Source organism: Diadema setosum, chromosome 5, assembly GCF_964275005.1.
Source record: "Diadema setosum chromosome 5, eeDiaSeto1, whole genome shotgun sequence".
In the NCBI taxonomy this organism is placed as follows: domain Eukaryota; kingdom Metazoa; phylum Echinodermata; class Echinoidea; order Diadematoida; family Diadematidae; genus Diadema; species Diadema setosum.
In genome coordinates, this window is record NC_092689.1 from 8750201 (window position 1) to 8894379 (window position 144179).

Here is a 144179-nt window from a genome sequence, read left to right on the forward strand (position 1 = left end):
AATTTTATGAATCACTCTTTTTAACATCAGCAGCTGTATCGTATCCTACACTGCATGGTTGCACTCTCTGAATCGTTCACAATATCGATAATTTCTTTGCATATTCTATGCAGTGGAGGAAAATATGCCATTTGATTTTTTTTTTGTCAATTGTGAACTATAATCATGATTTGAATATCGCGTACTGTCTGTAAGATAAAAACATATAAATGCCTACAGCCAGTAACAAAAAACACCCATGTCTTTACAGTGTTTATCAGTTGTTGCCCCGTCAATATTCATTTTCATAACATCTTCTTTGCAAGCTTTTGCATCATTGATAACTTTCCTTAACTATGTAACTCTTGTTACCACCAAATTTCTTTCTTTTTTTTGATATGCACGTTGAGCTTTTTAACATTTATTTCTGACTTTATTTCTACTTTTCGGATTAATGAACCTTTGGAATAACAAACATTACCCACCATAAACACTCGATCGCACCGAACTTGAAAGCTCTGTGAAAGCGCCCACTTGTGAAGATCATTTTCACGTCGTTCTCTGCGTACCTCGAAAGCGAGCCAGCCACGTACCCTGGCCTAGCCTGCGTCGGTCGGTCTGTCGCTTCTCGCCGCATCGTCCCGCGCGCCCGTGTAGTGTAGACGCTTGCATGGTCGTTCAACGCACGTGTGGGAAATTTTACGTTCGGCATTTTGCTCTCTTCGGCCGTAATTTTTAGCGCAGAAAGAACATATTCATCATGGCATTTGCTACGAACGCAATCTCCAGAAGTATGGCCACATCTGCCGCAAGAATGGCTGCCATAAAACATGTAACAGTCATTGGAGGAGGACAAATGGGAGCTGGAATTGCCCAGGTAACTTTCCGGTACTCCCATTTAATAGTCCCATATTGTTTGAATTGATGTTGGGATGAAACGTTGGCAAGGAATGAGGGTAGGATTGGATTGTAGATTTCTAACGAGTTACAAAGAAATTGATGCATGTATATATCACCCAATGGTTTCATTTTCATCAAAGTTACTAGAGCTGGAGGGTGGAGTGCTGAAGGAAATTGTAATGAAATTGAACAGTCAGTTTTTCATGTTGATTGATTGATTGATTGATTTAAATTTATATCTCTAGGCCTATGTCTAACATTAGGCCTTGTTTAACCGCAGCAGCGACCCCATACGGACAAATACGTACCGTAAAGCTGTTACTGTGTTACAGCGCCCCGCGACGGGGTTAGGCCTTGTTATGCCTATTGCCGGACGGTTTAGGTTTTCTATTTATTTATCTACTAGTATTTGCTTGTTTTAGTTTATCAAGATCTATTCTGAATTGAATGAACCTGGGTACATGCTATGTATTAGTTGGTCTCTTATCAGCCTTCCTCTAATCTGAACCTACATTGCTACAACTTGTTCTCCCTAAATTCTGTGACATTGTTAATGAAAAAAAAAAGAGATAAAATTACTGTTAAAAAAAGTAAAACATGATATTATTGATTAAAATTTGTCATTGTTGATGTACCAATATATTTGCATGACATCTGCCCACTTATTGCTCCATGGAACAGGAAATGTCATAAGCAGGATAGCTCTGCTGAGATGTATCAATGGCGTTGTAATTTTATTAATTACAATTTAAGTAATGTTAATCTGCCTGTTCAATAATTGACAGGTTGCTGCCCAAACTGGCCACAGTGTGACAGTGGTGGACACAACTGCAGAGATCCTGGACAAGTCCAAGGCTTACATCCAGAAGAGCCTCGCCCGTGTCGCCAAGAAAAAGTATGCTGATGATCCAGATGTGAGTTTAAAAAAAACCCAAACAAAACAAAACAGATAACTAAAGCAAGAAAAGATTATCAAGAAATATAATCGTCATTGCAAAAAGAAGCTCCATCTTAACATGAACCCTTGTTTTGTTTAGGCATATTTTCCATATTAACATGTTTTACACAAAAAAAAACAAAAACAAACAGACAAACAAACAAACACACACACACAAACGCACACAACTATCACTATGAAAATGGTTGAAATGGTCACTTATGGCCAAGCAAATACCCATGTACATTGTAGAATTTTCTTCATCTTCTAACCGTAATTCCAGATAGCATCATTAGGGTACCACCTCGATAATCTTTGCACCAGTGACATTCCACTCACCAGTACTCTTTTCGAGGAAATGCTGTATCGGTACCAGAATGTCTGTCCCTGCTTCTTTTTTAGATCTATTCCCAGTGGTTCAATGTCCTTATTTTCTTCCCCTGTCCACCCTCTACCTTCTTTAGTCTTCCCTTCCACTGTTCCCTGCAGAATTGTGCAAGTCCTGTTGCAATAATGGACATTACAAAAGCCCCAGTTTGTGCTATATTTCATCCAAGTTTAGCCTAAGAATGGATTTTGGAGGTCATTTTAATTAAGACATAGTATAGTTTTTGTGTTGAGATGGGGGATCAGATTCTAACTTTCTGCAAGATAATTAGAAACCTCTCATGAAAGAGCATACAACTCTAAGAGGAATTCAAGGTTTAGTGAATGAGAATTGGTTTTGAAATGGCTGTGATGTCAAAAAAGAAAAAAAAAAGTAAAACAAAGTGGTCTTAATAAAATTTTGATCTCACTTCTTATTGGGCTCTCTGTGTGTTTTGGTGTATCAGCCATTTCAAAACCAATTTCCATCATATAAACTCAAATTCTTCTTAGAATTGTATGCTCTTTCATATTTCACAAGAGGTTTGGTTTAACTTTGCTGATTTTATTTTGGTAATATAAATGTAACACAGCAGGTTGGAGACAAATGACACAGGACTCCATCATTTGTTCAGTATAGTGGCAGACTTTAATTGAGGGTGGCTTAACCCTGAAAAGAACAACAACAAGAAGGAACAAATCATGACTTACACACTGGCCATGTGACATATCTGCAAACTGCATGCTGTTGTAACATGCTACACTACTGATGTCTCAATTTTGTCTATTCATGCTTTTCAGCATTCCAATCCATGTGAACTATTTGGAAAAATCAATATCACTTTCTATGATTTTCCAGCCATATCGTTTTCCCTACGGTACACCATTGTACACATATGATCATACAATTATCACTGCAAATTATCTACCCTGGTACTTATCATCTTTATTCTTTCAGTTCACAATATACTCCCTTCTTATTTATTTCAACCATATGCATGTAATTACCCCCCCCCCCTTTGTTGTTTTATTATGCTTTGTATTGTCTTGTACTCAGTGTATATATCCCAACATCTGCTTTCATAATATGCAAAATAACTCACAGCCTGCTATATGTACTACAAACAGCACAAATTTAATGATGTTACCCTGTCAACAAACAGGCTTGCTGGCCTACCAACACCAATATACTGTATCGTACATCATCAACTCTGAAATGTATCAAACAAAGCACATTTCAACTGACCAAAAACTTCATGAAACAGATTTCCTTTCAACAACAACCTATGTACAATTTAAGCAGCGTTGAGCTTGCTAGCCTATATGCTTATCACTGCCCTACTACAACTCACCCCTCTTGAGCTCTCTTGAGACTCGACTCCATGCAAAGTGACTTCCAAGTCACTCAGTGAACTTGAACTCTGTAATATCAACATTATCCAAAAGTAACAAAAACGTCTTTAGTGTCTTGCACCTAACGGCACTATAACTTAAGTCATAGACTCTATCAGTCATAACAGATAACTCACATCAAACACCTAGCCAGTGCCATCAGTATTGTACATTCCAGCGAGTACGGTAACATGTCTCATCTGGCACACTCTCCATAAAAAAAGAATATACAACACATTGATGCTAGCATAGATGTATGTTACAGCCTATACAGCACACTTCTCGAATTTTAGTACACTGCACCACTAGTAACTACACCTAGATAAAAAACTACGGTAGTTCATCATCTATCTGGGTGATGGATTGACACCATGTATCTAGGGCTACATTATACCCCACATAGAGTTCTGTAATGTACCATCATCCAACGCCCGGATGGTAAAGCTAATACCATCTCCATTGTATGGTGTACCTCATACAGGATTTTTGTCATACCTGCTATTTCCATCATTCGCATTAAACTATGAACATAGCATGAAGTGACTCTTGGAAATATGGCATTCTCACTCACACTGCAACCTATGCCATAAAACTACATTATTCCTGGGGAAAATGATGAAACAGCATACCCTGTCTTCCTTCATCTCCCTTATTTCCTACTACATAATCACTCCGAATCACTTATCACCTATAATCAGTCACCTTTCAAAGTTTTAGTGATTACACCGTGACTACTTTATACTTGCATAGCATCAAACTTCCAACTGAAACACTATGAATAAACATGAACAGCTTGTCTGCGTTGTGGCATACATTACTGTGTCACCACAAGTAATCACCTAAGCTCCATCCCATACCATGAAGCCAACCAGTATTCTTCATACATGCCATGGCCAGCGATGGCATTGTGAAAAGTTACTCCCTAGTTTGCCAGGTATAACACACACATTCATTTGCACCATCGGTACCATACCTTAGCTTATGTAGTAACTCTGTGTAATGCAGCTGCTCTCAGCAGCACTGGCTACAATCTTTCTTTACACAACTTGACAAATCATACTTCAAACTCACATTTGTCATTTATTGTACAACCGTATAATAACAAAGTTGTCATTTTCATAGTCAAGGCATTGTAGCCCAGGTTCCTCACCAAGTTCAGGCCTCTTGTTTCTCCACAAACTTTGTTGAAACGTCTGGAAGTTTTGAGCTAAGACATGCTTCCATCCATCATGCTGCTCCAAGTGTTCCACTCATCCCCAGCCACATTTTGGTGACTACACACAACCCTGAACACTGTATGGTCAATGCTGCATGCTTTCACTAAAACAATAGGGTGTGTGAGCCACACAATAGGGTTTTGTACTTCAGCAAAAAGAAAAAAAAAAAAAACAATGTGAGAGCGTAGTCTACACCTCTCAGACCCACAAGATTAGACTCAAATCTAGACTCAAGTAAGGCACTCATACCAATTCACCTGTACATTTCTTGGTTGCAAAAATTACCCCAACTGGTCTGTTACATAAAGGTAAGACATATATGCAAGATGTTACAAAATGCAATATTTTCTCAATGCAGTGAAGAGCCTGCATAAATATGCAAATGTTAGAAGGGTGAAGACAGAGATAGCATTTTGTGGTGTGGTTTAAAAGTTGTCCATTCATCAAAGATGATTCTGATTTCCTCTCCCTCTCTCACTAATGCAATGCATTTTAGGGGGGCACAGAGTTTGTGAACTCCACCCTGGGCCAGATAAAGATGGAGACCAATGCCGAGGAGGCAGTGACGAATACTGATCTAGTCATCGAAGCCATCATCGAGAACATCGGGATCAAGAAAGACCTGTTTGCCAGACTGGACAAGGCAGCCCCAGCGTAAGTCAGCCATTCCATCACCATTCAGATCTCTATCACAATTTTTTTATAAGTTCTTATCACATTAAACATCTTCCATGGTCAACTTAACTTGTATGAATGGAGGAAAAGAAGAAGAAAAAATTCCTTTGAGTATAGTGTAGTAGACTTGATATATGCTTGCTCTTTAATGACTTGCACAACAACACTGAATATTGTAAACCACAGTGTAAATACATGTACTTGACATTTAGGTAGCCTTTCTCAATCTTTCTTGCTCCATCTCCCTCGATGTAATTACATAATTTTAAGTGCACACTTCTTTGCCATAGTCTTTTTCTTGCTGGCAATATTAACTGCTCAGTAAACCTGATGCTGTTGCACCTCAGTGATGATCAGTGTAGCTATGGCTGGAGTTTTAATCTCCTTGCCAGCTTAAGATAAGGAAGGTAATGATCAAAGGTTAAATGCACAATGGTGTAGTCACAGGTATAGGGGTAGTACAGGTAAGATGGTTTGCAGATTTGTGTGCATATCTGGGATCACAAGATCAGCAGAAGTGCCCTCCAGTATCAAGATGAATTCCATTGTTTGTTTGTTTGTTTGTTTGTTTTTTTTTTGTACCAGCAAAAGCTGCAAACAGATAATTTGGCTTGATTCAAAGTTCATGTGTCCCTTTTGCTACCCTGAAAGATTCCTTTCACACTTTGTAATTAAAGGCAGGTAATACAGACATTTCTCCAGAATGATAAAACTGGAAACTTCTTTGTGATGGAGGGTTAAACAGTACTATATATTTTCATTAGATTTATCTGGACCCCATATAATTCCAACCCATATTTTTGGTACAGAAGGAGAGTGTATTCTCAAGTGACATTGGGTTATTTTTTCATTTCTTTTTAAAAAACACAGCGGCATATTACCGTAAGATTTTCAAACACTCCATTTGGAGACATTATTCTTCAACCGTGCAAAATTTCTTGACTTTGCAAAAGGGATATATGACCTTCAAAACAGAATGCAGTCTTTGATTAAAATGGCACACCAACTACATCAAACAGAACTCTGCTCTCAGAAATGTTCTTTTGTACTGACTTCCTAGGAAGTGAAATAGACATACATTGTACTGTGATACATAAATGAGTCCTTGCAAAAATCCATGCTAGCGAATATGTTTCAAATGGCCTTTACATGTACACATGCCTTATCAAAAGAGTGTCATTCAATTGATGTGAACATTACATGGTATTATACCATGCTATTGAAAGAAATGTTGTAATCTGAAGTACAGAATTCCTTGCAGCCTTATGATACTTTGCATGATCACCGTAAAAAAGAAAAAGAAGGGAAAAAAGAGGGAAAAAAAATTAAGCAATGTTCTCTTTTTGTATTGCAACAATGCGACACAAGACATAATTTGTGTTCATTTTATTGGAAACAGACAAGAAATACCACCTCTGATATTCAACATTTTGGTAGTCCTGAAGTAGAATTTATAAGATTTTTCAGACTGGACCTGTAATCATACGTAATAACTAGTCCTACTTACTTTCCCTTTTCTACGATGATGGTAGTTTTTAGCTTTCAACAGGTCATTAGCAAACCTATTCTGTCATTGAATATTGAACTTTTGGATGTCCATGCAATCCAACAGTATGATTGTTACCAACTATATTTAAAGTTTAGATACAATGAAGACAATTTCTCTCAAAATATCACTTCCATCAGCATTACTGTAGAATCATGTAAATCTATCGGTAACATCAGGGGTCAGTTTCATGAAGTCATCTCATAAAAGTCTTTACAAAAATTTCAGAATGGCCAAAGTCGCTCATATATGAGCGTATGGTATGTAGTCATGAGAGGCTTTCAAAGAGAAGTATGATCCATTTCATGAAGTCTCTCATAAGTATGTCATATGAGCGAAAAGTCTCTCGTAAGTACTGTATCTACAAGCAAAAAGTCTCTCATAAGACTTTCATGAAACATACCCCAGTTCTGTGAAATCTGCAAAGCAGCTCTTCCCAGCCTACAAATGTTGATTTTCTGTGAGAGTCATGTGGTGTGAAATGGATATTACAATGTGTGGTAGTGATAGCTCCCTTCGTTGTGCACATCCAGCTAAAATTTACATTACATTTTGCCATGTGCTGTGTGCTAGCTGTCAATTGTTTCTCTTATAAAAAAAAAAAATGCCAGCATTATGCAGATTCATTGCAATATATATCCATAAGCTACACTTAATGCATTTTTCTTGACTAACTTGGTGCACTGCAATTTATGTCAGATACATATTGAGTGTAAATTCATTCCCTCTTCAGATTATATTCATCTCTCTGAGCAGGAGAAAATGCATAGTACATTGTTTGTCTCTGTGAGGTGAAACGCTTGTTGAGGGCTGCCAGCATATTTTCTCCCTGAGTCCCACATCAGCTGTCACCATGTGGAGATGTAATTTGGTCATGTACATACAAATCTCCATGAAAGTGCAGGGTGCTAGTCACACATTGGTATGCACTCCGCAGAGAGGCATGTGAGAGGGTCTTGATACTTCATGATACTTCATGATGCTTGCATCAATTACTTGCATGATACACTTGCATGATATACCTGCCTTCTCGAGCAACTACATTTACTGGTATCTATAGGCACAATATTTATACTTTTAAATGTCGTAACTAATATGTCGGCCATAACTGGGGGGTAGGGGGCTTATGAAATAAGAAAAGATGATTCAATGGGTTATGCAATATGTCTGGTGCATTGCTATGTCAGTGAATGAATCAAACTGTTGATAGACATACTAACCCCCCTCCCTCCCCCATTTTGGCAAAAATAGACATGTATTTAATCATAAAAAACACCCAAAATGATGTTGTCTTGTGTCATTCAGTATGAATGAGACTGCCTGCTGTGCACTGTTTATTCCCTAACCTTTTACATGCCCAGGCTGAGGCTGATAGCTTTGATAATTTCTTGCACTTTTCATCAGCATTTAGTAATCCATAAAAACTCAAACTAATTTTGAAGTCAGCAAACCTACTCGGGTGTAGCAAGATGCCTCATTCCAACAGGATGGTCATTGTAATACAATAGGGATGAGAGAGATTAGGTACATTTATCTCTGTTCAATGGCAATTCGTTTTTAGACACCTGTGCCATGATCCTTAAACAAAGCCATGGTCCTTAAACAAAAGGTAGTATAAAGGTTAAGGAGGATTTACGCACTCTTCTGTCAATCATGTAATGAGCCAATGACTCCAAGTATGTGAGTCAGTCTGAACCACTACTGTACACACTCAACTGTTGCACTTTTTACACATCGGCAACATAATAATGATATCGGTCTGACACCAGCATTGCATGTCAGCACTTTTTTAGCTTCATGACTCAATGTATGCCCATGAGGACTGAACACAGTCTTTGTCTAGATTACAAAAAAAAAAAAAAAAAAAGCATTGCTGTAATTATTTTCCATTTATTTGTTCATAGGGGTGCTTATTGCTTTAAATCTGAACTGATCAGGTTTTAGCATAATTTGTGCAGTAGAGGCTTTCTCTGTGAGCCTGTGCATAACTTAGGAAATGAATAAGGAATCTTTAAATTTTGTCTCCAGAACAGAAGTGATAGTGCTGTGAGTAGGTACGTTGGTGACTGTAAAATCAAGTTTGTTCATGGCAGATCCAGAGGTGGCAGGAAGGGGTACTCAAATTGTGTCCCAGTTTTCAAATTTTGATTCTTTCTTTCTCGTAAAAACGTGGTCAAATTTTCACCAAACTTGACAGACCATTGCTAGAGTGTAGAATTGTTATTAATATAATGGACACCATTGCCCACTTTGATCCCTGGCCACTCCCCAGGGGCACAATGTTCCAATTCGCGAAAGTTTCATGCCCCGAAAGTAACTAAATGTGTATGTATCTATGATGTAGCATAGTAACAAGGAAGAGATTCAGATTTGTTGTAATTTTTCATTTTTAATGGAACTGAAAACATGGAACCAATCTTGAATTCCATATTCAACAAAGCATTTGAAACATGGAGGTGGTTGAATTTATTATGGGCTTATACATAGAAAAATTAAGTGCTGTTCAGGTGCCACAGTGTGATGTAGGACACACTATTCCCAGTAGAGTTACGGTGTATGTTTTACCTTTTCTTGCCCCTGGCAGCCCTTTTTTCCATGTCACGATCTAGGGTTGTTTTTTTTTTTTCCCCTCTCTCTCATTTGTGCTTTGTCTCTGTGTTATAATTTATCTTATTTTTGTTATGTTGAATCTGAATTATGCTTGTGTTTATGGGTCAGTGATCTCTCCCCCCCCCCCCCCACACACACACATTAGAAAATGTTCCCAAACCCACATTGTATAACTCTAAACTGGGAATAGGACAATTGTACATCATACTGTGACACCTCAACAGCATTTTTTATTTATACATAGAATTGGGTTCCCACTTAAGCAGTTCCTCATAACACATGAGCACTGTATTATTATTGTAGGTTTATATGCTGTATGAAAAGTGCAGTGACTGTGGCAAAGATCAGAGAGCGGAAAATGATGCCATAATGTAATGAAGCACTTACAGAGAACTCATCCATTAACTAAATGCTGTGCAACACAAGGCAAATGGTCTTGTGTTTCAGAAGTGTGTGTAATGTGGCACATGTTTGTAGTGATTTATTTATATTTTTATTATTAATTTATTTGTATGTCCCTTCTACAATTGTTAATGGAGGCATCTGGTAGCATACAATTGTACATGTGTGTACTGCAGGTGTGTTGCAGCTTTTGTTCCATGTTCAATAGGAGTCTACTGATATCAGTCTGAGTTATTCCGTGATTAGAATTACTGTTTTGATAGCTTGGTTTTTCAGAGATGCTGTTGTTATATATGACAAGGTCAGCACAGCTGGTCAATCACCCGGCCACACAAGGCCGGATGCTCTATTTCAGTGACCATCCAAATGTATTACATCAGGGAGCTTCAAATGAAATTGTTTTATGAAATATGACCAAGAGAGGGAGCCTTACCAAGCATTTTTTTTTCTTTTTAACTAGCACTAGATGTGTTTAAAACATTGTTTTATTGAATTTTGTAAACAGTCTTTTCAAACAGTTTTTCAATTATGTTTGTCTGTGACCAGTCCGGCGACATTTTAATTTTTTCTTTCCATCCTGCAGGAGCACAATATTTGCAAGCAATACATCATCACTTTCAATCACCGACATTGCGAGTGCAACATCACGACAAGAAAAGTTTGGTGGCCTTCACTTCTTTAATCCAGTGCCTATGATGAAGCTGGTTGAGGTAATCAATATTTTGCCAACTTGCTCCAGGGCCCCGTTTTATCAAAAGATATGACCAATTTTTATATTTCCTTAATACACAGGCTGCCATAGACTTATGATTGAAATCAACTATATAAATCAATTATAATCAATTATAACTCATCATAAAACAGGGCCCTGGTCTGAAAAAAAGAAGAAATAGTAGTGCTTTGCAGTTGACCCTTTCTGAATCATTTCAGACTCTTATGACAAATGCTCATCAATATTAAGAGAAGTGTGTGAAATGGAGGGGCCATGATTAGAAGTATGTGGTTAAATGGTGTGATACCAGGTGATGTTGATATCTTCATGCCCATAATGTTTTGACACACAGTCTGCTGCCATCTGTTGGTCAGTCTTTGACAGGCAGTCATCTACATGTTATAAAACAGTCTTTATCTCTCATTCGCATCAACCTTGATGCTTCAAAGGATTGATATTTATTCAGCCTACTAGTAAGATAGATTGGATGAAAGCTAAAGGTCAAAGTTCAACATCATATTTTGGACTCGTGTAAGTGTCAACTGAAACTGGTGGAATATTGAATGGAATAATCATAATCATATTTTGTTATAGGTATAGACTAGGACAGAGCAGTGAACTGAGTTAGTCTTCGCTGCGATGTAATGGAGGCTAGGGGTCACAGGTCAATATCACGTTTTCAGACTATGTCCTGTTTTAGTGTAGGGATCTAATCCTATTACATTGGAGTGCAATATGAGCATTTTAACAGACTAGATGCAGTAGTATGGAGACCAGAAAATGCCACCAGGTAGACCTGAGACTTGCATACGCCACTGTCAGCTCAGCTGAACTCATAAGCGAATAAATAATGAAAGGAAAGACATTGATTTATTGTGAATGTTTGAGAGACATGTCCATGCAATTTAAGAAAAAGTGAGAAATAGGCATTCATGTCACATGAATTTCATGCACAGCAATGGAGTGGAGATTGAGTGTGTGAGTTCAGATACCTCAAAATGATGACTGAACACTTATTCTGACTGTAGAACTCACAAATATGAAAGAGTGACATTTCCTGTGTTATCAATCTATGCTATCTTTTTTTCCAGGTTGTAAGGATTAGCAAAACAAGTGACGAAACGTACGAGAGCCTGATGGAGTTTTCAAAGGCCATGGGAAAAGTCCCCATCACATGCAAAGTATGTATGCACCCCTCTACTAAGTGGTATTTCCCGTGGATGAGTAGGTCATCGTGTCAGTGAGGAAGATGACAATTAGACCTGTCTATGCAAAACGAAGGACTTATGAGAGCAAAATATGCTCTTAGATGGGATGCTAATATTGTTCCTCTCTCAAAACCATTATAGTAAGACTGAAAAAAAAGTTAATATGTATGATTTGTTACAGATTTTTTTTTTTTTTTTTTTTAACACAGATTTTCAGTGTTGATTGTATAGATCAAAAAATAAAATAAAATAAATAAATGCATAACTGCAAACATCACATCATCAAGGCCAAAAATTGTTAATGCAGATTTCAGAATGACGGATTAGGAGCCAAAGGTACATATTATCCTGATGCAAGAAAAAATTCTGTGCTTTGGAATGGACTGTTGATTTTTCAAATTTTCATATTCAGTTGTCTTCAAAAGTCCATTTGCTGATCCGATAAGACCTCCCCCCCGCCCATTTAAAGAATAGACGAGAGTCTTAATCAAATTATACAATTTTATGACATGTGTGTAATATTTTGTGTGTGTGTGTGTGTGTTAGATACATAGCATGGATAATGAAATTGTGAACTTTGTGGCTGTTTTATATAGGAGAATACTGAGATTTCAAGTCTAAATCCTAGCTAAAACTGTGACTTAATTCACTTAGATGAAAATAATTGAAGCCTTACAATGCAGCTACACGATATTCTTTCTGTTGACATTAAACAAGATGGCAAAGTGACGTTTTTATTGATTACGTTTTAACAAGATGGCCTGTTATGGCAATCTAAATGCATGTTCAATAAATTCTTGAACCACATGAGGACAGGTGGCACTTGGCATGATTCTAGGACTCCCAGCTTTGGAAGATTGCATTAAATCACCATATTAACATCATGCAATCTTATTTTTGCTCTCGCCTTATCCCCTCCATATAGGATACCCCAGGGTTTGTTGTCAACAGACTTCTTGTGCCGTACATGTGTGAGGCCGTCAGGATGTTGGAGAGAGGTAGGTACTTGTAGAATCTGGAGGGGTACGGGGGAGGGGTTGCTGCTGTTTTTCTGCCCACTTGCATGATGTCAAGTGATGCAATTTTGTGAGCAAAGTACACCACAATCCAAAATCCCATCCTTCATTTAAAATGATAGTCCTTTCCCGTAGTGCCGCTGTCTCAAAGTACAGGTGCATTGATTTTAATCAATGAAATGAAAAAATAATATTGCATTTATGAAATTTGAGTGTTACAAGCACAATTTGCATTGAAATTGTGCACAAATTCACGTTTTTGAGTAATTTTTTGTAAAAACGTGCATATTCAAATTTATGCCCAACTTTGGAACTGCTTGTCTGGGCATCACAAATTTGGTGTCAAAAGATGCGGGATACTCACAAGAAAAAGTCATGAAATATCGCGGCGATGGCTTTTTACGATGGTGACACATTGCGTGGAATTTCGAGGGGGGCCTCTGAGGCCCCCCCGCCTAGTTAGCTAGTTAGGGTTAATGGACATGCTGTCCACTTGTGTTCCTTGTTGTTTCCTATACTGGAATAAGGATGACCATGCTATTACTGCAGACAAGTTACCATTCATATTCCTACCACCTCTTTCCATCCCAGGGGATGCCACACCACGGGACATTGATACCGGGATGAAGCTGGGTGCGGGTTATCCTATGGGACCTTTTGAACTGACCGACTACGTGGGAATTGATGTCATCAAGTTCATCCTTGACGGTAGGTTCAAGTTGTGTGGTAGATGGTGTTGCGACAATTGGGTGTTGAGTGGTTTGATAACAATGAGGAAGCATGTTAAACATTTTTGATAGATCTAGTCTCATTGGCTTTGTTGTTTGTTTGTTTTTTCCACAGAGGTTCATCCACAGAGGTTTTCCACAGAGATATTCTATTTTGCAGTGGAATTGTTTGTTTGTTTGTTTGTTTGTTTTTTTAAATCATCTTCATTATATCTCTCTTAGTAACCGGTATGATTACCTGAGGCAAAGGAAAACTTGTTACAAGGGTTTTGAAATAAAATGAAGAACGAGCCTGCTGTCATGAAATGGGGCAGAAAAGGGTTTTGAGAATATCCCCATAGTTGAAAGATTATGATGTAATATGGAGCATGCTTACAATGTATTACGTGATATGTCTTATCTGCTGCCTGATATCAATTCCATCTTAGAAGTAATGTAACCTACACAAATGTTCTGTTGTAGGGGAAGCTTGTTGAATGTAAAGCCCAATTTCTTGATTGAGTATGTTACTTTTACCCTTGTGATATCCATAAACAGTGCCATAATATACATGTAAGAGAGATGGGATTTCTTTCAAACGGGATTTGGAGGCTTGAAATGGCTGTGAATAACCCTTTGTAACTTTTTTACTGAGAAAAAAAAAGTGTTGGATATTAATTCTGAAAATTTGTTGGTTAATTATGAATCTTGCATCTGCTTCTTCCTTCCATTGATAGGATGGCATGAGAACTACCCTGACGAAGATCTCTTCAAACCCAGCCCCACCATCAACAAGCTGGTTGCTGAGGGAAAGCTTGGTATTAAGACGGGTGAAGGCTTCTACAGCTACAAGAAGTAATCCCCCCCCAAGAGCTGTGCCTGACATTCCATCCCATGCTGCCCCTTTGGAGAGCCACGGTCGTATGTGTGAGGAATATGGCTCATGAACACTTACTGTAAATCCCGAACTGAGTGCAGATACCACCTGCGTTATAACAAACAGTTTCTACACTAGTGTTTCTCACTGAAGAAGAAAATTAAATGGGCAAATGACAAATCGTAAGGACAGCTTCCATATTCTCAGTGTTCCTGGAACTGGGGATCGTGATCAGCGATGATCTCGTGCAATTCATTTTGAAATGGAATCTCACTGAAGAGCATGATGTTGATCGAATATTAGTCATTTATTTGTTTGTCTTACCTGAAAATTTGGTTGTTCTCTTGTTGTGCAAGCATCACTAATCTGTACCACCATTTGCTGACTTCACAGTGTGATATTTGTCAAGGTATAGCAGCTGTTGCTACCTCATTGAACAGTTATTGCTGAAGAAAAAACGAATAGTTTTTCTTTTTGTTGTTGTTATCAGGAAAGTTTTATTTTGCCAGTGTATTCATGAGATGTAGGCTACTACTCACGCTCGGCCTTGATGAGTATGGGTCTTTGAGTTCTCTTTAACTACATATGTCATAGCATTCTTCAGGCTGTTGATATTGTGTGGCGGTCATAACCTACACAGATACTGTATTAGAGAAGTCCGATTTGAATGATTTTCCCCTCCGTTTTTCATTTTGCTAATCAGCGAGACTAAGACTACTGGATTTGCTGCATTGAAAATTTCAAGGGGGGTAAATAGGTGCACAGGCAATCCCAAGTCATGAACACAGAAATATCTAACATAAACACCACCACCACCACCACCACATCAACAACAACAGCAACAACAACAACAGCAACAACAACAACAACAACAACAACAACAACAAAAACAACAACAACAACAACAACAACTGCTCTGTAATTGGTCAAATGAGTCGCTTCCTGGTGAATGGAAGGGGGAAAAAATGGTACCATGCATGGCTGGTCTAGACTTTGCAGGGCTTGCAGTGCAAGAAAATGGATCCTGACTGAAACACAATATTGTACAGGAAGATGAAATTGACATGATATGAAGGCCCGGTCCCACTGCACTTACGGATGCAAAGAGGATGTAAAGCGTACAAAAAATCTTGCCATTCGTTGGAAAACGCTACGAATCCGTTGTGTACCCATCGCATACGTGTTTCATCCGCTCTATCCATCGAGCATCCGTCCACTGTGATTCCATCCGCGCAAAAAGTTTTAAGCTGCTTAAAACTTTTAGAACGGATGAACTTTCCGCTGTGTACGATGTAAATCCGCGACATACGAGCAATAAACGTTGTATGTCCGTGCGGCATCCCTTAAACGTCCGCTGCATCCTCTCTGCATCCTCTGGGCATCCTCGCAACTCACATCCGCTGCAGCTAAAAACGGAAAGAGGGAGGAAAGATATGGTATGTGGAACGTCTTTACATCGTTAATAGCACGTTAATAGAAAGGATGTAAGCGTATGCATCTCGTTTATAAAGCATTTCGAAAGCATCCCCTCTGCATCCGCTCTGCATCCGCTCTGCATCCACTCTGCATCCGCTTTTTCTGCTATGCGTCCGCTTCGCAATTATCTCCGGTAACCCCTTCGGAGCTGTCATCCCCTTCCATCCACTTTCATCCGCTAGGCTTCCGATGAACATCCGTTTAACATCCCCGCTACATACTACCCACGTCCGTTCTATTTCCGTTCTGTTACCGCCAATTTTCGCCAATTTTGTCAATTTCTGGAGCGGATGAAAGCGGATGAAGCCATCCCCGAAATTTTACTCGTCCGCTGTGTCCTTTCTGCATACGCTTTGTGTCCGTCGGCCAGTGGGACCGGGCCTTGAAGTAGATGTTGTAGGGTCGAGGAGGGTCATGTTTCGTTTCCAGGAGAGATGGCAAGTGTGCTTTTAAGCTCAATGCATCCAAATGAAATACAAGTATGTGGCATCACCAAGCCATCTGAGGAGTGGTATTCAATTTTAGAAACAAATTGCAATAATATTTGAAATATGTATTAAATCATTTGTTTATTTTTTTTCATATTCAATTCATAAACTGTGCACCAGAGAGATTATTATGTTATAGACTGTTATATGATTGCAGGCACTATCATTGTCTCATGAAACAGATGGATGCCAATCAAATGATTGGAGTTACTGACATTGCCATTCAATCAAGTTACTTCATATACAAACTTAATCATCATTATGATATCAAGTAGTTTTAGAAGATGTTATCTTTCCACCACACCATCAATTTTCTTGTAACAAACAACTTTTTAGCTGCTGCATTTCAAATCAATTCCCTTGGATTTCACTGGAGACATTTCCAGTGAATTGTCTTTGGTAGAGCAAAGTTGTGACTTGTTTTATTTCTCTCGTGGTGACTTTGCATGCCTTTGATGTGAATTGGTCTTGGATGTAGCATACTTTTACAAAACTCCATTTGTTATTACTTCTCTCTCTCAAAAAAAGCTCCGTTTGGCTGTCGAACAAGCACAAAAGAGCAATCAGTTCTTTCTGTGTGTGTTTATTCAAATACTGAAAACTTGTGTGCATAGTCATTCAACTTCTTCAGTTATAGTGTCTATTTTCCTCGCAAATATGACAAGTTATGATCACAGTAGTGGTTAAATGTAAAAATTTGGCATGCTTTCTCTGCAGCCAGGACTACTCTAGCAAACACAAAAGATGTACGTACCTGTAAAAGGCTGTTTTTATATTTCATTGGCTCCAAAAAGTTTGTTTTATAGTGTATGTCAGCTACCAATTTGTAATATAGGTCGGCGAACTTAATTTGAAATTTGATTTACTTGTATGACTTTACCAAATTGACCACATGTAATGTTATGTCTTCATTACAGGAGTGAAAGTGATTGATATGTTGAGATTAGTTGGATTGTACGATGTTGAATTAGTTAAGACATCAAAATGGAGAATGTGATGGAACGTGATTGTGTTAAAAGATTTTATGGTGTTAATGTGTTGATGAAATCAATACATAGCATGAATAAAGCAATGATGAAATCTATGCCAGGTTATCATCTTGTGATGTATAGTTTACATCAATCAGACTGCTTGCTGACACTGTGTGTATCTGTTTTCATCTTTATCATCAGTACAATCTGACCTGTCCTATCTGACAACGGCGTAAATCCATACTGAGGAGTGGGGGGGATGGTCACCATCACCACGATTACAAGCCAATAACCGGACCGGCGCAGCCTTTTCGTTTTTTTTTGTTTTTTTTTTTTTGGGGGGGGGGGGGGAGAAGCTTTGTGCCCCCCTCCCCCCCCCCCCCCACACACACACACACTTTACAGGGATCGGATGCCCCACTCTTTTGCATGAAATATAAAGTGGGAGAAAAGTGGCAGCAACAACATAAAGACTTTTTGTTCTTGTTGCTTTTTTTTTTTTTTTTTTTTTTTGCTTGTCAGACGACTTTCGGCGGAAAATCAGACCTTAAAAGTATGAAAACATCTTTTTTTTTTTTTTTTTTTTTTTTGGGGGGGGGAAATATCTGTGAGAGGGAGCGGAACGACCGAACGGGGGAAGGGTGTGTATGGGGGGGGGGGGGGGTATCCCTCTCCCACACGAGGAAGATTTTGCATTTTCAGACCTGAAATTCAGCGATCTGGTGCTCACTTGTGGTGAAAATTTTCTTTTCTTTTCTTTAAAAAAACAATAAGGAAATGAAATAATCACAATATATTATTGAATGACAAAATCGTGGTATTTCAGCTCTTGCTGTGCGACATCACTGTGAAGGCCTACTAAATAATGGGGCCTATCATCGGCGTAGACAGGATTTGATCTTAGGAGGAGCGGTTATGTGAGGGAACGAATCAAGCGAGGGGGGAGGGTATGGTACGGGGGTTTCCCCCTCCTACGGTGAAATCTCTTTGCGTTGAAAATTTTGACATTTTTCAGTCCAAAAACTGCCGTTTGTAGCTATATTCTTCGCTTTGGAAATTAAGGGGGGCACACCAGGCGCAACTGCTGTCAATTACTGGCAGCAACATCAGGAGAATGGCATAGCGATTAAATGCGAGCGAGCGGAGCGAGCGAGCATGAAAATTTTCACACTTTACAGTCTAAAAACTGCCGTTTGTAGCTATGCTTTTTCGCTTTGGAAATTAAGGGGGGCCGCATAGTCAGGCGCAACTGCTGGCAATTACTGGCAGCAACATCAGGAGAATGGCATAGCAGTTAAATGCGAGCGAGCGGGGCGAGCGAGCTTGAAAATTTTGACATTATTGACAGTCCAAAAACTGCCGTTTGTAGCTATATTTTTCGCTTTGGAAATTAAGGGGGCGCACCGGGCGAAAACTGCTGGCAATTACTGGCAGCAACATCAGGAGAATGGCATAATGATTAAATGCGAGCGAGCGAAGCGAGCGAGCTTCAAAATTTTGACATTATTGACAGTCCAAAAACTGCCGTTTGTAGCTATATTTTTCGCTTTGGAAATTAAGGGGGCGCACCGGGCGAAAACTGCCGGCAATTACTGGCAGCAACATCAGGAGAATGGAATAATAATTAAGTGCGAGCGAGCGAAGCGAGCGAGCTTCAAAAATTTGACATCTTACAGTCCCCAAACTGTCGTTTGTAGCTATTTTTTTCGCTTTGGAAATTAAGGGGGGCACACCTGCTCACAATCACTGGCAGCAACATCAGGAGAATGGCATAGCGATTAAATGCGAGCGAGCGGAACGAGCGAGCTTGAAAATTTTGACATTTTACAGTCTAAAAACTGCCGTTTGTAGCTACTGATACTTTTTCGCTTTGGAAATTTAGGGGGCACACCGAGTGCAACTGCCGGCAATTACTGGCAGCAACATCAGGAGAATGGCATAGCGGTTAAATGCGAGCGAGCGGAGCGAGCGAGCTTGAAAATTTTGACATTTTACAGTCCAAAGACTGCCGTTTGTGGCTGTATTTTTTCACTTTGGAAATTAAGGGGGCACACCGGGCGCAACTGCCGGCAATTACTGGCAGTAACATCAGGAGAATGGCATACTGATTAAATGCTAGCGAGCGAAGCGAGTGAGCTTGAAAATTTTGACATTTTCCAGTCCTAAAAACTGTCGTTTGTAGCTATATTTTCGCTTTGGAAATTAAGGGGGGGGGGGGCACCGGGTGCACCTGCTGTCAATCACTGGCAGCAACATCAGGAGAATGGCATAGCGGTTAAATGCGAGCGAGCGGAGCGAGCGAGCTTTAAAATTTTAAAATTTTACACTAAAAAAACTGCCGTTTGTAGCTATATTTTTCGCTTTTGTTTGTCCCACTTTTATTTGAGAACCATCCCCCTCCCCCGTGATCTGCTGCACACTCTTTGACAAATTAGGGAATATACGTCTATGTCAAAAGTGTACAAAGTTTATCCCTTATCTTGTATAGCGGACCTTTTGCATGTTCATGATTGCAATACAACGATCTGGTGCATAGTTCTGGCGATATTTGGACAATTTTCCGTTAAGAAAGTTCGAGATTTGTTGTCCTCATCTCGGGAAATGCTTGGGGGATAAATGATTTGTCTGTCTAAACACTTCCTTTGGGGCGGGGCAAATGCCCCTTTGCCCCCCATAGATTCGACGTCCCTGATCTTCCCTTGGTATGCCCATAGATGTATCCTGACTGAGTCATCAGTCACTGTCGTTTCTCAGGAATGAGTCAGGAAATGGAGGGGATTCAATTATGGCAATAAAGTTGTTGTTATTGTTTGTTTGTATGTTTTCGTACATATTTTGCAGATGGTCCCCAGTTACTCGCGTCATAGCATGTTTACATGTAGACCTATACTATTTGACCAAGGAGGTATGTCGATACCTCCTTGATTTGACGTTGTCAACGCCTGAGCCATACCTTACAGTGTATGTCGATGTTACTTTCTTCGCGAGCGAAGCGAGCGAGCGCTTGAGAAAATTATACATTTTCCTATAAGATAGAATACTGTTCAGCTCTGTTACCTGTCTGAAGGCCGGCGTACAAACGTCATGCAATATGCCAAAATTGATACAATCACATTTCTGCTTCCTCCATTTTTCCCCTCAAAATTCAGGGGGGGATGATTGTACAGGCCATCCCCCCTCCTCCATTTCAGGGGGGGGGGGGGGATATATCCCCCCCATCCCCCCCGGGATTTACGCCCATGCTATCTGACCTCCCTTTATCTGGGTCTCTCTGTTATCTGGATGCAATCTCCGCATGATTTTTTTTTTTTCAGTCCAATAATTACAGGAAATATGAGGATTTCTAACTCAAACAAAACTCCTACAGAAACTCACATGAATTACATATTATTCCCAACATAATTAACATACATTCACATTTAATTTTCATGTGAATAACGTGCAATTAGACATTCATTACCCCCAAGTCACTGCAAGAACATGGACAGAAAACTTTTCATTAAATGAGGGCACCATGGTACAGGCAATTGTCATTGAGCAAATTATCAGACATTTCTCAGATATTTAAATATCAGACCAGGTGACAGGGATATGACATGTTCACACAAAATTGATACATGTACATGCTACTACCACTGTGTAGGCAACTGTGTGTAGTAAACATTGAGTCTCCCATATCTGGCCAAATCCCGTATCCTTATGAGCACCAGTCCCAACATGTCTGGACAGGAGAGGTCGGACTTTACGTGAACACACACACAGAAAACCTGTAGTTGTGTACTGTAATGATCTGGAATGAGCACAAGCGTATAAGAAGGGGAGAAAGTGAGAGGGGGACGGGGGAGGCAATGGAGAGACTGAGATGCATTGTCACAGGACATAGGAAGAAATGCATGTGATTTGGTGTGCAGCTGATGATATGATTGATTTTTGTGTTTGTTCTCAATCACTATGTGAAATACTGCAAAGTTTTGCCTTTAATTTATAAAAGTCCAAATGAAGGAATTCAGATGACATACAGTGTGGAGGTAAGATTTATTTGAAAAAAAAAATCACTGAAGGTTTTGCCTTTAATTCATAAAAGTCCAAATGAAGGAATACTGATGACATACAATGTGGAGGTAAGATTTATTGTCCCAGCCGAATGAGTTCGAGCAGGGGACTATGAAACCGGCTCCGTATGTGTGTGTGTCCGTGTGTCTGTGTGTTTGTCTGTCTGTCTGTGCGTCCGTGTGTGATCAAAATCTTCAATTTGCTACTACTCTGTCATTTATGAGCCAATTTTGATTCTATTTGCTTTATATGATAGCACTACATGGGAGCTTTGAAACTTCTACACAGAATTTCAGTTGTGACCTTTGACCTATATTGTACATTTTGCTACAAAATGCTACTTCTTCGCCATTTCTAACCCGATTTCGATTCCGTTTGCTTTATGTGATGGCACTAGTTTAGGGCTTCAAAACTTCTACACAGAATTGTGACCTTTGATTTCTTTGACCTTTGACCTTGATTTTTTGACCTACATTATACATTTTGTTACAAAATGCTACTCCTTCGCCATTTCTAACCCGATTTCGATTCTGTTTGCTTTATGTGATGGCACTAGGTGAGGGCTTCAAAACTTCTATACAGAATTTTGACCTTTGACTTCATTGACCTTTGACCTTGATTTTTTGACCTATATTGTACATTGGCTACAAAATCCTACTCCTTCGCCATTTCTAACCCGATTTCGATTCCATTTGTTTATGTGATGGCACTAGGTGAGGGCTTCAAAACTTCTACACAGAATTTTGACCTTTGACTTCTTTGACCTTTGACCTTGATTTTTGACCTATATTGTACATTTTGCTACAAAATGCTACATGTACTTCCGGCGGGAACATATATTACGCACCGCATAATTTCTACTTTTCCTTGTTTGGAAAAAAAAAAGTCACTGAAAGTTTTGCCTTTAATTCATAAAAGTCCAAATGAAGGAATTCAGGTGACATACAGTGTGGAGGTAAGATTTATTTGAGAAAAAGAAATCACTGAAAGTTTTGCCTTTAATTCATAAAAGTCCAAATGAAGGAATTCAGATGACATACCGGTACAGTAACCCGGGTATGAAGGTAAGATATATCTGGAAAAAAAAAATCACTGAAATTGCCAATAGAATGTGTTTGTACATTGTAGTTTGTGAACGAAGCGAGACCAAAGCATCAGCATATCAGTGACATTGAGAGTGAATTTCAACAAAATCATGAAAGGTTTTCGTAGACCATTTACAGTGATTACAGGGTGGTGATTTGGCTTAGTCTGTAGCGCGTCTGCCTCCAGATCCAAAGGACCTAGGTTTGATTACTTAGTCTAACAGGGCAGAGTTGTGTGTGGTTATATCATCTCCTTTAGTAAAATGTTAAATACTCTATCCCCCAGATAGGAAATAAAATGGAGATCTTGTATGTGAAAGAATCGCATCTCGTGTACGTTAAAGGTCCTGCTTCATTTATTCATTGCAAAAGAACAGGATGCATAAACCCAGTGAAGTGATTATGTCTCGTATTTCAGGGGCGGATCCAGGAATTCCATAAGGGGGAGGCACAATTTGTCACGCACCCAACCATTTTTTCTTTTTATTTCTTTTGTTTTAACAAAAAATAAAGAGGGGACGCACACCCGGTGCACCCCCTCTCGATCCACCGCTGTATCTGACTGGACCCCATGGAAGACCAACCAGTGCAGCTGAATATGGACTCCCCAGCCATCTCCTCAGATGAAAATAAAACAAGAAATACACAGTTTGTTTCTCAGATTTCTCAAATTTTGGCATTTAATAAGCACACCTGGAAATTGAATCATCTTGTTCAGTGTCAGTTTGATTCTGTTTGCAGACTAAATCCATTAGTTTTGATTTTGATATATCTGCAGAGCATTTATTCACGTCTATCTATCTATCTATCTATCTATCTATCTATCTATCTATCTATCTATCTATCTATCTATCCATCTATCTATCTACCTACCAACCTATCTATCTATCTATCTATCTATCTATCTATCTATCCATCTATCTATCTACCTACCAACCTATCTATCTATCTATCTATCTATCTATCTATCTATCTATCTATCTATCTATCTATCTATCTATCTATCTATCTATCTATCTATCTATCTATCTATCTATCTATCTATCTATCTATCTATCTATCTATCTATCTATCTATCTATCTATCTATCTATCTATTCTATCTTTACTAATCTTTCCATCTTTCTCCAAACAGCGTTCTCCACAGCTCTGAGAACCTTTCCTCGTCACAGGTGTTTCTCGGCACAGGTGTATGCTGTATCTTCATAGGAAGGCAATTCCAAATTGGAAGGGGTAATGAAACGGAGCTTCGCGGAGAGGGACAATTTCACAATTTCAATATTCAGGCTCGTAATTGCAGCCGGAAGAGAGAAATACAATTCAAAACATCAATCCAGTATGACTCATCTATGGAAATGATGATATGTTTGCGGTAGAAAACGTCAAAGCTGATATATTTCTTTAAGAATATTTGTGCGCTTGTAGGTTTCCGTAATGGACGCGTCCACCGTTGTCAATAACGCTGTGAGTCTTTGAAATGGAATGCGTTGTGAATAGGAAGGCGTTGAACTGCACGGCTGACGCGAACAACCGAGTGGTGGTGGCCGTGTGGGGGCCGGGGATCAAGCCGTAAGAATTTGTACTACACGTACTCCGCTCCGTCCGCGTACAATTCAACAACAGCAGCGTTGATGGCATGTAGCTGAAATTACAATGCTACACTGTTCCAGATGTTGTTTACATCGTAAAAGTGAAAATAACGACCAAGAAAATGGCTTAATTTTTACGAATGTTTTGTAAAGCTAGCGCCGTAAAGCTTACGTCAGAACTACTGGAGGTGCTGATCAGTTATGTGAGTATCGACATGATTCTTCTCATCAGTTTTAGATTCTGTAATTTAAATTTACCCAAGAGCAAGAGCCAAGCAAGAGTAAAAAGTTAAAGAGTTAGACGCCAATCTTGACTTTGAATGCTAACGTTAATATTAATTCTACTAACAAATTCTCATGATCATGTTTAGCTCACTGACTAAAAGCGTGTCAGTACCCATGACCATGTTCGTGTGGGGCACCTGTACAAAATACAAACATTTTAACAAGCTGATCAGTGTAACATAACAACTGTATGTACAGTAAGGGCACCGGTTTTCGACACTTTAGCACATTTCCTTGTTTACCATCAATACTGCACCGTTTTACCTCGGAATTTCGATATGAAGTTGAGCTACAAAGGCCAATAATAATATGCCTTAAACGAATTCCATTTGAATGCACTCGCGTTCAATTTTTAAGCGATTTCCGTCACGCCGTCGCTGGCATCAGATTTCGACACCCAGCATCATTTTTCAACACAATCACAGCGCGCATCACACAGAAATCACACGGCGCGTACAGTACGCGTACACTGCATTGTGGACGCAAACTAGCAATCATACTGGCGCAAGAACTTGTTGTTTCCTCTATAGCGTGTCTTGATATGGGAATGTCGAAATCTGGTGCCACATTCTCAAAGCCAACTCTTTCTACAAGTTTGCTCATTTATCACGAATTCAGCCATGAAATTACTAAAGACGATTACGAAATCAAACATCAAGATTTGGCAAACAAACTGATACTTAAGCAAGATAACCGGCACGGGTGAATTTAATTTTACGGCGATGTATACAAAATGCGTCATATTGTATTGAACCCCTAAAAATGGCTGACATTAACATTTCCGCTGACACTGTGTTGCTTTTCTCCTAAATATTCTACCGTCGGATTATGATGACAAGTGACAAACGGTGTTTATATAAGACTAGAAATGTGATTGATAACTTGGTTGATTGCTGAAGTCAGACATTTGTATTGAGTATGAAATTTTATAAGAATTATCTGCTGGGTGTCGAAATCTGGGTCCTGTTGAAAACTGGTGCACTAACGGTACTAACTTGATCCAGTGCTCTGTTCTACAGCACAGTGTTGTGTAGTATACTGCCTGTGTGGATGTTATTGACAGACAGAGCGTTATACATTAGTACTGGATCCTGGAGTGTACTGTTCATAAGCAGTAGAAATATAGTTGCTTGTGACCGAAAGATCGGTCTGTATCTTGTTGTCAGGGATATGTTTTGCGGAGAATGCGTCTGGCTTCACAGAATCCCCTACGGAGGAGAGCCGACCGTAAAAGTAAAAAAAAAAAATGATAAAATTAGAAAGCTTTTACAGATGGATTTTTCGCTGTCTTTAGTTGCTTATTAATTGTATACAGGTATGGTATTACCGGACAGCATGGTAATTCCAAACAGGCACATTTTTGTGTACTGATGACGTATTCAGAACGCGCGAGACTTCGTAGATTTAGCCTCACAGAACATTGTGTGGAGTGAAATCGCAAAAAATGTGACATAAAAATGTAAAAACGCAAAGAGATTCTTATTTTACCTCAGATTTATAATCGAGTGACCCACACCTCGTCATAGTTAATATCTAGGCCTATGCATGTTTGAATCACATTTCATCACTGAAATTCTATGAAATCCCACTCATTGTACAGAGAAAATGCTGAAGATTCCAGTGGCAGTAGAACCACAAGATCACTGATCGATACTGGAAATTTGCAGCTATCGTCCTCAAACGCCAACGATGCAAGAAGTTGTGCGCTAAGGAAGGGGTCCGCAAGGCCCACAACTCGTCACCCGCACTCCCATAGTCAAAGCACGTACATATAAAATTTGATTGTTGATTTTTCACGAGGTTTTATCGCCCGAACTGTTCGAAATGTTCAAGATAGACATTTTACGGTAAAATACAAAATTTGAGCCTCATTTGCTGAATATTTCTTTGTCGTCCGCTCAGTGAGAATGTGTACAGTGATTTGTGGGATGAATTGTGATTCTGGTTCAAGGACAAAGTTCGAAAGACGTTGATTATTTCATTGCGAAAATCGTGTGCGGAATTATAATGCGATATATATTTCACACCGCGCAAAAAGACAACTTTTTGGAGAGGGGTATATTTTAAGTCTATTCTCAAAAAACACGGAGTGAATAATTTTCATAATTTTGCAGAATTTGTAATTTTCAGGACTTTGTGAATAACTCGTGCTATTTTTGGCCGAAATTTCGTCCACTGAGTACGGAATTCAGAGCCACGGAAAAAAAAAGTGTCCGGTGATACGATCAACTCTCGTACTACATTGCATTGTACTATAAGTCTTGTCTAGTCACTTCATTCACCAATGTGGTAGTGCATAATAGGTGAACCTATGAGAGCCTGATCAGATCGGATCTCCTTTTCCATATTTTGTCTGTGTAATGTGTATACTGAGCTGAAAGTCAGCTTGAGGTAGCTCAAGGAGGCTTCAGAACCCACTTCTTGCTATTCTCTTTTTTTTAGATTTTTAGATGGGGTAGAATACATCTACGGCTCAGGCATAATGCGCCTGTGTCAGGGAGTAAGGTCCCCCAGTAACGTCAGAAAGCAGATCTATACACCTGTACAGTGCATGTAAAACCAGTCTGTGCCAGGGGTGAGTCTTTTTGACCCATTAGCACTGCTCGTGGAGCTGATTGAAGGCGTGATTAAAATTCACAAAATTGTTCAAAAATAAAACCTTTGGCTGCAAAATATGGTAACTTGTACAGTAGCACAGTTTGTTTTTTGTGCAGGGCAGTGTCATTTTCATACAGAATATTGCTCTGACAGATTAACATGCAAGCAATAAAGGCCTGCCTTTCTCTAGATGGCAGAGTCTGTGTTCTGTCATTACAGGGAAGTAAGAAATTGCTCACTCTCTAAATGTGATGTGTACATTACATTCAAATACAATGATTTGAAGAGCAATAAGCCAGTTCACAATCAGCACTTAGTCTGCAATGGTCTGTGGAATCACAGACTTTACTCAACATCATAGACTAGAATAATCTAAAGAATAACAGTTGAAAACAGCCAAGCAGAAAGAGGTAATATACATGCTAGTGGTGCATGAATGGCTTTTGTTAACAGTATTGGCTGTGCCTTTACATGTAAGTACTCAAATGTAGAAACATGTCCCAAAAATGTTCAACTTGACTAACATTGATTTTTGTCTGTCATAGACAAGTTTGAAATATAATGCCCTGAGTTGTGAAAGTGGCTGTTTGGAAACAAAAGTCTGAAAACCTGAATGCATGATCAGTTCCCCAGCCATGCCTTCAGACAGACTGTACTTTTAGTTAAATCTGAGATAATAACTGACTAGGCATAAATACTTTGCATAACTCTCTCTTTGCCTTATGATGTAACAAACATACAATCTATGGAATTATTACGTATCCTCTAGAAATCTGTACAATGAACAACATGAAGTGAAATAAAGATGAAAAAAAAAAACAAACAAACAACCCAACAACCCTGAAGAGTGTGATTTACTAGTTGATGCCCTGTAACCTCATTAAAAAACTTTGATGCAAAATTGATTTTGCACTGTAGCCCAATTTCAGTGAATTTCACTTTATTGATGGTTGTGCAGGTCATGAAAGCATTCAGATTCATGAATATTTTGTAATTCAATAAAAATCAAATCTTTGTGTGCTTTAATTTTGAAATATAGTTCATAGAAATGCAAATCATGTGTCATTGAAGAATTACACTGTGTGTAACCATTTTTTTTTTTTTTTTTTTGCATGCATGCATGTTTCAAACACAATGATTCAGGTATCAAGATTTCTAATTCCATTCATGTGACTATGAATCCACCAACAACTGATGCATAGTCCAGCTGCAGTTACAATTCTATTCGTATTGTACTAGTTGCCCAGCCAGTTAAGATTGCTCTTTTTTCTGTTTATTTTGGATTCACCATCACTCAGTGTATTCAATCGATGAGGCAAACATGACACAAATGTGGCATAAAAAGAAATTGAGTAAGCAGAGCCAGAGTGTGCCCATAATTAATCACAGACAGCTGTTGCCGACTCTAGTGCCTCTTTAGTGAGACTTATTGACTTTTTAGTGTACATTGTACACGTGTGTAGATGAAGGATGACGTCCTCAGTGTTGAGCTACAGTTGTACAGCATCTAGTCTTTTGGAGTGGCTCATGTTTGTGTGCGTGTCTGAGTGAGTCCAGGTGTGTAGCAAAATTGCAAGGTTTGTTTTCCATCTTGTGTTGTTCATACTGTAATTTTACAGTATGGACCAAAAATCAGATCTAGGAAGAAGTGATTTTGTGAGGCTTCATCCGTTGAACGTGCGTCTGCCCGGAAACATCCCAGTCCACAGAGAACATAACACCCACTATCTATAGGCGAATTGTACTAAGACATTAAATAAGTGAATACATGTACAATGTATCTTGAGCAGATTTACTCTCTATCTGTCATTATTGATAGAATGTTTCATTTCTTTGTTTTAATTTGTAAAAGATGAATGATAACGGGCAAGTCCAAGATATCGCGCACCTTACGTATGGGACATTCAGAGATTTCAAACCTCTGAAAAGTAATGAAGGAGCACTTGGATTTTATTGTTTATCATCAGGAGGACTGGTATCCCTGAGAAGAATATTGTGTTTAAGTTTGATGTCATTTGACCTTGGGTTAATGGTTTTATTAAGAAAAATATGCCAACTTACGTATGGGACCAGAGAAAAACTGGATTTTTCAAAATAAAGTTTGAACTGAAAATTCTCTGAAAGTACCTTACTGATCAAGTTCTGTTTGGAAGTGAAGAAAGGTACAATACCGAAGTATCTTTCAGCAAAGTTTCACTGCAAAAGAATAAAGCATATTTTCATGAAGTTGGTTTAATTAACGAAAGTACACCTTACGTATGGGACATGGCTCAACTTACGTATGGGACATTTGTCTTTAGTGCACAAATGCATTCATGGGAATGACTTTAAATTTCCCCATAGTGTCATATTCAGTTCCACAAATCATGCTACAACATGTAAGAAATGAAATAGACTTCTAAGTGAGTACTTTCCCGGTTCAGGTACCTCGCAAAAGCTAAAATAAAACAAATAAAAGTAATTACCAATTTACAATTAAATGTCTTAGTTTGGATTCCGTCATGCATTAACACTGTCCTCATGATGTCTACACAGACAGATATAGTATACTGACACTCTATTTCTAGCCCATTTGTAATTTAGTCAATATTTTTTCATCAAATGAAAAAAAAAATGAGCGAATTCTAGCTTGTGACCTTGATATAGCATACATGTACATGTACAATAACTAATTTGTAGTCTTGATAATTTCAACTTTAGAATCAAATGTCATGTACAATGTAATTACAAATACAGTTTGAAGTGGATACTTTCAGTAGCTCTAGGCTTACCTTGCAAGTTGTCTAAGTTTTTATAAAGCTTTATAATTGTTTGAAATGCAGCACAAAACACACCAACAACAAGAGTACTTCATTTTGCACTGTAATCATCATGTTTTGCCATGTGAATTTTAGCTGAACTGCAAAATCAATCAAATTTTAATGAAAGTTTTATATTTTAAGGAGATAGAAGAATGTACAATGTATGTACCAATGCTGTTTTTTTTTTTCAAATTGCTTGGCTTCTTGTCTATGAAACCAAAGACGACAAAATTTGTGTTACTTTGTACATACATACATGCTTGTGTAGTGATACAGGAAAGATTATCATTTGCACATTCAAATCTAGATTTGAAACACTTAAGTAACTCACTGATCTGCAAATTACAATTTTGAATAAATTCTAATAACCTCATTTGATCATACACTACCAGATTGCAATGTATGTTGATAATTGTGTAGATGTGGGGTACAAAGTAAGTATGAGTTGATGAAGGTGTCTCAGAGCACATCTGTCTCTTCAAACACAAAATAGAAAAGAAAATTGAATTCCCTATTTGTTTGTGTAATTTGTGTTTTTAGCACTCCAACCACAGAACGAGTATTGATATTGTGGTTTATAGCAAATGTAAACTATAGTCTTCATTTTACAGGATTTTCAGAAATCATGTTCATGACCTTGATAAGTCATGACATATTCTGAGGGTGAGCAGTTGAAAATAATATTAACAATCATATCAAAATAAAAAGTATTCTCATAGGGTTTTTCCTTTGCTATCAACTCTAGTAATGACAAAGTTACCTGCTCACACCTTAAGTGATTTTTCTTTTCAGTAAGACCTATAATGTTGTCATTGATGCGCGCCATAAGCACAATTGTTTTGATTTCGCTTTTGAGGCTGTACAACCTGTGGTACATGCTGAACAGTGTACTGCACCTAAAATGACACTCAGAGAATCCCATTCTTGGACAAAGTCATTTTGTAGAGAGGTAAAGTTGAAAATGATAACTGAATTAAGAAAATGTCCAATATCAAAATGTTAACTGGGAATCAAAGACCAGCTGCACAGCCTGTAATGAAAATAAGAAAATACAAGTATAAATGAATATTCTTTATTTTCCTTTCTTAATCATAGAATGACTCAATAATGCTGTTCTTACACTCTCCCTGAGGTCAACTGAGTAGGAGAGGCAGATATATAGACATATCCTTCAGAGTAGGTGCAAAGATAACCATTAACCAAACAAATGTAAGGACATATAGCATCCATGTCAAAAGGCGGTTTTCCCATTCACTTTGCATGTAATGTCCCATACGTAAGGCATTTGTCCCATACGTAAGCAAACTTTAATTAGTTATAAGATGAAGGACTAATTAAATTTCCTCATTTAGTTTTGCTAATCTGGAGTTGAAATGAATAAATTAGAACTTCCTAAAGTATGATTGGTCAATGTTACAAATCTTCAGAAAAAACGTAAAAAAACATACTCAAATCCTTACGTATGGGACACTATGTTCTGGGAAAGTGCATAATTTGCATAATTAATGTGCTGACCTTGTCTTACCAATTGCAGATTACACTAACTCATACAGGGGTCATGTCCATAAAGGAACTAGGTCAAGGACAAATTCAACTGATTTTAGATGAATATTTATAATTTGTCCCATACGTAAGGTTTGTTTTTTATTTATGCAAATCAAGGCCATATTTCTTGCATAAATTTGCATAATTCAATATTTTCTTTGCTGGAAATATATGATTTAACTCTTTGGCTACAACATGATATCAATAACTTTTTGATAAAATCAAGATGAATTTTGAGCATCTGAGGGGACATTATCTTGGACTTGCCCTAATACAAAGTATCATTTAAAGTGTTTGAGTTTTTCCCCCTTTTTGGTAGAGAGAACAAGAACAGAATTGTAATGTTTATTTTGTTCCTGACTTTTTGTGTGATGTGCTCTCAAAATTGAGTGCTAAATGCAAGTTTATGTTTGTAGCACATATATTTTATGTACAGAAGTGTGTGTACAGTAAGTCCACAGCGCTCTGCTTTCAAAAAAAAAAAGAGCAAAATATGATTCCTGTTCAGCATTACGTATCGTATAGTTTATGATTTAAGGTTCTTATATAAGCTGTTAACAGGTATGATTGTACCCTCTGTAAGCAAACCTTTTCTTACTATTACTAATGAAATACATTGTATGGAGTTACCTCTCTTTTTTTGACATGTGAATGTTCCATTCTGTAGTATCTGCTGTGATCTTTCTCAAACTGATGGAGTAATGTGCAAATGTCTTCCTCCTGCTTTGATGCAGATATTGTAAACTGATACGAAATCAATATGTTATAGACTCTTTGGATATCCTGTTTAGACTTAGTTATGATCAAATGGTACAGATGTGTTCTCTGCAAGGATGTTTCTTACAGGTATTGAAATGTCTCACTTTTTTTCCCTTTAATTTCAGAAGACCCACTGTCAAGTACATCCAGGGATATTTTTTTCTTTCGTGTTTATTTTACTCTATGTTGAAATGTTCCCTTTTCTTTCTTTTAAACAATGCACTTTGTGTATAGTCCACCATTAGTGATCTTTCTCAAACGCATGCTAAAGATACATGTATTTCCTCCACCTGATCTTCTGGCTTGTGCATGCTAGATTCCACCATGCCGGTGTCCAGTAGCATCCAGGTCTCTCTGAGTGAGGTGCTCCAGGTTAGGGGGGCTCCCCTGGAGGAGGAGGAGCTATGGAGCATTCTGTGTCAGAGCTGCAAGGCCATTCAGGACATCTTCATTCGAGGTCAGTTTTTAGGAGCTTGACCTTGCCTAATGGCAGTGTGGGCTTGCTAGACAAATGTTGACACGTTTTATGTTGTATATATGCCCTGTCACTTGCATATTGATGCAGTCAAGAGTAGTAAAAAAAATATAAAAAAAGACACTGGAGAGCAATTGCTGCAGGCGCATCTACAATTTCAGCAAGAATGTGATGGTAGAAAGTTATGTAGGCATGTGAATGGCAAGGATAGTCAAATTAGGTTCTTTGTGGTTCATTGTAGAAATAAAAGGATACCACTGAAATGTACAATGTGTATTTCATGAAATGTGACATTTCAGTTTATTGATAAAGATTTTGATTCATCCAGGTAGTATGCTAAAAGCGTGTTTACAAATTAAATCTCTCCGTGATATTCACAAGTAACTTCAGTCGAACAGATTTGATTTACATGCTTTCGACATTTTCAGAACTCGTTGAGTTGACATTTTATACTTTGTACAGAAAAAACATCAATAACTAGGCACAATAAATTACATGTACACATGTAAGAGTACCATTACATCATTTTTACAGATGACATCAGACATACAATGTAGTTAATGAGAATATTGTGCCCTGCTGTGTTTCTGTGATTTCGATTGTGATGGAAATTACAAAGTTGAAGAATGATTTGAGGCAGAACTTGTGTTTCCATTTACGCTCACAATAATGTGAGTACTTGTATACTCTTTGTGTGATCACCCCCACCTTAATCCCCCACCCCCCCCCCCCAAACCAGAAGTTGATATGTATGATGCGACATGATGTGATGTTCTCTGCAGGTCATGCGGTGGCAGCAGATGGGCCGAGCTTTGTGGTCAGTCCATACACAATCCTCTTTAACCCCAGTGGCACGGTCAAGTTTGCTGAGAGCATCGATGTGACCCTTCCCAATATTGCCAACTACCTCCCCCCTGAGGGGATCGGCGCGCACACCTCATTCTCCAATGCAGTTGTAGAAAAGGTATTAAACTCTCATCCACCGGTGAAAACAGGAGAGCACAAGCTTGCTGAGTTTTTTTTTTTCTTTGCAGTCATAGATTACAGTTGGGGTTCTTTATGCACTGATATTTGTCTAAAAATATAAAAAATGTAACTTTTTTAAAACTTCCTTAAGATTTTAAGTCAACGATCTAGCCTTTTCCATTTCAATGTATGGATTGCTGGTATATTTCATATATTAACATCATATTTCGTAAGCAATTACATGTGTACACACTTGAATGGGAATAATACATTGCCAAATGAAGAGGGTATTATAGCAATATATGTGTTATTTTAATATGCGTAGCTTGCAAAAGTTGATGCCATGGAACACAGAATGAGTCATATCACTGTAAGGTGCAAAGTAATCATGTAACCAGTGTCAATCAGCACAGCCACTATCTCGCTTTCTGAGCTGATGTTTTGAGCTTAATTGTCTGTAAATAAGGATGATGTGATGGTTCTGTATACATTATGTATGTGTTGTAGTACAATGGTCTTTGATTGAGTTGTGTAGCCTACAACATGTCAACATTGGACAAATATCACTGAAGTACAATGAGATAGCATAGCCTGTTGTGACTTTAAAGATGAGTTCAGATGCATTTTCTGTATCATGGCTTCTGTATCTGTAGATGTACATCTATGCCCTGGGGAAGTCCCTCCTCTGGGCTTCAGACTACATGCGTGTGCCCTTCAGCAGCTCTGTCATTAGCCCTGCCCTGCGGTCCCTCCTAATGGCAATGTCCGACAACAACCCAGCGACTCGCATGGCCCTCATGCAGATACTTGAGGTATGGTGCTTCATACTTTTATGTGTGTGTATGACGTGATCGCTCATGGCTTTGTGTCCATGTGCCAAAGAGTGATATTAACCTTTATTATGCAACACGTTAAAAGAATCTAGCTTTCCAATTGGTCAGTTACTCATCACATGACATGCAGTTACACTATGTAAAAGTACCATTGCATGCTGTTGAGGTGTACAATATTGTTTGAGCAAAAGTGGAAAGTGCACAGCTGACGTCACCAGTTTACTTTCTAATGATAATGTAAAGTATTCATTCACTCATCATTTTATTGTCAACAAATTCAACTGATCACTTTCGCATCATACAGGACTGACAGTACTCTGCCTTCCGTTCGCCTTTCACTAGTAAATGGTTGCCATTTCTGTACAAAATTCAAGAATTGGTGTGGACCACATCTGTTGACATTTGAGGTCTTTTATAAAACAAATAGCATATGTTCTTTCTTGGTACAATGGAACAAGACTTCACACAGATGAAAGATGAGACACTGTTCGACTTGGCATCGCCTCATTGACTACACGTATAACAGCTGTATTGTATCTTCCGCCTTGTGCAAAATCTTGTGCCATCGCAATTGTGACCACTTACTATTTGTATAACTGTGTTTTCATCGTCGATTTGCATGCAGGCTGAAGTGCTTTCTTCCCTGATTGGCACAGATATCTACAAACTAATTGTCCATGAATAGAGATTACCAAATCCCCCTTAATCCCTATTGTGTAGCCATGGTCTTCCCATTGGACTGTTGCCCATCACTACATCTGAGTGGGCTGTCTAAATGTGTACAACTAGGTCAAGTTTGGATGGATTACTAAATGCTGATGAACAAGCTTGGCTAGTTACACTATTTAAGTGCCAGGGCACAAAAAAGATTTATGATATTCACTGTATGAACATTACACTACTAGGACTGTTATAAAGAGTCTAGTCCGTATATGAAAAAAAAAGTTTGAAAGATTTTGCACTTCACTGTATTCTCCAGTGGATTTAAGTGGATTTCATAGTCTTGGAAATTGTCCTTTCACTCTGATGTGAACATATAGTATCAATGATTTGGTTTAGCTGGTGTATTGTCTTGTTAGTGATTCAAATCATATCATCAGTTCACTGTGAAGTTCATATTCCAAGGTACATTGTAGTTATGCTTATAATGAGTGTGCCCAATTTTCCCTTTAAACAGGCTTGCACGATCCATGCCAACAGTCTTGGTTATGGGATGCCGTATGCTAGGCAGATCATACAGCTCAGCAAGATTGTTCTTGGCAGCATATTTGCAGTGAGTTACTTACTATTTCTCTCTCTTACATTGTAACTAGTTACATTTTTTTTTTTTTTCAGATCTAGAAAATGCTACCTTTTCATTGTTATTTCTGTTGAGGGACATATCTCTCTTATTTCAAGCAATGTTTCTATAAATATTACCAAATAGTCACATCTGTGTAACATATCATTTGGAAGAAAAAGAATGAAACCAAACTACATATAGGAATTAATTTCAATACTATGCATTAATCTGTGTATACTCATTTGTTCTCTGCAAAAATGCAAACAGATTGTGTTATAAATCTTGATTTCTGCACATGTGTGCTGTATATGTGTATTGAGATAATGGGAGAGTTGTGTGTCATGGCAATGTACTGTCAAAGGTATGTCATTCTATGAGGTGTTCAGCATGTGAAGCCATATTCATTCTGTGTCATTGGTTCTAGAAGTCGTAGACACACCACACCAGTCACATAGCTGGCCATTTTGTGTCAGCAGTGCCTAAAAATCATCTATAGACAAACCATGCTAATGATATAAATCCTGGCTTGCATAATGAGAAACTGCTGGTAAATTTAGTTGGTACAACTACAAGCTCTAATTTACCTAGGAGAAAAAGACTTCTCTTTATTAGGATGGTAGGGCCTACATATAGAAAAAAAAGTTGATACAGTGTAGTTTTGTGAAACATATCTGTAAATTGTACAAAAGAAGGAAAGGTATAATGTAGATTCCCATGTAGAGCCTTTCACATAGAATACTCCCTTTCATTGATTGTACACACTGTCTTTGTTGGTGCAGCTGGATCAGATGACGGATAGCTTCAACAGCAATACAAACAACAGCGTTTCCACGGTGACTGGGGCTCCTGAGTTTGGCAGCCGATCGGCTGAACAGAAAAGATCAGGTTTGTGAGCTAGGGAGTGAGAACAGTTGACGGTTCTTTCTCAGTGTTGGCTGTGGGATGGATATTAGCTAGTATGAGACTTCATGATTTGGATGAATTTCAGATGAGATGAGATATAGTAGGTTGATAGTAAGTCAAACATTTTATTTTAACTCTATCAGATCATAAATTGTTGGGTATTTGTTTGTGTGCGTGTGTGTTCTCGTTAATGGCTTCAATTGGGGGATATTGTAGTATATCACTCCAGGCAACCAGGGATACATTTCACAACGGGCATATATGCCTTTTTGTTCAGAGTTTTTAAAACAAATGAAAAAGCACCCTCTTAAAGGCCCTATAGGGGTACCATAGGAGCACATTTTACAATGCACCTGCCCGTTCTGCATATTTATGACCTGTATGTAGACGAATAGTACTGTTTAAGTGGAAAAATCCATAAATTTTATGTATAAATCCTTGATTGTTGTGTAGATGCACAAACACACTACATGAAGCCTTTTTTTTTTACTGATTTTGCTGAATTTAAATGTTTTTGCTGGGTTTTCAATTTCAATTAGTCAATTTATTGAAATAAAGAAAAATAACTTGTTCAGAAACAGGAGTAATGGAATATTCCTGGTTACCTCAAGTAAAGTATCATATCCCCAGTTGAAGCATCATAGGAGAATGTGTGCTTGCATGCGTGTGTGTGTTTACATTTTAGATCAAACTTGTTTAAAAATCGAGAATACCAGAGAGCATACCAAGCTAGATCTTTGTTAGTAAAAGGGAGAAATATGAAAATGGAGTACACATTGTTGTACAAATTGCGCTTGAAGTCGAGGTGGAAATGTGTAGGAGATCCATGTAGGAAGTATTTAATACAAAAATTGCAAATAAAAAAAGACATTAAAATGTGTTGATGATACAGCAAGTGTAGCTGTGAAATACTCTGTAAACTGATGGCGTGCTTTATCCTTTGAAGTCAAAATGCTTTGTGAGATTATGAATGAGTTACTAGCAAGGCTTCTTCAGCCCATAAGTCTTGTGGTATACCCGGGTATTAATGTTGTGTACAGTGATGATGTATCTTGATATCATGTGTATAATGTACAAGGTCAGCAAATGTGCCTGGGTTTTAGAGTGTTGAAGGGGTTGCTGTTTGGCTACACTGTAGTGGTGTTATTGAGCTTTCATAGGTAGCCTGCCTAGGAAACAGGAAGGTGGCTGAATGAAGCCAACTTGTGTTGAATAGAATAGAGAAAAGACTGATTGGGTGTGTCTATTGTGTTCACAACCTCAATATTACCATGGATTAACTCTTTGTGGGGTGGTCGGTGAATTGCCCCTATTCACTCCTCCCAGGTCATAACACGCCCGACTGCTTCTTATTTCACATAATAGCTCCTATACATTGATACTGGGGTACTGTTTCCAAGCACTTCAGTTTCCTTCTGAGCAGTTACAGTCTTATCACAGGCACTAATGTAAAGCATTGGTAGAGGCAAATCCAGAACTCCTACATGTACATTTTGAAAAAGACATTTTCATTGTTTTTAGGAAGATAGAGGTTTTGTTTTGTTTTGTTTTTTAAATTGGGTGTTTTCTTGCTGCATACGCTGTCATACATGGTACCTTGTAGTGTGTGTTTGTTTGTTTGTTTGTTCAGTGTGTATGTGTATATGTGAATGTGTGTGTTTATTTTTTTGTGGGGAAATATCTTGTCTGTGATGATGCAACTTGCGGATGTTATGTTAGACTCGGAGAAAATTTATACCTCAGGCTTTATCTTGTGTTTTCGCATCAGAAAACTTTCACAAAATGTTGGCATGTTCATGGAATTGAAATAACTCAAAATATATATTGCCTGAATTATGCATCATTTTCTTCTTCCTTGCCTTTTTGTTTTGTTTTTGTATGTTTGTGTATGTTTTGTCTCATGTGAAGAAACATTTTCTTTCAAGCTTTTTTTCTCAAGCTATTTTTCAGTCTATGCTTGGACTTGCATATGTAAGCTGTATGTCGATATATTATGCTGTGTTGATGTGATTTTTGATATTCAAATTGCTTTTTATTTAATTTGATTTATAAATAGTATTTTCTGATTTTCAAATTAAAAAAAATCCCACTGATAAAGTAATATCTCTGCAATTAGAATATATCGTTGTGATCTGGCTGCTGCTAATCGCATGCCATTCCAGAGCCAAAGTATACTTTTGAGCTGAATATAGACTTATTTTGTACAGGTGAGTGTCATAATTGTGAATGTTTTGTTTCTACATTGTGAAGGCCGAATCAGCCCAGGAAAGCGAAACCATCAGCAGCTCAACTCCAGTGATTCCACCGACCCCAAGCGAAACCGCACAAGGTACGACTACGATGAGCCAGATGTGCGGAAAAGTTCTTCTCACAAGTCAAAACACCGCCGTGGGGGTTACTCCAACATGAGCAGCAGCACCATGGATTCTCAGGACAGCTGCGACGATATGTATTCCCACAAAGACCCCATGGCCCGCAGCAGGTCGAACCGTGTGTCGCGAGAAATACCTAGTGACAAGAGGGAAGCATCACGGAAGGGGAACCGCAGTCATGGCACCGTTCACTCAGAAGGTCGCTCATATCACATGTCAGACATTTTCTCACCACAAAATGGCACATCCTCAAAAACAAATGGCTACGAGCCCCTTCGCGAAAAAAGTGGAAGTTTAGGGCGATCATCAGAAGCCAACAGGAAGTGGCATTCCTCGTCGTCACGGGGCTATGAGCCCATACCGGATCGGCACGGTGACCGCTCGAAGCAGCGGTCGCCCACGCACCGCAGCAAATCGCTGCGAACGAACCTGGTGTACGAGCGGCTGCGGGAGAGGCGAGAGAGGCTAGGTCGTCTGCGGGACCAGCTTGGCCTTGGGCCAAGGTATCACCGGGAGTTCACTCGATCAGTGTCCGACTACGAGAGCGAGAGTGAGACAATAAGTGTGGATGCCAGCGATTATGGGGGTCGCAGGTCAGAATCCAGGTCCTACAAGTCCCTAGCATCGGTGGAGTCTGCACAACAAGGTAGTGACATAATTCTCAGTCATATCTGCTCTTGTAACCTTATCCAATGATGGCTTTGCCAGCTGTGCTTGTATTGGCTTGTGGTCTCATACATTCAACCTCCCAGACTGGCATCCAGGTAAATGTAATCTACGTGACCTGGACATCATGTGCTGTGCAGTGTGTTGAAACAATGCTACGAAGTGCCCCCCCCCCCCAAACTGGTATTGTTCTTCTTCATCATAGGCCTCGTGTATGCATCGTTTGATATCCTCTAGTGTTCTGTAGGATGCTTATAGCAGCAAAGCCACCAAACTCTGATTATCTATGAGAGTGTAAGAAGCAGATTCAACAAGGAGTAATTTATTTCCTGAATATGCAGTGTGATGAATTGTGTATGTCATGTTTTTCAATCAAGTTTCAATTTCAGAATAGTTTTGTGAACTGCTCATCATGTACAGAGACTTATTTGCATGAAACTCAATAACAGAAATTGCAACAAACACACTGTGTAAACTTTTGATTAGAGTTTGACCCCAAAGAGAATGAAGATGTATAGACCCACGTTTATTCCCCCCCCCAAAAAAAAAAAAAAAAAAAGCTAAAAAAAATCACATTGCCTGTGGAGTATTCCCTTTATTCTTTTTATTATTGTCTGGCTGGCTAAACCATGTCAGGTTCTCCTACACAATCTTAGTTTATTCACCATGAGTCACAAAGTGAACTGTCAAGATATTCATGAGTAACGCTCTAAGGAAGTGGGAATATGCTTCATGGATGCGTGTGCGGTGGACACTGAGATACCCCAAAATATCTTCTCAAAGTCCAATGTATCATAGTCAAGCGAACAGTACTGATCGATCATGCTGCACCGTATTTTTCCTCCTTTGTTTCAGCAACTTCATGAACTTTAGCTGCCAAAAAATACTGATGCCATTACAACATTCATGTTCTGGATGTGTATTGGCCATTATATAATTATTTGATATACCTCTAAAGGACTGGTCTACAGGTTTCCTTTTAATAACGAAACGGAAAACGGAAGCCAGAGTGATAATGTACAGTTCAGTAAGTGTGCCCACCAACATCGGGCTACGCCGCTTCTTCAAATCTTGTTCCCATTGTCCATTTCAAGGGAGCTACCACCCAGACCAGTACTCGCAGTATTCATCAGTAGCGTCGCTGGAGTTTGGTCGTCCACGACCTCACTCGTCCCCGCAGCGCTCAAGCCAGAGTGTCCCAGACGTTCACCAGAGGGCAAGGCTTGAGCAATACGATGGCGTAAATGGCAGAGATGCATCCCTGGAGAGGAGACTACGTGGGACATCCAGCCACGATGGAAGGAGAAATTCTGTACCTTCCCGAAAGAAGCTCAAGGTAAAGAACAGTGTGTGAAGTACCATAATCATGCATAAGCATTGCAGGCATCTGTGGCTAGTTTGGTAGCTATGTAGTATCCATTCCATCAAGAATTAAAACCTTTCTCTTTTTTTGCAGACTGTGGAGATTGTTTTCAAATGTTATCTCTTTTATTCAATCAAAATGTCTGATAATGATTCCTTTGTGCCTACTTGGTAAGATGTTCCATGTCTCTTTAGGTGTTTCTCTGTTTTCTCTCTGCAGAAATTCTTTGGGCCAGAGTTTGTTGTGATGAGCAGTGAACCTAATGAATCTATCACAATGCCACTGTCATTCATGGTAAGAAATCACACTACTTTTTTTTTTTAATCAAAATTATTGGAAACATTTTTTTTTCACTGTGTTTCAAAAGGAATCATCGCTGTAAACATTATTTAGGATGGTCCACAAGCTGTCTTGAAACGCTTTAGATCTCTTGTTTATTCGATGTGGCACATCCTTTTTGATCAATGCTTGAAGAAAAGGAAAGATTGCTTTTCCTGTTGATGTGCTTTGAGTTGTATTATATATATTTGTGGTACCAAACCTTTTCATCTAGAGTCTGCAGCATGGGATAGATTGTACTCTCTAAATTGAAATACCGAAAATGACTTTAATGTTACTCAGTACCTGCCAAGATTTGTAACTTTGTTATGAATAAATCCACCAATTTACTTGGTATTTTACAATCTGATCAGATGTTGATTGAAGAACATAAGACTGACATACACTGCATACCATAATCTATCTCCATTTCTTTAACATGGAGAGTACTATGTGACAGATATCTGCAGATTGTTGTCAATATTTGGCTGAAATTGTGCATGCAATATTCTGTTGTCTTGGATCAAGTTGAAATCAAATGTAGGTTGCATTCTGTACATTTACATTTTATGGTTTAACATGAGATGTTGCTGATTTCACTGCCTGTGTCTTCTCTTCCTTGTTGCTGAGTGTTATATTTCATTATTTCTGTCAGGGAAATTCCACCATAGCATTATACATATTGTCAACTTTTTAGTCACTGATATCATAACACACCGATAGTCATGTACATTCTTCTTTTACTTGCTCCCTCTTTCTTTACTTTTGTTATTATGTAATTTTATTAATCTCTGCGGTATTTCCATAGAGAGGATATATTTGCAGCAGTTTTGTTCCTGAGCTCTTCCATCATGTATATCCATTTCAACTTGTATCTCATGGAAATTTAGTTTGCTCAGGTCGGACTATGGGAATTAAATTTGGGGTCAATACCTCGCAGTGACTACAATAGCCTGGACAATCTGGATTAATGGGCAGTCTCATACAAAATGAATCACTGAACTAGCCTTGTTGATAATCTGTCCCCTGTCAATCTGATTTAGAGCAAAGCAGGACGAATACCTCCCGAGAAGAAGCGCGTCACTGCCGTCATGCTGAACGGTCGCAGGCTTGACCTCTTGTGTGACCTTGGAACGTCGGGTCAAGAATTATTTGACCTCATTGCATCACATGTTGGCTTGAATGAACGGTCATACTTTGGATTAGCTTACATCAGAGGTAAATATCCATTATTTTCTTCCTTTTTCCCCCTCATCAGTTAATTGTGTACACTTCTCATAGACCCCTGCATTACATTAGTGAATAAATAACTTCCCTATTGGACTCTATATAGCCCAAAATCTGATAAAGAAGAAGTAACAGCATGTGTGCATGAGGCAAAGGTTGTAGATCAATGTCTGTAAGTGTTGCAGAAGTTCATTATGTACAGTGTGTTAAACTGTAATATCATACATCAATCTTAGTATTCTAAGTTGTGTATCAGAGTTGCTTTTGTCTTTTTCATGTGTTTGTTTTATTTCTCCACCATATGCTATCTATTCAGAAAAGTCTGAGTATGCATCAGTCTTGAATTTAACTCTGTCATCATCTCTGACAACAGAGCTCAAAAGTCTCCCTGATTTTGTAGGAGGTTCCCTGATAACTGAAATATCTCTTCATGTCTAGATAAAAGGTTAAGCAAACTCTCACTGATTTGGATGTCATGTTTTGAAATTAGTATTAAGCAGTTTTCTGCATGATTGGTTGTGGGAACTCCTCAGATTTGATGTGTCAATATTGCAAGCCCTATGACAATGATAAAACATAATTCTGAGTTGTAAAAGTGTTTGAATGGGAGTGTGTGTCCTGTGTGCTTGTGAGTGCTGTAAGTGTATTAAGTGTGTGTGTGTGTGTGTGCTTGAACGTACATTGTATGCAATTCCCTGTGGAACTTAGCACATGATTATCATAATATGAGTTTCAGGTCGATGTGTGGAAGTTACATACACGTAGGCCTACTAGTGCGATACAATCCATCTGAGATGTCTATATTTGGTAGACATGAGAGTACATTCTCATTCTCTTCAAAATCGGTTTGTCACCCACAGATGGGGAGTACCTCTTCCTTGATCCGGACACCAAGCTCTACAAAGTTGGGCCTGAGGCATGGAAGGATGAAGCCAGGAAGGGGTCGAAGAAGGTCGGGTCCAAGGAAAAGTTCACCGTCTTCTTCCGGGTCAAGTACTATGTTGGGAATGTTGCATTACTCAGGTAAGTAAAATGACCAACTCTTTGCTGCATTTGCCAATAAAGCAAAGTACAGTAGACCTGAAAGAGAGCCATTAAACCATCCATCTGTAATAGTTTTACCTTTAGCAAGCCATGATACAATGAAGTATCTGTCATACACATGTAATGAATGAATATTATGACAAACAATAGAAAAATTTTCATATCTTGATTTATCTGTGTGAAAAGATATATATTTGAACAGGAGAGACAGGGAGAGTCAGTTGTTTGCATAAATGTTCTGTATGTGTACATCAGCAAGTACTGTATACGCCACATATTTAGTGAGTCTAAATTTTTGCCAATCGGGACTTCCGAACAATGTTGCGAGTGGATAAATTAATTATTGCAGAGTCTGTACTGAATGGAGAATTGTATACGTGTACACCACATTCATATCAGGATCAGAGTCAATATTTTTGCAGGTCTTTAATTTTGTGAATAGCGCCTGACTCACCTCATGAAATATTTGGCATATACAGTATATTGATCAGTGTTGGTGATTAATTCCCCATCATCAAAAGGTTTTACTGAAACACTAATACAAAACATTGCATATTTATTGTAGGACAAACTTGCACTCCTAGGTTTTTAACAAGGAGAACTTTTATCTTTTCTCTGTACAATGGACAAGTGTTTAATAGATTACTGAAATGATGATGTCACAGTGTTTTGTTCGAGCATGGTTAGCAACAGTCGTGTTCACAGATAGTTGGGCTACATGAGGTTGTTTAGGAGCAGTTTCCATGGCAATGGATGGCTATGATGTCACACTTTAGTTCTCTATGAGGAGCTCAGTTTAATAACTGTGTGTTTGTGTGTGTGTGTCTGGGTGTGTGTACACAGCATAGTTGTTACACTTATTTTGTACTCCATGGACCAGCAATCGAACAATCATTCACTTCTTTCAGGAACTTAGAATCTAGTGCTGGAATGAGGAAATAAACATTGCCTGTGTGTGTGTGTGTATGTATACATGCACATCCTTTAAATGTCATACCTCATTACAACTTGCAAGGAATATGGTTGATGCAGCCAAAATAGTCAACTCTGGTGCAGTCATAAATATCTTTAAGGTAATTCACATATTTTTCCAAAGCTTGTTGAATTCCTGAACAATACATTATTGCCATATGTGTTACGTGTCAGCATGCCTTGATGTTTTAGAGTTTTATGTTTTTCAGAGCTCACCTGCCATTCTGGTGAAAATACTTTATTTAGACTAGCAAATGAGGTCGGAATGTGTTGATGAATTAGCTGTAATTTGTATTGATGAAAATTTTATCAAAGCAGTACATTGTGGTAGTTGTCTTGTTTCTCTACATCTTTGCAAGGTACAAACTAATCGAATTTGATGTGAGATTGCATACCTGGTAATGTAGTGCCGAAGTTGAAAGATTAAAGGACAAGTACACCTTCATTAACATAAGGATTGAGAGAATGCAGCAATATTAGTAGAACACATTAGTGAGGGTTTGAGGAAAATTGGACAATCGATGCAAAAGTTATGAATTTTTAAAATTTTTGTGTTGGAACTGCTAGATGAGGAGACTACTAAGGCTCGTGATGTCATATGAGTACAACAGTATAAAGAAAATGTAAAGAAAATTCAACATATTTTCACTTTTTTCGCATGATAAAAGAGCACTTGACTTGTCTCTTTCTAAAGGCAATGGGAATAATATTACCCATAACATATGTCAGTGACGAGTCAAGGGAATGTGTATTTTTTTCAAAAGATGAAATTTTGTGAAATTCTCTTTATATTTTCCTTATATTGTTGTACGCATGTGACATCATACACTGCAGTAGTCTTCTCATCCAGCGGTGACTGCACAAAAACTTCAAAAATTCATAACTTTTGAACGGATTGTCCGATTTTCCTCAAACTTTCAATGATTGTGTTCTACTGATATTGCTACATTCTCTCAATCCTTATGTTAATGAAGGTGAACTTGTCCTTTAAACACATATTTTTGTCCGCATTACCCTGACATTGGTCATATGTCGCAAACCAAGGTCATGTGATCAAACTTACCTATCATTTTTCATGGCCTAATTGTGATGTCATCTTCCCCTTTTTTCTTCTGCTCTGAATACAGAGATCAAATCACCAGACACCAGTACTATTTGCAGCTCAGGAGGGACATTCTGGAGGAACGAACAAAGAGCGACGAGCGGGCGGCGCTGCAGCTGGCCGCCCTGGCACTGCAGGCGGAGATGGGGGACTACGACGCCGGCGCCTCCCGGAACTACTTTCTGCCGGAGCACTACCTGGCGGCAGAGACGATAGAAGCGCTGGGTGTGGCCAACATCCGAGAAAGACTACCCTTGATGCACGATAGCCAGCGAGGCCTGTCGGATGTTGAGGCAGAGTTCGAGTATCTGATGGTACGCTGGACATAACTTCCCATATCTGATCCTTTGTTGTGAAGGGGGGCAGATTTTGAAGCATGACCCTTTTCTTTAGCACCCCCCCTTTTTTAATGTTGTATGTGCAAGAGCTTGACTTTTTGAAACCTCACCTTTCCATCGCTAGCTAACTCTACCAATCGGCAAACTTGAGAATTCGTATCAGTTGATTGTTTGTGAAGGCATCTGAAAAAATGGCAGCCAACAAGTGCACTGCTCATTTTCTTCACAGACACAAGATACATTCAGTGTCAAGAGCTTGTCATGGTATACATGTACACAACTTGTAGATCTTGAATCATTTCTTAAGCAAAAAAAATGTTTCTAAAGAGCAGGTTTTAGCAAAAGTGTCCCTTGTATTGACTATGTGGCAGTTGAATCATGCATATGCATAAAGAAAATTATTCCTTTTAATCCAGTGCTTGTTTTAGATTTGCATGGTGTTGTTAGCCTCCTGCTTGTACATTATGATGTGGAAAATATCATAGCCCACCTTGTTGAATTTGTGGATTGATTGACATCTTAGATACAGTCCTGATATTAGTAACTTTGTCAACATGTTTATGAGTGTTATGACCAAAAATGCATAAGTGTTAATGATACTTCCTGAATTGTTTCATATTTTTCACAATGCAGGAAGCCAGAAAACTGCCAGAGTATGGCATCCATTTTCACCGGGTCACTCAGAACAAGAAGGAGGCATCCCGTGCGGTGTGGCTTGGGGTGTGTACGAGGGGGATCATTGTATACGAGAAACGGGGAAACAACCGCAAGCAGGTGCACGCCCATCCCTGGCACAAGACCAAAAAGATTGCCTTCAATGTAAGTGGAGCATAGACTGGCCCAAATCATTGTAATGGGCATTATTGTTATGTACCAATAGAATGTAGGAAGAGAAATGTTTGGAAGAGGTAATATAAAGAAAGTGAAGATAACGTGTGCTCTGCAAGAGAAAAGATGGGTGGCCCCAAAAGCCGAGTTTATAGCAGAAAGAAGTGGTACTGTCGCTCCCTTCAAGAAATCCTCTGTTGGCCACCATGAGCATGGGGATATGATTTCTGTGAAATGGTTATTACTTTTTAAACACTGCTTTGGATGCATACTTATTCAATCAAATGATAGTATGAAGATCATTTGAAAGAATTATATTGCAGTCCATCATATGTATGAAATGAAAACACCAAATGTGTTTGAAAACTTCATTATGTAATTGATGTATTTTGTGGAGAGCGATAGCTTTTGTGTTCATAATACACCTGACCATGAAATAATCATGTCAACATGTCTTCATTTATGATGTAGTTTTGGATTAAATTCAGTAGTTTTTGCAATAATTGTGTACATTGTTTACAGGCCGACATATTCTGCAGAGTGTTACCCCTTCATAATGTTTTCTTTATTTATGATTCCAGAGAAAGAAATTTGTTGTCGAGCCGTATGATGAGACTGGAACCAAGTTTGTGCACTTCACCGAGAGCTACAAAAAGTGAGTGAGATGTGTTGATGTTTTTAATGAGTAACATAGGGCGCTCGATATTGTGTCTAACTTCTGAAGGTTCACAGTATTGCATTAACTGTGCGATGGAAAATGGAGCTTTTGGAGGCACTGATGCCATACACCTGAGTTTTCCTTTGACAAATCTTACTCTGAAATATACCGTATCTCGCATTTACGACACTTGATTGAACCACTTTGTACTAAAAAAAAAAAAAATAGTTACAGAGAACTGTGCCATTTAGTTATGCATGCTTGATTCATTTGATTGTGTGCTCAAGTCATTGCAGTGCTGGACTGATCACATCACTCTTTCAATCAGGCAAAGTTTGTATTTTATTAGTAGTATTGAGTGCAGTTTCGCTTGTAAATTTTTTGATTGGCTGTCACTTCCTATATGTACTGTGATATAAATGGATTGCTGCACTTTCCAACTGAAGTATCAATTAAGAGCCTCTGCCTTTGGTTCTGCAGGGGTCGCTACCTGGTCCAGCTGTGCAAAGGCCAACACAGGTTCCACATGGCCATGAGGTCCAAGACAGCAGTCACTCATCAGTTTCAGTCAGGTGAGTACATAGATTCTTGTCTTCATCTTGAATCTTCTTGTATGGAAACATTGATATGGAAGAAAATGGTACATTGTAACCATGAGCGGTTAAGGCCCCATGGTTGTTACTGTTTATATCAGAGCTATCAATTTGTATGTCTTCACAATATTTATTATGTCTCTCCTGAAATTTCACCTAGCATGCCCAGTATGTGCATTTTTCCTTTTTTTGTACAAATTGAAAAAAAAAAAAATCCAATGTACTAGCATCATTTTAAATCTGTAGACATAGGGCTTCTGTATGTAAATGTGAATGTTTGCAGACTTTCAACAGCTATCAAAGGGAGGCTGTTGTCCTCCAACTGCAGCCAAATCCAGGTTGTATTCCATGTACAGGTAGAATGCTAGGTCCTCCTTAATTTTCCGGGGAGATTTTCAGGAGAGAAGAATGGGAGCTCTGTGGTAACTTGGATAAGGCTGTGGTTTCCTAAATGGGAGGTCCCGAGGTCAAATCCTGCCCCGTGCATGATAGGCCTCACTGTCTTTAGACAACATGTGTCACCCACTTTGTCTTTTATTACCGGTAGCTCGGGTGCAATATTGATTACTCAGCAATGCTAGGATAACAAGAGACAGGCCCTCTGGAAGGGTAGTGGCAACTTGGAAGAGACTGCCAGGTTGAATAAGGCCACATCGGATGATCACAGTCATTGTCATCATGTCAAGCTTATTGGTCTACCATGCAAAGTAAGCCATTTGCCTACTAACATTCACCCCACAGAGTTCCCAGTGGACGCCGAGTCCTACAGCATGGTCAGCGGGTCCACCCGCTTCACCAACCACTACGAACTCGACGACGAGCTCGACTACAGCGATGACAACGAGCGCAACGAGCCCAGCGTGCTGGGCTCGGTTCCCAGCGACATCGGGGCATCGTCGTACACCATCGATAGCATGAGGCATCGTGGACCGGAGATGAAGAGGGCGAGCTCGGGATACGAGGAAATCAGGATACGCCCCCCTCCCCAGAGAGAGCAGGTGAATCCAGTCTTATCATGATCATGTAGTTTAAACTGTAGCATACCACATTGACATGTTGTGCTCGTCTCAAACAAAGTGATGCATGTTCATGTTTGCAAGTACACGGTGGAGTGACATGAGCTTGTTTTCCACCAGTAAGCATATTGTCATTTATGAATGCCTAATGATCACAGAGGATACAACTGTTTTTAGGTTTTCTCTCCCGCTGTTTGGCTGTTGTTTAGATGACCTCAAAGAGTCAGGCTTGTGTCTTGAATACCCACAGTCAAGTCAGATGTTTTTTTTCTTCCTCTGGGGTCACATACATTTACTAAAGAATACCACTCATGATCTCACCTCATTGTTCAACTTCTTGAAGTATTGTATATGTGCGTGTGCATGTCTTTCTGTCTATTTGTGTGTGTGTGTGTGATGAATGTGTAGGTATAGAGTTTACAAAATTACATTGAAATTATTCTGGTGAAAAAAAAAAGAAGAAGAAGAAAAAATGAAAAAATATGGTGAGGGCAAATGAAATGTAGACATTTTTGTTATTTTCAGGATGGATATACAGTACATACTACATTTGAGCTGGCAGTGTACAGTGTTCATGGAGTGCACCTAGCACTTGAAATCAAATTTCTAAGATGCATGAAGATGAATGAAGTTGTGATATTGTAGTAGGAAATCTGAATACTCAGATAATCTTTTGTGATTATATCCTCTGACTTCTCAATGTGTTCACCTTCCCATTCAGACCAATGAGAGAAGGCCACAGCCACCACGGGTAGATGGCAGAGGTGAAAGGTCGAGTCGTCCATATGACGAGTATGATGGCAACTCAAGAACAGACGACAGAAGTAGGAGGTTGCATACGGAACGTAGAAGAGCAGACAAGTTGCCAACTCTGCCGAGGGGGGAAGTGAACGGCAGCCGGCATTTGGAGCACGAGTACGTGGAGGTCGACCGGAATAGCAGACAGCTGGGGCAGGACGCGGGTCGTGGGTCAAGGGTCGTATCTGAGGAGGTTCAGGATGAGTCACCATATGCAACAGTAGACAGCATAAGACGGAACAAGGAGAGATCAAGACACGGCAGAAGGTGTGTTGGCAAAAGTGAAAAATATTATAATATGTACCACATCACGTGAACTGATATTGGTCCAGAAAAATCTTAAATCATTTTAAATCAGACAAGAGTTAAGTGGACATTCTGATGTCCTGCCCATGTTATCATGGCTTAAGTATTCACTATTATGTATCTCTTTATACACAGTATATATCTTATGAGTTCGTTTTTTTTTTCATTATGATTACAAGGTTTATAAAAGCAAGGTGCATATTTTAGCCTTGAACACTAATAGAATATATTTTTTGTATGATAAGTATGTTCAGAAAAAAAAGTATAGTCCCGATTTACATTTCAGGTCAATTTTTTTACGAATAAATGACAAAAAAATTCAGACTTTACTACAGATGAAGCTCAATGCACAGTGAAATAGTTATGGTGCATGGAGCATTAAGCTGTCTGTGTTTCATCCTAAGCTCAGGTAAAACTATCTCTATGAGTGCAATTATGACCAAACATATGAATACTGACAGAAGGTTGACTCATCTCTTTTGCAGAGAGGTGGATTCAACAAGATACGACGGAGGCTACGAAGAAATCAAACCCAGGGAGCAGGACAGGGCATATGTCATGGGTAAGAAAGACTTATTGCTTCCCTGTTCTTGGTATACTGCATCTGAGTCATTATGGTGGGATATTTCATCCATTTTCTTTATCTCCAAGTGTATTGATGTGTGACATTTGAAAATATCATCCCTGGGATGACAAGACCTCATATCTCAAGGGGTATACACCATTAGAAAGACCTAATACAGTTGAACCTCTCGTATCCGGACAAGTTGGGACCGGGGCTCGTCCGGATAAGGGATTTGGCCGGATACGGGAGACTCAATGCTTTATGCATGTAGAGTCTACATACATACACATGTACTGATGTACCCCATTGTAGTACCACATGTAGTAATGTGTATACTGCAACCTTTTCATTGTTACACACAGTAACAGACCCCAAAATAGAGGTTCGTGTTTGCAAGAATGAAATCATTTTCTTTTATAAATTCTTGGGATGATTTACCTAAATAATTATTAAGAAATGTATCCGTTGGGAATCCACCTTTCCTCCCGTAATTATTAAAAAAAAAGATTAAAAAAATCACGGCGAGATTGCGTCCGGATAATAGAGAGATCCGGATAAAGGGAGGCCGGATAATAGAGGTTCAACTGTAACTCAATTTTGAATATCCAGAATACTGATTTGAGTTTTGAAACATTACAATTATTAATGCAATCCAAACCAATGTTTCTGCATTATTTGATCTCAACATTGTATTTCTTTTTTCAAAAATGTTGTGAAAGTGAAAGAATGGGTTTTTTTGTGCTTATTTGAAAATTCAGAATTTTTGATATATGAGATCTTGTCAACCCAAGGATGATATTGTGATACTTTTATTTCCTTGTCTGTCCACTTTTATCAGAGCTTTGCACACAAGAAGATATAGCAGCTCTAACACCCTGTGCCAGGCAGTGTATCCAACTTGGACTGGAAGAATCTTAACATTCTGTTGTGCGTAGTGACTTGAGAAGAAGAAGAAGATCTATGATATGTATAAATTTCAATATTACAGATACCAGCAGTAGGAACAAAAGTCAGGCAGAGAACCACTCCCACCTCCAGCCACCCTCCATGGACCAGGATGAATCTATCAGTGACTCCCTGAGGGAGAGATTGGAGGATCTCCCTCCTCCGGACCAGCCCGAGAGGGACATCATCATCGTAACGCTCAAGAAAGAGCCACAGAAGGGTCTAGGTGAGCGAACGAATGTTGAAGTTGTCGATGAACTGCCTTAATGCATTGTAACAGAATGCGTGAGGTATGGATCTCTCACTCATCCTTCTCTTTGATGAGGTGGGATGTCATAGGTTTCAAAATCAGTTATCCTTGATCCATTGCTTTAAAATGACAAACAAGCTCAGTAAGTAGACCAACATACATATGTACCAACACTTATTTGCACATCCTAGACACGGAGTCTTTAAGAGACTTAGATACACTGCAGCTTCTTTCAACAGTATGACAAAGTAGATCAACAAACTTTGATTCAGGAGAAAATCTCAATAATTGTTGATACTTTTGAACTTGTTCAATTTTGATTTTTTTTTGTTTTGTCTGTGACCGAGTGAATTTGTGGGGTCTTCAAATTGAAGTAATTCTTATTTTGTAATTAAAAGCAGTGTTCCATACGAAGTAGTTAGAAACCTCTTGATGCACTCCTAATTGCGTCATTTTTTAGAGATGAACTTTCTATGGTAGTAATTTGTGTTGAAGATTTCAGCCCAGGAAAAATTGTCATTTTCTGAGTTGGACACATTGACCCTCCAATGATGTTCTCTGACCAGTGAACTAAATCTGTTTCAACAGGTCTCACTATTGTTGGTGGGGAGAACTCGAGGAGCCTGGACCTTGGTGTTTTTGTCCGGTCCATTGAGCCCCAGGGTCCCGCTGAAAGAGACGGAAGACTGCGGGTGGGCGACCGCATTATCTCCATCAATGGGCAAAGTCTGGAAGGGGTGGGGCATCGTGTTGCCGTGGACATCATCAAAAATGCACCGGAAGTTGTGCAGCTAATCGTCTCACAGCCAAAGTCGGCATCAGGTTAGTGGTTTCAGTTTTGATATCTCCCTTCAGTGTTATTCCCAGCTTGTGGGAAAGATTTCCTCCCAGAGCACAAACACAAACAATCTGGCTGTATCACATGCCAATCTATCTGTGTCGAAGCACTTTTAATAACAGCTTCCTTCAAACAGCAGAGTAAGAATTTGCAGATGTTGCCAAATTTCATGAATATGCCTCTGAACCCACAATAGTGTTGTTGGATACCCATGACTTTTATTTGTCAAAATGTGAAAGAAAAATGTTTCCAAAATTGTACAGTGTAAACTAAGAATTTACTGTCATTCAAAACATTCTGTTCATTGCATTGTGGAATAATGTGTAGGCAAACTTTTTATCATACAATTTTGTGATTGATTGAACACTTTTATGTCTGTTAAGCCACTGTCTGATTTACCAAGCTGTTCTGAAGTCCCTTCCCATACGAGGTTTTTTATTCAATGCAATAAAGAATGATAAATCCATATTGATTATCATAACATAGAATAATAACTTGTTGTGCTTTTATAAAAAGATGATAAACTGATTTCTTTCTCGTCATATCAGGCAAAAGATCAAATCTGGCTGGTAGCCAAAGCTCAGAAATTGTGTACGCCAACGTCCACCAGCCTACCAATGGAGCTACGCCTACAACTTCAAATGGCCAACTGCAGGGCTCGCTGGACAATGTCCAGGACTTGCCCAACGAATCGTCGCTGAGCGATGACACGCCCAAGCTGCGGCAGAAGCACTTTCCTCCGATGAAGCCGCGGCGGCGGCCGGAGAGCTTCGGGTCGGTGTACAGCCTGAACTCGGACCACGAGCGGACCAGTCTCGGGGCCACGCCCCACGGCAAGTATCTGACTGTGGAGAAGCCAGTGATGGACGGCAGGAGAAAAGACAGGGATGAGAACGAGAAAGATGCTGGAGATGGCAAAAAGTCTGACCAGGCCAAAGAAAAAGGGCCTGAAGTAACCAAGCAGAGTACTAAGGTTAGTACTAGAGTAAAAGTTTTCTGCTGATTTCCATATTTTGCTGCTGTACAGAACAAGAATTGTTGTATTATGTATTTATTCATTCATTTATTTTTTTTCGCTGAATAGATATTCCCACAGTTTGTCACGCTGCTGAGTTGGTGGCAGTGACTCACTGAAGCACATGGAATGAATAATTCTTCTGTCACCTTAAAGACAAGCAGGGATTCATATCTTAATTCATCTTTGAAGTGACAAAGAAGAGCTCCACTTGTACACTATCTTGAATATGCAAGTATGGTATACATCTGCTTTCTCACATTTTACTGTTACACTGACATGTACATGTATGCCAGATATGTCTGCTACAAAAAAACACCATTCATAATTCCATTGATCAGTCCTACATAACACAAGTGAGTTGCATGTGTGAAGGAAATGTAAATATTTTGATACTTAATGTTTCTTCTGGTATCCCTTTACAATTTTTGTGTGAATCCTAGAAGGAGGAGCAGCCTAAACCAGCAAAGCAAGAAGATGAGCCTCTTAGCGCTGAAATCCTGGACGACAATTCCGCTGATGACTGGGATGACTTTGATGACGACGATGATGACAAAGACTCCAAGGTCACGACGCCGGAGAGCTCAGACATGGAAGATCTCTTCGGCGACATGGACGACAAGAAGAAAGGGCCAAAGCTCATCTTCAACCGGTCGCTCGTGGCCGCCGACTCGCCCCCGATAACTGCCACCGCCTCCTCGCTGACCGCTCTGTCGCCCACCAGCGACAGGGGGCCTTCTCAGCCGATGTCTCCCGTGGGGCTGGAGTCGGAGGTCGACAGGACGCACAAAGAGGAGGAGGAGGAGGAGGAGGAGGATGAAGAGGACTTGAACGAGGAGGTGAAGGAGGCGAGTGAGGGGATGGATCTCCTCCCGGGAGACAAGTACACTGTGAAGCTGAAGAAAGTGAAGGGCTCCCTCGGCATTAGTGTAACGGTGAGACTGCGATACCTGCAAGATTCCGTGTCTGTGTTGTATGCACAAGAATGATGTTAGCAATGTTAGAAATATTGAGTGAAAAAATGTAGCAAGACATTGAAAAAATATTTGAATCAGTGACAATCCAAGCTCATTCAACCATGCTGATTTGAAGAGCAGATTCGTTTGAAAACAGCTATGTAGGCAAATAGTGCACAGTTGGGAACAATCATGCTACTTTTCTGTTGATGGTGATATTCCATTACGATTGTATGACGGGCCTCTGAATACATTTGTGCACATGTAAAATGCTATGATCCTAGCATGAGATCATGAAGGAAAATTTGTTTATAGCTATATGTCAGCAGCAGAAATGTCTGTGTCTATAAAATGAAAGATTATTTTCTTTGGTCAAACTTGTCCTGTTTCTCCAGTTGCTCTTGAAGCAGATTTCTCTGTCTCTCTTCTTTTTTTTTTTATGAATTTGCATGTTTTGATTTGTTTTTTTTTTCCATCATCCAGTCATGTTGATTTTCTGTCCACTCTGACCTCCTTTGCTATAACTAATTTGTATGTTGCAGTTTCAAATTCTCAATCCTCAGGAAGAAAATGCCGTGTTCATATGTGAGTTTTTTGCTAATGTATTGTCACAGGGTGGTGTGAACACCAGTGTTAAGCACGGAGGCATCTACATCAAGACCATGGTACCGGGCGGGGCAGCTGATGCAGATGGCAGAATCAAGTCTGGTAAGTGCCTATTCATGACTCTGTGTATTCGTCTACCATATGGTGTAAGTTTTCAGACAACATTCATTGTTTTGTATTTTCGTTATCTCAAATGTGATTTAAGTTAACTTTTGTGTCTCCTATGTAGATCATGACTGAAATCATTGTGCGCTTGAATACGGAGTGATTTCATAAAAAAAAAAAAAAAAATCAATGAAACCTATTTTCAAAGACCACCTAAGGAACAAAACAAAATAAACAAAAAGGTCTTCATAGGCAGATCATATTTATGTGTATAGGCTGGTTCAAGCATGTGTAAAATGCTTAAAGGAAACAAAGTTGTAATTTTGGTTTTATACAAGTAGGTGGACTCTGATAGGAATGGTTGCTAAAGGAGCTTTTACTGCATGGTCTTCATTGCAGCAGTCACAAGTTGATGACATGTCATTACCTTTCTGTTGCTTTCACTCTCTCACAGGTGACCGGCTCTTGGAGGTCAACGGCACCTCACTGACCCAAGTGACCCACAAGCAGGCGGTGGAGATTCTGCGACGTGCTACGGAAGTCAGCACCCTCGTCATCGAGAGGGGGATCCCCCCGGCTGCCACCAGCGCCCTACCTCCCACCCCGGTGCACTTCCAGCAGCAGGGCACCGAGGTATCGCCCCCTTCTGCCGAGGCACCAGCAACCAAGGAAGCAGAAGGTACCAGCGAGAAGGATGCCGGTACCACCGATGCAGACCCAAGCACCGCCAAGCTGGAGGACGAAGACTTTGGCACGGCCGATGAAGACCTTGCCACAGCTGATGATGACTTGGACAACTCAATGTCTAGAGACCATGACGCTGGATTTAGCAGGAGTGACATCATTACAGTGGAACAGCCGATCCAGCCAACTCGGATCACGTCGGAGAAGGCAGCGGCACCACCCGTCCTGCCGCTGATACCTCCAGCAATTACAGGTGATCCGTCGGGCAAAAAAAGTAAATCTTGATCTCTTTTTACTCTTGTGAAACCGTGTGGTGTTCCTGCAGTGAAGTCTCTTGCATGGCTCTCTCACTCCTAGCACGGTAACGTATTCTGTAGCTCTACACAGGATGCTGTGTACCTCCTCCTATCATGGACCTGCAGCAGAATAAGCTGTGTCTTCCGTGTTTTTCCTTCCTTGATATAGAATTACCAAGAAACACTTTTCCTTTCTCTGTGCCTTGATGAAGTTGTGGAAAACATGCACTTTGCCTTGCAATGTTTCTGTCCAGTAAAGATTATGGCAACATTGACATTCTGTGAAATTATCTCAGTCAATTTTGCATCAAATCCTCTGATGACCTCAATTTTGCAGAGGATTTGTTTAAACTTACTGCACTCAATAATGAGCTAGTTAGAATAATAATTGATGAAATAGATAACCATGCTTCCAATCTGATCTCTGTTTAACAAGACTGACATTTTTCAGAAGATGATTCTTTCTATTCTCTCAAGTTTTGTTGTGATTAATGACAAATGATGATGATAGTCTAGATAGTAATAGAAGTAGAAGTAGTAAATGTAGAAGTAACAATCACAATAAACACAGTGATACTCATAATGATGATGGTAGTGATAGCAAATTATCATAAAATTGATGCTTGTGGAATCGATTTCAAAGATAGGCTGCATGGAATTTCCATATTTTTTCTTGTTATCAATGTCATAATGGTAATGATTTGATAGGCATATTGAATGCATGAGATCAGATTTTGTGAACTTTCTTCACTGGAAATCACAGAATATGGGCACACTTTGATGTTGTGTATATTAAACAATGAAAGACAAATTTTCATCTGTTAAAGTATAGGGGCTTGTACTGTTGTAGTGGTATTATGTTTCTCATGATTTTCAAGAGAAAACATGTTCATGGACTTATTGCACAAATTTCACTGGATTCTTTCAAGTTTTTGTTTGTGAAATGCTTGTGCATCACACTCAGTAGGCATGGTCTATGACACTCTGCCCCTCCCTCCTTCCCATTTTTGTCCTTTGTTTGCTTTATTTTTTTGTTTTCACAATCTTGGCAATCGATTTTGATTCAGTTGGTGTGGTCACAGAACAATTGGCTCCCACTTTTTTTTTTTCTGAGGTCACTGGGCTCCCCTGTCTCTGACTCGCACAACCAAATATGTCCTTCTTGGATTTCAGCCAGTAATGATCAGTTCATTTATTGATGATTCAGAGGATGATGTGATATCGTAATGCTATCTGTAGAGTCTGAAGTGATCATTGAGCACATTCTGTTGTAAAAGAGAAATGATGTCACTGAAATTGCTTTTCCACTTTAAAGATAATAAAAAGTTTTGGTACCTCAAAAGTGTCCTTGAATTTCCTTGTCTTAGTTTGTGTTTCAGGTTAAAGTACCTTTCATATAACTAACACTGTGAGACTTACTCGCCCCAAAGTGCTCTCATGTCTTGTAGTAATCATGCAATTAACTGCGACCAGCAGCCCCATACGCATAGCGACCAGCAGCCCCATACGCATAGCGTAATCGGGCTTCGCATTGTAGCATTCAGGATCATGACAGATTTAGTATCGCAGGGTAAATGTCAACTTAAAATCCCATAAATTCTTCAATTTGAAGACTTACCAATTAAGTTGAAGTATTGAAAACAGGCTTCGGGCAACGTTTGGTTCTGCCTATAGTCCCTTTCTGTTCGAATTGATGACTGAATGTGACTCGGTCGACAGGACCTCAGGAGAGCTACATACAGTACGCTGAATACTACAGCCAGTGCATGCGAACACATCGCATGCACACAAATTTCAAATCCATGAACGGATAAGATGTTTGTGTGCGCATGCGCTGGCCATGGTATCCAGTGTATGTAGCTCTCCCAAGGTCCTCTCGACCGAGTCACATTCAGTCATCAATTCGAACAGAAAGGGACTATTGGCAGAACCAAACGTTGTTCGAAGCCTGTTTTCAATACTTCAACTTAATTGGTAAGTCTTCAAATCGAAGAAATTTTTGGATTTTAAGTTGACATTTACCCGCGATACTAATTCTGTCACGATCCTGAATGCTACAATGCGAAGCCCCATTACGCTATGCGTATGGGGCTGCTGGTCGCAGTTAGCTATGCGTACAATGGGCTGCACGCTGCTGGTCGCAGTCAGTGGTTTCGTACAATATTTATCGACGCTGTACAGCGTCGGCTCTGGTACGAAACCATTATTGCATGATTACTAAGACATGAGAGCACTTTGGGGCGAGTAATTCTCACAGACAACGTACTTTAACCTGAAACACAAACCAAGACAAGGAAATTCAGGGAAGCTTTTGAGGTACCAAAACTTTTTATTATCTTTAAATGTGTTTAAAAGGTAAACTTTGTTTGGCTTATATGATTAGGCATCATACTTGATTATTGCAAGCTGTAGATTATTACTTTGTTAAACAGATCTTACCACTCATTTCAATCTTGTACAATCTTTAGCAACCTTCCATGACCTTATTTTCACCCTCCTTCAGTGAAAATGGTCTTTCTATTCTATCTGTCCATAAAACATGAATTATATACATGATGTATTCTTTGCATGTTCTGCATGTTTTGTCTCTATGCTACATGTACTTGGATATCACATTGCATGATATAAAGTGAGAAATAGTGATCAGTGCAGATTACTTACTGCTAACTATAAATATGTGCAATCAGTGAAATATATGGTATTTAAAACGTGCATTTACAGAGTTATCAGTGGCTGTTCTTCATTTTCCTCTGAAATCATTAGTATGGTTTATTGGTATTATGTGCTGCATATGTGTAGCATAATTTCTTTCCTCTGAAACTTGAGCTATTACCTTTTGTAAGATAATATCTCTTCCTACATCAAAATATAATAAAGTATGCAGTATCACTTTGAGAAGCATAGATTAGATGAAAGTAGCATCATGACAAGATTACTCTACATACAGTTTACTATGTACAATATATCTTGCATTTTTTTTCCATGACCAATTCTTGAACAGAGGTAATTTTAAGATTTTGTAGTAGTAGTGATAGTAGTAGTATTAAGTACAATTCATTATATTTTGCTCCCGCCGATCTGGGATTTCTTCACAGCGGAGTGAAAGGGAAGGATAATGTTATACACATTCCTGTATTATTTTTCTATGAAACTGAATGATACTCTGTAAGAGATAGAGATGAGCTCATTGACTTCCTAGAGATTTGTTACATACATTTATTTCAAAGTCTTGGTGTAAAAGACATGCATATGTTCATTTTCCCATTATTGTCTCCTTCCACAGTTGAGCTTGATGATGACAATGATGATGTTGATGAAACGGAACCCCCGCTCAGTCCCTCATCCGAGGACGGACCTCTGTCGCCCACCGATCTCCACCGAATGGAGAATCCTCGCTTCATGAACAGGCAGCGCAAGAACAGCCTTGGCGTGATCTTCCACAATGACATCTCAGACAACACAGCAGGGCTGTTTCGGAGGTCGCCATCCGTGTCCCTACCCCTTCACTCTGACACCGACGAAGGTGAGAGCCTGATGCTCCCATCCATAGCGTCCCATGCGACCACGCCCACAATTGAAGCTCTCCAAGATGACGATTCCTTTGGTACTCCACCCCTCTCCCAAGATGACTTTGGAAGTGATGACAGTCATCGTGGTGTCCCAGATGATGAGGACGAGGATGAGGACAGGCCAGAATCGCGGGGCTCCATCAGCGAGTCACCAATAGCATCTGAAGGATTCTCCGACGAGGTGGACGATTACCTTGCCGAGATTGCATCGCCCACCTTGAGCACACGCGAGGCGGATACGTTGACGCCAACTGCTCACCTGACAGGAATGAGGAAAATGAGTGGCAAGAGAAAGTCGTGGGTGAGCGTTGCAAGCAGTCACTCTCCGGCCCCAACGCAGAGCACTGAGTTCGCCCTCACTACCACCTCACCTACCTCCAGCCGGCGATCCCCCACCTCCAGCCGCCAGGACCATGGCTCGGACACACCTGAATCTGACAGTGATGAGTCAGGATCCCTGTCATTCAGCGAAAACGAAATTGCGGGACATTGGTCGGACGATGAGGACAAGATGATTGTCAAATCTAAAGCTCCTGCAGAGAGTACGCCGATAGTGGCAAACTCCAAACCCAGACTTGATGTGCAATCTCCCCTGAGCCCAGAACCAACTTCAGAAAGCATGCAGAATGATGCGCCCGATGGCCAGGCCTCTCCGGGACCCGCCCTCTCTATTGACAGCCCTCCTCCAATCCCCATGTCGTCACCACCCCACTCCTCCCGTTCTGCCACTCCGTCCCCCACACCATCGGGGGAAAGCCAGGTGTCCATGGCCAGCCCTGTCCCATCGCTGCCACAAGATGGCGCCATGCCACTGGAAGGGACATTTGAGAGTGTCGGTGCTCTGACACTGACCCAGACCATGCTGTCTACTGGTTACCTGAGTGACATTGACATGCCCAACGTGCCTTACGTCACACCAGGTATAAACCTCTCAATCTTTCTACCAATGACTAAACAGGGCGTTGTACTCTCTTGAGACTGTATGTTTAGTTCATCTCAGAGTGATCCTAAAAGTTCCAGTAAAGTGTTCTAGGTTTAAGTATCTGCATTTGTTTTCAAGTGAAAGCAAGGAATACTTTTAAATACTTACTTCTGTGTCCAGGAATGCATCTGTTGTTGAGAATTAATAGTTCAGGGTTTAGACCATATTAAAGTATTTCCTTGGTACCTGTCACAGCTTCTTTGAGATTCAAGAAAATAAGTTTCTATACAATTATAATTGGTGTGCTTCCTTCTGATATGCTGCTTTATCAGATTATCAGAATATAATGAAATTATGTGAATGACATAGAATGCAGGTGGAAATGAGGGACACTCTTTGATATCAACTTCATCTAACATATCCTGTGTCAGTCCCAAAAAAACAAAAACAAAAACACAGGAGCAAATTGAAGATGGAGTACATTTGATATATATGTTTTTAGTAAGCTGAAAAGGAATGTGGAGACATTTTGTCCAGTAAATTTACTCAACAAATGGATAAAGAATGAAGATTTTAACATGCAATAATGGGTTGTGTGTATGCACTCAATAGAGATGAGTTGAATCAGCTTGTGTTGTATTTTGTGACCGCAGAAAACACATTTGAAGTGGACCTTACAAAGGGAAGTCAGGGTCTGGGCTTCAGCGTGATGGGGGGCCGTGGTAGCCACGACGACCCCAGAAAGTGCCTCATCCGCATCAAGAAGCTGTTTGCGGGCCAGGCCGCCTCCCAGAGTGGGCTGGTGGAGGAGGGGGATGTCATCCTAGCTGTCAACGGGGAACTAGTGCACAACGCCACACATCCAGTGAGTGACAGTTTCCTTCATTTACTTGCATATATTTACTGTAAGACCAGAAATTTTGGCATGCGTGAAACTTTTGAGAATTGTGCCATGAGCCAAGATTTGCAAAAATAAAATGCTCATGAAAGTTTATTTCTACACAATGCTTGGAATGCCAGTGGCAGTTTGCAAAAAGTTCATGCCGCAAAAAAGGCTGTCGGCTCCAATTGGCAAAAGTTTCATGCCACGTATGTTTCTGATTTTCCAGTATCTTGTAAACCCTTTAAGGACTATGATCCTGAAATGCTAGCGACATTGTATGCCCGCAGATTGGCAGTGTTGATGACAGAGTCAATGTGTGACTATGTTTTGTTTTGACTCTCTTGTTAGCTTGTCTGTGTGTATGTTTCTGTGTCTGATCATCATTCTGTCAGGCAGTATGTTGTTTAGTTTGAGCAGTGTGTTATGCTCCATTGTGTATGATTACGGAACTCAAACTGGCAAAGAAGTCTGCATCAATTCAAACTAGATTGAAATTTTGATCTTCTTTTTTTACCAACCAAATAGTGTTAATAGTATTAAAATAGCGTAGATCACGTTGTTGGTAAAGTTTGTAAAGTACCTGATGATGTCATGCTTTTGCATTCTAATAACATGTTGATTTAAACAGAGAAAAAGATTTAGTAGTTTTGGCATTGGGATATCAGGTTCACAGTCATGGAGTAGTGTCATTTGGTTTGAATGGTTTTGATAATTTGGTATGCTTTTAAATGAGAAAGCAAGAATTGCTACAAAATTCATTCATAGTTCCCTTTGCTGTCATGTTTGGAAATTGCACTGAATGTTTGCCGTACCGACATCCCAAACTACTATGTAATGGTGTGACATGAGAACATAGTGGGTTTTTCAATGTAGTATGTTTGTTGAAGATGCCGAAATTTGTCATCAGGTTTGCATTACCTCTAAAATGCTATCGACAGAGAACCGTTTAAAAGATGAAATTCAATGAAGCGATGCTGGAGAGAAGGCAGCATTAGGGACGATCATATCCTCTCTTTCCTGTTTGTCATGAATCGAGCGAAAAACACAGATTAACAGAGAGGGAGTGGCGAGAAGCTTGTGTGTGTGCATTCCAAGATAAAGTTGCTCTCTTTTTTTTTTTTTTTTTGGGGGGGGGGGGGAGTAGGAAGAGGGGACATTTTCATGTATCACATCCAGATGATGTTTTGTAATGTACGAATGTACTACCTGTTTGTGTTTTTGTTCAGAACTTTCAATGTGGTTAGGGGCAGAGAGCATTTTGATCAGTGTAGGTAGAGAGGGGAAGGGCATTGCCTATGTGGGGAAAGTCAGTGGATTTGAAAACTTTTTACTTTTATAATGAAGATACGATTTAATCAACTCATCTATCTTGTATTTGTAGGTATTCTTTTATGTGCTTTCTGCATGCTCTCATACTCAGGGTATTGATAAATTTATCCTAAATATAGCACATTGTGTTGAATTTAGAATAACCACACATTCTGGGAGATTCTTAATATGATATTTGGTAGTTTTCATTGTGACAGAAGTACAGATACATCAATGTATGTCTTGCTACGTACAGTATTTTAAGGAAAATACCCAATGTCCAAACATTGTTTTGTAATGCAGCAAATATGCCATCTTCAGGTAGTTTACAAATGTACTCTAGTCTAGTTTAGCACCCAGACATAAAACACATGTCTGGGTGCCTCTTCATAAGTTGGTCATGATATGTTGGAATAATTATTCCATGCTGAATATCTCCATTATTCGGGTTTAGAATTTTTTTTTTTTTTTTTTTTGGGGGGGGGGGGTGTCTTTTTGTATGCAGCACACCAACAAGAAACTTAATTTTTATTATGCAGTGCTGAAGGTCATATATAAAGAGTTTTTCATGCGCTGTCTCAGGTATGTTCTATAGAGGATGATAGTAGATGCTGTACTATCATATCGTATACTAAGTGAGTAAATGGCTTAGATCCTGCTACAGTTTTACTGATGATGCTAATTAAAAACAGTTTTTAATTCTTGATGAAATCTTCTTTTGGCTTGCCATTTCTAAAGTTAGAAGGGTCTAGGTGTGAAGACTACATGTTGGCAGTCACCGCACACTTGATACCTGACTGTGTGAAGGAACACCAGTAGTAGAATGGGGACACAGCGGAGGCAACGTACACAATCAATTATGATACATTTCCTGTTTACTCAAACTGGAACAAAGTATCAATTTCGTGTTCAGAATTACACTTCTTCAAAATGTGGGCCCTCGTTTTCCCCCCATTAAGTTGATAATTGGTAGATCCTTGGAAGTATCTGCTTGTTACCAACCCCTCCCACAATCTTATTCCTCATACATCTCTGAACCTGTCCTTGTTTGCGGTAATTAAAGGCACTGATAGAAGCGAAATTCAGACCCCGTTCAATGTAAGATGAGGTATACTGTTTTTGTTTTGTTTTGTTTCTTCATTCTTTCTAGTGAATTTTGTGAGGCTGTTTTGATTGTGCATCATATGTCCGATGTTTTTATTTTTATTTTTTTAAACTGCTTTGTACACCAATCAAGATATTGCTACATGAAGTACACCAATTATGGGATTGGACTTGGTATTCTCACGACTCTTAGGGCATTTCAAGAGGGGGAGAGGTCAGCAATGGAGAAAATTGTGTGCACGCTGACCTCCTCTTTTGGTTCAAATCATCATGTTGTTTCACTTGACATTCCAAAGTCTTGTATGAGGCTATAACTTGCACCCGATCACTAGGTTTTGGGAGCTGGAAGTCGAGACCGTTGGATGTCTGAAGGAGGATTAGAGCGAGAGAGAGTGATACCGTCTCTCCTCTCTTGACGCGGCTAGCACCCTACTGTCCAGACATGCCCTGGTAGGGTGGGGAGGGGGGAACTTTGCCTTAGTGTGTAAGAGGAGATTATGAGGGGGGATTTTGCTCGAGATATTTTTAGCGCCCCAAAGCTTTCGCCGTTTCGGAGATTCTGACATTTCTGGGGGTGGTTTTTACATCTTTGGCATGTCTTGGAAGAGAAGTGATATGAATCAGGATTATGTGTGTGTTGCCTCTTTTGCAAGTAGCACCTAACATTTTAACTCCACTTGCAGACAGCATTATTTTGAGAAACTGTTGTGAGAGACTGATAAAATGGAGGCCAATTCAAGCAATGCATTGAAAAGTCAAACAAATAACTACTTCTCAAGCAGAGACATGAGACAGAACAGAATATTCCACAACCTGGCAGTTGTAGTGCTGGCTGCTATCAGAAACACAAGAGAAGATGTACTATGTACAAGTATGTATGTGATACAATGCACATTCACCGTGCCCTTGTAGTGTTCCAATGAATACGTTTTTATATCAGGCGACATCAGAAAAGAGGAATATTCCTAGTAGCCCACCCTCCACACGAACCTTCGCCATTCTTAGGGGGAGGAATCACTGCTGAGGTGTACGGGAATCTTGTGGTTTTATGGGATATTCTGGATCAAATTGTTGATTTGAGGCGTGCTTCGTAATGCGAGGGGGCAGGAAGTCTACATTGTCTTGTGTGTCATCCATCCATGCTTCATGTGAATTCTGCAGCACTGGGACATTTCTGGGTTGATCGGAACGGGAGACATCCACTGCTCCCAGATACAAGTCCTCGATCTACCAGGAGAGATATCAGAAAGTAGTTCAGATGAAATATGATGATTTCATGTATGTCTCTGTGAATAGTCCAGTGAAAGCAGCTCCCTTCATCGCACAATTGCACTGCTTGCAGCTTACCAAACACAGGATCGCCACGGTTGTGTCAGGAATTCCTCTGCTGGGACATAGTGACTGTGATGAATGAGAAAATTGCTGATTTTTCTTGTATGGCTGCGGCCTTGTCGTGGGTGGAAACCAAGGGTGAGGATCGTGTTGGAGCTCTGATGCATACTGATATCTGTGACTGTTTCAAAATCACTGAGAGATGGACAGTGGCCATCAAATGGGATCCTGCGATTGACTGTCCGCTTTTTTTCTCGGATGACGAACCGCAAATGATATTTTGATGCAGATCTCTGCAGTGTTTAGTCTTCTTCAGACGAGAGCTTTGGCAGCTCGAGATTATCATCTACACTTGTTTCCACTGGATTTCCATGGATAATATCAGTCAAGGCTTCTGAACAAAGCATCTATCAAGGAATGGTCGTCTGGATTCTGAGTTGGGGCTTTTGTACGAGAGGTCAGCATTGCTTTTGCAAACTTTCTAGAGATCACTAGCTACACTTTGTGTTGCTGTGTAAGCGTGCATTGTGTAATTGTGCATGCAAGCTATTCTTGAACAGCATCCCGTTTTGGCTGATGTGACCTGAGAGCCGTTCTCAATGAAGTCGGTGGAATTACTGGTTCGCTTTTGGAGGCAGAAGGTACGTGTAGGAACTGCATGCCCCGTAATAAGGCTTTGTCTGTAATTTAACAATCTTGGGATTAGTAGTATTCATGATCTGTTTTGAATCATAACACCTGCCTGTATCCATAAGGGTAGTTTGATTGACCTCAAAGGTGTGAGTAAGTGTTTGTTTCATCCCATCTGCCATATTATACTATGTGAAAATGGCGGAACAACTAGAGTGATTATCTGTTTAGGGTGTGTGTTGTTGCTTTTGTTGCTGCTGTTGTTCTCATTTTTTTTTTTTTTAGAAATAAAGATTGACTGTAAATGTGTCAGCAATCATCTTATATTCAACTAATATCTTGAGACAGGAGATGTTAAAGAAATTCTCCCATGTGTTCTGATAAATACCAAAATTTACATACAACTGAGGCATACTCAGCAATGTGTAGTGTGTTTGTGAGAATGTATTCAGATATGATATTATCATTCATTGCAAAAATGATATAAAAGAATAAATTGTATGAATGCGTAACTTACCACCGTATGACAGAGAAGAGGTGAGAGAAAAAAATCTACAAATAATATCACTGAAACTGCTTGATATTTACAGGTGTACTTGATATGTTTGAGTGATAGATTTTGATGGTTATGATATATTTTATCTAAAGTTGTAAATCTAAGGTGGTAAAATTTATTAACAGAATGTCTTTAACTTTTAAAGGCTATTGTGGAGATGTCACAGTGGACTTTTTACGATAAATTATGATATTTCCTTACCACACAGGCTGCCATAGACTTAGAGTTGAAATCAACCATATAATCAATTTTAAGTCTTAATAAAACAGGGCCCTGTTTGAATCATATAGTGTCCATAGCTAAGCACTGACAACAGTCACTTTCTTACTACAGGTTAGCATGCATTCTGTCAGCACTAAAATGTGCTTCTCGCATTGTCATTGCTATTTGAAAAAAACACAGAGCAGCTCAAAATGTTGTTTCTTTGCCATGAAAGCTTATCTCGTTTGTGTGTGAACATTACCTGTGCATTCTATTCAGTACTCATCAAGTGGTATCGACCATAATGTATGTGTAGCAACATCATCAATATTTGAAAGCTGCCAAGGGCACAATGGACTAACCTTTCTTAAGTAATAGCAATTCTTGATCTTCCTTGTGTGTATATTTGTTTATCGTCATTTGGTAAATTTTATCCACTACATGCAGTAAATATAACTGTGTTACCCTGAAACAGGAAACGGTTGCCAAGTTACGAGGTGCCCAGCAAAATGTGAAGCTGCTGTTGTGCCGACCCAGTGAGGAAGAGCTGAAGAGGCTCCTGACGCAGGTAACACTCATATGAATGCAGTCATCTCATCTACAGGGCATTTAGAGGGCTCCAGGAGCTTTCCTGATGAACTCTAAACTTTGTATTAACAGATAAAGTGGCTCTGGAGTGCTCAAAAGTTAGGCCCCTCTCAAGGCTGGTTTTTTGGAGTGCTCTTAAATTGTTCTAAACCCTGAATAGACAGTGATCAGCTCATGGGGCACTCTAGAAGTGGTATGAGGCACAGCGCAAAATTTATCAAAGGGGTCCAAGAGCAAAGTTTATTATCCAGTTGGAGAAGTTGAAATCTTATGAGGCATGAGTGAGCGTTCTAAATGGAAATCATTCGTCGTATGACTTCTGAGGTGTGTACAAGACAGTTACTGTTTTATCTTATGTTTCAAGAAGTTCGGTTTCAAGAAGATAGAAAAAAAAATGGGCATTTCATTATGATGGTGAAGTAACACACTATACCCTCTGTAACCATATTTTTGAAAAGGTTCAATGATTTCATTAAGTGCAGTATAAGTTATTAACCCTGAAATGGTAACAAATAAGTTAAATAATTTGTCGTATGAATCAGCTCACATTGATGAAATCAAGAAGAAAATTGTCAAAGCCATTTTAGGATAATGGTCCTTGTTGAACATAAATATAGTTGCAGTGGACTGTGAATGAATTCCAGACATTTAGTTATTTCATTTCAGTGGATCATAATCACGGAACAAGGTGCATCTTAGAAAGAGAAACTTCACACCATGTTCAAGTTACCCCTAATATGGATTAGAGCAAAAATGAAACAAATAGAATAAGAAAAGTTTTATTTTTTTTTCTTCAGAATGGAACAACAGAATATGTAAATTTCAACAGTTTACTTATTGCTTAATTTTTTTTTTCAGTCACAATTCTGTATGCAAATTATGTGAGGTGCTGATGTTATCACTGCAAAGTCCCCAATTTGCACCAGTGCAATTATTATCTGACTAAATCTACTAAATCTACCCCATTAAAGATTGTATCTTTTGCATCAAATTTTCCTCAAATTGAAGTGATCAAGCAATCAATGGTTATTTTTTTTATTTTGTTTCTTTTATTTAAGTTAATGAAGTATTGATCTGACAGCACATTTGTCGTACAAGTATTTCTGTTTATGTACACAGATATGCCATACTTTCCAATTCCTTCTTGTTTGAAAATAAAAATCAGCATGAAGGAAAATAAAACTTCCCTCTTACATTCCCCATAAAGAGAACAATATAATTGGATATTTGTAACAGCGTCACCATACGAGTGTCTGGTATCAGGAAGACTGTATTTGGGTACTGAAATATAACACTGGTTATTAATAAACTAAATGCAAGGTTGTCGGTGATCGAGTTTCCTCCGAAACGGCACATGATTAAGCCATGTCATGTGCTGCTGAACATTTGAAACAAATCTTTTTTTATTGTTTGTTTTGTTTCTTTTGCTTGTTGTTGTTGTTGTTGTTTTTTTAATGATAAACTGCAAACTGTTATCAAATGATAATGGCTTTGTGGTTGTTATTGAAGAAAAATGATGCCAAGTTATCCAGTCCAGAAATATCTCTTGCAAATTTTCTCTAATTATTACCTCAATAGGGAGTGTTGCAGTTGGTTTTGTAAACAATGGTTCTGTGCATTGCACAGTGTCATTTGTACCATAACACTATTAATAACAGGGAATGTTGCAACAGGTTTTCTAAATTTGGCCCAGTAAAGAAACAATGTACAAACTTGATTGATACAATGTTTATGTGACATGATCCTGTTATTAATAACTCTGTGTGCTCAACAGCTACCATGGTAGTTCTGAGCGTTCAAAGAATATACAAAAGTATACTGAGGACATCATAACAGTCAGAATTGTAAGCAAGTGTGGTGTTACACTCTTCATCCTATCATCCTTATGGTATGATTTATTTGCTGTATATGTATTTTTCTTGATTTGTTCCTACAGTGTGTGTGAGCATGAGTGTCAAGTGAGATCCTATTTCCTTCATAGATCAAATGATGTGTGCAGCACTCAGATTTCACTGTATATTTTGCTACATATATTCTTCCAATTCAGTGATTAGACTTGTTATTTATCTTGATGAAACACCCCATTTGGTAAATCTTAATGAATGAATGAATGATTGAATGAATGAATGAATGAATGAATGAATGAATGCATGCATGAATGAATGAATGAATGAATGAATGAATGAATGTATGAATGAATGGATGGATGGATGGATGGATGGATGGATGGATGGATGGATGGATGGATGGATGGATGGATGGATTGATTGATTGATTGATTGATTGATTGATTGATTGATTGATTGATTGATTCATTGATTGATTCATTCATTCATTCATTCATTCATTCATTCATTGGTGTACCCAAAAAACATATAAAGTTACTCAAAATTGGATTTGTAATTGTGTGTGTGTGTGTGTGTGTGTGTGTGTGTTGGGGGGGGGGGGTGATGGGGAGGCAACTCTGCAACAATAGCTTTGGTGAGAATAGGATTCATTGTAACCAAATGTTATGATATAACAATGCATGTAGCAAGAATGAAGAAGTATGTTTGATTCCTTTATTGAAATGATAGGGAGATGCAGCCAAGAGTGAGGCAGAGGAGTCCCCCAGCAAGACGGACGATGCTCTCTCGTCTCAGGAGATCCCCAACACCAGCCAGCAGCACTCCATCCTGTCCAGCCCGTTCAGCTCCCCGCCCCTCTCTCCGGACAACCGGGACCCATCCCAGAGCACCCTCCCCTTCTCGGAGGAGCTCCCTCCTCCACCTCCCCTGCCCCTCGAGTCACCCCCGTCATCCGGGGCTGAAGATGGTGAAGAGGAGGCACGGAGGAAGGAGGAGGAGGAGGAGGAGGAGGAGGAAGAGGAGATGGCAGGGATGCTGTCCTCTCCCAAGTCGGCCGCATTGCCCAAGCTGACTGCAGTGGAGGTGAAGTCAAAGATTCCCGTCAGCTCGAAGCGTAAGTCACAGGATTTGGGGGTGGGGGCAAACCCGGTTCCCTCCCAGACACCAAGCGCTGAGAACTCTCCACGGAGGAGACAGCTGGACACGGAGACATCAGTTGACTTTGATGAGGTGAGACTCTGCAATTTCTCTGAATTTTAGCAGCCGATAGACAAGACGGTGATACTTGTTACGTTTTAAATTGGAAAGGTTTCTTTTGAGTGCACCCCTGCAACCAATACTCTATATTTCATTAGTTCAGAAGTAGTTCAACTCATTAACTCCATTAATATTACAATCTGTTTTATAAAACAGGCAACCGAAAGGGTATAAATACCCTTTTGGTTCACAGCCAACAATAAATTATGACATCTTTGCACATATAACATTGATTGAACATGCTATGGTGCGCTTTGTTACATTTCTACTTCTCTGTCTTTCTCTCTCTCAATTATCTCGATTGTGTCGATTTCTGAAAAATTTTTATACTCTTTAATCTACATGTATTTCGAGCCATATTTCAGTCACATGCTATCAGAAAAAACCTCAGATGTTCAAGAGCTGTAATTTGGTATTGAATGTCATATGAAATACTCTCACTGACTTGAATATAGCAGATTTTAAGAGATTAAAGTGAATATCATAAGACCCTTTCCCACAGTTTTAGTCTGAAAACAAAAACCACACATGGAAAATTGTGCAAGTATAATGTAGTAAATGCAAGTGTCATGTTACTTGAATTATGGAATTTATGCACGTAATCTGACTAAGCAATTATTCAGTTTGTTTTTCACATTAACTCCCAAGTGTTGTGCTGTATATAGTAATTCCAGACAAGCTAGACATCAAAACCAACTTGTGAAACTCGGAAATGTGTCTATGAGTTTCTAAGATTACAGATGGGGTTGTATATAAAAAAAAAAGATATATAGGAAACTTCATAGTAGCAACCTGATTAACTTGTACAGTAATCCTAAAGATAATCCCATAATTGAACCGTAGTATCTCAGAAGACTCTTCAAGTGTTTTTGTAGTGAACAACAATGTCAATGTTATGTCTGTCTATTGATGTTGTTTCAACTGCATTTGTTATTCGGATGCAACAGATGAAAAAAAAAATGTTATGAACCCAATAACTTCTATGTGAAATGTATCATGTAAAAGTGACAATTTCATCACAAAATCTGAGAAAAGCAATAAGTAATAGACCAGAAGGTGAACTGTACTTCACAAGAAGAATAAGAAGAAATAAAAAAGGCATTTCCTTGTGTTACTATGTATGTATACAGTAATTATACGAGATTGACAGTAAATCAAATTCTTTGCTCCACTAGGATGAAGTGATTGACGTTCATCTAGTGAAGCCGGCCCGTGGGGGACTGGGGTTCACTGTGGCGGGCGGAGCCAACACCGGTGGATGCTATGTGAAGGACATACTGCAAGACCCTGCCCTGTCCGACGGCAGACTGAGAAAGGGCGACAAGATTCTGGAGGTAGTGTAATCTTAATCTAGGACAAACGTCACTGTACTGTCCAGTGGATTGAGTAGTACATAGGTTTCATTGAGTCACTCTTTTTAGTAATGTGTAATCAGTTTCAATTCATTATTTTATGATAATATCATATAAGACCTCCTATCTACAAAATGTCAAATGTTCAGGAGAGCCAAAAAACTTCGCGGTCAAAGCACTATAGCAAATAGGATAGCCTTTCCTTTGGCATGCCATGGTGGCTTCATTTTTGGAATAAGACAGTTTGGATTTGGACAGGACATCACTTAACCTGATATTTGACCATTAATCCAAAAAAGTCATTTTCACCAAAATTTCAGATACAAGGTCTTGTCACCTCAGCAACGATATACTTTTTTAACCAGGAAAAAAAAAAGCTAACCCAACATATCTGTACCATAAAAGCGTGTTTTTGTCCAGTTAAAAAAAAACAAACAAACAAACATAAAGAAAATCCAAAACATCAGTGGTACAGTTATTTCTATGAAATTTGAAATATGTTCTTACATCTTTAATGGAGAATGTGCAGCTAAACTTGTCAATATTCACTTAATTAGAAATGAGAATAGACAGGGCTTATGTTCATATCTTCCATGTACTACACATATGCTACACATCTTTACTGGAATGTTTGAAAACAGTTGAGAATGGTCTGTATCTGCGATTGGTTCATGTACCGGGCAAAAGGGAATGGGTGATTTGAGGAACAATGCTTGATTTTGTTATGTTTCATTTCAAATCCAGGTAAACGGCCGCAGCACGAAAGGCATGAGCCACTTCGATGCCGTCTCATTTCTGCGCATGACGCCGAAGGAGGTGTCACTCAAGGTCGTTCACCCCTCGGCAAAGTCCAATCTTCCGACACCGTCGCCAGTGAAGTCTGTCGCAAACACTGCCATCGCTACCTCACCAGTGCTGGATGACGATGAACAGATCATCCCCAAGACTGTGCTGACCGTTCAGTCCAAACCAAAGTTTGCCCTGGATGAACCAGATGAAGGGGTCACTGTCCAGGGTCAACTGTCAAAGAACAGCAAAATGAGTGCCAATCAGGATGCCTCTGAATCAAAAGATCTTCCGGTGATCACCATCAAGAAGAACGTCGAGGGTCGACTTGGCCTCCTCCTATGCGTGGAAGACAGGGGCGATGGCACAGGGCTGTTTGTCAAGGACGTGGTGTCTGGCCTGCCAACAGCTCGAGATGGCAGCATACAGCCGGGTGATCAAATTCATGCCATCAACAACCAGTCCACCAGCGGGATTGGCATGGAGGAGGCAAAGACCTTGTTGGGAAGGGTGCCCTCTCTTGTTGAAATCAAGGCAACCAGGTAAGACTATTCTTTGTTCCAGTTACCAACTCTCATTTCTGAGGGTCTAGAATCAAAAAGGTGCCATTGTCAAAAAAGTTTATCAAAACAAGATACTTATTTAATGACCAGAAATGGTGTCTTTCATATTGTTGGTTCACTTTTTTGATGAGAGCAATTAGGCATATTGATAGTGCTAAATTGTTGTATTACAAAGATCAATTAGTGTCAACATAACTGTCTGAATGTGAATATTTTCCACTAATAGATGGTACAACTAAATCACATTTTATAAATAATAAGTTAATGAAAATTTTCCTTAGTTTGTTTTGATTTTGTATTCCTCAGCACAAGCACTTTTCTCCAAGGATATAAAAATCTTGTATGTTTGCAGTCATCAAGCATAGTTTAAACATGCTTGAAGATTGTGGTTCACGTACATGTATATCCATGATGATCTTAATTCACCAACTTGCTGTCATTGCTGCTGTTGAGCAGTGCCATGGAGTCACACCTGTTTTGTTTGGCTGCGCAAAATTTTCAGAAATAGAAGACCTGTCATCCAGAGGGCGTCCTCACCTCAAACGCCGACATCGATACAGATGGGGACAGAGGCGGAGACGGAAGCTGGTGGTCTCGTAGCCGACGATGCAGAGGAAGATGATGACGAGTGGGTGTCGGATTCCAGCGAGCAGGTGGTAACTACCCCAGAGCCTCCCCTGCCAAAGGTGGACAGGGGGAAGAAGTCATCTCCGGAGGTGGCAGGCTTTGATCTGGACCTTGGGGACGTCTCTCAGGAAGACTCTGATTGGGAGGTAGGCAGGAAAGAAATAAAAGAAAAATGGACCAATAAGTAAACAAACAAACAAACAAACAAGTAAAGAAAGCCAAACAAAACAGCAGCAATGAAAAGAGTAACACAAGCCACACAAAATGTTTTGCAGACCTCCCAACCATTTGACTATTTACAGCTCTTGTTGTGATAGGAGTTTCCTGTTTTTCGTGATAATTTTACAACATTCTCCTGTGGGAATTGCTTTTTATGCCTCCGCCAACGAAGTGGCCGGAGGCATTATGTTTTCGGGTCGTCCGTCCGTCCGTACATCCGTCCGTCCGTACGTACGTCCGTCCGTACGTACGTCCGTCCGTCCGTCCCGTTTTGTTTTTGTCGATATCTCAAGAACCGTGTGGTGGTTTTACATCAAACTTGGTATGAGGGTATATCCTTGGGGGATAATACTTTGTGTGGATTTTACGGTCACAGGGTCAAAGGTCACAGGTTATTTTGTGAAAAAAAAATTGAAATTTCATGTTTTTCTCCATATCTCGCAAATGGTTCAAGGTATCTTCATGGAACTTAGTATATATGCTTGTACCGATGGGCAGTGATTATCTAGGGAAGTTGGGGGTCATGGGTCAAAGGTCGGGGGGCGGTCAAAGGTCAAGGTCAACTCCTCAAAATATCACTACTTTCCTTAAAATGCAATATGCCTGAAGGTTTTTTTTTTTTAAACTTGATGTATGGCATGTATTACCCAATATATATTTTGGGGGAAGTTTCTTGCCAAAAGGTCTAAGGTCAAAAGGTAAAAGGTCAAGTGAAAGTGCTAAATTGCACTTTTTCCTCCATATCTCGAAAGTAACTCAAGGTATCATCATGAAACTTACATATTTATGCATGTTCTACCTAACAGTGATTCTCTCCGGAACTGTGAGGTCAAAGGTCAAAGACCAGGTTTAGATAATGCTATTTTCCCATTTGATACTGAAATTATACTTTTTCTCAATACCTTGAAAATTACTCAATGCATAAACTTATATAAAAGGGTCAAAAGTCAAGTAAAAATCATCAGTTCCCCAAATACCTGAACTCTGACATTTTAATCATTCATCCAATTGAACCTAGTTCTACGAAAGTGAACATTCAGCACATTTGTGGCAAACCTGTCATTTTAATATTTTGCCACTTGTGTGAACCTGTCATCACACCTATCAGACCTATTAGGAGAACCATGCATTATGGCGGAGGCATATCAGTCGCCGTAGCGATATATCTAGTTCTTTCCTACTTTTGAGCCAAATCCCTATTTTTCAGTCAGAAAGGTTGGGAGGTCTGCTTTTGGCTACAGGCAAACCATTAAAAAAAAAAAATGAATAGGAATATGGAAGGGAGGAATGATTCCATCTACCATAATATTTTGCTTTATGTAAGACAAAAGACTGAGAATTAGGGAAACAGTCAGATGAGAGGATTCCCCACCCCGTATACTACCACCCCACCCCTCATGTAGGACATACACGTAGGCCTAAGATGATGTCTGCACTCCACAGAATTTAAGGAACTGAATTTTATGCTTTTAACATGCCGGTCAGCCACACTGGATGTGGTCTATGATAGTTGAAGGTGTAGAAGACGTGACTGAGATGATAGCATAACTTGACTTTTTTGTCCTCTCTGCTCTGAAGGACCTGTCAGTGAGCGAAGAAGAGCCCAGCCGTCTGGATGAGGTGGGCGACATCATGAAAGATCTCCAGAAGCACCATGGAGGCTACACCCCGCAGATGTCGGAGGCAGAAAAAGTGGTAAATTTAATCATTTTGTGTTTTACACATTCCATACACTACAGTGAGGTTGAAAACAAAAGAATGGAACCTTTTTTTTTTCTTTTTTTTCAGTATTTGTTCATATACAATGTATGAAAGCGTTTGGGTTATGCACACAACAAAGTGATTTGTTTTTTGTTAAGGACAATAAGTTTTCATCGTTATCTTGTTGGTTTGTTGCCACATTATGCAACAACACTGAATACAAGTTTGTATGTACATGTATCACATTAATTTTTAGTGCACATGGCAGCATTGTATGATGAAAAATCACATGAACCTTGTTGAAAGTGAATATTGAGAACAAACCAATTTTTAGCTAGTTGGCAGTGTAATTCATTATTGGTATCTTCAGCTTCATTTTCTGTGACAGTAACTAAAATCAGTTATGTGCAGTGAAGAGTAAATATACAACATGTTCATTTTGCCAGTGGCATTCATGATCGTGTTTGATGATTGTGATATAACACCTGTCATAATCTGCTGACTAGTTTTGTGTGGAAATGCACAAATCCTCAGCAAAGGGGTTAACTGTTAGATGATATTTCATTAGCTATGAAATAGCAGTATGATCATTGCTTTCTGTACCATAAGCATTGATCAAGAGTTGTTTGTAATTTCTATGAATTGATGAACCTGGGATGTATAGAGATGTTGTGGTGGATGTGTACTTGATTGGGATTTTGTGTTTTGTCTCACTGCAGCAATCCGTGACCAGTCCCCGTTCAGTCCAGTCCCCAACGTCTCCCACCTCCGTGAATTCCTCACCCCTCAGTCCACTCTCTCCGCAAACCCTGCCCTCCACCGTCAAGTCGCGGTTCTCCTTCGCCGAGCCGCCCACCTCCCCGTCCATCGCCCAGGATGCCAGCGAGGAGGAAGAGGGTGCCCTCTCCTCCTCCACCACGCCGTGGGACTCGTCCAGCCCGAGCAAGCTCGACAGCTCGCCGCAGCGCTCGCGGCCAGACTCCCTGGAGCAGGAACTGGACTCCAACCTTGGCAGTCTGCCCCCGTCGCCGACCGGAAAGGCTTACGGGGCAGACGCGCTGCCCCCGACGCCCACGGGATCAAGACCGGCAGCCGACGCCCTCAAGAGGCTGAGTTTGGCCCGGGACTCGCCCATAGGGAGCGAATTCTCCACCTCTGTGAGGATCGGCACCCCCACCGGCAGACCTCCTTCAGCACAGGGAAGTGAAGGCGGAAACCTCAGCATCGGTGAAGTGAGAACCAGCTTCATCTGTCTTTTTAAGTGAAAATGAGTTCATTTGATGAGAACATTTCCAATCAGATGTTAACTCATACTGTAAAGTAAGATATTTTCGTAGCAGGTAATTTTTGCAAATCGGAGCTGACAGCCTTTTTTGCAACATGAAATTTTTGTGAAATGCCCCTGGCATTCAATGCACATAGTGTAAACGAGAACTTTCACATACTGGTACATTTTAATTTTGCAAATCTTGGCTCGTGCGAAGTTTGCGCAATGAAAGTACAAGTGAACATTTCTGGTGTTACAGTAATCAACATCAGAATTCATTCTTCACTTCTTGACATAGAAGTTTTTATGTGAAGAAATATGATATGAAATTATAGGCCCTATGCATGTTTAATCCCAGGCAAAAATGAAATTTCAAATTCCATCTCCATATATGCACAACTTTTTACCATTTAAGAAACAGCTAGTATTTGCTGCATTGATACATGTGTGGTTATCATTAAAACATGTGATTCCACTTTAAATAAAGCTCATACCAGCTGTGAATTACAAATCAATATTGTGCTACAACAAGTTTACATTTCCCAGAACCTCAGCATTGACCACCGTTAAGAAAAAAACAAAAAAACAAAAAAAAACAAAAAAACAGCAACAACAAATCACTAGATCTGCAAGACCAGTGGATTCTGCTTTCATCTCATTGGAGTTCATGTATTATGTTCATTGTTTTTCTGTCTTAGTAATTGTTAACTTGATTGTCTATAACCTTTGATGGCCTCCTTTATTGCAGAGTGGAATTGTGTGGATAGAGCTGGAGAAACCGGAAGGAGGAGGACTCGGATTCAGTGTCATTGGGGCGGAGAAGGGGGGCAAGACCAGCATCTTTGTGAAGACTGTCACCCCCGACGGTGTGGCTGGGAGAGACGGGAGGCTGAAAGTTGGAGACAGGCTGCTGCAGGTGAGATATACAGATTGTAGAGGCCAAGTGAAGATGTGACTTACCTTGCAGAGATGAGAATCGATGATGATGGTTATGATGAAATTTGTGATGCTAATATTAATGATGGTGATGTGATGATGATGATGATGGTGATGATGGTGATGATGGTGATGATGGTGATGATGGTGATGATGGTGATGATGGTGATGATGATGATGATGATGATGATGATGAGGATGATGATGATGATGATGATGATGATGAAGATAAAGTGTGGTAGTGATGATGATTATAGTAGTGATGGTAGGATGGTGATGAGGGTGATGGGGATGGTGAGGATTATATTAATGGTAATGATTAAATGGTGATGTCTCTAACCAAGTATATGAACTGCAATACTGTGCTCACATAGACAAAATGCTCATCTAAAGTTTGCCTGTAAAGCTGAATGGGGAGTCTTTCGTGTTGCAGTTGTGTTGTATTGCATTTCATTGACAGAAAGTCACAGATGGAAAAAAAAGAAGAAATGCTTTAGTCACTGCATATTGATAATTTGTGGACTTTATGCAAAAGACTAAGATGCTGTAATCTATGCTGCAGTAGAGTTTACACATTATCATTTTCTAAATCGACGCTCCAGGTGAATGGTCAGAGCCTTGTGGGTATGACCCAGAACAAAGTCATCACCATTCTGAGGAAATGCAAGGGGCTGGTGAGACTGGCTGTGACAGGGTAAGATTACAGTGTGTCAAGCTACTCAAACTTGTCTCACGTTTTGCATGTTTACACATCTCTTGTTCATTCCCAGCGGTGGAAACTTGGACTACTTTCTTACATTATCTATGCAACTGATAATCTGAAAAAGTATGTAATGGCAAGATAGATTGTGGGAAATTCTATTTGAAATGAATTCAAGTTTTCTGCTGGGGAGGTGTTCTGTTGTGTTCTGTTGATTTTTATTTTCTTTTAGTATTGTAATGTCTTTTTAGTTCACACTTTGTAACAGAATGACATCACACAAGATGTCTGCAGGCGACCATATGTGTACAGTGTATCTCCTTTATTTGCATATTTGCCTTGTATCCAGTTGCTTTCTAATTTTCTTTTAACTTCTTGAGCATGCACAATGGTGGTACATGTAATGCTTGTTCAGAATATGTATCCATTCTCCTCAAGGTCAAGCAAATTTTTTGTGTTTATACTTTATAGCTAGAATTATCAAAACAATACCATACTTGCCAACTAGTAAGATTTTATCAGATTCAGTAAGATTTTTTACATTAAAAATAGCAAAATCAGATTTTCTGTCAGAGAAATCAGATTTTTAAAAAATATTTAGATATACCTTTCATGTGTATTTTCTGAAGATTTGACCGAAAGTAAGATTTTTAACTTCAGTTTGCATATAAAATAAGATTTTTGCAATCCACAAGTAAGATATTTCGTCTTGAAATGTTGGCAGGCATGCAATACATTTGAGGTACCTGTATACCCCATATATGTACCAAGCTGAATAAGATTCTAGTTGTTTGTTTGTTTGTGTGGGTTTTTTTTTTCATTATATGATATATTTAGTAATGTTCAGACATCATATTTTGCTGCCTAATGATAAATAAAGTGCTTTTATGTTAAAACACACACCTGGCAAATAATACTAGTATCATGGATAAACGTATGATTTACTGAAGTGTTTGGGTGGACCATGGTAGTATAATTTTCTGCACTTCCCTCTCAGGCAATTGTCCCGGCCCGCTAGCCGTGTGGGTACGGAGGAGCGGAGAGCGTCCTCGGACGTCAATGACCGGCTGACCGCCACGGATGTGGAGGAAGGTACAGAGGGCGCTGGGAGCGATGTGGAGCTGTCAGTAGCCGAGTCATACACCGAATCTGCCAGGGATGCAGGCTACAGGCAACCTCAGGGTTAGTGGTCATTGATGGACGGAACGGTCCAGATTTTCTCTTTTGCTCCTTTGGAGCGCTAACCCTCACTTCTTTGATGGAATTTCACCGATTTTGTAGATAGTACTTGGTGTGAGAACATGGCTCCCTGTCACACATTATAGATCTGAGTTCCTCCTGTTCTGTCTGACTGAATCAAGGTTTATCTCATTAAATTTTGGCCAAATTTCTTATGTTTATGTGAAAAAAATTCAAACGTGGGTTAAATGTTCTAGAATATACTTAGTACATAAGACACAACGAAGTGAGTATTGAGATATTTCTGATTTCAAGTTGTTTTTTGTTTGTTTTGTTTTGTTTTTTGTTTGTAGACTTGGATTGGAGTATGAAGGTGCTGATTTATAGATCTCTCCATAACAATTATGCATTTCAGCAAAATATCTGTCAGCACCTCATTTTCTGTCAAGGTGTATTGATAGAAACATACGAAAGTGGGGAAAGTCATGTGTAAAACAATCTTTACCTGGCCCATGAAAGCAAGTAAAAAACTGAATTGGTAGAAATGACCTTGGCTGTACATGTATTTGATAATTTGCTTTCTTAGTAGGAAAAAGGGAATTTTAGGTGAAATGTACATGATTTGAGGACAAACATAGGAACTTAAGATCTAAAATGTGATACAAGCCATGTTTGATGTCAACTCTTTCATCTTTAAGTGGAAAATTTGTTGAAATGAGTGGCTTTTGGAATCTCTCTTGATGTTGACCCAGTTCATGTCATTTGGTGTGCTTTCTTGTTCTCACTTTTGCACTTTGATGTTGGACTCGTCAGGATAAATCTACAGATTTGTGTTTGCATGTGGATTCTGTCTCTAGCTTTGTGATAATGCCTTTTTGTTTGCACTTTGTCATTTGCGCTAATATGTGAATAGAGATTGCTTCTTATTGTTTTTGATGGCTTTGTGATGAGTTTGCTTCTCATAAGCTACCTTGGTGACCACAGAATTTTTGCAATGTTACAATGAATTTTTGGGAAACTACATCCTGCACCCAGAAGATACAAAGAAGTACAAATTCAGTACAGTAGAATGTCAATCGAAAATTTGATGTCATTCTTTTGTGATGGCCTCATGAGTTGTTATGGCAGTTTCCAACACTTATAGGTGTTACCAGTTTTCTTTTCATTAAACTTCCATCCGTCTGTAGTGTTTAAAATGTTTGTTCTGCTGTTAAGTTTCTTTCAGTTTAGATTAGTTTGCATTTTCCATGTCAGTAGAGACACTTATAATCTCACTTGATGGAGATAGTAATCAAGGCGTACAATTTCTTCCATATCTTTGCATAGAATAGAGTTGTTCCATTTATTTCTACACTTTTCTGACTATGCTCTTAAAAATATGTAAAACAGCAAATTGTTCGGGCCAATCAGGGAGAGTCATGGGCTAACAGACTCGATCATAAGGCCATTGTGATATAATATGATTTTTTTTTTTTTTTTTTTTGCCAGCACAGTACAAAATGTTTGCATGATTTGTCACTTCACATCTTTTCACTAGTTTTTTTTTTTTTTGATTCACAGAGGAGGCAGAATTTACTTGCCTCCCACACATTTTACTAGTTGTGTTATTTTGATTTAATTGTTAATTTTGTTGATGTTGTTTTTCTTCTTCTTCTTTACACACCTCACACCATTCACCTTTCCTCCACTGCCCTGTGGTGTTCACTTTCTTTTTGCTCTTTATGTTTGCATGTTCACCATCACATCACCTCTTGTCTGCCATCACCCTGCATCTGATTGGACACTCTAAACTTGACCCTTACATCTTTGACCCCATTTTGATAAAACTCTTTAAAACCTGTACCTTGACCTTTATTCCCTGTTTCAATATCTACACCCACTGGGCTGGGCATTTTGTTATCATATTTTTGCAATCTGGACTGCTCATTCCATGCACTGTATTGACTGGTTTTTGTTTGAAAATGATGTCAAACTTGTGGGAAAACACTGATGCAATCAATCATTGTGCCAAGCTCATTTTACCCATTCAAACATCAAACTTTGTATTCAAAATCCAAACTGGGGTTTTTGAATTCATTACAAATGAATGATTATGTAATGATTATTCATGCACAAATTGCATGGATCAATTCTTCAAAACAAAACCACCCAAAACTTGAACAAACATAAAAATATCCAAATCATTGCGGGAATAAAATCCAAATGAAACAGACGACTTTGATGTGTCTGACCGTGAGGACTTGACCGGTAGCGTGACCTTTGACTCCTCCCTGTCCTTCACCCTCCCCATTAGCCTGGCGGGGCTACCGAGCTCCCGTAACTACGGGAGCATGGCGATAACCCCACCGCCACCCGAGTTCAGGGCTGGCTACACAGGTAATTGCACAAATTGACAGAGAGTGCTACTTTTTCTACTTTTTCTACCACTGCCGCTACTACTACTTCTACTAAACATGTATGTCTACAGCTGTTCTATGACTTTATCTACAATCTACAATTACTATTAATCCGTGTGGATGTATGTACAGTTTTTGAAATCTTGGAATGGCTGTTATGTTATATCTGGTTTTGAGCTGTTTCATTATTTTATGCATGAAAGCAATTATCATGGTCATGCTGTGTTTCACTTTTGTTATGTAATAGCCTCAAAAGAAACTTGATCTTTTGTATCTATGAATCTTCATGCAATCTTGTGACATATCCTATTTCTACATAGAATGAAAACAAAGTCAGAGATGCATTTTGTTTCCCTTAAACATGGAGCAAAGTGTACTGTATCACAAACTTACTTTGAAATGACATTCATTTTTGAAGACAAACAACAAATGTTTGAGTTGTTATGATTGTTAAATACTGATGAAGTAACCAGACTTATTCGAGATAAATGATATACAAGATTTGAAGTCCGCAAACTTGTTATCATTCCTTTCGGTACAGACGACACTTCTTCTGTCTCTGTCTGTCAGTGCATGAATCTAAATAAGGCAAATTCAAGATTTTGAGGTAGAACAGTCAGGTCATTGTAATCTGGTCCTCCCAGAGACTGGGTTGATGAGTAGGGCTCATGTTAAGTGCAAGGCTCTTCCATGTACAAGTTGGTTATCACTGCATATGCAGATTAGCTGAGGGGATGTTGCCATGGCCTCAAAAGTTTCCAACTCACATGCATGCACACTTAATTTCCATTCTCGCAATGATGTGAAAACAAATGGTATACTTAGAATAGATCAAATTATGTGAAAAATTCACAGTGATGACTTTGAAAGGAAAGAGGTTGGTGAATGGTGCATTATTGAGCAAAAACATGATTTTAAAAAAAATCATTTTATGTCTCAAGAAATGGATGAAGGAAAACATTATCACTTCCTCTACTTTGAATGGCCTTGTACCCTCAACAAAAGTTCAACAACAGAAAAAATCTCATGATCTTGATAGAGGAGTGAAACCATAGCAGGTGTTTCTTCACCATTTCCATTTCTGCCACTGTACTTATTGTGAAGGGGACAAGATCATCATTCTTCCTGTTGACATGGTCTTCCTCAGTAAATGGAGAACTTGAGTATTATGCGTATATTCATTTATGCCTGCAATGACGATTCTTAACTTCTCTCTGCAGTATGCATGCAGCAAGAGTATTTTTCGAAATTCTTTAATTCTTACTCAAAACTTCCAAAAGCGTGTGAAATACAAGTACCTGTTACCTGCTTGTAGTATTCTGATGACCCAATTACTGACAGATATATATATACAATTAATATATGTATGCTTTGGCACTGGCATCCTCTAAGTGAGCCTGATTATAATTGCATTGTAGTTAACAAATGCTTGCAATGTATCGCAACTACATATGAAGCAGCACATAATATCTATATTCACCTTTGTCTATTCTTGCATATTCTGCATGCGATGAGTGGTTCCAATAGAAGTTCAGCCAATTTTGATTCCATCCACATATGCAAGGCACTCACTCGCCTACTCTCGTTTCTCAATTGTAAAAATGCATGCCTGGCAAATGCCCATCACCACATAGAGCAAGATACAGACAGTGACATTGATTCCACGGCCGACCTTCCCGACGACTTAGACGGACCGGTGTCGCCCAGCGGTCAAGGTGTGGCAAGGGGAGTATCAGCCAGTCTTCTTGCAGCTCAGAAAGTGGGACAAGCTTTGCAGGTGAGAGCATGAGTTGCTAAAATTATATTTTCCGTCATTGTCTTCTGTATTATTTTGAGAGTTATCTTCTGTATTAGTTGTAAGAATTGCTACATCATATGGGACATTTATACCATGTTCCGGATGGCCATGGCAGTCACATTTCTGGCCACTGTGGACAAAATGGGATGGACGTGACACAACGCGGTGGGATGGGGCAGGCAAAAGTGACAGGCTGTGATGCCGTTGATGCTGTGTCAGACTTTTAAATTGTCAAAAACTTTGCCACGGCAGCCACAGCGTAGCAGCCACAGGCCGTTGTAAAATGTGATGAATGCAACAAAATGTGACAGGACAAAACAGACCATAACATAAACTGGAGCTCTCTTTAAAACATTGCTAGTCGTGTGATTTTCATTTGCCTACTTTACCTCTATCTCATCGTGAAATGTTATCCTGTGATACATTCCAGGAAGCAAGTCAACCTAGGTATCCTTTGTAGGATTGAAAATATATAGTTCTAGAAATTTGTGACTGACTTTCACTCCTTGACTGATTGATTGACTTTGTTCAGAATCGCAAGAAGGGGCTACAGGAGAGCGATGACGACTCCCTCTCGTGGGGAAGTGATGACAGCCTGCCATTGGACGATGCGGACAGGGACGTCAGCGAGGGCGGTGCCAACAGCGCCCTCCGCGGCACGCCGAGCACCAAGATTCTGGAGGACATCACGGAAGTGGAGCTGTCCCGACTCTCGGTTGTGCGTCCTGCTGCTGGTGGGCGGTACGCCGGGAAAGGGCTGAGAAACTGCATCGCCAAGATCCAGAAGCAGATCGACAAGCAAGATCCCGCCGAGGAGTTCAAGGTGGGACAGATTTACTGACTGACGGACCACTGTACTGACAGATTTTAACGTATATGTGCATTGTTGCACACTTGGCCATATAGGAATACCTGTGTACATACATGACAGTTCAGTGGACTGTACAAAGCTGCATATGCTTACATAGCTTGGCGACAATCGCATATAGAAACATGGCTTACTCTAAGCTGGTTTGATTCTTGTTTATGATCATATGGTACTTGATCTAGTACTTGATTACATGGCTACGAGTTCACATGCCCACATATTACATGGCTAGACCCCAAACACACCCCAGTCTTTCCCAATGCCTAGACAGATGATCATCAGACACAATTAAATTGCACAGTCAACAACAAACAGCTGTGCTTTAGATTATGATTTAATGTAAGCGCTGTGAAACAAGTTACAGTTTGTGAGAAGACTATACAAATGTAATTATTGTAATTTGCTGTGACAGCAATGGCAGAAAGGGGACCCTGTGCTTTGTGTCAATATGTCACGTAAACCAAAGAGGTGTACTTTGTGCAGAGGATTCAACAAATCTTACGGTGTACACAATAGCCTGAATTCACAAAGGTGGTTTTGATTTAGACCATGGTTTACGCAAATTTTTCTGCGTAAATGTGCGTCATAGATTGCGTAAGCCGACAGACGTCCAATAACAATCACGCGTTGATACACGCAAGTCAATGGTATGCCCATTTCATGCTTGTTTTAGTACATGGTTTGAATTCAAAGTACGGTCTGAATTTAAACCACCTTTGTGAATTCAGGCCAATAAGTTTGAAAAAGTACAGTGACACCTTATGGTGTCATGGCAGTGTCACTCAAGAATTGATGTTGGCATCTGACACCACTCTTTCTCTGTTCCTGTCCATTGATTGTAACAGACACTTCGCCAGGTGAAGGCAATTGACAACTGTGAGGAGGCTAAGAAGGCAGAGAACAAGGACAAAAACAGATTTCGCAACGTCTTGCCATGTGAGTTGACTTTTTCGATCCCACCGGAGGGAGAACTGCTCTCTGGAACCTGACAACTAATGTTTACAGTGCATACATTTGTAGAATTCATGTTGATATCCAATTAAATAGATTGATTGAATATTGCATTCAGAGCATTAGCCCACAGTCAACAGCTGATTGAATGTGAACAATGTACTTTATCAAGATTTTGTTAATCAAATTCTCATAGAGGTTGATGATTTAGCACACAGCATTTACAAAGCAAAACAATGGGTACTAGATTATTTCTTAGCTGCTTTATTTTGTTACAATGGAGGATTCTTGCACATTTCATTTCAAGATGCATTCCTTCGTTCAATGTTGCAGACGACAAGACCAGAGTCATTCTGGAGGACAGTGGTCCGTCCGACTACATCAATGCCAGCCACATCAAGACCCGGGTGGGCAAGGACACGTATGAGTACGTTGCCTGCCAAGGACCCCTACCTAACACCACGGAAGACTTCTGGCTCATGGTCTGGGAGCAGAGGTCAGATGTCATCGCCATGGTTACCATGGACATGGAGAGCGGAAAGGTTTGTGGTGGTTTTACTGCTCTAAATGTTAGGTCATGTTTATGGAAGTGCAAGTGAAAACCACTCATGATAGACAATAGAAATGTGATGGTAGACTTGTTGTAGTACACATTATAACTTTGCAAATGTATATTTTGTGCAGTGCTCCTTAACTCAAAAAGAAATGGAAAGGTAGAGCATGCTGATTACATTATTGCAATGACAGAAAAGAAAGAGAATGACAAATACTTAACTAATGAGAGATCACGATGCAGTGACACAATTTGTTTTTCTGAAGAAGAGGAAAAGGGCAGTAAGTTTGCCCTTAAGAGGCTTGTCCAGGGAGAGAGAGAAGAATATTAACCTGTCCACTGTCTTCCACCCCTCCACCAGGTGAAGTGCCATCGCTACTGGCCGGAATCTGCCAAGTCTTCCCTCATGGTTTATGGCAGGATTGAGGTCCGCCTGGAGGGTCACCAGGTCCTGGAGAACTTTGGTGTCCGCAGGATACTGATGATTGACACTGAGGTGAGTATTTGATGGCTGACTCGTGTGTAACAGTTATTTGAGAGGCAGTTTTTTGGAGGGTGAAAATTAGCAGGTGTTTCCTGAAATTCATCTTGAGAAAAGTCTTGCACAAAGTATATTCTATTTAATAATGTAATTCAAAGAGTTACTGTGGTTGCCAGGGATGTTAAGAGTGAGCCATCCTAATAACAAAGATATGACATGACAAAAGATGAGCTGCACTCCACTCACGATTACAGTTATCATGATAATGATAACACTGTAAAACAAGGAATGTTTGTGTGCATTTTAATTTCGCGAATTTTGCAAGAGCCAAGATTCTTGAGATTAAAATGTACGCAAAAGTTCTTGTCTACACTATATGCATTCAATGTTAGAGGCAACTTAGGAAAATATCGACAATATCGTGTTCTACAGTATTTTTCTCTATCATGTTGAGCAAGTCATCCAAAGGAAGGCATGTTAAAGGTACAGTTTACCATTTGAGCAGTGATTTTAAAAATGTTCAAGTTATCAAATTTGATGCATATGTGTAGATCAGTTGTATCACAAAACATCCTACCATATAAAACTTTTGCAATGAAACCTAGAATATAAGAAGATATCACCTTTTCTCACTAAACCATAACTGTAGATGATTTAGTCTAGAACCACTCTTATTATAACTATTGTTCACATTTTGTATATTTAACAATACTTGACACTGATTATCCTGATTCAGATTTTTACATGGGATGTGTCTATCCCTCTCTCACATTTTAGAACTATTTTGAAGTACTAAAGCTGGGTTTTTGTTTCATCTGCAAATAGTAAATAACGCTTTTAAGTTCTGTGATTTGTAATAAACTAACATTGTGATACACAGCATCTACTGAGATTGTTGCACCTATCAACAACTGAATCAATACGTACATACATGTACACTAACATTTTCCTGTCTTTTTCCAGACCAATGAAGTCCACCATGTAACCCAGCTGAACTTCACCACCTGGCCTGACCACAGCGTGCCCCCTTCTGCCCTGCCCCTCCTCCGCTTTGCCCGCTATATGAGGCGCATCCACGACCCCAGCCTTCCGATAGTGGTGCACTGCAGTGCTGGCATTGGGCGCACCGGCACCCTCATCACCATCGACAACATCCTTGGCTTGATCGACCGAGACGAAGAGGTGAGATGGTCAATAGAAAACATTCATTGACATGACATACCCTCTGCTTGTGTTAGTTCTCATTTGGGATACATCAATTGGCTAATCATGACAACTCGTCTAATTTATATAAAGTTACTTCTTGTTTGAGGTAAAATGAAAGTATGTCATGTTGTGTCTTTTTCGTGCAGAGCACACATCCAATGATGATTCGAATATTCTTCAAACGTCCACAAGAAATTAAAAGTGTACTTCCATATCTCAGTGCAAAGCCCATAAGGTCATTATAGACAGACATTTACTAGTCAAATACCAATGCTGATGTCATTTTCCAACAAAGTTTGTCAGCTGCAGTGAGGGTTTGCAAAAAAAAAGTGTTGCCAAAGTTTTTCAAGAGATGTTACTGACCAAGACACTGATTTTGTGTTTCTCCTTTACTTCATTCTTGCAGTTTAAGATCATGGACATTGTGAAGAATCTGAGGAAACAGCGACAAGGCATGATCCAGACCAAGGTGAGAGCAAAATGCAGTTAGCAGGAAACATTTATTGGATAATAATCAAATCATAGGTGTTACCGTCCAGCTGGGAACCCACAAAAAATGGCAGATTAGGATTCTCTGCAATGGACCAAAACTTTCTTATGTGTTGACCAACTCAGATTTTAAATGTTTGTCTTACCTTAGAGAGTAATTTTTGTTTCTACCTGCTGCCAAAATGTGGTGGCTTAAAACAAAACCAAAATTAAGATATTAGCGTTTTTTGGACCATGGGCCATCTGGGCATGACACTTTATTCTCTGTGCTTAGTCTTCAGGGTTGCTTGCATACAAGCATTAATTGCTTCCTTGATATTAATGTGAAAGGAATCGTAACATTCAATTTTTAGTCCTTGGATACCAATCAAAACACTGTCGTACCTTAAATGTAAGGGGATAGACAAGAAATTATGAGACGCACAAGTGAGTACACCCACTTCTGTACCAAGTACTCAGTGTGCATGTCAAAGAAGTGGTCAAAGATGTAACAGTCATGACTGTTGTTCTGAAAAATTAAATGGATTTACAGTTGTTTGCACATGTATGGAGATGTCCAAGAAAAATAACTCATTAATTTTCTCCTGTCACATACCTTTGTTGTATTACAGGACCAATATGTATTCTGCTACAAGGCTGCCCTGGAGGCCCTCAAGACTGTACTGTGATAGTCAGATGTTGAAAGCGTGGAATAAAAATCGAAAGCAAAACAAGACAGACAACACTAGTGATTCTCCAGTCCTGTAGGAAGAGGTTTAAGCTTGTCAGGTGGTAGATGTTGTTGTTTTTAATTCCGTCAGGAAAGTTAAGAGTGAGAGTTTCAAGTTCAGGCACAGTGCATTACGATTTAAAGAATAAATTCCACCATAATGAGATGCACTTCTTCCACCTTGCACAAGTGACCTTATGAGGCCCATGTTGGCATTCTGTCAGCTTGTAGAATATGGTTCAATATTGCCAAATGCGAGTGCCTACCTAATTACCCCTGTGGTGTATGTATTTGATTACATCTTAAATGAAGTACAAGTTTATCCCTCACATAAACATTGACAAGTGCGTATTCCTTTGAGTAAATCACGACCACTTGGTCTGAAGTCTGATGTTTTTAATTGCATTCCTGCCTTTATATTCATGTTAATTTTTTTCTTTTTTTGTGAACTACATGGAGGTGCATAACATTTCTTTTTTATTCAGCGTCATCCATGTGCTATTTTATAACCTAGTCAGCATTCCATATCTTATTCATTGAGGCACCTTACTATCTTGCCTGATGGATTACTAGACATTCTGCTCAGTCACTTGAAGAGTTTGATTGCTAAATGACTGAAGTCCATTCCTGTAGATTTGAGATATTTGCTGTTAAATCAGCTAAAAAACAAAGAAACTAATGAGAAAATATGGGCTATTCTAAATCATAACTTCAAGATTATTTCTCGTTATGTAGCAAGCGAGGTATCGCTGCAAATATTTTATTCTTCTCAATCTGATGATGGACTTACTTTAAAATGTTTAAAAACTGCACTAAACTCATTTTTTGATCAAATACTTTACTTGCAGCAGGTCACGTAATTTGCTTGCACATATCTCCTCTTTTAGGAATGATTTATCTATTTATAATCATTATTATTGTGTGAATATTCAGCTTCCAGAGGGGATATGGTGATGAAGGCAAATAATGGCACATGTTTTTGACTTCCACGGCAGTGTACTTTGATAGCCATTTGTCATGCTGCTCCTTTCACATGCTACCAAAGAGGTGCTTGTCGTGCAAGATTTATCCGGGTAATTTGGTCGAGTTCGAATGAACAGTACTAAGAGGAGAGGTGGTGTGAAGATTTTGGTAGGGGTGTCTGGACCGTGTCGGGACAAATCTTTTTTAGCTGGAGCTGTGACTCCCTGATACCATACCTCCCTCATATAAACATCTCTTAACATGCAAAAAGTATACTTCAGAGGTTGATACTGAAATTTTTACAAAGGCATTGGTACTTCCCTTACAGAAGGCCCTTGTACTCGAACTCAAAGTTAAACGTGTCCAACTTCCAACGTGAGATGGGTTGTAAGTTGCAGATGAGTGGCACCGTGCAACCTTTTTATTGCATTTGTAATAGTTTAAACAGCAGAAATAAGAAGAGCACTTTTTGATTAACTGTGATAGAATATTTAGTGTTTTTGTATTTTCAACTGACAGCCTTTAACACATAATTCATCTCTGTAGATTATTTATGAAAGATGATTCTCATGAAATGTTTTATAACTGATTTTTTTTTTTTTTTTTTTTTTTTTTTTTTTTTTTTTTACTAATTCTGTTTTTACTCTGAGTTCTGTGTGAAAGCAAGTATTTCAGGAGTATTATTAATTATGATACACTGTAGTGGTTAAATGAAATTAAATCATGTGTGAAATTGAATACATATAGAATTGAGATGATTAGATAATGTAAGATGTGACAATATGCATACATAGTACACGGAAACTAGTTTTCTTTGTCTGAATGCATATCATATATAATTATATATGTAGTTACATGTACTTGTATGTAGACATATCCAGTAGTGATACTTGTATCACTTTGTATATTCCAGCAGACGATTTTATACAAATTAAGTCTGTGTTTATAGTTTTTCAAATAGATTTTTAGTCTAGCTGTCGTAGCCAATATGATTATGTATGAAGAAAATAATTTTACTGAAATGTCAGCATTGCTATAAAGGCTGATTGATATAGACTTGTACATAGAAGTGGACATTCTGTAAATGGAGTCATTGTTTTAGAATTATTGTTCAATGAATACCTTGAAACGAGTCGCATCTAAATAATCGGAGGCCTTTGTGAATAATGAAATAACTTTGTATATCTTGCTTAGTATACACTACTGTACAAACGTTTTTGTACTGCAGTGATTGAATTGTAATCATTGTTCATTATATTTTTTTCAACTAGTCAGCTTTGTTATTTTTCACATGATGCCTGTAATATGATTGTTTTCTCCATGTGTTCATTCTTACAATGGCAAATACATGTATGTGCTCTTTTATTTGTTAGATAACACACAGACTTTAAACTTGCCATTATTGAAATTTTAAAACAAGCAAACAAGTTTACAGGGTCAAGAATGGCTATTCCAAAGCCACTTCTCACCACTATTGTCTAGACTATATTTCTGCATTTCAAGTCTGAAGCCAAAATATTTAAACATCAGTTTAGGCACTTTGGTTTGTAGATCTTGTGCATGAGCAAACATGGCGGTCATAGTATTATATGTGCATAGTGATGATTATGTGTTCAATGCCAATACATGTATGCACATGATTAGCGTTCATGTTACAACAGTCTCTAAAGATAGTCCATAATGACCCCCCCCCCCAAAAAAAAAAAAAAAAAAAAAAGTTATGAAATAAATGAATAAGAAATGTGATTTTCTTGAGCAATATTCAAAAGCAGTGGAACATTTCCAGCACCAGCTTGCTATAAAGAACAGTAAGTCTGCAGTGATTCTATCAAAGACAGACAAGTGTTTTTAGTTAGGGTAGAACCTTGTTATAATGAGCTGCTATGGACCAGTAAAATTTCCTTGTTGTATCAGGTACTTGTATTTCGTTTTAGCGAGAATGAAAACAAAAGAATATAAAAGGGACATGAAAACTGAAATTTTACCTTGTTCTGTCAATTATCTTGCTATGTTTTGGTTATGGTCCCACCATTAGTCTTGATCATTACTCCAGCACTAAGAGTCTGACCATTGATGAGCTCTTGGATCACATGTGTATATTTTATTTTGAAGTGCACTGTACTACTTGTACCAAACCCTCACTAACCAACATGAATGTGTAGTTTTCTTGAATGAATGAAGAAAGTCTTCTTTTTTATTCAGGGCTATGAAACCAAGTTCCAATGGCCAAATATCAGTAGTATTGTGTTTATGGGCATGGAAGTCGTAAGGGCAAGCAGTGTGTCAAGTGTACCTCTTTCATCACTGTCCTATCATGTAAATTTTTCTAATCTTGTACAGAAATGCATAGTTGTTCATGTACAAATGTATTCATGTAAATCTCAACAGTAAATATGTATAAAGATCAAATATTCAAACACATTTTTTTTTTTTGTGTGTGTGTACCGTGTGTGTTAATTGTGAGCTGTACAAAGGTTACCCATTCTATCCAATTGCAGAGAAATCATTTCCATGGTAAGCAGATTCTGTATCACTGCTTGAAAAAAGTGCATTGGAATTCTAGAACATTTCACATTTGGGTACAACAGATATGTTTATTTCATGACAGAAGTTAAATCATTGAGCTTGTACAGTTTTGGTGAGAGCATCAGGAATTTCAAACACATCTTTCGATCTTGTTCTTATACAGTGATATATGGAGATGATTATAAACAATGCGGTGCTTTGTCATGTGCAACTTGAAGTTTGTAACTGCAATATATCACTTAATTTTTGCCCTTATAATCTTTCAACTATCAAGTGGAAAAAAAAAAAATGTCCATCCATGAATTATAGTGACAGTATGCTGGACAAGCTGGTGACTGCAGCTACAGTGAAAACAAACAAACACAGTTTTCTTTGTTGTCCTATTCATAGGACTTTCAAACTACATTAAATGTTATCTTCCAATAGGCTACACATCAGTATTTGTAACCATCGTGTTATACTCTGAGAAAATATCATTTGGACAAATGTAGGTATACTTTGAATATTGGATGTATTGGATCTATAGCATTCACATTAGTGCTGCTGATTGATTTGTCTGAACACACGCACACACACTTTCTCCGACTGATCACTGGCCAATGGTGGGCAAGCAAGATGGCCGATTTATGATCGTTTGGATAGATGCAGGTACCAAGGTACACTTTATTTATTGGACAGCAATTAGTACTGCTGATTTGTCTGAACACACACATACAGCTGTACACACACAGAGACAGGCAGACACACACACTTTCTCCGGCTGATCACAGGCTACTGGTGGGCTAGCAAGATGGCCGATTTATGATAACAAAAAAAAAAAAAAATCACCCTGTGCTTCACATCACTTTTGCCACTCAAGTTTTATCCATTGATATTGTACTAATTAATATCTTGATACTCAGAATCAACTTTTCATTCAAATTAACTTCTGGTTTACCAACACAAAACCACTTGCTTCTATTTTTTATTTCAACATTAAGATTGCCACTTAGCTGCTGAAAAGAAATGAAGATCAGTCGGGCCCCATTTCATAAAAGATGTTAGGATGGCAACTCTTGCTGGAATGGCAACTTCCAATAGCAACAGCCAATCAGGAAGCTGGATTCTTGTCACTGCCATGACAATTGCCATTCCAGCAAGAGTTGCTATCATATCAACTTTATATGAAATGGGGCCCTGATGTAAACCGCCATAGTAACATAAATCAGGTAGTCCTCTGTGTTTGTGAATGCTTTTACAGTGCGTATCTAGCTGGACAAGTAATCACCCAAGGCTTTAGCCGGCCTGTCTAACCTCAAACGTAACTGCAACAACCTACAGCATTCTAATGTCAACTACTGTTTCCCAACTCCCAGATGGTAGCAGAAATGGATTTTGTTCATAGTACTGCACTTGTAACATGTCACATATGTATCCAACAATGACATTATGGGAAAGTTTTTACTGCGGTATCTGTTAGTGCATTACAAGTACATGTAAATGTAAGTGGCGTGATTTGTACGATGGTAACAAATGACACGTTCTTCGTCAGTTTTCAGGAACGACAGAGAAAAGCACACTCAACAAGAAGGCTTTATGTGAATACCTTAGATCAGGCTTGTCAATGTGTATGTATTTTAAATGGCGGTTGGGCAAGGGGATTGATGAATTTAAAATGAGGCTTATTTTCTCCTATCCCTGTACATTGTACTCGTCACTGCATGCATTTTTATGTATAATAGAAACCCCTCACTGCACATAATTTATTTAAGCTATGAATTGATTATACAACGGTAATACACCATTTACATTTCAATAATCTATACAATGTATATCCAAGGATGTCGATTCATGAGAGAAATATTACAGCTGTCTTAAAATGCACCCAATATTTGCATGTTGGGATATAATCAAAGCACATGGTATAGATCGTGAAAAGTCATATCTTGACAATTGGGCCCATTTTTACAACGCAATGCCTTGGCATTTCTACAGTGAAAGAGATCAACTTATAAAATGCTGAGCATGTCGGATACCATACTGAAGTGACAACTCGCATGTCTAGTGGAAGCAGTAGTTGACTCAGTACAGACAAAAGAAAGACAACCATGTTTTATGAAATGCACTGACCCAAGGTACAGGGACGAGTTAAATTTGTGCGTAAAAACCTTACGTCATATGTACCCTTTTCAACTGTACACAAGAGCCATGAACTTACAAACGAAGCACTAATGCCCACATAAAAAGGCAAATATAGTAAAATTTTCAGAGTGAGAATGACTTGGATATAATTTGTCGCATGCCCTGCAGAAGGGTACTACGGCTTGCTTGCTCAAAAACTAAAAAGAAATTGTGGTATCATCTTATGAAAGGTATCATCTTATGAAAAAGCTTTCATAGACCTGTTGAATTATATCACACACCAAAATTTGATTTGAGGGTTTAAATTTCATGCTAGAGCTCTTCTGCCAAGCAGGCAACATTTTACAGTACTCATTTATTTTGTGAAATTTTCTCAATGAGACCCATTATGAAAACAAACACATGCACTTACATAATTCCCAAAGTAACTTAGTCTCTGATAAAATTTCATCTATTTACATGTACAAGTGTAATGTACAAGAGCCAGCTTGAATAAGACTTGCACACTGCTTGTCTTTCTGGCTTTATTTTACAAATACAGAATCTTCAGATTATAACTCTTAGAGCCACTGATGTATTAGCACAGTTGAGCTCAAATACATATATTCTTGGTGTGAATGTGTACAATGATGGCAGATTTTAAATGGCTTAACATTGCAATACATGTACCATTATTGCGACTATAGGGAGTCATTATCTGGTTCATTTCATAACAACAGATCATTCTTCATTCATGGAGACATAAAAGTTGATGAGAAAATGAAAAGCCACCCTGAAATCTTGAAAAACAAAACAAAAACATGCTACATGAAATATTTCTATTCACCATACAATGTATAGATCATCATATTGCTCATTTTATGATTGGGATATGGGTTAACAGTAAAAAAGAAAAAGAACAAGAAAAAAGAACAATTGTGCTTCCCACTTCCAAGGATGCTCACCATGGACCCAACATCGGTTACTTGCATTTGGCACACTTAAACATCGATTAAACGGGCAAGTGATACACTGTGCTTGGTTATTTCGCAGCAATAGATAGGTTCACTGTGCCTTTACAATGATAGTTGTCCTTGCAACTAGATGGCTTATCAAAGAGACTTGAGCGACGTAGCCACACTTGATGCATGCTAACTGGATTCCATGTGTTGAAATGGAATTCAGTAAGAGTGGGTGAATTGAGTACCGATAGCACCTTACGTTACGGGGTACCGCCAAGAAATATATCCATAAAAGTGAATACACTGCTCATATGACCATTTGAGCAGCAATAGCAGCAATATTGGAGAAGCATGCGCTCATGTCTGTCCAGCAAAATAAAAGAGAGGCTACATTTTTGATCCTCCAGTGGACCAATCACACACCTTTTAACCTTCCAGGCAAGAATAGAAGCTGTGAAATGAGTGTCCTCACATCAAGATCACCATCAGATGCACAGCTTGCTCTCAGGGTCCAGGGCATTTCAAGCATCCCCAATCCTCTCTTCCAAATTTTTCAGCTGAGCAGTAGAAACTTCATCCTGTTCATCCTCAACCTGCAAACAAAAATAATGGGATAAGACATATGGTGACTTTAAGACACATCCATGCATACATACCTCTTCACACATCCCAAATATTTACAATGAGTTACTCTACACTGTAACAATTATGCCAGCCTACCATGTAAAAATGTTAGCTTTTATTTTCCTAAATCATCATCAAACAACTACATCTAAAACATCTTGGGGGGACAAAAGAGATATCAAAGAAAGCTAGTTATGCATGCATTACATTGACCATTTGACTCTCAGATAAGGTAATTTCCATGGTTAAATGCTAAGTACATCCAGTTCCTACATGTAACAAGTTAAAATCTTAATGTTTCTGCTCTATACATGTATCATGCAGCTGAGCCCCAACCTAGAGAGAAAGAGAGAGAGAAACAAAATCCCTGCAACACACTGTGCCATATAAACATCTGTGATTCATTTTCAAAATGATATTCTTCAACAAGTTTTTGGTGGACTGCTTTTATTTTCACTAATGTTGAAAAAAAAAGAAGAAAATTTGTCTTGCGTAGTATGTGTGAACAGTGGCAAATAAAATCAATTTTGAACATCTGTTTGCGAATGCAACTTCTATGCATGAAATCGTACCTGTTCCACCTCGACGACCTCTGGGACGTAGAACTGCAGCATGTTCTGGACCCCATGCTTGAGGGTGACGATGGAGCTTGGGCAGCTAGTACAGGCTCCCTGCAGCTTGAGTTTCACCACACCATTCTCAAATCCCTGAAAGATACAGGGAGAGGAACACTTTTGAGTTACAGTTTAATACAACTGTGCATCATGGGAATGATGCAGAGACTCCAATCCCAAGCATCTCAACAGGTTACTCTACCATCTAGACCCTCCAGCAAACTGGAGACTCTGATATCATTCCGTGAACATGCACACAATGTGATGTGTGCTACCATGAGCACGTAGCATGATGTTTCTTGTGGCCGGAGTCCTGTGCCCAATTAAGGGTCTGGGAAGCTCTAGAGTTAAAAGATGCTTTTTGAATTTTTAGCAGGAGAAAATACATCTTTAAGGAGAAGACACACTGCTAGGGTGGGAGAAAATTACCTTAATGCGGGAGAGTTGGAGGCTTCGATAATGTATGTGGCTTGACATTCATCATGCCATTTTTGAACCAGTGTAATGTAGGGGATGAAAACATTACCACCAGACAATGCAGAAAAAACAAACAACCACAAAAAAAAAAAAAAAAAAAAAAAACATGTTGCAGGCCATTAACTCTCAACAAACCATGGCATATTGAAGTAGAACAAAACAAAATTGACTTAATTGAGCTCTAGAAGTGAGCAAATAGTTTTCCATTCAAGTTACAAAGCTACTCCTATTAAACTTACCATGAACACAATATCCCCACCATCTTCCTGCACAGTTGGCCTTATTCTAGTATCCAACAGTTCCTTGATCATCATGACTGTTTCGTCGTCATCTTCTTGAATTTCTGCAAATAGATTGAACATTTTCTTGTTAAAATGACATAGGTGTTCACATTCCGAGGTAAAGACAAAATGTCATAGCTAAAATGTACATGAATTATGAAAGAATTTAAACATGCTATCTTATTAAGCATTGTCATATTAATTCTAGTTTCTATAATGGCATTAGCCTAAAATGCCCATGCTGTAGTTAGTCAGTAAAAAGTGTCTACAACTATATGAATCATACATGAGCACAAGTTGAAGCACTCAAAAAGTTTAGAAGGGTTTATTTGATAAGATAAACAAAATCATGTACAAATCATTTTTTTAAGCAAAATCAATCTTCAATTAGGTGTTATAATCATACATTACCAAATCAATCTTTCGGAAAAGTCAGAGTGAAATGACATTGGTCTGCAAGACTACAGGCATCACTCTGTTAACTGAAATGACCCCAAAATGTGGCTTCCTCACACACCTGTATCGGCGGGGGCTTTGTCATCTGTGAGTATGGGCACACCGGAGGCAAAGAAGTCCATGATGGTTGCATACACCTCAGGCTTTAAAACCTTCCATTCCACATTGTCGTCATCGACTTTTGTCACTGTGATGAAGTCTGGCCCCAAGAAGACGCCTTTCACTCCCTCGATTCTGAACAACTGCCTATTTTTAGAAAGCAGAGTCAGAGTCACAGAGCATAGTAATCGTCTCACATTAAGAGCTCTAAACTTCAAACACATGTCGTGGGTAATAACCCCTCAAGATATCGCAGAGATTTGCGTCAGGTTTCCAAGACACATATGGAAAAAATCAAACAACACATACGATGGCAGATTTTGGGCAAAATGCTATGATTTCAGAATGTATTCAACTGTATCTATGAGACCTAAAAAGCCCCTGTACCTTATCACACATTTCTGGCAATGAGGGTATATAAGTCTTTGCACTTTAATAGTATTCATCATTAAAACACAAAGGAGAAAGAAATACATCTTAGGTTATCTAGACTCTCCATGATACACAAAAATGAACATCAAATACTGTAAATACTGTGTTCAGACACCCAGAAAAACTACAATTTCTATCAAGAACTTCATTACACAAAAACTGTTTTCTAGTAAGACTTGCATGAGTGTCTTTAACTGTACACAGACATAACTGTATCGGGATATGTCTTATGCAAACAGCATATGTCATATTAAAGACAGTAACATTCATAAAAACTAATGCTACATGAAGCTATAAAGTCAATTATTGTATTTCCGAATTGCTTGCCATGATATTGAGATGCATACCTTGCAAGTGGAGAACCATGTGCAGTCATAGCACTGGGGAAGTCCATGGTTCCAGACCCAAGCACCTCCACCCCGGGCAGAAACTTGAGACTGTTGGGGTTTGGTGTGTCCTGTGTCTGGATGAACATACTTCGTGCTGGTGTATGAGGATAAAACAAAATATCTTCTGAAAATGTTTGAATGCTGTTAGAATTCAGGACATCACAAATGTCATCTCCATTTTTTTGACATGTATTTATTGACTTTCCAATGATTGGAGTACAGTATACCACAAATCAATCATAAATCACAATGGTTACAAATGATCACAGTATGGAAGTTAAACAGTTAAGATTAAAAAGAAAAAGAAAAGTTCCAACAATCTCATGTGACACACTGGGGTCAAGGAGTTATGGGATCCAAGGCCTACTTTATTACACACTGCAAGGGTCTACCACACATAAATGGGGGAAAAACAAGGAATGGCTTTAAGGTGATCTAGAAGAAGACAGCTGTAACTTGTAACTGGAGAGAAGAAATGACACATGATGTGGTATATGAAATGAATTATACACTTACAACAACAACAACAACAACAACAAAAAGGATGTAATGCGATCACTATTATACACAGACCACCTACATATATATTCTATATATCAAAGAGAGGTAGAAACAATTGAGCTAACTTCCATACACTTAGTTCAGCACTACTTCTAATCTCCCTCCTAGCAAGAGTCTGCTACCAGATTACCAAACCTTGACATGTCTTCTTTTTTTCTTTTTTTTTAAATACCTGGTTGCAATCTCGACAAAATGTTATTTCTGCCTGCAGCTTGGCTCAGGAGATGTTTACTGGCCGATGCCTCAGCTAGCCCATTGGATGATGCCAGGACATGATGTGCTTGCTTTGTGAGGCTGAGGAAAAAAACAAAACAAAACAAAACACATAATCACCATAACAACAACTAGGATCAGATACATTGAAATTCTAATCTGCATTTTCCAAATGATGGAAAACTCTACAGTAATCATTCTCATTTATTTTTCTTCACAAAAACATGCTTCTTCCCTATTTTTCCGAATACCCAGTAGTGATAAACACTGATACCGGAAATGGTCACTGTAGCCAACTAAAATAACTCCACAAAATCTATTTTGTGACATTTTTTTTTAATTCTGAAAGAACAACAGAATTAAAAGACATGCACATACACATGGTGTGGTAATAAGAGTGGATAGAAATACAAAGATGTTGCACATAACTTACAGACACAGATTCAGAAAATTATTTACATGTGGGCAAGACGGAATATTCACTACATTAATATCATCTAAAAATAAATAGCCCTTTATATGTACAGATCTATGAATGACTTTAAGTTTGCAACTGATTGACAAATTGCCCTACATCGATGTATTGGCTTTAAGTTTATTTTCCTTATTCACGATTATAGTTTTCAATTTAAAACAGGGAAACAAACTGCATCTAAAAGAAAAAAGTGCACAAGTTGATCTGGTGGCCTACATGTAGTACTGGTCTATAAACACTACAGTCAACACATACACATGTATGATTTTATGAATACATATTAAGAATATTTATTTGAAACATTTTCTTTTTCAAGAAATCAACTTTCAACATTTAGGCCCCCTATCTATGGTTTTATTGAGTCATACTCATTAATATACCATGGTGGTAGTCAAAATATCATTGGAATACTTGATCGCACATTGACATCAGCATATCATTATTTCAACACACACACATACACACACACACACGCACACACACATACACACACACACACACACACACACACACAATATAATCACATGTGCATCCAAGGAGGTACATTATTCCTGATCATTGGGTGTATAGAGGCGACGCCCTTTAGCTTTACAGGAGCTACCTCCTTGCCCTTTTTGGTGCAACCTTTCTACTGACCACTGACTGTGTACTACTGGCCATATGGCACGGCATGGGCCTGGCAGCAGTTAGAATCTAGACCCTCGTGCAGAGCTATTATATTATCAATACATTTGTTAATATTAGCATTCAAGACAAGGGCCTAAATTCACTACGTCCCACACACTGCCACTGGCCCACACCAGGTCACTGGACTGCACTGGGCCACAGCTTACCTCTAAAACAAGGCCAAGCAAGGACAAGGTTGATAAAATGGCTAAATCACTACAGTCAAACGGAAATAATGGCGCCGAAAGAATATCATGTTTTAACCGAAGTAATTTAGTAGTTGTTGACTAATCAACAGACAAAACAAAATTATCACAAGAACTTGAAGATGGCTGTTATCGTTGGACAGGCGGACGCGGACCACCATCCCAGCAATGCAATGACGTATTTAATACGCAACACTCCATTTTTTCTCACCGGGATCCCTATGTGCGGGACTAAAGCAAGTGCATGTAAGACGAAAAAGTGAACAGATCAGAGAGATACGACTTACCAAACGCTATTCACACGAGATGCTACAGCCGTGAGCCTCGTGTTGATTCTGAATAGTCCTATGAAAGGTCTTACGACAGACATTTTGCAGGAGAAGCGGTTAAATTTCTTGTTTTCTGGTTGTTCGCGCTGCGCGCTGTATGTAGTCTGTTGGTAATTAACCCTTGTTGGTCGTAAACTAAAGGAGTCTGTGGAAAAGACTATGCACCACTAAACTGGCCGTGTACCACTGCCTAGCTGCGGGCAGCTGCTCCGCACACAGTCAACCTATCTTAGCGGTCAAGTGTCCACAGCGGCCACCTGTATAGGTCTATATGGCCACAAGCCACCACATAGGCCTACCCACATACCACAAAAGCCATGTTTACAAAACTCTGTCTATAGTGGTCATCTGCCTCATATAACGGCCACTTTATCGTCTCCCTTGGTTGGCCGAGCAACAGATAGGTATACTTCAACTATATTCCCTGGAGCTTTTACTGATGCACTTCATAAATACATTGCTATTTATACGCAAAATATGGCATCGGGCTCTGATGTGTACCCCCCCCCCCCCCCCCCCCGCACGCACACTTTTGACAAAGAATAAAAACCAATAGGGGAGAGTGGGGTGAACTGGGACGCGGGAGAAGTGGGACCTCTCATATCTCAAAAAGTTTTGAAGTAATCAGCTTTCAAGTCTTATCACCTGTTATAAATAGGCATAACACATCAGAGTACAAGCATATGCCTGCCCTGCAACAGCTCTGCGGGAAAGTTAATTTAACAATTTTGAATATTTTTTTTCGGACACTTTTTTGTAGTTTTTTTTTTTTCAGTCAATGTGAAGTATTTTCTGAATTCAACTTTATAGGTCTTATGAATTCCAATTATTCACACAAAAAGATTTTGCAAAAGAAAAATAGCTAAATTGCACGTGATGATATAGGCTCCATTATGAATTTTTGGGGGTTCTGGGGTGAACTGGGACAGCATCACTGCCCCACTTCTCCCTGTATTCAAAGTTATGATAAATATATCAAAGCTTTTCTTATTATTTTCTTTAAATTCTGGATGTTTTTGATGCAACTGTCTCTGATGGACCACAACGGATATATCACGTTTTGCGATGAAACTCTTGCATGTGTAAATATTCAAACACACACAAATAGGGCCTACGTACACACACACACACACACACACACACACACAAACACACACACACACACACACACACACACACACACACACACTCTCTCTCTCTCTCTCTCTCTCACACACACACACACACACATATATATATTATGCTTGTAATATTGTTTAGACTAAACTAATGTTTGTCCCACCTCACCCAAACCAATGTCCCACTTCTCCGAGGGGGTGGCCCTCTTCACCCCGATCAGAAGCATTTTTTTAATCGATAATAGGCCTACTTAACACTGAGACTTTTAGGAATATGCGAAGTAACAACCCATCACGTGGCATGATATAGCATTAGTAGTGTTTGGGCCATAGACATGAGAACCCCATTCTAAATATCAGAAAAGTTAGGAGGGAAATCATCAAATCACAATTTTTGTCTCACTTCTCCCCACTCTGATGCACGCTTTTACGCATGCTCAGAACATGTTTTTGCCTTTGCACGTCCCCGTCGCGGAAATCTAAATAGTGGACCTTTTTATAACATACCCCTCCCTTTAAAGATAATGTGTGGGAGGGGTATACGTTCAAACGTAAAAATCAATGAATGACTTTTTTTTTCGGGGGGGGGGGGTAGTTTGGTTTGACGTCGGGGCCTACCTAGCATCATCAACCATATGAAGAAAGCGACGAAGATGGCGGATGTGGGGGAAGAAGTTTCAACCTATTTAATTTGTATAATGGATGTGTTCTTTTTTTTGTTTCAAATAAAAAAAAAGCCCACTCTTATGTTGCATTTTGAAGCTTTGGGAAGAAGTTTCATATGTTATCACCGTTTTATGTTCAGCGGAGCGAACGATCGATACCCTGCTCACCATGCAGGGAGAAGAGGATTCGTTCGAACTCACTGACAACCCTACGCCCTCCCCTTCCCCGCATCATCACCTCAATTATTTGCATAATACTTAGTATGAAGTTGGCCATCATTGTTATCATTCAGGAAAACAAAGGCTGTATGAACCTTTCTTCGTTCGCGTTACTCGTATTCCACAACTTCGGGCTGGTACGTTAATAATTACGAGTAGTCACGTGGGATTGTTTTGGGTGGTGCTACGAGCGCGCGAGCGCTCTATGTACAAAGGTATTGACCTCCAAGTGTAGACTCTAGTCAGAGAGATACCAGTAGTGTAGAGATGAGAGGTGTATCCGCAACACATTAGACGTACATGGTGTCTACAGTACTTGTACTACTAGTACAAAGTAGTAGGTGGTGCCCTTGCGATACACCTACACTTTAGGTACACCATGGATACATTAGTTCTATGGATACTCTGCTACACTCTACACCTGAATGCACCCTACGTACGCACACCGAGATTCGCGCGTGCGTTGCAATCGGAGTCTAGTCGCATCACATCGGAGAAAAGCGCAGCGAAGATGGCGGAACACATGAGAAAATCTACGAATGGGACAATAACACAACAAGATCGCGTAAATTCAAGCGCTCCCGAGTCAGACCCCAAGACAACTTCCAATCAAAATGGTGCCAGCAATGATTCAGATCATGAAAACGATGAAAATGCGCTGAAAATTGGTGATACGTATCTTGTCAAACGCAACGACAACACGTGGCGTAAGTACGAAGCAGGTTTTTTTAACAATGTAACAGACAATGGGCCGAATGGCCCGTCACTGCACTGCCCCTGCACTGCTAACGTTAGTGCTACCTTGGCGTCGCAGAAATACTGTGGTGTGTGTGTACAAGCCCACACGGCATGCAACACGTCGTTCGACGGGTATGGTTGGGTGTTCATAATATCGGACACCTAACGTTTTTCTATCAATAGAAACGTGAAAAATCTCACAATTTGCCTGAAATTTTACTCACGTGTGGAGAAAATACTCCGGATTCACAAGCGCGCACTGAAAATGCGATCTGAGGTACGCGCTCTAGATGGCGGCTTCGAACGCGTGGGGTGTCATTTTTTCAGCACTCAGTTGCCTGGCTCATATCGACCGACCACCCCGCCCTCTATTGACAATACGTATAAAGCGTACTTAAACGCGTTTTTTCGACAAGCTGCTGTTTTTTTCTAGTCGTAATTTTTTTCCCCAATAATATTTGAATATATTTTGAATCCTTCGATATTACTTTTGAAGGACTGTTTGATGAATTTGACTTGATTTTCATTAGGAAACTTTTCATCGTAATTGAAATAAATTAGATGAGTCGGTTTGTTTTTTCACATTCATTTCTCGTTTCTGCATCAACTCGTACGGTCGTAGCGGGCGACAAAATGTTTATGTCATGTGTATGTGTATACGTAACGTGTGTGCACGATCGTACAAGCGGCGGTGACAATTTTGCGGTCAAAATCGTCAAATTTATTACGGAAGGATACTCTACATCTAACAACGAGTCAGCAAAGGTAGGCCTAGTTATATGTAGTTACACGATAAACCTTATTCGATTTTGCTAAATTTCGGTAATTTAGAGGGAATACTTAGTTGTTTTCGCCACATTTTACTCGGTAGCGTAGCCCAGTGAAGAATCGAACACCGTTGCGCGTAGTCCCATGCGTACATTTTCTTTCTGTACGCGCAATGCCATTATAATGCGCGGTCGGTCGTTATGGACCCGGTCGGTGGGTTGGACCCCTACCATACGGTGTGCATGCCATTTAGACAATCTAACTACAGGACCTAAAGTATTCTAGCCAGTTCGTAAGTAGCTCATGTACACATTGGTACAAATGACCTTTCTGTTTTTCTCAGGCACTTCACTCGTTTTGAAAGCGGCATAATGCATAAGCTTGGAATTCATGTTCAAACAAAGAATGAACTTGCGTTTCCTCTGAAATTCTAGTCCGAAAGGTCTGGTACCAGGGTATAACGTTTAGCATGTGTTTAGGATCTCCATTTTAGTTGACCAGACATTTAACACTAGAAAAATCTAACACTATACTAACAGCATGCAGGCATCCATTTCATTGTTTTGTATTAAATGCAATAAAAGCCTATTTCCTTTTATATTGTGAAATACCATTCTTGCTGTCACAGTGTCAGGTGGATGTGCTGGCGCTGGCAAGCACCACCAATCACCATGCACCTTTTAGTATTTAGATAAGGATCACATGAATGATTGTCGCATCACAGATGCTTATCTCAGCTCAGTGAATTTATTTACAAATCAAAGTGCCTGTTGGTACAAATGAACTTTTTCTGCTCATGCACAAAGTGGGCCTTACGAACTGGTCTATTGGATTGCTTGTTTCTACTGGAACAACTCCTAGTCATGTATGCAGACAATTGACAAGTAGTTTGCTTGCTTGTGAAACAAGGTGAAAAATGAGGTTGTGTGTCTACGACTATTTTCTATTTGACAAAAGAGTCGTGTCGTGTCCAACTTCAAAGTTGTGTAGACATTCGACCTCGTTTTTCACACCTTGTCGGTCAAAATTTCTTTAAAAAATTTACTTTTGCAGGGTCTTTTAAAACAAGAGTGCTGAAATTGTGGAAGTTAGAAACATACTTGTACTTTTAAGTTTTAATAGTTTGTCACTAGAACTGGAAACCACATAGACGTCTAATGTTAGATGTCTAGTGTCAGTCTACATCATGCAAAGTAGAAATGGTAGAACAAAATGTGAAATCAATCTTACTTTACAGAAGTTAAAATCATCAAGGAAAACGTTGTGTTGGTTGATCAAGCAATCATGTGCCTTGAATTATTATAGGCCTACACGTCGAAAAGATTGAGCAGTTGCGAAATGGAGTTTAATACATTTTACAAGAATGCAGATGCTTGAAAAAAATCCAGTGCAAGTAGGTTGGTGAAGCAAGAGACTGCAACAGTTTTCCAAATAAAGATGAACTAGAACAAGCAACAGTAAGAAGGAAAAAACAAAACAAAACAAAAAAACAAAAAAAAACAAAAACCAGAAAGTACTTTTAACATTTTCTTAGTAAAATGCATGTCTGTATAAAAGACTGTAATGTAGGCCAAACAAACCTTGGTGCACAGAACAGATCAAGTGCTTGAAGCTTGTCTCTCCTTTTTTTTTTTTTTTAAATTACCCATCCTTAGTGTAAGATGTCTATCCCTTCTAAAATGTAACCTTTGTTATTGTGATATTGCAGATAATGCAGAGATTGTGCAGTCAAGGAAGAATGAACTTGAAGGCGGGAAAAAGGAGTATTACGTACACTACAAAGGACGTGAGTATTCGAGAGTCTTACTCTTAGCCATTCTGCTTGAAAATAGTTTTCTCTTTGCAGGCATTCTTGTCATCCATAGTTGTTGATATGGAAGGCACTGTGTATGGGGGTTATCCATTTTCGAAAGTAGCAGAGGAAATTTCATTCTGCTTTATGGGGCAGGCTGTAATGCTCTTGATTTTTTGTTTTAGTTCTTCACATAATCTGCCTGCGGTTGAAATGAAGATACAAATGTGTTACAATGTCTATGCCATTGATTTCCTTTTGCAACTCAAATACAATGTAAATCTCCTCATGATTGGTCAATGCTTTGAATTTCAAGGTTTCTGTAGACTTTCTGTTCAGATGCTCCACTGTTCCACCATAGTATATTGATCAAGAAGGGAATTCAACATATTTTGTAGAAAAAGCAATTTGAATGATGATAGTTGTCAACTTGTGGTATTTACTGTAATGATGGACACTGCACTTGTATGTTCAATAATTGTAATATATTCACAGCTGAGTGGTTGCTACTCAACTAATATCACAGCAACTATAGATTGTGTGGTTTGTTTGTAAAATGCTCTCTGAAATGGGTGTGCACGGATGTGTGGAGAAATAAGATGAAAATGCTGTAGTGCAACAGTGAAAAATATTTATGAAATTTGTGTGTAAATGGCATATTAGCATTTCTGTAATAACCCCTTGGAAACATCACCACTGTTTATGAATTTCTGTGCATTTCCCCAAGGTTGTTCAGAGTGTCTTCCAAACAGAACAAAGAGAAACTTTGTTTTTGTTGAATGATGTCAGGGAAGTTAGACGAAAGTGATTGATTGTGGATTCTAATTTCTCCTCCAGTCAACCGACGTATGGATGAGTGGATTGGCAAGGAGAAAGTCAACATCCAGCAACTGCCACAGGAAAGGCAGAAGCTGGAGATGGGAGACCTGTTTGATGACTCAGACCGGAAGATCACTCGCAACCAGAAAAGAAAGCATGATGAAATCAATCATGTCCAGAAGGTGATTCTTTTTTTCTCTCTCTATCTCTTTTGCCTTTTTTTTTTTCAGCTTTTGAAAATGTTTTCTGCCTTGGTATATATCTGCTTATGTTGGTAGTCCTTTCTTTTTTTCTCTTTTCTGTTTTGTATATAGGAGGGGGACAGTGTGAGTGTTGTGGATTAGAAATACGTGGTAGTAATTGATCTTGATAAACAATCTCAGTGTCAATTATATTCTGAATACCCCCTTGTTTCCTTAATGTAAACAAATATTTTCATACTGGGCACACGTTCTGACACATTTATAATGCTTGATCATGTTTTGAAATCTGTAAGATGAGGTTAAAGCTTCCTCCTTGATTCCTCCTTTATAGTGTGATTTGACAAGTTTGTGAGGGTAGTGTCAGTTGGCAGTGGATCACAAAAGCAAGTACTAGATTGTCAAGAGCATTGCCACTTACTTGCTTGGGTAAAGATGGTGAGTGAGAAATACGCTGTACACTCATAAGAAATATGAACATTTTAAGTAAGATTAAAATATGTATGAATTTGTACAAACAAATAAGCTGATAATAATGATAGTGTGAAAAAGAAGTAGGCACAAATATTAATTACATGGACAACATCATTTATTTCCTCTGCAGAGTTATGCTGAAATGGATCCAACAACAGCAGCGTTAGAAAGAGAACATGAAGCAGTGAGTAAACCTACCTGCACTGGATCACACGGCATGTTCTCCTGAAGATCTTTCAGACTAGAGATCTACAGGAAGTTTGTGTTGATGTGAACACAGTGATCGAGATGAAAGTTGTGTTGTACTCTAACAATATTTGTATCAAGTAGCAAGTACTTTGTGTAGCTTTGCACCAGTCTGCTAAAAATCCTCTATCAGTGTGTCCACAGCTATGAATGAGGATGGGTTAAGACTCATTCTGAATGTTGCATACAGTAGTTGTAGAAATCAGGTTCTGAATATGTGTCTTGTTTATCCTTACATCTTGACCACAAGTCTGTGCTGAGAAAATGTATGTACGTGTGTTGAGGCCATTTGCCAATAAAGAATCTATGTCTGGGAACTGAACCTTTGTAGATTGAATCTCTGCCTCAAATATTTCCATGTATTAAGCACAGAATTGTCGGAAATATGAACAACTCTTTGTCGTGAAGATAATTGACATTAAAATGGGTTATTTACACCTTTCATTAAATGTATTTTCCCTAACATCCCGCTACAGTTGTGTTTCTTCATGAACTGTGGCTTCTGTGTCAGAACTCTTTGATTCTTCCAGTATTCTTGTGGCACATAAGTACATGTATAGCCACTGGCATAGGGCCACTATTAATTCAAAATCCTGCTCTGTGATTTTTTACATGGGATATATCATATTTCATACTTTTTCTATCCTCAGATTACCAAAGTGAAGTATGTTAACAGGGTCCAGATAGGCAAGTACGAGATTGATGCCTGGTACTTCTCCCCCTTCCCTGAGGACTATGGCAAGCAGCCCAAGCTGTGGATCTGTGAATACTGCTTGAAGTACATGAGGTTCGAGAAGACCTTCAGGAGGCATTTGGTATGTCATTGAACAATACTGGTGTAGTTTACGTGTGTGCATGTGTATTGATGGATAGATATGTGTGCTTGTGTCTTCTTATTTTTTCATTGCAGTTCTACATTCAGTCAGTTGCCACACTTATTCAGGAGTGATTTGGTTACAAGTTTCTTTCATTGTAAGCAGGGCTCCTGATTGTTGTAATAGTGGTCATTTGATCTTTAGAAGTGAGAAATTTGTGGCATGTTCAAAAACGACATGTATTTTGTGATATATTGATACAACAGTTTTGATTACTTGGCATGATGTGGAAGAAAATGTTCTCTTTGATGGGGGAGTGGGAGGGCAAAAAAGTCACTGATACTAATTGGATATGATCCTGATATGTTCCTTAGTGACCTTCTTATGCCAGCTTTGTGTCACCGTCTTTCTTCAGGGTGAATGCACTATGAGGCAGCCTCCAGGTCGAGAGATCTATCGCAGGGGTTCTATCTCAGTGTATGAAGTCAATGGAAAAGACCACAAGGTGAGTTCCTCTCCTGTTCCAAGAGTTTTATTGTGTTAGTTTTATACTGTTTTTTCCATTCCTTGCCTCTTATTCCAAGGTGTAATAGGCCTTTAAAAGATAAAAAGTAAGATGGGATCATTCTTGAGTGTTTGCAGAAATATATACTGCGTAGAGTCACACTGTGTGTCAGGAGGGAGCCGATCTGTGTTGCCAGTCATGAGATATAATTTTTGGACATTTTCTCCTCTATTTCTCCCTCCTACACCCATTGTAGTTATACTGCCAAAACATGTGCTTGCTTGCCAAACTGTTTCTGGACCACAAGACTCTGTACTTTGACGTTGAGCCATTCCTTTTCTACATCCTGACTGAAGTGGACAGGCAGGGTGCCCATCTTGTTGGCTACTTCTCAAAGGTAAGCTTTTGACAGACCTCAACTGACCACCAAAGCTGTATCATGTGTTCCAAGTTAGTAACAGTGGTAATATTTGCCTCTCTTTGTGTATAGTTCAAAATCTTGAAGTTAAGCTCTTTTGAACATTAAAGATAATAAAAAGTTTTGGTACCTCAAAAGTTTCCCTGAATTTCCGTGTTTCAGGTTAAAGTACCTTTCATATAACTAACACTGTGAGACTTACTCGCCCCAAAGTGCTCTCATTTCTTAGTAATCATGCAATAGACCGGTTTACTAATGATATGCATAATGACGTCAACCCCACGCGACCCTAGTGATTGTAACTAAGTCGGGCAAGCGAAATAAGCGCGGACGCGCGCGCCACACTGTTTTTGCATTCACGCGTGTATTGTCTACGATCATTACTCGCTGCGGATAATCGACAACTTTTGTTTGCTATAATCTTGCTTTGAGATGGCGTCAGCTTCAAGTTCTAGCCAAAGGTCGAGCAAGCCATGGAAGAAGCGGACAGTTAAGGAATTAACTGAGTATTTTAGGGATATAGGTGTGAGCACAAGCGGCTACAACAAGGAGAAACTCATCAAACTAGTGCAACTGCCGTAGCCGATTTGGATTTGCCCATTGATCCCGACCTCTCCCGGGCGGACACCGGCCGGTCACTGCGGGAGAAGCTCGCTCTGGTAGGCTGCTCGTTCTCCGATCCTAGCAAGCTCGCTGGGTTTACATCCAACTTCGAGAGTATTCCAGATTTTGGACTCTTTGACGTGTTCAACTACCTGATCATCAATCGGACTGACTATGACTGGAAAAGCTAAAGGGATACAAGTCATTTGAGGACTACCGTCTTTTCGCGGATGGGAGTGTTTCAAGCCTGAAGTTCAATGAGGTTTCGGACACGAGCCCTTTTCGTGTTTTCCTTAGTGAGGTTAGGCCGACAGGACATGCCTCAACAAACCAACGTACCAGACCTGGGTCGTGATGAATAAGTCAACGGGGGAAATAAATGTTGCCTACTGGGAATGTCAGGGAGGTTAGGTCTATCATTGTTTTTGTTTTTAATTTTAGGTCTACGTCTAGATCTACTCTAGATCTAGTCTATATAGGGCTAGGCCCCCTAACTGTTATTGTTAATAGAAAAATAAGTCAAAATCGTCATTCTATTTCATGACATCTAATCAGTCTGAGTCTCAGTCAGTCTGAATCCTTGGAAACATATCGATTATGAGAGATTCGTTGTCTAGTTCAGATTTCACAATCAATCATAATGCTTAAAATCATTGAAGTTTGAAGTGATGCGGTCATACTGTTGTATGTTCCGTAGCAGCAGTGTTTTCCACCCATTTTCAGAACTACTGGAGACAAAATCGAAGCCAAAATTCAATAAAATCGAAAATATAGTCCAAATTGCGTTTGATCACAGCAGAATTTTCCCTCATCTAAGGTTGGGAATTGATTTAGAGCCACACGAAATGCCAGGAGGTAAAGTCGAAGTTGATGCATCGCACACATGTACACAACATACATGTAAGTCTACATGTGGGGACGTGTCGGGGACGGCTGCAGCAGCCGACGTTGCAGGCTCGCATCCTTTGTTTGCCCGAGGTTGCGGCCGTGTGCAAAATTAAAGATCTGTGCATACATTAGTAAACCGGCCTATTAACTGAGACCAGCAGCCCCATACGCATAGCGTAATGGGGCTTCGCATTGTAGCATTCAGGACCATGACAGATTTAGTATCGCGGGTAAATATCAACTTAAAATCCAAAAAATTCTTCAATTTGAAGACTTACCAATTAAGTTGAAGTCTTGAAAACAGGCTTCGGGCAACGTTTTGTTCTGCCAATAGTCCCTTTCTGTTCGAATTGATGACTGAATGTGACTCTGTTGAGAGGACCTTGGGAGAGCTACATACACTGATTACTACGGCCAGCGCATACGCACACATCACATGCGAACAAATTTTAAATCCATGAACGGATAAGATGTTTGTGTGCGCATGCGCTGGCCGTCAATTCAGTGTAGCTCTCCCAAGGTCCTCTCGACCGAGTCACATTCAGTCATCAATTCGAACAGAAAGGGACTATTGGCAAAACCAAACGTTGCCCGAAGCCTGTTTTCAATAGATTTTCTACTTCAACTTAACTGGTAAGTTTTCAAATTGAAGAAATTTTTGGATTTTACGTTGATATTTACCCGCGATACTAAATCTGTCATGATCCTGTAAGCTACAATGCGAAGCCCCATTTAGCTATGCGTATGGGGCTGCTGGTCGCAGTTAGCTACTCAGTATGTGTATGGGGCTGCACGCTGCTGGTCGCAGCTATCATGCAATAATGGTTTCGTACAATACGTGTACTACCTCGCCGCCGTATGGCGGCGGCTCTGATACGAAACCATTATTGCATGATTACTAAGACATGAGAGCACTTTGGGGCGAGTAAGTCTCACAGTGTTAGTTATATGAAAGGTACTTTAACCTGAAATACAAACTAAGACAAGGAAATTCAGGGAAACTTTTGAGGTAATACCAAAACTTTATATTATCTTTAATTATTCCTGGCAAGTAGAATCAGAAGTGCCTCCATTAAAGGCTGTCAGTGCAAAAAAAACACACAAACAAACAAACTAATTGTAGGTATGTGAATGGTCAGAGGAAAAATAATGCTGTAGGAATGTCTGTTTTTTCTCTGTTTGTATTTGTTTGTTTGTTTGTTTATTTGTTTATTTTTAGGGGGGGGGGGGGTAAGCACATGATTTCTTCAGCCAAGATTGCTGTGGAGTAGATTTTTTTCAGTCATGAGGGTAGTTCACAAGCTGTTTTGAACTGCATCTGTGGACTTATTCTTGGATGCATGTGTTCATCATGGTGTATATTGTGAACATGCTTTTGAAGCAAATTGGTGTTTTCTGTCTAAGAGATGCATTTCTTTTACAGGTTATAGGTTGTTTGATTGATTGATATCTACGGTAGTAAAACCAGTGAGATTTGAAGGAAGATCAGATTGTAGAAAAAAAAAAGTTGGTTGACTGAAAGGAGCAGCATGAAAACACAAGACTTTAGCATCTAACCATAACAGTCACCAACAAAAAATTATGGTTTTGATTTTAAAAAAATGATTATGATAATAATTCTGCTATCATGATGTTTCTGATTACAGGAGAAGGAGTCCCCAGATGGCAACAATGTAGCATGTATTCTTACTCTGCCTCCTTACCAGAGGAAGGGATATGGGAAGTTCCTGATTGCATTCAGTAAGTCAAGGTTTTTTTCTCATGGCATGCCGTACCAATTATTACTCAGAATAAATGTCACAGATGCAGAGAAATCTCATGTCAATCATATTGATAAGATGTGTATAAATGATAATTTTTTTTTTTTTGCCTCCGCCATAAAACATTCCAGTAGGCATTATGTTTTCGAGTTGTTTGTCCTTACGTCCGTCTGTAATCGGTTTGTGGATGGGGTAACTTCAGATCTCTTTGAGGTATCCAAATGAAACGTGGCATGTGAATGTTGAGTGGACAAAGCTGTGGCTCTTAACTTGTGGGTGCATGCTCCAAAGGTCAAGGTCAAATTCTAAAATTTGACTGTTTCCCTCATATATCTGCAATACTTTTTTGTGAAACTTACTCAGCATGCACACTCGATCCCCGTCATGGGGACAGTCAGTGTGAGTGTCCTCACTAGGTTTTTGGAGTGGGAAGTCCTGCAAAGTGGAACTTTTCTTGCAATACAGGCACAAGTGTGAACACGGTGTATGTGTATACATAAATATTCTCTAGGGACCCTCTTTGTGCAACTGAACACAGATTCACCGAGTATGTGCTCTGTTTTTTATAATCTCTCATTGTAATCCGCAGGCTACGAACTGTCCAAGCTGGAGAACTCTGTTGGGTCGCCAGAGAAGCCCTTGTCAGATCTGGGCAAGCTCAGCTACCGCAGCTACTGGTCCTGGGTGCTCCTGGAGATTCTCAGGGACTTCAAGGGGACCCTCTCAATTCGAGACCTCAGGTGAGGGACTGTGCCTTTAATGTTGAAGTGCAACATATGCATTCAATCCTGCCAATTATCCTTTGAGGACAGTCATTCCCATGGGCAGTGACCCCCTTGAGCCGTAGCAGTCAACAGGCAGAATATTAATGGAGATTTTTTTTTGTGACAGAATTACAGAGAAGATGTTCATCCCACTAATATTCAATATACGAATGTAATTTATGTGATGGTCTTCCAAGAGATGCCTATGGTGAAGTTTTTGAAGGCAAAAAAATGTTTCAGATCTTTTTTATTTTTATGAAACGTGTCAGGGCTTTGGGCTCTATTCAGATGCCAAATAATGTTGACATTCATAAACGCATTTCATATTAGTTATAAATTGCAATAATTTCCCTCAAAATTGTGATGAATGAATGCTCACGTTAAGTCTTGAACCCCTCCCCTCCATTGAAAGAAAAAGAAGTAAGAAAAAACAACAACCACCACATCCACAAGGGAGTGTGTGTTTAACTGTCCACTTTTATGATGGCAAATAAAGTTTGCTAAATTATTTATGTAGCAAATAGTAAGAACAACATCTGTCAAGATACCGCACACAGTATGCAAACCCTTTGATGGAGGTGCATTGTCCCATTTACTCCTCTCTCTCCATCCACCCCCCAAACTGCAGCCAAATGACCAGCATCACGCAGGCGGACATCATCAGCACGCTGCAGGCACTGAACATGATCAAGTACTGGAAGGGGCAGCATGTCATCTGCGTCACCCCCAAGCTGGTGGAGGAGCACCTGAAGAGTGCCCAGTACAAGCGGCCACGGCTGACCGTGGATGTCAGCTGTCTCCGATGGCAGGCGCCCAAGAAGCCCCAGCTGTACTCGCGGGGCCAGAAGATGAAGAAGTGATGACCAAATCGGAGGGGACAAAAATGATGTGAGCTGGATGTGGCAGTCGTGAAGTTCCTGTTCATTTGATAGTGAGTGGCATCGTGTGGCCTGTGCTCTACTCGTAATGGACTTCCAGGCATATTTTTTTTTTTTAAATGTCCCAGGAATTTTGTCCGTTAGATAGACATGAAAGGGATTGAAGCCTACAGAGATGGTGCATAGAGTATCAATGGCCATCTGAAATGATACAATTCATGGCTTATAGGTGGTCATGAATCCCTGCTGCTCTATGATATCAAACACCATTTGCCATTAACACACTACATAGGATCCATCAGGATATTGAGAGAGGAGAAGTCACATAGTTTGATTTGCGTGAGTTCCAGTAAGTTGTTGGTTGGTATTCAGGAACTTTAGTCTCATTATTGTGTCTCTGTTTTCAAAGTTGTGGAGAGACATAGGAGTGGAATGCTTCATAATCTCATAGGATTCTTTGATCATTAGAAGAGGAAAAGAGTCATTTGATATCCTAGCAAAGCTGTTGGAAGTGACAAACTTCTTTGGCATTCTTGTCTACTTTTTTTCAAAGTCATGAAAAACCTTAAACTGTGTGGAATTTTCATTTGAGAGTTTTGACAAGAGACTGGCATATGGGAAGGCCAGATGCAGATGTGTGTCAACTTTGATGTCAATAGTTGCACACCTCAGAAAAGCATGAGCTGTAAAGAAAACTAGCCATGGTTAGATGTTGGATACAATATGCTGTCAGCAGGAAGATAAGGCAGTTAGTTACAGCTGTGTTACTCGCAAAATGGTGTGTTTATGATGTAAGAGTAAAGACCTCAAAAAGTTGTAGCTTAACAGAATGATGTTTCCGTGTGCTGGGAGAAACGAGAATCAAGTTACGTCAGTGAAGCAAAATGTGTCCATCTCTGAAGTGAGTCAGATCACAGAAATCATTGCTGTATATTGAAAGGCAGAATTTGTATCCGTGAACCCCTTCAATCAGGCACAATTTAACAGTCGTGTGTATCTTGAAGCTGTACTGTACTTGCTTCGAGTTACTTTGTACCAAGTGGTGGGAAATCTTTGAAAGATGTGAAGATACAAATATTGCATATTGTAACTTTACCCCCCCCCCAAAAAAAAAAAAAAAAAACAATCTCATCTTTGGGTGATATTGTTGCACAGGTCATAGCAAACTCTTGTGTTTAATTTTGCACCTGTGCACAAATTAGTTGTGTTCATATTTTGCAAGGTTGATGAGTGGCTGTTGCAGATGTACAGGCTATTGATAGTGCCAAGGTTTAAGAAAACAGCAACAAAAATTATCAGCCTTCAGGCGAAAAGCATCAAAGCAAGGCAGTGGTTTGTTTTGTCACCATTTGCTGGTGGATATTATTTTGTTTATTCATTTTCTTAGCTGTTATGTATTTTTTTAAATCAATTTCATTGACTGTTATTTCATATATTTGTGACCTTGTTTTATTTGTAATACCAGTTTCATGGCCTGTTTGGTCGTAAAGAACTAGAGAAGAAGCCCATCATGAAAGTGTGTGCACTTTGTATATTATTCACATCAATGTCAATACTGAATGTCCTTGAAGAAAATCTACTCGATGAGCACTATGTTGAAAGGTGAAACACAAATATCAGTATTGTGAAGTACATCAAAATTGTAAATGTTTTGTTTGTATTCAGAAGTTATTTATCATGATGATATATGTGTCTTTTATTTTATAATTTTTATGATCAAGTTCTTTTTTGTCATTTTTTTTTAATAGATAGAATGTTTTGGGCTTACTGCTTGTAAATGTATTGAAGACAACCAGGGGTATGCACTCAAACATTTCTTTCCTTCCATGCAAACTTCCCTGTTCATGTGTGAAAACGTAGCTTGAATTTCGTGTGAAGTTAGCGGTAACGTTTTGCTCTTTCCACCATTGTACCATATGTTGCAACTGTTGTGGTGTAAATACCTATAGTGTTATTTTACTATCATGTATATAGTAATCTATGTGAATAGGATGTGAATTATTCAGAAGTGTTAATAAATTCTTTTTTTTTAAAGAAAGTGGACTTTGACTCTGACTCTTTCTTTGATTTCTTTTACTGCCAATGGCTTGATTAGAATTCATAGTCATCGTAAAGATATTTGCATGTGTTCTTAACCCTAATCAGGCTGGGGGGGGGGGGCGGAATCCGCCCCCCCCTCGACGTTTCGCGCAATATCTTCACAACGCGATAAGCTCCCGCCGCGATGTTTCATGACTTTTTTCTTTCAAGTATCGCGCAACTTTTGAGACCCAAATTGTTGCGCCCGCGCGTACCGTTTTGACGCGACGCCCGTTCGAAAAAAATTTGTCAACCCCAAAATTGCTCCAAAACGTGATTTTGTGTACAAATCCAATGCAAATTGTGTTTTTTCAATTAATTCACATAAAAATTCATATCTTCACTAAGAATGGCCGAATTAGTTTATTTTAGCATAATAATGCTTCGAAAAATGTCTGTGACAAATTTTGGCCAAAAAACAAACAAAAACAAAAGGTCAAAAAACAAAGAAATACATAAGAAATTAAAAAAAACAATAAAATACATAAGAAATTGAATTCGATACAGATTTTTTTTTATCCTATGTCTCAGAAGAATGATACAAGAAACATTTTTAAAAAGAAATTAGCTTAATTGGAGCATTAATAAGTGATTTAGAGCCCAAAACTGATTTTATGCATAAATTACAATAATTAATTGATATAAAATATAAGAAAAAATTTTCGGAGAAAGCAACCATACATTTTGATAGAATACATCGCGGGCGTCGCGTGTGCCGATTTTCGGCGCGATCGCGCGTTCCATAGGCGAGATCTGAAGGGGGGGCGGAATCCGCCCCCCCCCCCCCCCCCCCCCCGATATAGCATAGCCAAAAAAGCCCAGCCTGATTAGGGTTAAAGGGATGATATACTCTCAATTGAGGTGAGGATTCAGCTTACAACTTTATGAAAGATACAGTTGTACATAGAAACCACTCTATGACATGTTAAAAAACATACAATTCTAAGAGGAATTCAAAGTTTATTTGATAGATACCTGTTCTGAAATGGCTGAGATATTTAATAACAAAGTAAAACAAAGCGGTCCTAATAAAAGGCGAGTCCCACCTTTAATTAGGATCACTTCGTTTTGGATATCTCGGCCATTTCAAAACCAATTTTCATCAAATAAACTTTGAATTCCTCATTGAATTATGTGCTTTTTCATATTTCATAAGAGGTTTTTTTCATCATCTCAAAAAATTATTTTAAAAAATGGAAACCTTTAGCTCCATCTCAGCTGAAACTGTACTACCCCTTTTAAGCAAAACAGATAAACAGAAGTCTTCCTTAGCCCAGTGGTCCACTTTTCAGACCCCTACATTAAAAGAAAATGAATATAGGCTGTGCATATACACTCTACTTGTGCTGTTCTACCTGTTACAGATACATGCCCCATATTAACCATTGGATATGCAACTCAGCAACACTTTACACTTGCTAAAGAGTACTTTAAGATCTCGAAACTTAACAGATACATCGGGGCTCTTCATTAGCTTTTTCTCTGATGGCCTGTTTGGGCCACTAAAACCTTTGAATCTGAAATTTTGGTGGCCCAAAAAGGAAATAGCAGCCTGAAAAAGGGGAATATAAATATTCATTTTAAATTTTGACTGTCCAATTGGGGCACCAAAAGATAAACTTTTGGAAATTTGGTGGCCCAACATCAATATTTAGTGGCCCCGGGTCACAGGTCACTGCTATATGTAGTGGCCACGGCTCACAGGTCACTGCTAATGTTGAGCCCTGAATACATTTAGACTTCTATCAGTCACAAGTAAATCTCCCCTTTCAATCACTGGAGCTCCATTCAGCAAGCTTTACAAGTGCTTAAAACAAGCTGGACACTCCAGTCGGTCATTTTGTACTGCTCTCATACTCGTGTTTATCACAAATGAAATTGTCAACAAAGTCAATACAAGCTCTCTCACACAAAGACCAAAATGTGCTTCGTGTTTCTAACCCTACATGCTCCCTCCCCCCCCCCCCACACACACACACTTGCAGTCTTACACTTAAAAATCTACAACTGTATGTCATTAACTTGAGGCATCTGCACTACAAGAGCATTCATTGCAGTTGGGTCACACATCATAACTAGCGCAGATACATACATCCTAAAAATGACAATGTCGAGCTCATAAGAAAAACAAGAATGAGGCCTTTCATGATGTACAGTGAAACTTGCAAAAATCGAAAAAATCAGTTGCCAAGGTAAGTCAAAGAAAATTCTAGCCTGATTGGATATATAAAGCATGTGTTAATTCTATTGCATTAGTCAAAATTCATGCAAGTTGAGGGATTTTCAGTGGTCCTTCAGTATTCGACCTAGGCATGGTTAACTGTAATCTGTTGTGAAGAGGAACTCTAAGAGGTCAAGCGGGATAGTTCTTTGAAGGTTGTATGAGAAAAACTGAGCGAACAATACCAGTATGAATTTCTCATTCATTTTATTGCACAAATTCTTTATTTTCCTTGGAAAAAAACAACAATGAAAAACACGTTTGCACCAAAATCATGTGTAGAGTGAACCGTCATCACTAAATCACTACATCGCCAAAGAAGCATGTGAACATGAGACACTATACACTTGCATTTATGAATAAAAAACATTCATGAATAAAAAAACATTTCATACATTTTAATATGAGAATGCACCATTGCATTGCAAGTCAATGAAATTGACACTGTAGTTTAAAACTGATAGCCATCAATGATACACTTTCAGTCATAAAAATCAGTCATATAGTAAGCATAAATCCTTCTGTTTACACAGAAATCTGTTCACTCTCACACATTTGGTGAGTAAAAACACAGTAACATATGTATTAACAAGGCTGGTAATTTAAGTGACTCTGTTTCACAGTTATCACATTTATACTAACACATTAGTTTGTGTTTACATGTCTCAAAGATGTCTCAAACCTTCCATACTACTTCTTTTGCTCTTCATATTGTAGAAATCATCTCATAGAAGGCATCAAGATTCAAGGGCAATGTAAGCTATTCAAGAAGTAACCGTATGTAATGTGCCATGTAAAAAATAAATCTTAAAATGTTACTACCAGGCGTTAACACAAATGTAACTATACGTTGTGGACCAATCCGTTTCCACACACCAGGATAAATCATGTAAGCAACAAGCTGCCATAGTAACTACTAGCAATCACAATTCCTTCCCAATTTTGTTTCTCTGCATGTAATACATATGTGACCCGCTACAACAAAATGATCCTAAAGTCGGGCGAGGTCGATTATTTGAAAATTGCATGACATAATTCCCTAATCTTTCTGCTTTAAATTGATATATAACACGTCTCATAAAAATAATCGGCTGCGGAGATATCGATGTCTAAAAGAGAGCATGTCAAGACGTCTGGGAAATCACTGTTTCGAGAAAAGCGCCCTAAAAGTTCTCCTTGCGACGCAATCACAATCAAAACACGCAAGTCAGTATTCACCTCCGGACAATAGAAGTTAAGCCCTAGCAACCCCCGAAATGCTAATTCAAACACAGCGTCGGCGGTCTCCTCACCGACCAATCAGCGACCAGGATGTCAGGAGAAGCGGCTAGGCATAGCGCAACCCGCCCGCACGCACCAGTCGACTGGGCAGTGTGCGAGCTTCATGCTTCGGTTAGCGGCAAGCAGCAAACTGACCAATGAGATCACTCTGGTCGTTGTTAGGGGCGGAGCCTATGTGTGGCGCTCAATCCAAATGTTCAAGCCAGTTTCTGCTTCGTTGAAACGCCAAAAAAACATGGCCCAGAAAAACGCTATTTTTTGGTCTTTCCTTTCATCATTTTGCTTCAAAATTTCGACAGATGATAGAAGACATGTTAGACTCTGATAATATGTCAAATTCAGAAAATCATAAGTTTTGACCAATTTTGATGCTGTAACTTCAAACTCGATTTTCACGGCTTCGACCGTGCGCGACTTTAGGACCATTTTGTTGTAGCGGGTCACATATATCTATGTACAACTGTGTAACTATGAACACACCTGCAAAGATGTTAATGAAAGGAACACTGCAATGACAACTGATTCAAATTGTATGCATACTGAATCTTTATAATTTAAGTCATTCTTTCTGACACAGCAACAATGACTGCAAGCAAGCTGGATTTCAAGTGCATTGAGTGTGTTTAGGTGAGCTGGAATGACTTGTTACTAGGGCCTCAGAGAAAAAACAAACAAACAAAAAACACAGATTTGAATACAACATTGGTAAGGGGTCCATCAGTGAAAACAATGTGATGCAAAGCAAAGGTGAGAAAGGCAGCAAAATAATGGTGGAAGCACATTGTTGGAGATGAAGAAAACTGCTATACTTGCTTGACAAAAGCAAATACTACAATGGATGGAAGAAGATGATGTATAAAAGTGAGGCAATATTTCATTGGCAAAACAAATGCACAATGATAAACAGTGATTCACAATATACTAACACAACCATCTGTTTTGTCCCATCTACAAATCACCACTATCTTTTATTTACATAAAATGTAGTCCTACAAGTGTGATGACAAACATATCAGGCATTATTGATGATTTCACAGCAACTGTAGTGGACAAGAGAGGACGAGACACGAGCTAACCACAAGCTGCACGTGAGAAGGCATGACTAACGGCTAATACTGACGTGGACGGCTGACCTTCATCGTAGGTGGTACCCCTCTCTCACAAAGTAGTAATGGGTGTGAACAGGAAGAAGCCCTTAGTTTAGCAAAGACTATTAACATTTATGCATGAGGGGCATAGACACTATCATTAATTTTCAATAGAGTCCCAAAGTGTGATGTCATGGTGCATTCATCGCCATCGAAACTGGTTCTAAACAACCTCACCTGGCCCAAGTGTTTATGCATGCACCTGTTTCCAAGTCAAGCTATAACAAAAGACTGTGATATCATCACTTTGGTACTCTATTGCCTTCTCTTCATTTTCAAAAGGCAGATAAGTGCAAGGTCAACCAGTTGATACACTCCTTAATAATCATTATTACTACGGCATTGTATATGTGAGGGGATCCATGACATTTGCTGCGAGAATTGCTCCCATGAAATACCTGCACGCTGAGCCAAACATAAATTCTACCCACAAACATAACCCTAACCCTAATCATAATCCTCACATCAAACTAAACCTAAAACCCTACCACAACCCTAACCCTAACCCTACAGCTGTAAGTCCTTGGAGAAAATAAAAACCGAACAACTATCGCAGGAGCAAATTTAGTGTTGCAATGTGAGGAGCCATTGTGGCTCAGTGGAAAAAGAAAACAAAACAAAAAACACTGACTCTCAGTCATAAGGTCCTTGGTTCAAGTCTGTTGGGCAGCAGAGGTCATGCCTGATATGACAGGCAAGGCACTTAATATCATCATTTTCATGCTACACAACTCTCTCTTAAAGGTGAATTCTCTTTATAGATTGAAGGAGATGGTGGGGGAGGGGGGGGGGGGGGGGGAGCTGCTCCTACTTTCTGCGAGTTAGCTTCACATGAATTCCGCTGGAGGGCCGGAGAATGAGTTCCGCCATGGGGCGCACCTCTTCGATGCTGGAGAGGGATTCCACGGAGAAGCGTCTCAGGACGGTGGCAACGAGCACCTTGTCCTCCATCATTGCAAACCTCTGACCTGAAGACAAAAACACAAACATTATCACTGCAGCATCACAGAATGACAGAAAGAGAGACACACATACACAGACATACACATACGTTCTCACAAGAGGCTTCAACCTGGGATGTTAGTTTTCTCAAGGCGACCTGACATATTCCATTAGTTGTCTCTGGAAAATAGATAATTTTTTTGTTTTGATACACTGACTAACTGAAATGGAAACCATCAAATCTACTATTTCAATTGTTTATTTAGTGTAAATAAAAAAGGCTTTATGTAAAGTATGGGTGCATACACAACAATCGAGGATGTATGTAATACTGTACGAGCTGAAATTTTCGTGGTGGTTTTATTTTCGCGAATTTCGCGAATCGCCTTTGAACCGCGAAAATAACAACATGCGAAAATAACAACGTGAGAATAGGATAAGTACAGTTAGACCTCGCAACCGCGAAATTAAACAACACATGAAAATGTCCTCTAGTAGCAATTCGCGAAAATATTTGTACGCGAAAATTTCAGCTCGTACAGTAATGTTTAAATAGTTTCCTCTTTTTTTGAATAGTGTGAAGTACTATTTGCCTACATACAGGTATTAAACATGCAGAACAGGCAGATCCATTATACCCTCAAGGCACCCACAGGGCCTTACGAAGGCACTTTTTCATTTGTTTTAACTACTCTGAACAAACAGGCATATGCTCAGTGTGAAATATATCCCTGGCTGGTTGCCTGGAGTGAAACTCACCAATAATGGAAAAAAAAAAAAAAATCTCCTTGGTGTTCTCATTGTTTCATCTTTGCTTTTGTTTGTGTAGGGTTTTCTTTAGCTGCTGTCAAAAAGTGCTTGGATCAGCTTTTACAAAATCCTTGAATGTTTTGTGTGCGTGCACTATTTAACTTTATTACTATTTTTGAGATGCAATAGTTGAATGCTACATTCAGTCTTTGTAATAATTCCCGTTTAATATCAAAATTTGTCATGTCATCTGTTGATTTCCCTATGTTCATAGGGAGAGGATGAATTTTCTCCCTATGAACATATGGAAAATAAACAGAGATCAAATTGAATCCTATTAAACCTGAAAACACTACTACTATCAAGCACAAAGTCCAAAAAGTTCTAAAGCAAAACTTATTCAAGTGATGAGGAAATAATAGGAGGAATCAAAACAAACTTGGGGATCTACATCTGTAAAACCAGAAATTTCTGAGCACATGAATCTTTTGCAAATTTTGCAAGGAGCCAAGATTTGCGAAAGTAAAATGTACGTGCATATGTTTGTCTACACAATGCACTGAACTCCAGTGGCAATTCAGGAAATTTTCATGCAGCAGTCAAGGCCATAGGCAAAAAATGTCATGCCACGAGTGTTTCTGGTTTTACAGTATGACCTCTTACCGATGCAGTTCCTTGGTCCAGCAGAGAATGGTATGTAGGCGTATGGATGTCTCTTGGCGGAGTTCTCTGGCAGGAACCGGTCTGGATCAAACATCAAAGGATTGGGGAAGTACAGCGGGTCTCTGTGGACAGCACCAATGGCCACCAATGCCAGAGATCCCTTCGGTAATAACTTTCCGTCTGTTCAATTCAAGGGAAAAGGTACAACTGAGCTTGACAAAGTTTCATTGTCAATTATCTGATTTTATCTTCTAGTATAGTCACAGCAATACCAATGCAGTGAATTCTTGATGGTGTATGTAAAGCTTGAGGTGTTGAGCCCACCACACACTACATGATCCAACCGGTCTTGTGACTGTGGTGACTCGACACCGCACACTGTGCACTCGGGACTACACAGCTGGGCTTACGGCTGTACCAGCATCAGTACATGCACTGTAACATGATTGGCTGAAAGTCCACGACAAGTCATGAAAATTCGGCAAGTCAAATCTCTACGACTGACAATGTGACCCAGTCTCACAACTTGAAACTGGCAGGGCAGGTGACATCACACTTCTGGTCTTTAGGTTGTACGACCGATAAATTGTGAAATAGTCATGCAGAGTACAGAGGCCTTAGGACTACAATGTTTGCAGTTAATTCCCTCACACTGGCTGACCTTTGCAAAATGTGTACATTCTGTCAGTTAAGCCGACAAGACTTAAAAACTATACTTTTTTTGCTGCAAGTCCAAGTCCACATTATGCCACATATTACACTCATGTACATCTTGGAGCAATATCTATCTTCCACTGCTGAGGCACATCATCTCACCTGCAACTTTCCAATTGCTTGATCTTGATCTTGTTTGAGAAAAAAAAAAATCCTAAGAGCAATAGACATTTTCTATTGGTCAAGGTGATAGAATAAATTGCCTTATGATCTTTTAAGTTCATATGCAGATCTTCTGGCAATATTTTTTGTACTGTGCCTGTTAGGAATGCATTACCTTTTTCTGTTTGCCCTTTTCTCCCTCCTTAAAACACTTCGTAAATCAATTTTGTACACTCGAGAATCAAAAGTACAATGTTCAAATGAGAAATGTTTACTTGCATATTCATTACATTGAGCTGGCTTGCTAGAGACATGGGAGTTCAAGGCACCGCTTCATGAAAGTTGTCAGCCCTGACAAGACGTCAGTCTCTGACAATTCCAATAAAATCCTTGGTTTTGATTGGCTAAGAAACTCTGGTCACACACTGTTACTATGGTGATTGTCAGAGCCTGACAACTTGTCAGGGCTGATGACTTTCATGAAACAGAGCCCAGGCCATGCACAAGAACAACAGCAATATATCTGGCATATCAAACACTTCCATCCTCCCTCTTGCTTTAGCTTTACCGACTTTCCTCAATCACTCCCATTCAACGGAGATGATCGACTCACCAATCACACAGTCCTCCAAGATATCTCGACCTATTGCTGGTACAGATGGAAAGATGCGGAGAGTCTCCTTCAGGACACAGGCCAGATAGGTCAGCTTCTGCAGGTCATCTGACGTCACCGGTCGGTCACTGTCACCTACATATCGATTTCAACAAATGTTTCATTTTGATTTTTATTTGACTTGAGTTGCCTTCCGCATTTTTTCTCCAGGAGGAAATGCATTGGAAATGACAGAGAATGCACATATACTGTTGTGTGTTTACAAATAACACGGAAAGAGGCAACTGCATGTTAATTCATATTAAAAACTGCTATATAAATATACAGGATTTTGTACTCATTTTGCTACCAATGATACACAGGAGAGAAGAATAGGAAAAACTGAGACTAATAACCACCAGAGTATCACATTAAGAGTGGACAAAATCCGTGGTACAAAGTTCGCTGTAGGCATGGAAAACAGTATTTTCTGGATTTCATGCTACGGTGGCATACCTTAAATTGTCACCAAAACTACTGACAACATTCTGCGTCATTTGATATACTTGCTGATATTTGATATACATTGATGCAAACTGGATACCACAGTGATTTGATTCTAATCTTTAAATCCTCATTTCTCCCTTTTCTATGAAAGTGCACCGCATAACTCTCTCTTGTTTTAATGATCTTTTGAATTGGTTAGGATGGTCCAATTTCAACAAGTTATATCTCATTGTTAATCTTAGAGATTATTCTTTCAAACTATGTAGAAAATTGCAAATTCATTTTGGCCTACTTTTTGTGGGTTTTGAGCTGGGCGGCTACAAATGTGCTTACCAAAGATCTCATCCAATTCTTGATGTAGCTTCCTCTGTACTTTGGTGTGATGACCAATGAGAAACATTGCCCAGTAAGCCAGAGCTGCTGTTGTATCATGGCCCTGTCTCAGATTGAAATATTTTGCAAAGCATGCATGAATATAAAGTGCATAGCCCAAGTCAATACAATATGTGAGATAGGATATACAGCCAAAACATCCACTAAAGCATGACTGCAATTTGCTCATGCAATGTGCATTATTAAAAATTTTATCTTTAATGCATGTATCAACTTTCCCTGCTCTCAAACATGATCAAGATCACTACGGGGACAAAGCAAAGGTTTAAAAACAGAATACTAAAGAATTTTACAGCCGTTGTTGGAGAAATGCTTCTGGTAAAAGTTGCTATTTATGAATTTTATTAATCAAAGACACAATATCCGTGATATTCTTTCAGAGTTGTGAGACAATGACATCACAGGATCATCTACTTGGCATATCAAATAAAATTACAATCAATTGCACATCATGAAAATGTGCAAAACTCAATAGTTCTATAAATTCCATAACAGTCTCACTTTATTGTTAAATTTGCTCAAACTTCTACCACTCTTTTTATTTGATCGCACTCTGTCTGTGTCATTTTAAACAAGGGGTGACATTTCACTGTTGGCTTTGCTCCATAGCCATTCGTGTATCAGCCCCCTTTATGAAGCTATGGTCACTCATCCTAAAGACATACAAAACGTCATCAATTGCAGACGAGCAAAAAGAGCTGGTGCTAGCAAAGCGCTATATACAAAACATGCTGCCTGAACATGTTTCTGCTACTTTGAAGAGATATCTCCTCTTTCGATCTGCAATTAGGTGCTCAACCATCATCTTACCGTTCAACTTTGGCTCTTTCGCTTCAGCTTATCTTATAAATGTTTCACTGCCTCACACAGGATTTTGCATTGAAAGAGTGTGTACTCTCTTTGTCCTGTTCAGGACAGACTGACTTTGCTATAACACGCATTTCCCATAGACACCTGCCCGAGTATACTTGGGACTCGTCCTCAACGAGTTAAAGAGGGGTAAAACTTAGGACTATAACCCAACTAAGTAAACACAACATTCTAACAGCGTTTGCCCCTTTGGTACTAGCTGTATTTAGCCTGCAAAGTTAAGTATGTTCCACCTTATGCACACATTCTAATAAGTGGGGGGGGGGGGGGGGGGGACCAAGCACGACACTTGACCTTTGACCTCACCTCAAACATGAAGGTATCCACCTCCTCCCTGATGTCATCCAGGGTGAAGCTGGGGTCCTCCCGGTGCATCTTCAGCAGCAGGTCCAGGAAGGCGATGCGCTTCTTCAGGTTGTTCTTGTTGTCATCGTCTTCAAAGTCTTTTGGGGGTTGGTTCTTCCGTTCTGTGATAATCTGGATGCAAACAGAATGAACAATGATCACTAAATCTTGAATATGAATTATTTTTGTGTTATTTTCACTGCAATACTTCACATACATGCACTAAAATATGCAAGCCTTGCTAAATACAAACTCTTTCATAAAATGCCTTTAGACAAGCTTATTATTTTGTTCATACGTGTTATGATTGTTTTACTCTATTCAAGTTCACTTGTAGTATATGCAATCGGTGTCAACAAAGGTAGTTGATGGTACAATAACAATATCAGAATTATCACCTCCTATCACAGTATAAATGAGAAAGGGAGGGCATGAGAATAAGAATGACAATTTCACAGATTGCTTTTGCTTTCTATGTAAGCATATGCTCAAATTTCTTTGAAAGATTTCATTAGCACTAATGATTATTGTCATGCATTTCAATTTTTCTGCTCAAGGGTGTCTGAATTGATATTCAAAATGCTGTAACAATTCACATGATATCATAACAAACTGGTAATTGCAAGGGAGTTATTATTGCACAATGCAGTAATTCACTAGGGTTGGCTGTCTCTCTATTTACAACTGTAGCTTCTGCGAAAAGATTCCATCGTTGCAGGAATATTTACAACAGAGTTTCCGCAATGCCCGTTCTCACTCTGCTAATCAATGTCATCAATCAGTTAGCTAACAGACTTTGGATCCCTATTTGAGTCTTGTCTACTAGTAATGGGATACTTTGAGTGCTGTTTAATGTGGGTCACAAATCAGTTTATGGGACCTCTTATCTCCAAACCACAGATATGACTGGTTGTCATACTAGATGTTCCGAAAGATTTGCCTGAGGCTATATGTCAAATGAGAGAGAAGCAAGATCACAGTAATAACAACAGGAACTGTCTACACATATGCTGATGTTAACATGTCTCATGTCATCTGATGAAGATATTAATGACAACATGCTCCTTAACATATAATATCCATGTATGGGGAGGAAACCCCTGAGAGTAAATGTAATGCACATTTGTGCAGAGATTTTGACCAGTGAGGTTCTGTACACACAAGGTTAAAATAGGCCTGTCTTTTTAATCCCTAGTCATGGAAATAATTGTCTGTTTCATTCATTTATTTCCAGGAGAGCATGGAGCCAGCAGTATGGTGAACAGACCACTTTTTGTATTGTACAGAGATTGCAAGCAGGGGCAAAATAATCCTACAGCTCCAGAATAGTTTTGACATCGGACAAGCATTTTTCTTACCCATTACCAATGGGATCTGGGTGCACCTTGTATTGACCCTACACAATATTGTCACATCTCAGAGACAGCAGGTTACAAAAATCTTTCTAAAATTCATTGACATTATCTGAAGCATTGTCCTTTCTAAGTATATGCAGTTCATGAAAAGGATTTGATGATCAAGCAAATTAAGAAGTATGAATTCTAAGGCAGACCATGAACTTCACACATTACTAGCAGAGATTCTGGTATGTGGGATAACCTCTGAGTAAGAAACACACACTGATATCAAACTAACTTGCACACAGTTGATCTAGTCACAAAACATTTTGAATAAACCTTGTACTCTCCCTTGTATCCTAACATGATGTCCTCTCTCAAAGAATGTGAATAAACGATAAAGATTTCCGAAAATCTTTTGCAATTAGGAAAATTTATACATTGGCTTTTCTGTCTGAAAACAATAGCAAACTCTATCATATCTTTAAAGATGCCACACATTTCCAACAGCACAATCATATAGCTTGGGACATCTTGGCACAAGTGCCCCCCCCCAAAAAAAAAAACTAGAAAAGCACTCTGAGAGCGCAGACCTCTGCCAAGCATGCACCTCATTCCCACCACTGATCTTGTTCTTCCATAGAGATATCAGTGATTTCTACCCATACGTACTTATAGCATTGTGTGCTGAAAGTCCGATTTCCCAATATAGAAGCCTTTGTTACGTCATAAACCCTCAGCAGCACGGCGCACCTCGCCCTAGCAGAAACTAGAGCACGCACTTTAGTGCGCGCATGCAAACCTCGAATACGCTCAGCCTGAACTCCCAAGTTCACTGACCCTACCTGCCAAAATATCAACAATCCTTCATAAATTCCCCAAAAGTTCTCGGATCACTACCAAAATTTAATCATCTGTTACTTGTATCATTCTAGACCTTTCCTGCAAGTTTCATTCAAATCCGTTCACTACTTTTTGAGTTATTTTGCACACGGATACACTAACTAACTAACTAACAAACGAACAAACAAACCAAAGGTAATGAAAACATAACCTCCTCCCTTGGCAGAGGTAAACCCCACCCCCCCCCCCAAAAAAAAAACAAAAAAACACAAAAAACAAAACAAAACAAAACAAAACAAAACAAAACAAAACAAAACAAAACAAAAAACCAACTTTATGGAAAGATGATAAAAACAAGGATTTATCTCCTCAAGAAAAATCACAGGTATGAGCACTTGTACACAATGAACAGAGAAGAGTCAATGTGATAGCTAAAGTATGCAAACATATATCCTGTTACCATGGAAAATAAGCGGGGCTTTGAATGAATGAGGCAAATAACTAGAACAATATACTTACAATAAAAGCGATGAGAAGAAAATGATCACTAGAATGACCAAAGAAGAGGTATGAAGACAAGTATTGCTCACCATGTTGGTCATGTCGTGTAGTATTCGTAAGCACTTTGCATGTTCCTTTCCAGAGTTCATGCTGTCATAAACAACATCCGGCCACGTCCATGGTTTCTTCTGCCGCTGCTGAATCAGGTCACTCATCCTGCCAAGTAAGATATTACAAAACAAATCATATCATGATTTGTTTTTCTACCATTATCTCATTATCATTTGGGGGTTGGGGGTTGAGGCAAATACCAAACTTCAAGCTATGACTTTAGATTAATTCTATGCAGTGAAGGAAATAAATGCATTGAAGCATAGCATTCACATCCATCCTTAATTCCTTGGTCCGGTGTTAGTAAAATCATCCACCCTCTGCAACTTTGAAGCAGTTCAAAACACACTGGCTTTGCCTCATGTGTCCCCAACAGTTCCAAAGTAACTTTTGGGTGGATAATTCTTCCCAAAACCCTCTGCAATGAGCATTATTTGTACAGCAACGTGCCGATAGTTTCACAGCTAAGCCATGGAGGATAGAGGAGCACAATGCAGAGATTATGCCTGCACAGACACCTAACAATCTTGGCACATCGCTCACTTTAACATATGGTCAATCTCACACACCACTATGAGTGAAACCAATGAAACATTTTCCTTTGTCTACAGTCTTAAATATAGGATTTTATGGATGTTACAGTTCTGGTGTATCCCAGGCACTCCTCTCCCCTAAAAAGTGTGGCTTTGTATTAGAACGAAATGTGACTACTCCTTATATTGTATTCCACATTTAAGGGTGTAATCAAACCAGGATACAAAACAAAAACAACAACAACAACAACAATAATGAGGAGAAGACATAACAGATAGAGAGAGAGAGAGAGAGTACAGTTCTTTGTAATACCTTATGACTGCCTCCACATACTCATTGTTCCCATTTCCCTGGGCATTCATCTGAATGCCCATAGCGGTTTCTGAGAGAAGATATGTGAGGAGAAAAGGCCACATTGTGAATGACTCTAGTAATATCACACCGAAAGGTAACCAGAGGAAAATATGAGCTTTATGAATTCACTGAAAGAGTATGTAACACTCTACAGATGGCAGAAAATCCATGGAATATACTACAATATATGTATATGTATACATCCATTGGGCGAATCAGAAGGAAATATTGTGAAATTGGTTGATGAATGAAAGGGGAAGAAAACCAAGAGATATGATGAAACAAGGAGGGGGAAGTTCATAGTTATATTAAATAAGTCATAACTTTGAATATACCCTATACCAGAATAATACAACAGATAGACAGATAGTTTATTGATTATTATATGAAAAGTATACTGAAAAGAGACAGGTGATATACAATAATGCCATGAATGCACATTACAGACCTACATGAAGTTGACAAGTGTACCGGAGTTTCACTATGAAAACCTGACTTGCTCACATCAGTTGACAGCATGTGAAATAGTGGAGTATTAAACCAGCACACACTAGGAATGCATAAAGACCTGAGACTCTCATTTACTTGATAAGACGTCATGCTTCACCTATGTGTACACTACAAGAGTTACATTGGTCCTACCACTGATAATGTCCAGCACACAGAGGGTGATGTATGGGCAGATGTCCACTGTGACAGACTTGTGGGCTAACTGGTCCAGCTTCTGGCACATTATGATGCTCTGCTCATTGAAGACATCGATGAAGTTCTGCAGGACTGCAAAGTGAAATGCCGGGGTGAGCATCTTGCGCCGGTGGAACCACTTCTGGCCAGAGCTGGAGGATAAGGCATTGTAGTTGAAACAAGAAATTACATGTATGCTCTTGGGTCACTGGATTAGAAGTTTCAGTGACCTAGACTCCAGTATTACATTCATATACTACAAAATTAAATGTCAGCCCTCTTTAATATTTAGACTGAATTGTGCCTGCAAAATGTGACAATAGATTAAATTAAATGTGACAAAACAGGTAAAGCTCTTGCATCGAGTCATTTTTATTGCAACTGATTGACAAACTGCCCTACATCGATGTAAATGAGCTCTGAATTCATCAGTGTTTTAGTAGTAGCCATGATAAAATAACATGGGCATACATTATGGACATCCAGCTCTAGTATGCATGCCCATGATTTCTTTTGCATGGCTACAATCAAAATCCTTATTAATTCAGTGCTTATTCATGTCGATGTAGGGCATTTTGTCAATCAATTGCAAGTAAAAGCCTTGTCTAAATGTAGACTGTTTCAGAGACCTTTTCGACAGAGCGCAGAAAAAGAGAAGAAATTGACTCATATACACTGTATCATTTAAATGACAGGATTTCTCTGTCATATCACTGGGACAACCTCGAGAAATTTTAAGCTGATCGAGGTTGTTAAAACAAAACAAACAAAAACAAAACAAAACAAAACTTCCTGTTCATTGACCCATCCCCATCCATTCCTGACTCTAAGTGTACCAAACAAATCCTTTCTCAATCATGATTGTACCTTGTAAGGAGACCCAGTCCAAGCCATGGCTCCAGGAAAGAATAGACAAAGCCCTTCTTGATGTGACGACTGTTGCTCAGAATGGTCTACAGGTGGTAGAAATGATGCATGATCTAAATCTATGACCATAACATGTGATACAGATCATAGTGAATCCCTAGTCAATACAAATGGTCTGGACCAACTAATCTGCAAATTCCTCAAGAGTAGGCCTATTGGAGTTGCAAAAAATTTGGCATTTCCTGGACTTTCTCCATCAAATTGATACAGCTTTCCTACTGATACACTAACTTTCATATGACAAGATATTTTCTCATGCTATCCCAATGTCCTATCCACATCAAATACATTTCAATTACTCACCTATTCCACAAAAAAAGGTAAATCTAGTTGATCCACTAACTTTGTTATATCATCTAAAACTATGGATATTTTTCTCAAACTATTGCTTATGTACCATCAGTTCTACATACATTATCAATTTCTTTTTTCCTTCCATGAAAACAGCTAGCGAATCCTAAGGAGATGAAGGTAACAAGTAAAATAAAGTTGAATATTGCATTGAGAACATGAAATGAAACATAAAAAAGACAATGTAAAACATTGTATACTGTAAGGAGGAACCCATTGATATGTAATCCTGTATACCGGTAAACCACTGTCTTTAAAACAGATACAGCAATTGATCCTTAACCTAGTTCATTGAGACAATCCTCTTGAGAGCAAAACTTTGATCTTCTTAATGGAGTGATTTTATCATCACAACAGTGCAGTAAACAGAAAGCTATTTGAAGAAGATTAATATCACATCAACACAACAAGGAAACACTACGAGTTTATCAGCAAGTCTACTCTTGTAAGGAGATAACAAGGCAGCATAAAAGCCCTCACCATATTGAAAGAAACACTTGTACACTCGCAATAGCCGACTGCCTTCCTAACAAAACTCACACATAAACTGGGATATCAAAAAAAAGAAGAAGATGTTTTCTGCCCAGATGACTATACACACTCTTTCTCTCTGTGCCTGCAAAGTTGAAGTTCCAGTCATTCCTAATTTCTCACCAATTGATTACAAAATACATGCCTTCATGAATTCCTCTTAAAATTTGTAATAAATCCATGCAATTAATTCTTCTCGGAAAATTGTTACCAGTTGTTTCAACCATTTACCAAAAAGTCATACTGCAAATATTAGACATAAAAGAGAACCTAATAAGACATATGAACTGACCATGGCATACTTATTTCACATTCAGGTGCAAGTTTCTTCACTTTGTCTCCCTCTACAAATTGAATTTGTTAAGATCGCAACTGCTGATCTGTAAATTAACAAACATGTCGGAAAAAAGGAACCAGTGGGACTCGAACCTGTCATCTACTGCTTTCCGGGCAGCGACACTACCACCAGGCTGTCCCTGGTTGCCGTTAATTTACAGATCAGCAGTTGCGATCTTAACAAATTTAATTTGTAGAGGGAGACAAAGTGAAGAAACTTGCACCTGAACCTTCCCCCTCTGAATAATATCTTTCTTTAATTTATTTCACATTATTCTGAATGCTGCCATTATTTTTTTTTTTTTTCTGACAGACATGGGGTAACATATCAATGATGTTTGAAAAAAAAAAGTAGTGGGGTAGTTGCATAAGTTTGCTCATATCAAATTAACTTCAAGAGGAATATGCACTTGGAAACACAAATGGATCAAGAATCTCCGATGTTTCACTTTGCTCTTGTTCAATGAATAAGATCAAACCTTTCATACATTTAGGAAAGAAAAAGAAGTCATCTGAAGCTTACCTCAATGACCTGGGCATCGTAGATAAACAGAGTCGGGACAACGCCGAGCCAGAGCCGCATGAGGCCCTTGGACTTTTCCCGGTATGTTTCAAACCAATCATTAACCTGCTGTACCAGCTCTGTGGAATAAAGGGGAAAAAAACTGATCAGGCTGCAGTTTCAATTCAATACTGTTAAAACTGACACAATCCAGTTCCTACCAGTCTATTGTAAAAGTGGACATTTATCCATGAGTAATTTTTCGTGCACAATCTGGGGCCCGTTTCATAAAATTTGTCATCAGTGACAATTTGCCATAGATGTGACAAGCTACTGAAATCCTTGCATCTGATTGGCTGAGAGCAAATTTGTCATAGAAATGTGGCAGTTGTCACTGATGACAAGTTTTATGAAACGGGCCCCTGGTCAAATGAATTTAATATTTTTTATATTTAATTCCATAGAATCAAATAGATCAAATATTACTAGTGTTAGATACTACAAGAAAAAACAAATATTTGCCCATTTTTGTGCACAAAAAATGTCAGGACTGCTAACACCTCTGAAAATTAAAATACTTATAGGTCCTAATGCACTTACCAAAATCATATTCTGAAAATATTAAAAGTGAAGTATTTGCTCTTCATCAAAACTGGATTAACAAGGGTCCAAATGAGCCATTCATCACTGCTTTGCAGAGCTCTCCAGATTATACAACATGGCTCAAAGCATGTCGGATATCGACGACACATGTAGCATGTTAGTCTCTTTGAGGTCAACATGCACATGAACAGATTTCACAGAGAGAAAAGTCTACAGAGTCCTTTGTCCCAAACTTGCCCTGGTACACTTAAGTTCCCAAATAATACTGTGTAACAAGCTTTCAAGTGTGATACTCAGCTTTGCCATCTCTGGTTGTTGTTATGAGCATATACTTTTTTTTTTTCTCAGATAAGTGCCATTACTCAACAGATACTTCTTAATCTTTCATCTTTTGTTGTTCTGATATTACATTGTACTAATAAAATCAGTGAATGTTAAAATCAGTGAATGTTTCCATTAATTACATAAAGCTACAAAAAGGAAATCATACTGACATGCTCGCAGCCTTGAAATGTGTCATACAAAACTGAACTGTCTTTACCATCAAGGTATATATGTACAAACATAAATTTTTGCTGGCATAAACTTTCATGACTTTCACGAACCAAGATTCAAGAAGTATACAAATGTGAAATGCACAAGAAAGATTTTGTCACATAAGCCAGGGGCGGATCCAGGAATTCCGTAGGGGGGCGCAAACAATATTTCTGGTACTACTTTCGGGATTCATCTCATTTTTTTTCTCTTTATTTCTTTTGTTTTAACAAAAATAAAGAGGGGGGGGGCGCCTGGTGTGCCCCTCTCTGGATTCGCCACTGTAAGCAAATCATTGAATGTCAGTGGTGGCAATTTCGGAAAGTTTCCTACAGTGAATGTTTCCGGTTTTACAGTATTCCCATCGTCAGCTGCACTTCTCAAAAAAAAAAAAAAAAAAATGAACAAGTCTTACCGATAGGGTCATGCTTGAACTGGTAGGTGTTACCAACAAAGGGGATGGCTGGTGGGCCCTCAAACTTATTGAAGATGAACCAGAGCCTGATGAACCGAATGAGTGGGACAGCCAGAACGGCTGTTGCAACAAGGACGACTGCGACGCTTCCCATTCCAAGCATCATCTTGGTGGTAGTGTCAAACTTTTTACATCATTACTCACACTAAGAGGTGTAGTTATGTTCGTCTGTTCAGAAAGAGAGATTCATAATTGTTTTAGTAGCAAAGTTTTCGATGGAATATGCCGCATATAGAGCAGATGTGACAGTATAACTGTGTGTATAACGGGGTTAATGCGATATAAGACTACACCTGTAAACATCATAAAACCATGCTCGTTCAGAGAAGGGTGTCCTTTCTGTTTTCATGACGGGGGGGGGGGGGGGGGCAAAACTAAGAAGAGATGTGCAAGGGAGCCAAGTGACTGAGTGGGGGGGGGGGGTTGTTGGAGGGGGGATTTGCCTCCCATACACAAGGGAAATTTACATTTTCAGACCTGAAATTCAGCAATCTGGTGCACACTTTTGGTGAAATTCTTAATGATTTTTTTTTTCCTATCAAAGAAGAGTAGCAGCTGAGTAGTGAGTAAAATTTAGTCATACGAATGCAACTTGCAAGGGAAATTTTGCATTTTCAGAATTAAAATGAAGTTTACCATCCCCCCCCCCAAAAAAAAAAAAAAAAAATCATGGGGGGCATCTGCCCCCTACATCGATTGTACCGGCATCATTGCATTTTAGTATTGTGATTCAACCATGAACACTAAACTTGATACCCCCCCCCCCCCCCCAGTTCATTCAATTGCTCATTATGGTGAATACCGGTACCCAAGCAAGACTAGCTATATAGTATAGATTCTACCTACACTCAGATATCACGAGACAGACATAAACCCCTTTCAGTTTGGGCTGAAAACAGGGGATGACGTCCGGACATCGTGCCGTGTCTACCGTCGTCCACAGTTGATCTGAAAGATACCGAGGTAATGTCCTCCGGGTGAACACGGCACGAACACGGCGCGAACACGAGGTGACATTCACGCTAGACCGTCTAGCACGACTCTGGGGTGACCTCCGGACGTGCCGGAGGACATCCCGTGTTCACCCTTGTTCGCCGGCAATGTGAAATGTCTCGGCACGACACGGGGTCACAAACCGAACCAGAAATCCCAGTCGCTGCATGCGAGCGCGCGCTTTGTTTTGAGCCTTGTACGGAACTACAGTTGTGTACGGGACATGGTACCGGTACGGGATAAATACACACACATGGGGTCAATTTGCAAATTTAACGTTGCAGGCAGGTCGTGGAGCACGCGCTCTGGGAGTGGTTGCCAAGGGGACCTGTGCCGAGATCATCCCGGACGAGTTGCCACGGAAACGCATGCCGAGATCATCCCAGACGGGAAGCTGTATGTGAAAGGGTAGCATGACCTTACCCCGTGTTTGCACGACTGTGGGAGGAATGTCACTCCGTGTTCACCCCAGACTGCAGTCTGGGATGACGTCCGGAGGTTGGCAATCTGATAGCGGCTAGAACTCTAATAGTAAATGTTATGGTAGACAACAACGAGGAGTGAGCGGGAAAGACCAAGGTCAGCTCTGTTTTGCGACGAAAACTAATGGGGCCGGTGGTTACCTTTTTGACTCTCCCTGGGGAGAGTCAAAAAGGTAACCACCGGCCCCATTTGTTTATAGCTAACGATTAGTAGCATGTGATTTGATGGACGGTTCGTGGTATACAAACTTAACTCACACTTAGCCCTAACTATACACAGCCCAGTCGCCGCTGTACATACGTAGCGCGACAGGGCTGTACCAACGAAGCTCCAAACACGAAGAGGGTCCAACGATAGCATGCGATCGGATTGAATTTTGATACTTTAGATCATTTTTTTGTCACTTCAAACTCATCTGACGAACAAAATGATAATGAGACTTCATATCTATGCTATGAATATTGAAATTTAGATTTGATAACTTACCTAAAATGATGGTTATATGCAGCATGTGTGAACGGTTCACGAACGGTACATCGTCTTTCACGCCAGGCCATTTCCAATATCCGGGAGGTCACATGATCTGAATGCCCTTTCAAAAGGTCGCGCTGTCGACCGTGCTGCTACACCAACACTCAAGCAGCGCATCGCACGCACGCAAAAGATTTCCGCAGAGATCAAGGCGCCATTTTGAATTCTGCAACGATGAACCCTGACGGTGTTAGGGAATCCGCCAGAAAGTATCATTTTTTGGTTCCACGGACTTATCACGAGGGCTCTCAATGGACTTACGAACCTTCTGTAATACAAGCATGCACTTAAGGTGAGTAACGTTTGGTAACGTGTACATTGTTTATAAAGAACGTATAAATTTTCATAAGTTTTGTAGTTGTGTTGTGGTCCCCACTTTGTAGGTGCCCGCTCGTTGGTCAGACGCTGTATTCGCGTAGCGTATTAACAGCGTCTGGTCGGGCTAACTTAGCCCCGGAGACCGCGCCGCAAGGCACGTTGGGGCTGGTCGCAGTTAACTCACACAAGACGAGTTACTACCGGGTACTCACACGGTGCGGCCGGCTGGCTAACGTTAGCTGGACCACCAGTCAGTTTGACAATCAAAATCCCTTCCTGTATTGAATCTTTTGGGGGAATGGCAGTTGAAGAAAAAGATGTTGAACCCCTGAAAAAGCTGGCACCATAAATCTTCACAACAAATTGTTGCTCCTTACCCAAAAAGAGTACTTTTTCCCTCGACGTCTACCTGCTGCATCCGCCTTTGCTATCGCATAAGTATGGTCATGGACGCCGCCGCCAGCCGGGTCGAGAACATATCGTTTGTGTAACGTTACATAGGCCTACATACGTGATGGGACGTGCAGCAATAGCAGACGAAGATATTCGTACGTACTGTTTATGTATACTGTACGTGGGAACCGAGTCAGCCAGATGGCGCTCTTTTCATTTGCAAGCAACAGAAGCGTAAACACGGAAGTCAAGACAGTAACCGCCGCGGGTCTCGCTTCGCGTGGATCTTCAGTAAGTTTACTATTATATATAGTAGAGCAGATAAGCCCTCAAAATCACGTGAATTGTGCAAAATTTGACTAAAGCATGAAACTTTCACCAGTGTTAGTACATACCATAAGATTTATTTTAAGATCGGGAGGTAAGTCTGATTTGACCTCTGATGACCTCCAGAGGTCAATGTACTTTAGATATCAGAAAATTGATGTTTTTAGACATTTGCAAATGATATATGTGGTTATGTTGCAGTAAACATGCATTTATACCACAGAGAAATCATTTTCTGATTCCACAGAGCATTGACAGGTTTTAACCTTTGACCTCTGATGACCTTTGGAGGTCAATGACCTCAAAATATTATATTGATCTGTGATGTCATTGGTTAATGGTAACCATTGTTAAGATGTACAAAACAAGCATATCTGTCTTACAATGAAATTGTCTTCATATTCTAAAGAGCAGACAGGTTTCTACCTTTGACCTCTGATGACCTTGAGAGGTCAATGACCTCAGAATATCAGAATATTGAAGTATGACATCATTGGTGAAAGGTCAAACATGGTAAGGATGTACAAAACAAGCATTTCTGTGTACAATGACATCGTCTTCATAAATTCCAAGGCACACAGACGAGTTTCTGCCTTTGACCTCTGATGTTCTCGAGAGGTCAATGACCTCAAAGTATCAGAATAGTTTGGCATCATCAATGGTAAACATGATGATGTTTTAGAGAGCACTCGTAGGCCCTGTTTATTAACGAGCCATTACCGTTCACCTATAAAAATCACACAAGGTCAAATACCTCGAATGAAATGTGAGGATGTTAATATTGATATTGCGATAGTTAATAGTTAATAATTGTTTATAATGTAGGGCTTACAAACCATGCATTTCTGTTACCAAAAAAGTGGCTACTCATTCCGCAGAACTTTTCAGGTAATTATCTAAGTCGGGTATGTGCACAGAGCAAGGGGTGTCGATCTGTTTTCACGTGGGGGGGGGGGGACTTGGAAAATATGTAAAAGCATAAGTTCATGGTGCAAAGGAATGAAGCGGAGGGGGAGGGGGAGGATGTGGGTGGGGGATTGGATTTTTGCAGGTTTAGACCTGAAATCAGTGATTCAGTGTAGCTCTTGTTTAATGTGTGCGTCATCACTTATACGGAAGTTGATGGGGTGTGGGCGCATCTCACCTACCCTCCTCCCAAAGACGGAAGTTTTTTTTTTTTTTTTTAAAGAATCTGATGCATACGTTTTGGGGATGTTTGGAAAATTATGGATCACCAAGGTGTACCAAGTCTATATGGGTGGGAACCCAGGAAGCGCAGCGTTGGCGAGGGTAGGGTATTCCACTCCCATTCGACAGAGCTCTTGTATTTTGAGAAATGAGATTCAACGACCTGGCACACAGGCACTTTTGAAGGAATACCTCGAAATTTGTATCAAAAAGGTGTAGTAAGTCAGCCATCTATGGAGGAAGACCAATCGACAGAAGGATGTGGGTGGAGGTATCCCCTCCCACATTATGGAGCTTTTGCATTTTTTTGTTTGCAATTCAATGATCTCGTGCCACTCTTGGTTGAACTACCATTTTGAAAAAAAAAAAAGTCCATACCCAAATGTGTAGCCATAATCAATGCCTGGAGGAGAGGTTGATACAGCGAGAGGAGGGTATGAAAGGGGCTGTCCCCCAATCCTTCCCATGCGAGGGAGCCTTTGCAGTAAGAATAGAAATGTAAAAAAAAAAATCTAGTATACACATTTATGATGGAATATTTGGGAAATTATCAGTAAAAGGAGTGTACCAAATCTAAGGGTAGAAACCGAGGAGGGATTGTTAATTGAAAGATACACTATACCCCCTCCAACAAGAGGGATTTTCTTTAATATGTCGGAACTGAAATAAAGATCTAGTACATACTTTGTGATGATATAGAACAAAAATGGGACAAAAGCACTGAGCGTATATGGAAGGGGACATAACGAAAGATAGTGTTGGGGAGGGGGTATGCAAAGGAGATTCTGCCTTTTAATCTGGTGCATACTATAGCTAAAATGTTCAGTGACAATTCATTTTCTGTCAAAAAAGTGAAGAAAAAAAAATCTCAATCTCAGGAAATACTTGGAGGCAAAGTTTTATGTCCCCACCATTCCCCCTCCCATATTTTCTCGGGAGGCGGGGCAAATGCCTCTTGCCCTCCAAAATGAACAATCGTGCATATATAGGAAAGCCTTTTCATCTTTGGAATTCAAATAAAAATATCTCTTAAAAACATTTTTCATAGAATAAGGGAAATTATCATTCTCCAAAGTATGTTATATCTGTGGAAGGAACCAAGCAGGGGGAAGGAGTCTATCGAAAGGAGATATCCCCTCTCACAGAAGGGAGATTTTGCATTTCAGAATTAAATTTTAACAATCCGATGCACACTTAAAGTGAAAAACTTGGGCAGTTTTCTGTCTAAAAAGCAAAAAACAAAACAAAAAAAAAACAACAAAAACTAACAACAACAAAACATAGTCCACATCTCAGAATTTAATGGGGTGGGGGTCAACTATCCCTGCCACCACCCCACCCCTCCTCCAAACTAATGCCCCGGTATGTGCATGTGTTTTATTCCACTTGTTGAAAAGAAGAGAGAGTTTAAGAAACAATATTGTTCAGTGGTCGCTATCCCAGTCAAGTAAATTGTTTATCAATAAGGTGAGTTCCTTCACCTGTATACCTTAAGATGATGTAGGCCTGGTATTTGCCTTGCACGTTATTACATCTATTTCTTTTTTAGTATTCTCGTTTATATTTTGATGTGAAAGCTGTTTACTTTGCCACGATATTATTTGTACATAGAAAAAATAATCCAAGACTGAAAATGAAACTGATACAATATTTAATGATTGACATGATGCACATATTGTGTATTTCTATAGCAATAAAAGTGAGCAATTCAAAAGGCGTGTACTCATTTCACATGAACATTAGCGATGATCCTCTGACCTCTGGAGGATATTGAAAGATATGCATCAAAATGTAAGAATATTGATGTCTGGTCTCATTGGTTTGTAATGGCCTGCTGCTTATGAAATAATAATTATATTTAAAAAAATGCATTTTGTGTGTGTGTGTGTGTGTGTCCAAAATTGTATGCAGAGTATGCCACACACAGTTCAATTTTGACTTCCATCTAGGACAATGAGCGGTTACTTTTTTCTCAACTATACACTGTAATATCAAAATCTATTGAAAAAACACGGTGGCGGCTGGGTCTAACATATTATCATTCCTTTTCGTTGGAGATCCATGCGGGATGGTCAAAACAAACATAAAAGATAGATATCTCAGACCTAATTGTTATAACAAAGCATCATATCCTCATATACCCAACCCAACCCTCTATGCCCAGACAATGTAAACCACCCCATGAACTTACTTGGAGCTTTGGAATATCCTTTGTCAACAGAGAGAGACATCCAAACCTTTGCAGTGCCGACTAAGATCTGCCATGGAACTGATTGGTATTGGCTCTGCATCATTGACAGCAGATCTCGTTTCCTATTCTCCTTCTTCTTCTTCTTCTTCTTCTTCTTCTTCTTCTTCTTCTTCTTCATTATACTGTGTAATCTTGTAATATTCTGCCATGGAGCCTTTTCTTAATTGGTTAAAGAAGGTATCCAAAGAGCTATATGAAGCAAAAAACAACAAACAAATGCAAAAACAAAAAGAGAGACATATGTATCTTTGATAACAGAGCTGAATATTGAGTATCTCTCTCCTGAAGTGTCTCAAAGAGATACAAGAGACAGTGGCCGAGAGTAGCCGCCACCTTTTTTGGGAGTAGGCCTACTTTGTGTTCTTGCAAATGATGCCTGACATTTTTGGTCATTTGCCCTTTTTGAAGAATGCAGCAATAGAGCCACAACTTCCTGCGGAGTGGATATTGTGGGGTTCTTGATGCAGAACATCATCGCTGAATTTGCCTGAGCTGTACTTTCTTACAGGGATTGCCATTGTAGTTTTGTTTTGTTTTGCTTTGTTTTGTTTTTCAAGTGTGGCTGTAACACTGCTTGTTTTGCATATGATGGTCATTGCAGCTAAAGAGTGCATATCTTCTCTGGATCATTCCAAACTTCATGATGTTTCACCTGGGTGAATGGATCCCAGATGATGCATGCATATTCCAGGACAGTCCTGAGCGGCATGGAGTAGCAAAACACCTGAACTTTATGATACTCGTATCTTCGTCTGGAGAGAGTCTTTGGTTGAAGTATAACCTTTTTAAGCTGCTGTGGCGATTTGATTCCAGCTGAGCCTCCTATTGGAACTCCAAAATATTTTGCACAATCCGCTTTCTCCATGGTTTGCCATGAATGCTTATCTATTCCCTGGGTAGGTCTCGGATGGCAATAGCTAGTTGCAATACA

At 39.4% G+C, this 144179-nt stretch overlaps 5 protein-coding genes and 1 long non-coding RNA gene across 7 annotated transcripts; 4 read left to right on the forward strand and 2 right to left on the reverse strand.

Moving 5' to 3' along the window:
* The first annotated feature begins 641 nt into the window (after positions 1-641).
* Positions 642-15406, forward strand: LOC140228559 (hydroxyacyl-coenzyme A dehydrogenase, mitochondrial-like). The gene is made up of 8 exons (XM_072308791.1): positions 642-856; positions 1665-1793; positions 5288-5445; positions 10608-10734; positions 11828-11917; positions 12870-12942; positions 13552-13668; positions 14405-15406. Exons 1-8 carry the CDS (start codon positions 740-742, stop codon positions 14524-14526), a joined length of 933 nt encoding a protein of 310 aa, XP_072164892.1. The 5' UTR covers positions 642-739; the 3' UTR covers positions 14527-15406.
* Positions 15407-15424: 18 nt separating this feature from the next.
* Positions 15425-17635, forward strand: LOC140228560 (uncharacterized). The gene is made up of 2 exons (XR_011901244.1): positions 15425-15619; positions 16409-17635. It is a non-coding gene; the product is annotated as an uncharacterized lncRNA (long non-coding RNA).
* Positions 17636-32517: 14882 nt separating this feature from the next.
* Positions 32518-89800, forward strand: LOC140228482 (tyrosine-protein phosphatase non-receptor type 13-like). Its single transcript, XM_072308695.1, has 44 exons — positions 32518-32650; positions 33451-33632; positions 34288-34446; positions 35645-35740; positions 36529-36634; positions 38903-39670; positions 40785-41026; positions 41273-41347; positions 42415-42589; positions 43459-43621; positions 45742-46030; positions 46688-46873; positions 47464-47537; positions 48021-48112; positions 48875-49131; positions 49871-50214; positions 50739-50815; positions 51807-51989; positions 52602-52835; positions 53400-53842; positions 54337-54801; positions 55437-55530; positions 55988-56491; positions 59797-61002; positions 61658-61869; positions 67494-67586; positions 70198-70683; positions 71886-72044; positions 72807-73390; positions 73914-74184; positions 75836-75949; positions 76678-77190; positions 77974-78141; positions 78764-78855; positions 79859-80043; positions 82252-82416; positions 84071-84213; positions 84767-85057; positions 85948-86038; positions 86387-86595; positions 86968-87102; positions 88051-88269; positions 88700-88762; positions 89394-89800. The coding sequence occupies exons 1-44, from the start codon at positions 32518-32520 to the stop codon at positions 89448-89450; spliced, it is 10797 nt and encodes a 3598-aa protein (XP_072164796.1). The 3' UTR covers positions 89451-89800.
* A 3221-nt stretch (positions 89801-93021) lies between these two features.
* LOC140228562 (NFU1 iron-sulfur cluster scaffold homolog, mitochondrial-like) lies at positions 93022-105422 on the reverse strand. 2 transcript variants are annotated; one of them, XM_072308795.1, is made up of 7 exons: positions 104829-105422; positions 100148-100269; positions 99373-99508; positions 98556-98740; positions 97997-98100; positions 97239-97373; positions 93022-96635 (listed from the first exon to the last, which is right to left on the reverse strand). In XM_072308795.1, exons 3-7 carry the CDS (start codon positions 99498-99500, stop codon positions 96564-96566), a joined length of 624 nt encoding a protein of 207 aa, XP_072164896.1. In that variant the 5' UTR covers positions 99501-99508; positions 100148-100269; positions 104829-105422; the 3' UTR covers positions 93022-96563. The 2 variants fall into 2 exon arrangements, with proteins under 2 accessions (XP_072164896.1, XP_072164895.1); XM_072308794.1 differs by lacking the exon at positions 104829-105422 and adding an exon at positions 101823-101982.
* LOC140228561 (histone acetyltransferase KAT8-like) lies at positions 104373-117575 on the forward strand. The gene is made up of 10 exons (XM_072308793.1): positions 104373-104573; positions 107081-107158; positions 108002-108165; positions 108788-108841; positions 109554-109718; positions 110134-110223; positions 110480-110620; positions 113779-113872; positions 114482-114632; positions 115285-117575. The coding sequence occupies exons 1-10, from the start codon at positions 104378-104380 to the stop codon at positions 115514-115516; spliced, it is 1365 nt and encodes a 454-aa protein (XP_072164894.1). The 5' UTR covers positions 104373-104377; the 3' UTR covers positions 115517-117575.
* Positions 117576-123054: 5479 nt separating this feature from the next.
* On the reverse strand, positions 123055-136870 carry LOC140229057 (cytochrome P450 4V2-like). Its single transcript, XM_072309317.1, has 11 exons — positions 136705-136870; positions 135174-135292; positions 133373-133458; positions 132464-132657; positions 131780-131849; positions 130912-131038; positions 128103-128273; positions 126867-126969; positions 126048-126182; positions 124619-124798; positions 123055-123231 (listed from the first exon to the last, which is right to left on the reverse strand). Exons 1-11 carry the CDS (start codon positions 136868-136870, stop codon positions 123071-123073), a joined length of 1512 nt encoding a protein of 503 aa, XP_072165418.1. The 3' UTR covers positions 123055-123070.
* Between the last annotated feature and the right edge of the window lie 7309 nt (positions 136871-144179).

Coding starts and splice junctions, on each gene's coding strand:
- LOC140228559 (XM_072308791.1), top strand. CDS start 740: ATGGCATTTGCTACGAACGCAATCTCCAGAAGTATGGCCACATCTGCC. Junction 11,918..12,869: donor AAGTCCCCATCACATGCAAA/GTATGTATGCAC, acceptor CCCTCCATATAG/GATACCCCAGGGTTTGTTGT. Junction 13,669..14,404: donor CATCAAGTTCATCCTTGACG/GTAGGTTCAAGT, acceptor TTCCATTGATAG/GATGGCATGAGAACTACCCT.
- LOC140228482 (XM_072308695.1), top strand. CDS start 32,518: ATGCCGGTGTCCAGTAGCATCCAGGTCTCTCTGAGTGAGGTGCTCCAG. Junction 36,635..38,902: donor GGCTGAACAGAAAAGATCAG/GTTTGTGAGCTA, acceptor TACATTGTGAAG/GCCGAATCAGCCCAGGAAAG. Junction 55,531..55,987: donor AGATGGCAGAATCAAGTCTG/GTAAGTGCCTAT, acceptor ACTCTCTCACAG/GTGACCGGCTCTTGGAGGTC.
- LOC140228562 (XM_072308794.1), bottom strand. CDS start 101,905: ATGTCTGTCGTAAGACCTTTCATAGGACTATTCAGAATCAACACGAGG. Junction 99,509..100,147: donor TTTGTCGAGATTGCAACCAG/GTATTTAAAAAA, acceptor CTCATACACCAG/CACGAAGTATGTTCATCCAG. Junction 96,636..97,238: donor AGGTCGTCGAGGTGGAACAG/GTACGATTTCAT, acceptor TTTTGTTTGCAG/GTTGAGGATGAACAGGATGA.
- LOC140228561 (XM_072308793.1), top strand. CDS start 104,378: ATGGCGGAACACATGAGAAAATCTACGAATGGGACAATAACACAACAA. Junction 104,574..107,080: donor ACGCAACGACAACACGTGGC/GTAAGTACGAAG, acceptor GTGATATTGCAG/ATAATGCAGAGATTGTGCAG. Junction 108,842..109,553: donor TAGAAAGAGAACATGAAGCA/GTGAGTAAACCT, acceptor TTCTATCCTCAG/ATTACCAAAGTGAAGTATGT.
- LOC140229057 (XM_072309317.1), bottom strand. CDS start 136,870: ATGATGCTTGGAATGGGAAGCGTCGCAGTCGTCCTTGTTGCAACAGCC. Junction 128,274..130,911: donor TACACGACATGACCAACATG/GTGAGCAATACT, acceptor GTTTGCATCCAG/ATTATCACAGAACGGAAGAA. Junction 126,970..128,102: donor TGGATACCTTCATGTTTGAG/GTGAGGTCAAAG, acceptor AATCTGAGACAG/GGCCATGATACAACAGCAGC.